The sequence below is a fragment of the Dipodomys spectabilis genome, unplaced genomic scaffold (genome assembly GCF_019054845.1).
Source record: "Dipodomys spectabilis isolate Male_0828 unplaced genomic scaffold, ASM1905484v1 ptg000002l, whole genome shotgun sequence".
Lineage (NCBI taxonomy): Eukaryota > Metazoa > Chordata > Mammalia > Rodentia > Heteromyidae > Dipodomys > Dipodomys spectabilis.
The window spans coordinates 9,381,375-9,525,553 of NW_024870679.1; the positions used below are offsets into that span (position 1 = coordinate 9,381,375).

The 144,179-nt window shown below is 36.7% G+C and overlaps 1 protein-coding gene and 1 long non-coding RNA gene across 2 annotated transcripts; one reads left to right on the forward strand and one right to left on the reverse strand.

The window, feature by feature from the left end:
* Window positions 1-22,033: 22,033 nt before the first annotated feature.
* Window positions 22,034-46,389, reverse strand: LOC122111917. The gene is made up of 3 exons (XR_006148061.1): window positions 46,379-46,389; window positions 37,477-37,481; window positions 22,034-22,137 (listed from the first exon to the last, which is right to left on the reverse strand). It is a non-coding gene; the product is annotated as an uncharacterized LOC122111917 (long non-coding RNA).
* Window positions 46,390-50,518: 4,129 nt separating this feature from the next.
* Olfm3 (olfactomedin 3) lies at window positions 50,519-97,588 on the forward strand. The gene is made up of 6 exons (XM_042683291.1): window positions 50,519-50,647; window positions 62,212-62,358; window positions 70,105-70,260; window positions 75,654-75,873; window positions 95,471-95,577; window positions 96,911-97,588. The coding sequence occupies exons 1-6, from the start codon at window positions 50,519-50,521 to the stop codon at window positions 97,586-97,588; spliced, it is 1,437 nt and encodes a 478-aa protein (XP_042539225.1).
* Window positions 97,589-144,179: the final 46,591 nt, after the last annotated feature.

A 144,179-nucleotide genomic window follows, 5' to 3' on the forward strand; every position in this document is an offset into this window, starting at 1 on the left:
GGGGTAGAGCACTAGCCTGGGGCACAAAGAAGCTCAATGACAGTGCCCAGGCCCATAGTTCAAGCCTCACAACCAACAAAAAGAAGTGATAGGATGATAAAATAGAGACCCTGAGTGGAGTCTTTCCTTTCCTCTCTCTCTTTTCCCTTCTTTTGTCCTATCTCTTGTTTGTCTGTAGGGAAAGTAGCTATGGTATTGTGAGCTATCCTAGGGGAACTCCTACATAGCAAGAGATCAAGGGCAGCTTCAGACTACTCTTAATGAACAAGTGATTGGTACATCCAACCAGACTGCAATAAGGCTCTGAAACCTTTGAACAACGACATTAATGAGCTTAGCGCCTTTGGAGGCGGTCATAGTCCCACCTTTGATTGTAGTCGTATGTCCTCCATTTTAAATCAAAAGTTCAAAATCATTAAGTGTCATGAAGGCTGAAATAAGCCGAGACGTAGGCCTCTTGCACCAATTAGCCAAGTTATAAATACAAAAAAAGATTTTGAAGGAAATTGAAAATGATACATTTAGACAACTGTGGCTCACACCTCTAATCTTTACTGCTCAGGAGACTGAGGTCTGTGAACTGTGGTTTGAAGCCAACTGGGCTGGAAGTTCCATGATAATTTTAACTTCAGTTAACCAGCTTTAAACTAACGTTAAGCTGTGGCCCACATGGTAGAGTGCCAGCCTTCAGTGGAAGAACTTTGCAACAGCACCCAAGTTCTGACTTCAAGCCCCAATATTGGAAAAAAAAAAGTTTGTAAGGCCATAGCTGTCATGGATAATAATTCCTCCAATGGATTTGAGCAATTAATTGAAAACCTTCTGGGGAGAATTTGTCGTTCCAGATGACATTAAAAATATGCATGATTCATGGAAGTAAAAATAGTAACATTAAAAGAAATATTAAGAAAATGTTGACTCCAACTATAATGAATAACTTTGATATAGTAGAAAGAAGATCAGCAGTATGAGTGAATTGCTGAAGTATCATAAACACTCTAAGGGATGAAGAGCTCATTCTTATGGAACAACAACAACAACCAAAAAGATTTCTTGAGATGGTAACCACTCCTGGTGAAGATTCTTTGAACAATGTTGAAGTGACAATATAGGATTTTCAATACCACATGCCTTCATCTATTAAAGCAGCAGGAAGGACTGAGAAAGAGTCACTCTGTTTGAAAGCTCAACAATGAGAAACGTTCTGTCAGACAGTATCATGAGCTAGAGAGAAATCTTCTATAAAAGTATATAAAAGTATCAATCTATGCGACGACGTTTGTCAAATTTTAAGAAAGTTCCAGAAATATTCTCACCTTCAACAACAACCATCTCCCTGACAAGTGAGCAGTCATTAAACATCAAGCCACAATTCTCTACTAGCAAAATGACTTACTACTAGCTCAGAAGATCGTTGACATTTTGAGCAATATAATCTTTAATAATTATGTACAATAGTTTCTTCACACGTAATGTAGTAGCACATTTAATATACTACAGTGTGATGTAAATATTGAATTTACATCTCCTAGGAAAACAAAAACGAATCATGTGAGTCTCCTTATTACCCTGTTTGTTTTAGTTCAGTGGTCTGGTTTTCACAGTTGTGAGTATATATTGTCACACCACCAATAATTATCTGACACTGTTCTTTCCCTTTTGTATATTTTATGTAGAAAGGTTTGTTGAATTATTAATTAAGTATATATCCAGGATTTGCCACTGGTATCATTCAACGCTGTCTTTTATGAGAGATGTCTATTTGCTGGTATAAATAAAATTCTTCAAATTATTTAGGATAATCATTTAAATGTGTAAAATTAGAGTTTGAACACCATTTGCAATTGTACTCTTTTTTTCTACAAAACCCTAGAAACTTGATTGAGTTTTCCAATTTATCCTGCACTTTGAAGTGTATTTGACACAGGTCATATTAACTCCATTTGGAAGGTGGAAAAAAAGAAGATCATGAGCTATGAATTTATAAGTAGGTTAAAAGATTAGAAATTCAGTTGTCATCAAAGATTTTTAAAAGCCATTCATTGTTAAGTCTTGTTTGGATTTTAGGCTTTGAAGTTTTAAGAAAGGAAAACTAATCTGTTTCTATGTAACATGTAGAAATGCCAAAGCACACATAAATATCATTAATTTTCTCCAAATTTCCTTAAATGGGTAATTTGAAATTTGTAATGCAGTAAGAAAAAGTTAAGCACCTATTTATTTTAAATGTTTTTTATGATTTCTTCCCCTGTGTTATCATATTTAGTTAAGAAAAATTATTGTTTTGGTAAAAGGTACTTAACTTCTAAAGTGTAAATTTCAGAGTAAAAATCCTACTTATGTAGTAAAGATTTTTTCCAAGTAAAATCACACCATAAAGTAATAAAATATGACTCAACATTAAAATATCTGGCAACAAAGGAAATAAGACAGATTCATATGAAAACATTTTCTACAGTTACCCCAAACTATTAAATATGTAAAAATCTTTCTTTTTAAACTAAATGAATGAGATAACTTTCCTTAAACCAGTTTTTTTAAGTTATTGTAAAGGTGATGAACAGGGAAATTACAGTTACATAAGTAAGGTAATGAGTACATTTCTTTTTAAACATTGTTACCCCCTCCCTCATTTTCTCTTGCTTCCTCCTCTGGACTCCTCTCCCCCCCAAGTTTGTACAGTTCATTTCCAAGTGACTAGTGATAATCATTGTTGCATTAGTTCACCCTTTGTCCTACTGTTTCTGTGATTCCCTTTCTCTTCTACAGATCCAATATGCTTATATACAAAACAAAGGGTACAGAAAACTAAAAGAGAAAGAAAACAAACGAGAAATAAACTAATCTGAAGACATTACCTATACAGGCAAATATAAATAGGAAGTTACTAATTTCTCTCAAAAATTTCTGTCACAAAAAGTAACAAGTAAATAAATGTCTAGAAAATCTGAAACTTTGTTTTTCAGATAATTAGTTTATCCAATAGAAAATTATCACTCAATTGGAATATATTAATTTTAATATGACTTATAAGAAATCTTAGAAAACTATATTAGGAAAATAAAATATAGTTCTAACCATTATCTTACTTACTGTCTTATGTTAACTCAAGAAATATTTGATTTTCCTACTTTCATCAGACTGGTTACTTGGATTATGTTAATCTATTCCCTTGCTGTATATTCCAAAACTGATAAACCATAGATGAATTTAAGGCTTTAGTATGGAATATGTTAACTATTCCTAATACTTGATACATAGTTTCCTGAGCTGACTTGTTTTATTTTTCATGTTCATTTGGGGTTTTATTCTAGAAAACTGTTAAAATGTTTAATAGAAATTACAATAAATTAGATATTCATAAGCTAAAAATAGGGAGTAGAATTTACTTAGCATTATAATTCAAATGCTCATTAATACTTAACTATTTAGTGTAGCTAATTGAGTCTATTGGTAAATATAAATTATTGGAATTTTAATAGCTTTTAGAAAGACTGGTTATGATTACATCATATTTTCTGCTTTTGATTAATAATGGTATCTATTTTTCATGTTTTATGGTCCATATATTTTATGAATACACACACATATGTATATATACATATATATATATATATATGACCACACACAAGCACATTCCAAGAATTTTGCATTCTTTACACTTAAACGAATTACGAAAGTACATTTCAGTTATCAAAAGCTGTTCATGGCCTATGATATTAATTTAATACCCTAACCATAGCAAACTCACACAATTTGTGAACTACTGCTCTGGGAACTTGTCAAAATAGTTGGCAGCCTTTGTGAATTGTGTTGGCCTGGGTTCTAATAGAAGTAAGTCTGTGAGCCGGGCACTGATTCTAACCTGGAAGAAAAAGTCTGAGACAGAACCCCAATCCTGAGCTTAAGCCCCAGGAGTAGCACAAAAAGAAAGAAAGAAAAGAAAGAAAATGAAAATCAATTAACAAAAAACAAATGTAGTTAAAAGCCTAATTGATGAGATTAATGGAGTCTCATAACATAAAATTTAGGTTTATTTTATTAGAAGTGAAACAAAATCTAACTTGAAGTTCATAGAGTAGAATAGCACACTCATCTAATGACATGAATATGATAAGGAATATGAATATAAGATGAATATCATAAGGAATAATTTAGAGAGACTATGTTGGTATATATATTTTACCTCCAGCAAATATACTGACATTCAAAATATTAGTCTAATACAGCAGAAACAAGACAATACATAAATTTTTGAGGCTAAATTCTTAAGGATTTATTTCAGAGCTATAATTAAATTGAAAACATAGTACATTCCATTAATTGGGGTCAGATATAAATGTCATATAGCATGTGTATGGGATTAATGACTCTCAGAAGGATTTAAGATAATCATGCTACTAGAGCGAGCCCATTCATCACATATAGTCACAAGGCCCTCAGCTGACCCTGCAGTAAACATTGTATTTGTATCTGTTAGTATCCTTATTTATTCCCTCTGTCAATGGAAATACTGTGCTCCTATGCTCTGTGCCCTGAGTGCTTAACTAAACAAATCTCTCAGGTGCTTCTACACCATGTATAGTGTGTTCAGTTCCATTTAGGAAAAAAAAAATCCAAACTGCGCTTGTGACAAGCATAAGGGAAGAAATTGTCTTCCCAATGCACATGATTAGTGGTAAAGATGGTCCCATGTTACATTGCTTCAGAGCAAGTAGTTCAAGTTGTTGAAACATTTTTCACAGTTCGTATCATTGTTACATTATAGGGCCATGAAACGTATTTGCAATGACTATTAAGAAGAAAAGTTGTCTATGACATTGAGGCAAATGCACAATAAACGTCCATTATGCTATAAACACTTTTTTCTTTTTAAATTTGAAAATCTTAAATGACACAGTCTGGGGAAGTATGATTTCTCTTTGCATTTAGATAGCATAAAATGAACAAAAGCAATTGTATCTGAAATATTATTCTGAGGGTTGAAATGATCTGAACTAGATTTAAACTAATAACCTATATGCCTCCAATTCTATGGCTCTCTGTATGTATTTTAAATATCTTAAAAGAGATTATTTCTTCCAATATGTAAGGATAATTGGAATAATTGTCTCTTTTCTACTTTGCTTGTATTCTGATTCTCTGTGGTATATCTCTCTCCATTCCCATGCTGTTCAAAACAAAATGACAAACTATTTGAATCCAAATTGAAGAGAATTTCATTGGCTATCTCATGCTTGTACATCTGACAGGTTTCTTCAAAACCAAAAATGACCAGTGCCAGTAGCTCACACCTGTAATCCTACTCAGGAGGCTGATAATGGAGGATAGTGGTTTAAAGCCAGGCCAGACAGGAAAGTCTATGGTACTCTTATCTCCAACTGCCACGCACACACATGTACACACACATGCATACACACACACACATGCACACGTGCATGCACAGAAGTGGAGAGTTGGCTCAAGTGGTAGAATGTCATTCAGCCTTGAGTGAAAAAGCTAAGAAACAGCATCCATGATCTGAGTTCAACCTCCAATGCTAGAAAAAAAAGAGAGGTGGGAAGGGATTCACCTAGTCTTTTAAGGATACCGTTGCCTGTGGCAAAGGTCAGAGATTTAAGGATTGAGATTTCATGATTCCATAGTTGAATGAATGAAAATAAATGTAAACTCTACCGTGTAATCATTGGTTTTGGAAAGACTCAAATCTTGTGTCTATTACCTTTAACTGAAATTACTGGGCAAAATTATGACAAGTGATGAATATAATTACTTTTAGCTTATTAAATAATTGGATGCTGAATTAGGGAGCAAGTATTTGCTTACAAATATTTCCTTTTGTGGAGTCCTTTTATCTGTGCAATTCTTTGCTTGAGTCTATGGACTTCTCAGAGCAGCTCATTGTTATTAGAATAGAAGACTCAAAAGTAAGTAGTGGCTACACATTGCTTCCTAAATAAATTTTCTATCATTTTTAAAGGCTGAACAGTCAAAAATACTGAATTTCTTTCAATAGCCTTAGACATTAAATGGAGAAAAAATATGAAAGAAAAGGAAGGATCTTTCTAATTCTAAAAAGTCACCAAATTTTACTTAGGATTGTTTGGGAACAAGAAATTAAGAAAGGAGGATTGCTAGACAGATAGATAGCTTTCACATTAAGGTCAGCTTTTTTCAGTAGTTGATGTGTGTAAGAGTTGATTTCAAATCTTTTTTTTAATACAATCATAAGTTTGACTTGTTTTATCTGCTATGGTATTTTATGCTAGTTTTCTTGTAAGAAGGATTTGTGGTGAATATAATCCCTGATCATCTTCCCAGGCCATGAATACAATCTGGAGCAGAACTGAGACTAGATGCACTGTTTCTAGGCAGTGGTTTCAATAGGGAAAATAAATCCCAACGTCATTTATCAACCATAGAAACCATAAATGACACTGAAAGGCTTGACATGGTTAAAGCTGGTTGCTCATTTAAAGGCTAAAGTCATGACTTTCTGTACTTGATAACACCTGTGAAAGCAAATTTTAGATTCCCAGAGACGTTTCATGTTAAACCATATAAAACTGACCACATTAAACATTTATAGCTTAAAAAGTCAGCAGTTTCACATGGCTCTGGTACATAGTAAAATATAAGTACATTTCATGATTTTCATAGATATTGTCTATGCCAAACCTCATATTTTAAGCACTGGTAAGAAATATCAAGGGTAGACACTGCTGAATATACTTGTCGAAATGTAGCTACTGCCATCTGTTTTCTATAATAGCTAAACACCAGACTCTGCCTTGTAAAAATGAAAGTTGTATTTTTGTAGATGATATAATGTATGTAAATGTTTGCCTCTATTATGTATCACATTATGAAATAGGGTGTAACATTGAGTAGGGTTCTGAACCTAAGTGGAAAAAGATAAATTCATTTAAAATGGGAATCCTGTACATGAAGCCATCAAATAGTAACAAAAACCAAACAACAAAAATTCTGCTTATGCTAAGTAGTAATTATCAGTACCTTATGAATAATTTTGTTCTTTAGCTGGATGCCTATGTTCTATTGTCTGTATTTTTAACATTCATATAGTAATAACCATAATGCAATTCATATTATCTTTCTTCCTTATATGGAACACTTGATAAACGATGTTATTATTTTAACCAAAAGTAATGACCTTTTAAAAAAATGTCCTCCTTGAAAGTCTATAAAAGATTTAAATTGCTGTCTACCCCAACCAATACACTGTAAATTTTATAGGCTAAATTAATGATTCATGGAATGGATTAAGTAATATAAATCTAAAATCTCTAGATAAATCTTTCTAAACCCTAAGAATTAAGCAGAAATAATGTTCTCTCCTATCAAGAACTATCTACAGGGAGTTGTCATTAGTTCAATCAAAGTAATTATGGAAATGAATTTGTTGAATTACTCTGAAAATGAATACACTAACCATTTCTTGGAAGAGAAGCTATTTTATTCAATCAAATTCCCAGATTATCCAAATATTTGGTTAGACTAAAATTATGCTGCATTATGTAAGGCTTGATAGACCCACAGCAATGACTAAAAAGTGAAAATATTTGCTGAAGATTAATTTGTTTCAACAATATTAAGCTCTTGTTGCCCTGAATTTGTTTAACAACTATCTCTCTTTAGTAGAAGAGTTCAGTCTTCCTAAATTATTTCTTTTTTTGGTTTTTCTTTTTTTATTGTGAAAATACTGTACAGAGGGGTTGCAATTACCTGGGCAATTCCCATCCCTTCCCATCCTCCCCCTCACTCCCCTTTACCCAATCCTTCCCCCTCCACTAAAGTTGTAAAGTTCGTTTTTTCGACATAATGACTTGTACATCTCATTGTTGCAATGGGTCCACCTGTATCCCTATTTAAACGATTTGTTTTTTCCCTTCACCTCCACAAATTATACCAACATCAAATTACAGTGAAAGCAGGGGTTATACCGTGGAGGAGGGACATACAAAGCAACATAGAAATAATCTTATAAATGTGTTAGAAATAATTGCATGAAAGAAAAAAACATTTGAATACATATCTTGGGGTTCATTTCCCCAACATCACCTTATCTGACCTTTTCTGCTTGATTCAGACATATACTAGCTATTACAAATAAGGGAAACCATGAGACCTATGTTTCTTTGGGCCTGGCTTACTTCACTTAATATAATTTTTACCAAGCCTTTCCATTTCCTAACAAATGGGGCAATGTCATTCTTTCTGATGGAGGCATAGAATTCCATTGTGTATATATACCACATTTTCTTGATCCATACTGAGGGGCATCTGGATTGGTTCCATATCTTAGCTATGGTAAATAATGTTGCAATAGACATAGTTGTGCTGGGACCTTTAGTGTGGTCTTGTTTGTGATCATTTGGGTAAATGCCCAAAAGTGGGATTGCTGGGTCACAGGGGAGCTCTATGTGGAGTCTTTCGAGGAACCTCCATACTGCTTTCCAAAGTGGTTGAACAAGTTTACTCTCCCACCAACAGTAAGGTTCCCTTCTGTCCACATCCCCTCCAGCATCTGCTGTTTTTAGAGTTCTTGATTATAGCCATTCTAACTGGGGTGAGGTGATATCTCAATGTTGTTTTGATTTCCATTTCTTTATGGCAAGAGAGGTTGAGCATTTCTTCATGTTTCTTTTGGCCATCTTTCTTTCCTCTTCAGAGAAGTTTCTCTTTAAGTCTTTAGCCCACTTGTTTATTGGGCAGTTGTTTCTTTGAAGATTTGTTGTTGGGGGATTTAATTTTTTGAGTTCCAGGTATATTTTAGATATGAGACCCTTGTCCATTGTATGGCTAGTGAAGATCTTCTCCCAATCCGTGGGCATTCTATTGATCTTGCTAACTGTGTCCTTTGCCATGCAGAAGCTCTGCAATTTCATGCAATCCCATTTGTCCAACCTTTCTTTGATTTGTTGTGTTTCTGGGTCTCTATTAAGAAAATTTCGGCCTGTGCCAAGGAGACCTACGGTTTCTCCTATTCTATCCTGTAATGTTTTTAGTGTCTGCTTTGACCCTGAGGTCTCTGATCCATTTGGAGTTGATTCTGGTGCAGGGTGATAGATAAGGGTCTAGCTTTAGTTTTCTACAAGTAGTTAACCAACTTTGCCAGCACCATTTACTGAAGAGGCTGTCTTTCTTCAAGTCTATTTTTTTAGCTCCCTTATTGAAGATTAGATGGCTATAGGTCTGTAGGTTCATTTCTGAGTTTTCAATTCTATTCCATTGGTCCTGAGGTCTGTTCTTGTGCCAGTACCAAGCTGTTTTGATTACTATGGCTTTGTAGTAGAGTTGGAAAATTTGGTATTGATATTCCTCCAGCAGTGCTCTTTCTGTTGAGGATCGTTTTTGCTATTCAGAGTCTTTTATTATCCCATATGAATTTTTGGATTTCCTCTTCTATTTCCTTGAAGAATGAGGTTGGAATATTGATAGGTATCGCGTTGAATTTGTAGATAGCCTTGGGATGTATTGCTATTTTCACGATGTTGATCTTTCCAATCCAGGAGCATGGGAGTTTTTGTCACTTTCTAAGTTCTGTTTTGGTTTTCTTTTTCAGGTTTTTAAAGTTTTCATCATAGAGGTCCTTCACTTCTTTGGTTAAGTTAATTCCTACATATTTTATTTTTTGTGGGGCTATTACGAATGGAGTTGCTTTCCTGATTTCAGCCACACTTTTCTCATTGTTGGCATACAGAAAAGCCACTGATTTTTGAGGGTTAATTTTATACCCCGCTACTTTGCCAAAGTTTTGAATCAGCTTGAGTGATTTGGGAGTGGAGTCTGTCTAAATTGTTTCTTGAATTGCATTTTATAATGATTGAAGGAATGGATCAGTAGTTCTTTCTTCACTGAGTTTTAGAAATTATAATTTTCGGTATTGTTTTGGTCCAATTGTATACAAATTTCATGAAAAATTTGAGGTTATTTAGTTTCATTTGCTGCATAACAGATTGATTGGATAAACACATAAAATAATGAAGGCTTTTATATAGCTAGCAGAGACAAAATTTCGCTTGGATTGGAAAAGTAACCAACTAACACTCATTTAAACAATTTTTGAAAACCTCAATCCGTCTGATATTTCACATTGGCTGTGATATTTTCTTTTTAAAATAACTTTATTAGTGCATCATAATTGTACAAAATGAGAAGTTCCATTCTGATATTTCCATACATACAATGTGTTTTTACCATAATCACCCTCCCCTCCTCCATCAGCCTCCTTCTTGTAATTTTGAGATTTCTGACAGCAAAAGATCTGAAGGTCCATTGATTCAGCTGCTGTTTTATAATGCCATATCTTAGGAGGTGGAGTAAAGGATATTTAGTGAACTTAAAAGAAATCTGCGTGCTATGATTTTCTTACAAGAATACAATTTAGGAAAAATGTGATTTTAGGGATTCCTGGCCTTCATACAAATGCATGGAGAAGCTTCTGCTGACTGACTCAGAGGGAGGGGAGAGAAAATTTAAGAAATTCAGAAAATACACCAAGTAATCTTATCTCACTGTTTTGTAAATTAAAACCTTCTGAATGCATTCTTTTTTCTATTTTTCTATTCTATTCTAGAATATTTTCTATACTCTTCTATGGCTACTTGTTATTCAAAAACTTCTTACATAAATGACATTTAATCTATCAATAATTAAATCTAGGGTTTTAAACAATTCTACTTTTAGTATACGATGTAGAAAAATTACTTCTCTGATAAAATTTAGAAGTAGAGAGTGTGGAGTTAGACACTGGCCTCACAAACCAGAAAAGCTCATTAAACCCAAGTAGGATATGTAAAATAGGTAACAAAACCAAACAAAATGTTTCCTACAATGAAAACAAAGTGACACACAGCACAGGTTCAAATAATTTAAGATGTAGCCAAGTATCTAAAATATTGAGCTGAAAATCATTATTTTAAAGAATACTTTCTCATGTATATAATCTGGAGATACAGTCATGAATAAGAGCTATGAATCAACTTGAAAATTTACCACTCTTACTCTGTTGGACAGCCAGTTATCACACAAAATGGCCCAGAAAAATTGATATTCGAAGTAACATATAGTTATTAATGGCTTAACCTTAAGCTACATGTTCTGTGCCTCATGTACAAAGGTGTCTTCATTAGTTTTGACAAATGAAGGGTACCACAATTCACACAGATCGCCCTGAATTTGATAGGCTAATTCACTTCATTCTAAATCATCCCAAATCCACATTTCTTCCCCTTGGTGAAATTCTTCAGAAATTTCAGAAGTATTGGTGTTCAATTCTTTGAACAAATACAGTTCAGTCATCTATTTTGCAGCTTATAGGAGTTCTCTGGGGAACAAAATTATTGATAATTAAAGTTCATAATATGGTCTTCCTATAAGTTGTCTCCTTCAGTTCTCTCTGTTAATTAAACTTCAGGAAGAGAACTTGCACAAAGACTAATCATGTTTTCAGGGTCTGTGTTGGCCTTTTATGTTTGTTTGTTTGTTTGTTTTATCTATGGCAAGACTTGTTTTTAGTATTTTTCGTGCATTGCTACTAGGGATGCTGTCAGCTCACAGGTCATGAATGATGGTTGGCAATAGTCCAGGTTGATTCTCTACTCTTTCTTTTACTGCTTTACCCCTGCTTCCATCCATAATCATGAGTCTCAAGGCAAGGTTAGAGACTCAGTGTTACAGATCACCATAACTCATAACTGGAGTAGATGCAGGGTTCAGATGCACCTGCTTTGAGGAGTGAACTTCCCTTTGCACAGTAGTTTAATGTGTTGCCTCAACACATGGGCCTGCTTTTGTGCTCTGTGGGGAGGGGGGGCTCAATATAAGATGTATGTTCATACTACTTTGGCACTGATATGTTCCATCCAGAATACTCTGTAGAAGTGAGCTCAGGAACACTGCCATCCTATATCCCCCAAATAACACACAAATTAATTTAACAACATGAAATAAAATATCCTCCATGAACCAGGCTCCAGCGTCTTACACTTGTATCTCTAGTTATTCAGAAGTCAGAGATCTGAGGACTTAGTTCAAAGTGAGCCCAAGCAGACAAGACTAAGAGAGTCTTATCTCTAATTAACCAGCAAATAACCAGATGTAGAGATGTGGCTCAAGTGATAGTGCTTCAGCCTTGAGCTGAAAAACCCAAGCAAGAACATAAGGTCCTGAGCTCAAGCCCCAATACTGATACTAATATATCTATATATCTACATATCTATATATCTATACACATATAGATATATATGCACACACACACACATATATATATATATATACCTATTCTCTCTCACCATTTTTAATCATAATTTTAGCAAGATATCTGTGTTGCATATTTTTTTCTAGCATATATAGCCTCCTGACTTTCAAAGTCTCAGGGTCTTGTACGGAAAGCAAAGCTTTACTAGCCCGTTTTAGCTTCTCTAGGCACAGACCTTAAATACAAGGAAGAGGCTTTAATCCCACTGAGCTTCAAGAGCCTGTGCATAATGCCCTCTGCCTTCCTGAGTTGATTCTAAAGCAAGGTGACATGTCATGTATACCGTGAACTCATTGATAATTATCAAATAAAAATCTTATCAAAAAACGGAAAAATAAAACAATGTAAATCTGAGCAACACTCTATTAAGACTTAATTATAATGATATGAAACTTATGACTAAACTTTAATTTAATATAATGTATTGTAGAAATTAAACCTGAAAAAGATGGAAATATCCTATCTCTGGATGCTGGTAGCTCATACCAGCTCATACCTGTAATCCTAGTTACTCAGGATGCTAAGTTCTGAGGATCATAGTTCAAAGGAAAAATACTTAAGACTCTTACCTCCAATTAGTCACAAAAACTGGAAATGGTGCTGTGGCTCAAGTGACAGAACACTAGCCTTAAGCAAAAGAAGCTCATGGACAGCACCATGACCCTGAGTTCAAGTCCCAGGGCTGGCACAGAAAGAAAATGTCGTATCAACAATGAATTTACTTTAAAGTCCTTACATTAGTTTAGTAGGAATATACATGTGAAATATTTTATTCTTTTAGTAAGACCATACATATAAAAATGTATTCCTGTATTTATTTTTTTAATGTAGATATTGAAAGTGGTACTGGACATTAAAAGCTTAGAATAGGTTCATCATCTGTTTGTCATTTCCTTCTGTTCTTGTAGTTCAAAATGATTATGCAAAATTTGCTCACAAACAGAACATACAAAAGTAACTTATGTTCAGGTTTTTTTATTTTATGTAATAATATTGTTTGAGAAATACAGTTCTTTGAAAATTTCGTTTTCAACGTATAATGCTGATACAAATAAAAATCTGACTGTTAGTAATTAGAACAAAGTGTGTGTTTTTTGTTATTTTGATGCCCTGATCTCATTTATAAAATAGTTGTCAAGAGATTATAATTAGGGCTAGAAGCCCTTTAGAAATTTGGAGAAAATGGATGGTAGAAGAGTCTATTTCTCCTCTCTTAGAGGTTTACAGGTTAAAATGCTCAAGGTTCTGTCTCACCTCTACAGTGTTTCAAATTATCAACCAATTAGAAATAATAATAGCTTTTATCTTTGATTACTAGTTAAAGATTTCAACCGCTTGTAAGTGGTGTTGCATGCTACTTTATTATTCACAAACTATTTCTTACATTGGCTTACTTGTTGTTTCTCAAAATAGTTTATTGAAAGATCCATTCATCAACAAGCATACTTCAGATATTGTATAAAAATTCTACACAAGTTGTGAATTATATTCTCTTTCTCAAGTTGACAAACTAAAAATTTAAAGCAAGTAACACACTAAGGGAAAACAGAGCCACCAATGGTAATTGTACTGAGTCTGTCCCAGTTGAGGACAATCTCACTCAGAAGGTAATATAAACACTAATATGTGACTCTGTAATGCGAAACAGCCTTGGGACAAACCAGATGTTTTGCTAACCATTTTAAAAAAGAGAATTAAAGTAGAATGAAGACTGTGAAAAATGTGAACAGATGAAATATTTTAAAAAGCTTAATCTACTAGGTGAATGACAGTAGCTAACTTGGAACTTAAGGCTGAAATGATCTTGTATTAAGACAGACTTAAACTCATTTCCTTCCCCACATAAGTACAAACCAAACAACAAAGCTATAATTGTTCAATTGGTTTCTCCAAACTTTTGAGTACAACATTTTTCTGTTAGTTTTTTTTCTTTTTTATCTTATCCACTCTTCATCCAGAGATAATAGAAATGTCTTGTAAAACATATTTGGATGAGTGGACCATTACATAGACACTGGGAAGCCAGTATTTCTTTCAGAGCTTTCATTGTGCAGGTGTTTGGGGATTTGTTATATGTTTGAGAAGCCACAGAGGCTTGGTACCACTGCCTCTCCAAGTCTGCATATTTGCTCTCCTCTCCCTACCCCAGGGTAGCTCAGAGCAGGTGCCTTCCTGCTGCAAATAGATAGAGTTGTGGAAAGATACACATGAAATGAATATTTATGAACAATCCCAATCTCCATTTGAAGTATCAGGGAAAAATTAATTCTAAAGAGAGAACCCTAGGAAATGCTGATCTAGAGCAGCATCTTTTAAATATTTACAACCTTGTGTTTTTTCTGATATCCTTCAATGTGAAGTAAGTACGGTACGTAAATGAAGAGAACAAAGCCAGATCTGTTGGAACATTCTGATAGGTCCTCTTTTCAATTGAGTAAGCCCATCATTTGTGTAAATAGTATGCTCATTTGCATAAATATTGTCTTCGTTTGTGCCCAGATTGTTTTTCAAGCAAAGCTAGTATTTTTTGGTGTGTGTTACGTAGGTTTATGGCAGTAATTTAAATGCTAGTGTTAAAATTATTCCTTGTAGTTGTATAAAAATTGACAAGGACATTCTAGTTGGATTACTGGTTGTTAGTTACAAGGCTTAATGATACTTTCCAATCTTTTTTTTTTTTTAGTGTACTGGGGCCTTTGAGCTCCAGGCCTCATGCTTCTTTGACAGTCATTCAACAATTTGACCCATATCCCTAATTCTTTTGCTTTTGTTATTTTCAAATAAGGTCTCCCATTTTTGCCTGGGCTGCCTTGGACTGCATTCCTCCAATTTAGACTTCAGAAGTACCTTGGATGACAGGATCATGCCACCATGCCCAGCCTATGATTTTCCTTAAGTTTATAATAAAGTAGGATTCCCCCCAATCTCCACCTCCTAAGTAGCCAGAATTAAAATATGAGCTACTTCAGCTAGCACCAACTTGTTTGTATGCAAAATAGTTTTAGGCGTGTTACAAGTTCAAAGCAAGGAAAAATGGTCTTATGACAAAAATATATTTTTCAAATAACACTATTTTAAACAATTCAATATCGGGACTATGATTATAACTCCTTATGCATACTTTATATTAGTTCATTTGACTCATCACATGTGTGGAATACAAATCGTTTGAATTAACAGAATTTATTTTGGAGCTGAGCAGTTTTAGGTTTACAGAGAAGTTGAATATAAAATACATTGCTTAGATGATCATTTGCCACCTCACATATATAAATTCTCCTCTTATTCATACTTTACATTGATCTAATCTAGTAAAATGGTTATTATGATTCCTGCCTGCCTGTAATCCTAGTTACTCAGGAGGCTGAGCTCTGTGGATCAAGGTTCAAAGCCAACCAGGCTTTATCTTATCTCCAATTAATCACAGAAAAAACACAAGTGGCACTGTGGCTTCAGTGGTAGAGCGCTAGCCTTGAGCACAAGGAGCTCAGGGAGAGCACCGAGGTAGAGAATTGAAGCACCAGGACAAGCCGAAAAAAAAGTTATGACAGAGGAGTCAATATTGATACGTTGATATAACTAAAGTTCATAGTTTACACTGAAGTTCAGTTAGTGTTGTACATTATATGCATAATTATGAAAGAATAATAGAAGGTATCTTCCATGACAGTATCAGAGAATAATTTCACTGTCCTGATAGAATATGCATGTTTATTGCTTCTCTTGGTTACTCATTATCTTCTTAGCACCATTCTTTCCAGGCTGGAAGAGATTATTTTAAAAACCTGGTAGATACAGAGTCAATCTATTTTTTTTCATTTATAATGGATTTAATTACTTTGTTCCATAAACTAATTTCTTTAAATGGATTTTAACCAAGACTATGAGGACAGAAATACTGCTATTTACTAAAATTGTTACTCATGAGAAGCCTTGTAGTTAGTGTACTTCAGGAAGCCTGATTCACATATTTAAAAAGTTGGGATTTAGAGCTCTTGCCATGACTGTCAGTATAATTTTGATCCTTTCCTTGAATTAGCAAGGATAAATTCAACCTGAACATTTGGAAATTACTTATGCATCTGAGGAAGATTGTACAAAATCCGGATCCCCTTTTCTTTAAAGTTAGACTGGCAGAAATCTTTTTTACTTTCCACTCAGTGTCTCCTAAAATAAAAGCTACAACAGATGCAAAATATCACCTATTTTATTTTGTGGCTCTGAAAGTAACAAAATGACACTCACTTCGCTTAAACTCTTCAACCATCAGGCCATGTAACATATACCACAGATATTAATGTGGTCCCTGACATGAGATAATACTCAATGACTATTTAGCACTGTTGCATTATTATATTATCAAAATATTTACTATAGATACAAGAAACAAGCTGGGCACAGTAATAGCCACCTATAGCATAGATGCCATTAACCCAGGGCCAACATAATTTAGTAAAATGATGGTACAGACAACATTCAATACAACAACTATCTATAGAAATGTCTCCTGATTACCTCCTGCATTATCTTGACATGAGCTATTTATTTATAGAGAAGTGGTAATAATTCAAAATATCATTCCTCTTTGGAAACCAAGTGGTTAATAGGCAAGAAAAAAGGCATTTTCAAAATCCAACACTGACAATAGAAAAATAGACAATAGAAATATATTCCAATTTATTTTTTAATTTGTGGAATTGGAAGAATACAATGGTATGGCAAATATATTGGCAGTTAGTACAGTCTACATGTAAAAATCATATAAATGAAAACAAATAAATAAAATTACAGGAGAAACTGTCAAATTTTCTCTACTGCATCTTAAAGTTGGAGACAACTTACTTGAATAAGTAAAATATAAGTTATTTGGCATTATCTTGCCCATCTAATTCTTTGTATAGTATTTTCACAATAAAAAATAAATAAAAATTAAATATATATATATATATATAGAAGTTATTTGGGAATAATAATAACAGTTGATGTTTACTGGTGGGATACCTACTTAATTTGGAAACATTTAAGTGTTGAACAAATGCTTTTATCCAGAATAGTGCTCTGAATATCATTATTTTCCCATTCTAAACTACAGAAGACAAGAAAAAGATACACTAAAAAAATCAACTAAGCTAGTAAATGGTGGGAAGAATAGTTAAACCGAGGCTATTTACAAGATCTTGTACACTAAATGTCACACTAGGGGAAAAAAATACACACTAGAAATAAATAGAATTGAATTTCAAACTCAAATGTCTAACATATAAAGTATAACTAGAGAATAATGGCAACCTCCCTTGACAACGTAAACTTTTCTTTAAACTGTGGTTATGGAGCCCTCATAGGGCTAACTTAAGGATCAAATGGAAGGAATATGAAGCCTCCAACAGGAAATGTAAGGCTTTAAAAGTAATTTAATCAAGAGACCCCATGTGATACTGGAGAACTCATATCCTTTGAGCTAGTCTGACATTTGTCTATCTCTTAAAGTATGAGTCTGGAACGTAATTGTGAGGTGCATCATGTATAGAGCTTGTGTGTTCTGAGTGTGTATGTATGCATAGATGATGTGTGTATAGTTGTGTGTGCATGTGTGTGGAAGACATGTATAGATAAAGGGGGTGCATACATATGTGTATGTGCACGTAGAAGGTGTGTGTGGGTATATGTACAGAGGACATATATACATAGAAGTGTGTGAGGGAAGGTATATATAATTACCACTAGGAATTTTGAACATATAGATTTTTTTAAGCCTGGAAAGCTCGGCTTCATTTGATGTTCATCATTAAAATGTTTTCCAATGGGTGTAGAATAAAAGTTCCACAAATGTCTTGCAGATTATAATATTTTTATTTCTAATATAAAAGCTTTCATTTTAAATTTTTTTTATTATTTTTAAGAAGTTGTCCAAAAGAGTTGCCTTTCACCAAATCAGTTTATGAATACTTAAATGAAACAACAATGGCAGAGAATCTTGCAAGAGAAGCGAAAGTACAGAAGACACTCTTGCTCCAATTTTGTTTTTACACTTATGTGTTGGTTGGTTCATTACTTTTTTCAGTACTGAGGCTTGAAATCAGGACCAGGCCCCATCTCTTAGTGTTTTTTTTTTAATCAAGGCTGGAGCTATACTACTTGAGCCACTCATCCACTTCCAGCTTTTTGCTGCTTTATTGGATATAAGAGTCTCAGACTTTTCTGCCTGGGCTGACTTCAAATTGTGATCCTCTGGTCTTGGACTTCTCAGTAGCTAGGATTACAAGTGTGAGCCACCAGCATCCAGCAACTTGATCCAGTTTTAGGGTAATTATATACACCTTCCCTCACACACTTCTACGCCCCATTCCAGTCACAAAGCAAGCTTATACGTAGTAACATGATTATTGTATTGTGATATTTGGATAGGCTTAATCTGATTTTCACAATTTTCTTAGTTCATGACATTCTGAGTTTTATTTTCTAAAACTGTTAAGTATTCATTGAAACATAGCTTTGTAGATGGGAGGTTTCATGTGTATTGCCAACATGTGCATCCAAGTGTCAGACCTATGACTTTATGATAATTAAAAATGTCTTATTGTTTTGAGAAAAAGGATTTGAAAATCAATTCTCATTTCTTTCTAGACCTTCTTTATTGTATTATTCAGATAACCAATCAGTGACAACCTTTGACAGAGTTGCTCCAAAAGCAAAAATGATAGAACAAAGCTTGCGAATCCCAGAAAGTATCAACTGTCCATCTTAATATCGAAAATATAGCAATCAGATATAACACTTATTTTAGTGCTGCCTAGATTGTTAAAGCCAAGTTGAGGTTTCATTGTCATTTAACTTGGGAAGTCTAACTTCTGATGATACGCACTTGAACTACAATGACTAAGAATGTTTCAGAAAAGAGTGACATTTTATAGATACTATTTTTAGGTGAAAAGTAATCTGCAATTTTCATTTTTACAAACGAATTCCTGTAAGGAAAGTATAACACTTAACTTCAGAAAAAATGCATACTTACTAAAGCTGACTGAAGTACATGAAAATGAATTAAACTTGGGAAAAAAACCCTCGAATTTCAGAACTGCTGACATCCATATTTAGAAAAAAATAACCTATACACAATTTTTCAGGATCTGCTTGGTCCCAGGAACTCCTTCACCAACAGGACTTGCTTAGCTTCTTCTTTACCTTTTTATCATTTTTTTGTTTTGGTAGGTTGTGGGGCTTGAATTCAGGGCCTGGACGCTGTCCTTGAGCCTCTTTGTGCTCAAGGTTAGCTCTCTACCACTTGAGTCACAGCACCACTTTCCAGTTTTTGAGTGGTTAATTGAAGATAAGACTTGAGGACTTTTCTATCCTGACAGGCTTCAAACTGCAATCTTCAGATCTCAACCTCCTGAGTAGCTAAGATTATAGGCATGAGCCACCAGCAGACAACACTTCTTTCCTTTTTGAAGCACTCAGCAATGATCTCCCCAATCCTCACACCATCAACTAGTGGTCCTTCAGCTTCTTCAAAGGACATCCTTTCCAACCTTCCTCAGTAATTTCTATTCATACTTGCTCATTGCATTTCCTCTGCTGTGTCTCCATGTTCTGTCTCTAATCCTCTTCTCTGTTTCCATGTTGTAGCTTACTCTGTGGTGTGCAGCTAGTCCCAAGTGACAGAGATCACATATAAATCTCCCAACTACAATTATCTTCCCAAATCTCCAGCAAACATTCCTGCTCTGTATCAGTTCCACACTCTCTTTGGGGCGGGGCGAGGATCCTCTTCATATACTTGCATTCACTCCTTACTTTTCTTCAGCCTGGTCATTCGTAGGTATCTTTCTGGTTTTTCATTTTAGAGTTCTTCCAGACTTAAAAAACATTATTCTTCCTGAATTCTTTTCATGACTGTCTGATTCTTCTGCCTATCTACTCTCCCCTCATTTACTTGAGTTACCTGACCACCAGAATCTAGTCACGTCGCTATCTTGATATAAACCTTTGCAACCTCCTTGTAGCTGATCGTGTTAATTCAGATAGTCTCTGAGTTTTTCCATCCCTTTTCTCAGCTTCTTCCAACTCATCTCCAGGTCTCATCTCTCAGTGCTGTACTTCCAGAACATTGACATTCTCAGCTTCCTCCTCAGGCTTCTCCTTCTGAGATTCTGCTTCCATCCCTGCTACCAATTGCTTGTCAGCTTTATTGTCATCGCTCACATTTCCTAACCACTCAGCTTCTCTTGAGCGTCACTGTTCCCACTGTTAATGATTCATGCTTCCATGACATAATGTGTTAAGAGCTGTGTGCACTCCTAACTTCACTTTGCTGATCTGTATGCTACTCAAGTTCCAGCAAAAAAAAATCCGATAAATATGTACTAGGGATTGCACTCAGGTTCTTGCATATGCAAAGCTAGTCATACTCTGCTGCTGAGCTACATTTCCAGACTTTAAAATAATCTCAATGTAAGTTCAATATCCAATATATACTCGATATATATGTATATATAAATGTGAATTCACATACATTATATGTACCTATAATATGTGTATATTCACATATATTATCTTTTAGGAGTTGTACAAAGGAATTTTCATTCAACCAAGCGGTTTTTGAATACAACCCATCTTGATCAGTGTGACCTTTTATCATTTTCTCCCACCCGTCCCAACCCATCCCTCCCTACAATTTTCTTAATTTTGTAGGATATGAATTCAATTTTATGACTATATTCTCTTCATTCATTCTTCATTTGTCTACTCCTTAGGTTAATCTCCCCACTCACCTTTCAACTATTTGTTTCTGGTGTTTAATTTAGATTGTGTGTTAGCCTTTCAAAGGAATTATACTAGCTGGGTGCCCATGGCTTATGCCCTGTGATCCTAGCTATTCAGGAGGCTGAGATCTGAGAATTGCAGTTCAAAGCCAGCCGGACAGGAAAGTCTGTGAGAGTCTTATCTCCAAATAACCACCAAAAACTGGAAGTGGCGCTGTGGCTCAAATGGTAGAGCACTCACCTTAAGCTGAAGAGCTGAGAGACAACACCCAGGCCCAGAGTTCAAGCTCCACCATCAAAAACAAAAACAAAGGAAGTATACTATTTCAATTCTCCTCTGTGTGTGTGTGTGTGTGTGTGTGTGTGTGTGTGTGTGTGTGTGTGTGTGTGTGCCTATACTGCAGCTTGAATTTAGGATCTAGTGCTTTCCATTAGCTTTAAATTTTTCTCTCAAGGTTGATACTCAACGTCAGGAGCCACGTCTCCACTTCCAGCTTCTTTTTCTCATTAAAAAAATTTTGTAAAGACAAATTTTATTAACCTTAAATAATTGTACAAAGGAGGTGGCATTCCACAAGCAGTTTATGAGCACAGTGCATCTTGATCAAGTCACACCTTAAAGCATTCTCACCCACCATGCCTAAAATACCCCTCCTCCTCACTTTTCTTGATTTTGTAGGCTATGTATTGAATTATTTTGCCATTTAACAAAGCAGTGTATGTACACAGTGCATCTTGATCTGTGTCATCCCTACAACATCTTCACCCCCTTTCCACCCATCCCTTTCCTTATTTTTCCGATTCTGTGGAATATAAAATGAATTACTCACTGCATTCCCCCTAACCATCCCCCCTTATTTGCCTACCACTTTGCCAATGCCTTCCCCTTGCCACTGCCTCCTGGGAGGTGAAGTGAAAAGATTGTTAGGTGAACTGAAGCTCCTGCAGGTGCTAGGCTTCCTGCTAATGGTAAGTAAACAGTTCACCCTGTTCTGGCTCCGGCCTTGACTATTGATGAGGCTAGAAGTAGAAGAAAAGATGGGGGTAGAAGTCAAAAGCTTATATTGTTTATTCGAGGGAAGGGCCCATTTCCTGGTAGTTATTTCAGTGGGCTTTGACTTACTCTTTCTAAAGAATTATACTCTTTGAGTTCTCCATAGAGGTTACTATTCTTATACTAATTAATTTGTTACTGTTTGCATACCACCCACTGTGCTTATAGAATTATAAGCTTTTTGGTGGTTAATTGGGCATAAAGTCTTATGGAAGACTCAGCTACACCATTTTTAAATGTTATATATTTATATATTTTAATATTTTGTAAAGACAATTTATTCCTTTGATATAACTTATTTGTCTAAGTTATAAATATGCATTTGTCTTGTTTTATTTCTGTTGCATCTTAGTGACATATCCATAGAGATTTTCTTGTTAAATTAAAATACATCAAACTTCTTGGCTATTTTAGGACTGTCTATTTTCAGGTCTGTGTCTATTGATAGCTATCACTTTGTACTGTCCATGGTGTATCTTTATTTAGAAGATATAAACCCAAACTTTCTTTGACACTTAATTAATTATGAGAATACAGGGGGATACCTTGTCATAATTATGCGTAAAGTAAAAAAGTCTATGAAGACTTAGAGTCTGCTATAAACCAATATTTGTGATCTTCAGTGCTTATACCATGTCTCTTTCATTTGAAAAAATTAACATATACTTTGATATTCTATCTGAGATTTCTAGTTGAATGATATAATGAATATGGTCTTAAAACATAGTCATCCATGTATCAATACAAAATGGTATGTTGATTTTTATCAACTCTTTAGCATTTTATTTTCTTGGGATTCAAATGGAGAAAAGCTCCTATCCTCTATCTAGATTTTTGGTAGAGATGCTAAATGCAGAAATAAACAATTATAAAATAATGTGGCTGCACAGTGAGGGGGTGAGTATGAAAATGTAAAGTCAAGAATCAATGTTTCTCTATATGGTGATAAGAAGAATGAATTTTAGGTGATTTACTAAAGGAAGTTGAGAAATTCTTGTCTACTATACATTTTAAAACTCATTTGCCCAATGTTTAGGGGGAGAAAAAGTGCTGATCACATGTGAAATTTCATAATAGTCTCTTTAGATAATTCTGATCTTTTCTACCTGTACCTACGGAGGGAGCTCCTATAAGAAAGAAAAGATCCTCACTCTTTCCACAACTTGGAGTTGTAGAAATCATCAGAGAAGATATATGTAAATTTGGGGTTGAATTTCCAGGGATTTGTAGTCTTAGTAGGATTCTGGAAGAAGAAACTAGTATCTAATTGCGTAGAGTATTAAGAACACAAAGGGCAAGGTGACATTAGGAAGTGTGAGAAAACGGAACAAAGGCTGCCAGAAAGCTTGGCTGAGATTACTCATGCTGGGTCACAGATTACACGTGCCTCACAAAAAATTGTGACTTGTATTTTTTATGAGGAGGCTACTGTGGTGGCTGAAGCTGGTTCCAGGTGGATATTTTCACACTTGCTATTCTTGGTGGTATGAGTCAAACAGGATACTGCCCTGAAATGTAGCTAAAACCCTGGGTCTGGGGCACTGTGGGGAACAAAGATGAATAGGCGGTAGCTGAGGAATTATAGAAAGCTTTTAAAGCAATGAACATCATCCTCCTTGGAGCCACTGGTGTCTCAGAGATCTTAAATTTCCAAATATAAAATAATAATGCCCATATTGTCTGGGAAAGGGGAGGCAATTGTTTTGTAATTACCAAGTACATTTTCACAAGTGTCCATTGACTCTGTCCTGTTTCTTAGGAATATTTATTTATGCCCACAGATGTGATGTGAATGTCAACATTGATGGTATTAATGCTTTTCAATTTTAATCACATTTTGACACTAGTATTTTATCTGGTCAGTTATTGCATAATACCCCTTATGGTAACTGTGAGGCACACATGGTTATTAGAAAACATAAGCTAATTAAGATAGATATAGATTGCATAGCATTTTTAGTCCTTATGTTGTTGGGGTAGTAGAGCCAGAATTGTTCACCAGATCTGATTGACCCTGCAGTAAAACTCTTTGTTTTAGAATTACAATGATATCAGTAGTAATTACGAACCTTACGTGCTTCAGTGAACACAGCATGGTATAATATGAAAACAGACAGGTTGAGGGGTAATATTCTAATATATGTTTACTTTAAGCACAATACAGAGGAGAACAAAGACAGCATGAGTCCAGAGACTCCTGCTTCAATAGAGAGGCACCAATACCTCTCTATTGAGAGCTATTTAAACAATAAGGACATGACACCATTTTAATGCAGAAGGTGGAGTCAATTTTAAGTTAAGGGTGAGATTTTAAGAGCTAAAATACTTTAATCCTAGAAGAGCACAAGGTTTAAGGTTAAAGACATTCTCTATATTTGATAAGTCTAGAAGTTCATTGTTTTCTGCTTCATTGCTATGTGGTAGTGCTCACGGTTTTAACTTATTTTGGCCTTTTCACAGTCATTACAATAGAGATTACAATACAACTGACCACAATAACTACTTAGTACAGGCTTTAGTATACATAATATTGGTCCCAAGGACCTGTAAAATAAAGCATAATTAAAATGTATTGTCCTAATTCTATACCCATCGCCTTCATGGATTGGCAGGGCAGAAACTCAACATTTTTCAGTCAGTAATGAGCTGAATACTTTAAGAAATTGGATAATATTCTTTATATATATATGTATATATACACACATTTTTATTGTAAAAGGACTGTACAGAGGGGTTACAATTACATGAGGAAGGTAATGAGTACATGTCCATTGAACATTGTTACCTCCTCCTTTGTTTTTCTTCTACTATCCCTTCTCTCCCCACCTCCCCGCCTCCTCCCCCACCAAGTTGTAAAGTTTGTATTCAACATAGTGTCTTGTACATCTCATTGTTTCAATGGGTCCACCTGTATCCTTATTTCAGCATTTTGTCATTTCCCTTCCCCTCCCCAGATTAGAAAAATGTATATACAAGATTCAAGGCACCGACATCAAATACAGTGAAAACAGGGGTTATGGGATAATGTTCTTTTAGCTCCATTAAAATGTAATATTTGTGCATGTTTTCTCTTGATCACAACCTGTAGTAAAATCAAATAAATATCTTAAATCACAAACATACTGAACTTGAAATTAATAAAAAACTATATTGCATTACTGAGATGTGATTATTTAAATGACTTCCAATATTTGAATAAATAATTGATCACCACATATTACATTTCAGTTATTAGCTAAGTGGAAACATTTTATGCAGAATCCCTACATAAAAAGGGAATATGAATAAACTGATGCTTATTTGCATAATTTACTTAATTCATATTAAGTACTATTAAATGTTCCATGATTTCTTTTTTATAGTTATTTTTAAAATTAATAGTAACCAGATTTTAAACTGCAGATTACATTCCTAATATACTGTGACCTTTAATTTTATGAAGGCAAGCATTTAAAATTTAAAGTACTAATCATATAAGCTAAAAATGTGACACTACACAATTTATTATCTATTGACTCAAATGTAAATTATATATTTACACAATTATATTGAAAACATTTTATTTTGCTAAAAATAGACCAGATATATTTAAAGCAGTTTTATTCAATTCAATAGTAGCATAAAAATACATTTAATTCCAAAATTATTCAGTGACTAAGATAAAAAGTAGTGATCTTGCAAGAGCAGAATAACATTTTTAAAGTAGAAATAATTATATTATATGTATATTTACTAAACATAATGTTTTCTTAAATACTTTTGGCTAAGAAATAATTTTATGGATAATTAAAGACATTTTATTTCCTTTGGCTCTATTTTAAATATACAAATGAATTGTCATTAGTTTTCATAGACTGACAGAAATGAAAAAGATGACCATTTTCTCCTTTATGTGGTTTTGAAAAATCATGCCATTTTGTTGCCTATGATGGCAAATCATTGAGCTAATTCTCTTTGAGAAAGATTCTGTCCATGCAAAACAATATTCAGCCCAATAAAAACATTACAGGAATTCTTAAAGATGTTAATAAACCTCTTTTCTTTTCTTTTTTCTTTTATTGTGAAAATACCATATAGAGGGATTACAATTACACGGGCAAGCTAATGAGTATATTTCTTTTCAAGCATTGTTGCCTCCTCCTTTGTTTCCCCTTCCCATCCCTCCCAATCCCCACTCCCTTCCCACCAAAGTTGTGAAGTTCAATTTTTGACATAAAGACTTGTACATTTCATTGTTGCAATGGGTCCACCTGTATCCCTAGTTAAACGATTTGTTTTTTCCCTTACCCTCCACAAATTATAGCAACATGCAATACAGTGAAAGCAGGGGTTATACCATGGGGAAGGGACATACAAAGCAACAAAGAAATAATCTTATAAATATGTTAGAAACAATCGCATGAAAGAAAAAAAAAACATTTGAATACTTATCTTGGGGTTTAGTTCACTTAACATCAACTTATCTGTCCTTTTCTGCTTGTCTCAGACGTATACTAGTTATTGCAAATTAAAATCAAATCTAGTCAAGTTAAATGCCATAAAAAGTCAGGTCAAACAATCCCCAGATCTTAATCCTTGAACTGTCCGATCTGAGTCAATGCAGGCATTTATCAGCCCTGGACATTAATGGAATCAGAGCCAGTATCAAGATTCATCCAGATTATGTCATTATGAGGCTGTTGGATATGCTAAGCTAAAGAGTAATGATTTTGTGCTAAAAAAGTTATTGCAATGACACAAAGAACGTCCATAAGAGCTGAAGACCTTTAGTGTGCCTTCACCTTCTAAACTAACATGCAATCTGTGCTGCATACTATCTAATACTTCATACATCACACGTTTGGAGAATCTGCCAGAGGGTGAAATAAAATTTAAAAACCTTATTAAAGAAGAAACAAAGGCTTGAGGGACCTTCAGTTGTAGATTGAATCTGCTCTGGGATTGTGTTCATAGATTATAGATTGAAAATGCATATGAGTAGATACAATGACTTTGGAAAGTAATCCTGAAGGATCAGACACTTCCACGATGTTCTCCTACAGTCAGTTTCCTAAATCAATTTTGTTTTAGTGATTGGCTAAAGGTATTCCAACTAGAAAGACTGCAAGAAAATTTTCTGGAATAATGTGTCCATAGTGTGAGAAACCACATAGAATGTTCATGGTCCAAGTCTTTGAGGAGAGCCAAGGTGAATTCCATACAAAGGACATTAATACTGATCAACTTATTCAAACAACTGGAGCCAAGGAGTTAAATAAAGACAAAGCAAAACTCTACTGGGTAACACTGAGTAGAATGTGCTAGAAGTCACTGACCTGGGGAAAAACACAAACGAGGAAACTGAAAAATTATTTCTGTGGTTAGCCTTCCAACATGTGTTGATGTGGATGGCTTAGCTGTTTTGGACTGAGAAACAAAGCTATCCTAAGTTTTAAAATTAAATGAGATATACTAGTGTAGATATTGAGGTTGGTTGCAGCCTCAGGTATCACAGGTATCACAGAATCCCAACCTCACAAAACCCTCTCAGTCATGCTATCTCTAAACGCTTCCAGTTGCCACCAATTTATCAAATACAATGCATTGGTATATTTTCTGAAACAAGCATTAAATCCATTTTTCAAAAAAGGTGGATTAAACATGGGACAGGCTAGGGGAAAGATAAAGATAGATCAGTCAAACCTGTGTCATTTGGTAATTTGGTTCGAAAACTAGCAAAAACGATAACTACACGATGACATAATTTTTCACAAATCTCAGATTACTCATAAATAAGGAGATTACTTCAGCATACACTAACCTCATCTCATTTCTGAATGTATGATTTTTGTTTTTTCACCAAGTGCTGGCAAAATATAATAATAAACGTAAAAATAATAAAAAATTTAAAAAAATGGGCTGGGAAGGTGGCTCAGTGGTAGATGGCTTGCCTTGCATGCCTGAGGCCCTGGGTTCGATTCCTCAGCACCACATAAGCAAAAAGAAAAAAGCCGGAAGTGGTGCTATGGCTCAAGTGGTAGAGCACTAGCCTTGAGCTGAAGAGCTGAGGGACAGCACCCAGGCCCAGAGTACAGGCCCCACGACTGGACCCCCCCAAAAAAAATTTTTTTTAAAAATAATCATATAGAATGCCCACTTGTGTTACAGTGCTGTGATACCACAAGCTCTCAGTCAGTACCACATCACATGCCTGTGACTTGTGGAGTGTTTCCTTATCCTTGATTTTGTGAAAATATGACTCTCCAAAAGTAAACTGTGCTCTAAAAAGAATGGAAAAGTAAATTACCTAGTGTAATTCGTAACATGAAAATGTGAGAGTCAGTGAAAGACAACATGTCTTTAACAGACATTGAATTGCATTTGGGGAAGAATGAATGAGGCATCTATCTTGATTCTTGAATTATTCAAAATCAAGAATCTACCTGATTCAGGTACTGAAGTCTATGCATCCTGCTCAGGGATGTTGTTGTTTGTTTGTTTTCACGACATCATTCCCCCTGGAGCCATACACCCAAGAATACCAATGCACTACTGTATATCAAAATATATCAAAGAACATTTGCTGGAAGGGGTGGAATGAGTCAGCTGAGGTATGCAGGCAAGAATTAAAGCACAAACAGAGAACCTATTTATATAAGCAAAATAGACACGTGACTACCTATAACTTCAGATTAACTGGTGGTATTTGTTGGATGAGGATAGAAATATTTACTCTGTGCCAGTCAGAATTATAATTCCCCATGGAAAGGCTAAAAGATTTAAATAGTAATAATTTTCATTGATTATAAAAAGGAAAATGTATTGCCATTTTTATGATTATCTTTACCTCTCTAATATAAGCTCATCACACCAATCTGAATTAATTGTAATTATTCCATTCTGTGTATATATTACAATATCCAACAAAACTATCCAAGGAATTGGAAGTTCTCTAAGCACCTCATAAGAGAAATGATGAAATTGGCACATTCTTTCCCCAGATAGACAAGTTTAGAAATCTGTTGAGTTTATGTTTGTGTGTGTGTATGTGTATGTGTGTGTGTGTCTGTTTCTGTGTCTGTGTGTGTCAGTTCTGGGACTTGAACTCAGGGCCTAGGCTAATGCTCTACCTACAGCTTCACTAATATTCTACCCACAGCTCCACTAATGGTGTTATTGCTGTTTTAATTGGAGACACAAGTCTTATAGACTTTCCTACCCAGGCTGGCTTCAAATGGCAATCCTCAGATCTCAGCCTCTGAGTAGCTATGATTAAGGTGTGAGCCACAGGAGAGAAGCTAAGTTTAAGAATCTTGACATCTGAAGTATGACAAAAGTAACAGAAGGAAGTAGAGCGCTGTCCTGGCCTGACATAGCAAAGACTTGCTTATGAATAGAGATATTGAATATGGAGTCATTTATGTACAAAACATTTAATCTGGGGCAAATAAATGATCAAGTATACTGCAAAGGTATTCCAATACTGTGTGAAATCTGACTAGTTAAGACACATTCTTTATTGGTCTAAACTCTCTGAAAGTACTAGCTCATACCTATACACCTATAATCCCAGCACTTGGAAGACAAAGGCAAGAAGACTGTGAGTTCTATCCGTATTTGAGAAAAAGGTTTATATGCACACATTCTGATGTTTTTCCTTGCTTATTTATTTATAGGAGTGCCTATGAAACTTGGTGTCATAAGTGTATTTTCCATTCAAGTCTATTCATTGATATTAGGTCAGGAAATCTCAATTAACAAAGGCTATATGGAATTGTGCAACCCTCTAACCGCTTATTTGAGGGTTCAAATGTTCACTCTCTATTGGCCAGCTGGGTGTTTTTTTGATTTTTTATTGTGAGTAAATGATTACATAAATTTCACAGTATTGTAAGATAGTGAACTTAGTTAAAGTCACAAACACATTCTAACCTTCATGGGACAAATTGTCTTTATTGTGGTCTATAAAGTTTATGAATTCTCTGAGCTTTGACAGTACAGCTAGGGTTTTGATTGACCACTTGAACTCGACAGCAGCTAAGCAATAAGAGCAGTAATATTAACACTGTTTGCTAATACAGGTACTTGGCCTAGCACTTCATTTGCATTGTCTTGCTTTATTTGTCCATGCCTACAAGGTTAGACTTGAGCACTGCTTTTATTACTTTACCAGAGGATGTGGCACTGAAACACTTTGTTCTCCAAAATCACACACTATTAGATACAGCTTTTTTAAATCAGATCAGTAATAGTGGAATCGCCCACTGGTGCCTGGAGGATTTGAGTCATTTTGACATCAAGAAGCAACCTCAATTTTCAAGCCAGGTGCAAAGCTTCAGATAAGAGGCTTATTAATTTTTTTTTTCCGGACACAAAATTCAACATTTTTCCTTAACTTTATAGTTTCCGAGGAAACAGAATCAAGCACCCACTTCTCAACTTGGATCTGATGTACAACTCTTTCAATCAGGGCTTTGCTCGTTGGGGGACTATCAAGGTTCTGTTTTATTTAAATATTGTCTTTAGCTTTCCCCTGGTTTGGATTTTATCCTTGTGCCTTCCTTTGCCTGGTGAGACATTCTATAGTTCTTCTGCTAAGCAGTATCTCTGATGCAACAAATTAATACATCAATACGCCTAAATGTGATGAACTATGGATGGGTATTTTGGTTCCAATGCCAAATGAGCCTTATTAGTACTTAATGTCATGTCATCTTTAATTTAGAGATTAGTAAAATCAGGTAGAGAAAACGCTGAACTTCACCAGGATTTCACAGTAAGCGACGAACCTGAGATTGCACCCCAAGTCTGTGTGATGTCAAAGTCTACATTCAGACTTCAGACCCCTAAGCAGTCAGAGAAAACTAGAATATTCCATGCTGATAATTTTATTATTTTTTTATTTGGTGAGCTATGCCCTGAATGCCATGTCAAGTATTGTTAACCTTAAATGCAGAATCACGGCTAGAATTCAGAAATCCTGACTTCCTAACATGTTGTCCCATGGAAGAATCTGTCTCTTCAACTGTCCATCAATAGCTTTTCAGGCCCTGCCTTCTGTCTGTCACTTTCGGGTATTTGATGGGGATCTTTAGGTTCCTGGAACCTTCACTGAGACTTCAGAGGAAACCTCTAGGCCATCCCTCCAATCCAGATACTTCCTGATCATCCTTCTCTGATGGATGGGAGCCTGGCAAATTTCCATAGCTTCTGAAAACAATGCTGAATTAACCTTTGTACAAATGATTGATAGAAACCTCTGAAATGAATGAATGATGTGAAAGCAATTATCTTTCTGTTTCATTTTCCACCCATATCTCAAAATCAGTCAAGAAGGTGACAGTGTTCTGTTTAAACCTCTGACTAACCAAGACACTGGTGCTCACTCCTGTAAACCTGAGCTTACAGCTGAGCCCTGAGGATTGAGGGACAATGACAGCTCAGATTAAAAAGTCCTTGAGATTCATATAACCAATTAACCAGGAGAAATCTGGAAGTGGAAATGTGACTCAAGTGGTCAAGCACCAACCTTGAGTAGAAAATGCCAAGTGAGAGAGTGAGGACCTGAATTTAAGCAAGAATACTTGCAATAAAAATAATTAACTAGCCAGCCACTGGTGGCTCATCCGAGAATTGAGGTTCGCAGTCCTGGCAGGAAAGTTTGTGAAATTCTTATCTCTAATTAAGCACCACAAAAGAGAAGTGGAGCTGTCACTCTAGTGGTAGAGCACTAGCCTTCAGGGAAAAAGCAAAACAAAACAAAACAATAGGCTCAGGAACAGCACCCAGGCCCTGAGTTCAAGTCCCAAGACCGACACAAAAAAAGAAGAAAAAAAAGGCTTACCAACTGAATGAATAAATAAACAAACAAACCTCTACACACCTGAGTTTTAGTTATGCATGGTGGTGTCACTCAATTCCTGCCATTATGAAAAAGTTCAAGTCAGGAAAAGCAGTCATGACTCTACTTTTAAGGATACTTGTTTAGTAAATCCTCTCCAAATCCTGCTAACCTAACCTTTACTTTCTAACAGAGAAGTCTTCCTTCTGCCACTCATTTTTGGATACTGCAACTAGCTAATTTTATTCATTTAAATATAACAGAAGTAAATCTTGCTCATGTGAAGGACATATAACTTCATGAAGTTGACGTAAACATTGAGAGAGAAATGGCCAGAATTTCTAAATAGTAGCTGGCAATTTCTTTCCTTTAGCAATTGAAGAGAGAGGATTATGGGACTTGTTCTTCAAAGATGGTCATTTGAATATCAAAGGAATAAAAGAAGCCCTGAAAAAAATAAGGAAATCCTTGAAGAATTTTGCAAAACAGATCTCTTCCCTGATTTTACTATGAAACCAAATGATGAGATTTTAAAAATCACATAGACACATGCCAGAATTAACACTTCCCCTAGCCATCTTTATTCATATTGTGATAATACACAGTTACAAATGTAACCTCACAATTATATAATAAGGTCACTTATTTTTTTGTGTGTATCTCTCTGTAAGGTAATATTTCTACTCCAACTCATTTAAACTGGATTCATTTAAAATGTCTGTTTTTAGTAAAAGTCATCACTGGAAATTATTTTTGCTTGCGTAGTACTGTGATTTAAACTTACAGTACTGTTCTGTAAAATTCCCAAATGTTTTTTCTCTTATATTTGTAAAATTTAGAGGATATTCTTAATCTCTCTCTGGATCTCTCTCTTATTCATATTTAATCATTCACTATGTAAATATGACAGGTATTTCAATATTAATTTGTAACTAGAAAAGGTTTTCTTTGGCTCACAATTTTGGAGGTTTCACTCCATGATCATCGTAAATGATGATAAATGATCATGTTTTTGCCTGTGAGGAGGCAGTGGATCATGGTGGTAATGTTTGTGACTGAGCACTTTTTCTTCATGTCCAGGAAAGAAAAGAGAGAGGAAGGAAAATACCTCATTCCCACAATCCTCTTCCAGGTCACACCCACAGTAACCTATAGACCTCTCACTAGGCTCCACCCTTTAAAATTTCCATCACCTCCCAATAATGCTAATCTGTGTATCAAGGCTTTCACATATGTTCCTTTAGGAGATACTTAACACACAGCAGTTCCTTGACCATGTCATATACTTTGTCTTTCTCTGTCTTAATTCATACACAGGCACCAATGCAGATAACTCTTCTCCCAGGTATCATTCTTACTTTTTGCAGTATTCATAGCATTGCTTCTAAATGATCTTTTTCTAATAAATTAATCTGCTATCATCCCCTGTATTAGTCACCTGTGTGTTACAATAATACCTAAGACAGTTAACTTATAAACAGACAATACTGTCTTACTCACAGTTCTAGAGGTTCAAGCCCAAGATTCAGTGGTCCCATAGCTCCAGACCTCTGGAGATAGTATCAGATGAGAATGGATGAATCACATGATGGAGCAAATTACTCATACAATGAGCCAGGAAGCATGGAATGGGCCAGAAACATTTCATCTTTAAGGGGTATGCTCCCAATGATGTACAAACCTCTTATTAGGCCCAATTTTTCTTTTTAAAATCAATTTGTTATTGTAAAGGTGATGTATAGAAGGGTTACAATTACATAAATCAAGTAATGAATATATTTCCCTTTGAAAAGTGTCACTCCTTCCCTCCTTTTCTCCCACTTTTTCCCCTCCCGACTGCCTTCCCTTCCAAGTTGTAAAGGTCATTTCCAACAGTGTCTAGTGAGTATCACTGTTGGATTGGTTTACCCTTTGTCCCACCATTTCTGTGCTTCCTCCTCCCCTCCCCAAATCATTATATACAAGACAAAGAGTACAGAAAACAAAACAACTACAAAAGGGGGGAAAGAAAAAGACTATAAACAGTGCAATAAAATCCCCTTGTTTCCATTTCTTAATGTTCATTTCAATAAGCATAAGGTTATAGGATCATATGCACATAACTATTGAGCCTTTGTGATCCTCTCCTAAGAATATCCCAAGAAACATAGGCTGGATGGTTTCGCTTATTTGTAATAATTAGAATGTGCCTATAAATCTACAAGTAAACTCAATGGACAGTAAAAGACAAGAAATTACATTTGGACATGATTAATTAAACATGTCTCTAAACATTCATAAAGTGAAACCATAGGCCCAATTTTTGAAGGGCTTCCTGAGAGATATTTAGATGTTCTTAGATCATTAGGAGTGCAATGTAGTAGTGAGTATCTCTCAAAATTAACACCTGAGGACCATACCTTTTACATCTGGACTTTTAGGGATCACTATCCATATTCAAACCACATCTGCTCCTCAGAGAGACACAGTTCTCACTGATTCTGGCTGTTTCCCCAGACCTTCCTCTTTTCTTCCTCCCTGAGTCCCAATGGATCAAACACACTGAAGTTGTAAGTTGTCATATGTTGTGCCAGCATTGAGTCCCTGGACTTGGGAAACTTTTCTGAGAACTGTAAACTCACTGTCTCGCTAAAATTCCTCTGGCCAACCCAAAACAAATTAATTGTTACCATGCATATGAGCATTGCAGGTCATAGACACGATGTGTCACATTATACTGAAATCACTTTTTAGGTCTGTTTCTCCCCCTATTCCTTTCAAGATAAACCCTCAGGAAGAATGGGAAATCTTGTGAACTTTATAAATCTTTAATGTCTAGCATTTACTGACTGGCACATAGAGGATGATCAATAAGTCTTTCTTGAAAGCATAACTGATTTAACATGAAGCAAATCGTGTTCCTCAAATAACTCTAAATATAATTTTGTGGGACAATATTGAATAACAAATATGTTGTTATGGTTGTTGAGTATGGTTGGTACTGGGGATGAAAACTAGGGCTTCATGTCCTAGGTAATTCTGAAGAACACTACTACTGAGATACACCCTTAGTCCATATATATATATTCTGATAAATAAAAAATATATGGGCTGGGAAAGTGGATCAGTGGTAGAGTGCTTGCCTAGCATTCATGAAACACTGGGTTCAATTCCTCAGCACCACCTAAGCAGAAAAAGCTGGAAGCTGCACTGTGGCTTAAGTGGTAGAGTGCTAACCTTGAGCTGAAGAGCTGAGGGACAGCACCCAGGCCCTGAGTTCAGGCCCATGACCTATCAAAAAATATATATATATTATTGAGTGGACTATAAAGGAGAGCAAGCATTTATTGCTGACATTTACTAATTACTTTTGGTCAACATGTGAATGTTGAGTAAACATTAGTAGTTAAAAGTAAGTCTCCGTATTAAAGTCAATAACTTTATGAAAAATCTCACCAATTTCAGTAAGAGGAGAACTATAACCTTAAAATGCATGTTCCAATGTCAGGAAAAGGCCGCTTCTGTTTGTTTTTGTTTAGTTTGAAGGGTTCAATGGGGGAAAATAAAATGTCCACATACGAAGTGAAAAATACAAGACTGGTTTGTTCGTAAAAGTAGGGAGCATAGTAGCTCAGTGGGGGAGCACTTTCCTACCGTGATGAGGAAACTGCAATGAATCCCCACCCCTTGCCATGGAAATTAAACCAAATAATCACACAATAAAGGGCAGACCAGAATCCTCAGCAAATTCAACTCAAATCCTCCTTGAGTCCAGGTCACCTAGAAAAGGGAAAAAAAGGAAAAGAGGGAGAAAATTAGGAAGAAGGAAATGAAGAGGAAAAGAGAAGGGAGCAAGAGAGGAAGGGGAAGACATGCCTGAGAAAGGAGTTTTTAATCAATTTTCAATAAAGACACACATCTCAACATTTCTTTTGGTTTGGGGGGGGGGGCAGGGACAGCTAGGAAGACTTTGTTAGAATTAGAATCCCAGCCTTCTGTTTCGTGACTTGTTATGCGCAAATATTAGAATTCTTTGTTCACATCTGTGTGTGAAACTATTTTGAAACTATTTTCTTGATAAGGTGAGGCCTTTTCAAGGGCTATCGTTCTTCTTGTCTGTCTTACTTCTCTTCTATGAAAACACTGTTTTCATAGGTCCCATGATTTCCCTTATTTGCAATATCTAGTATATGTATGAGTCAAGCAGAAAAGGTCAGATAATGTGATGTTAGGAAAATGAACCCTTAGATATGTAATTAAATGTTTTTTTTCTTTCATGCATTTGTTTCTAATGCAGTTATAAGATTATTTCTTTGTTGCTTTGTATGTCCCTCCCCCACAGTATAACCCCTGCTTTCACTGTATTTGATGTCGGTATAATTTGTGGAGGAGAAAGGGAAAAACAAGTCCTTTAAGGATACCGGTGGACCCTTTGCAACAATGAGAAGTACAAGTCATTATGTCGAAAAACGAACTTTACAACTTTGTGGGGGGAGGACTGGGTGGGGGGTCAGGGGGAGGCTGGGAAGGAATGTGAAGGGTAAACAAAGGAGGAGGCTGCAACGCTTGATAAGAAATATACTCATTATCATGCCCATGTAATTGTAACCCCTCTGTACAGTATGTTCACAATAAAAAAAAAGAAAACACTGTTTTCATAGCAACAATCATTTGCTTTCATTGTCCTTTTAGTCTCAGTAGCCCAGCATGATGGTCTATGGAAATATGATTATGATTTATTAAGAGCAAGAGAAGTTCAAAAGTAAAGTCAGGCAAGAGAGAGGTATAGATTTTGAGCAAAGAAAGTTTCTGTACCTGAATCTGTACAATTTACAGCATATACAAATTTCTTTAAGACTAAACTTATTCTTTTTTTAAATTTACAGCATATAGTAAAATTTATTGTCAGTTTTCCTGGGTGAATTGCAAATGAGGGGCTGGATTTGTAAAGCAAGCTCAAGTATTACCTATTCCATAGAATTTCATCCTGGTCATTTTACCACATGGTAGAAATCTGCTCTCATCCCTTGATTCCCTCCATTGAATTTTGTTCTCATAGGAATAATTGTTTACATTCCATACTTTATACAAAAGAGCAGTCAGTATTCATGTTAGTCCTGGGTTTGAACTCAGCAGGGTCTGGGTGCACTGCCTTAGCGTTTTTTGCTTAAGACAGGTGTTTTTTCATTTGAACCAGAGCTTCAATAATGGCTCTTTGGTGGTTATTTGGAGATAAAGAATCTCCCAAACTTTCCAGCCTAAGCTAGCTTCAAGCCATGATCCTCAGATCTCAGCCTCCTGAGTGGGTAAAGTTACAGGTGAGAGCCACCACCAATAGGTTTAATATTGTACTGTTTTTACAAATACTATAGGCACTAGATCAAATGCTTTCTAAGAAAATACCTTTAAAATAAAAAAGAATAGTAACACTTCTGATTGCCTTTCTAGCAACAGGAAATACTGCATACTGTGAGGATAATAAAAGATATTAAGAATTAGGAAAAACAACTATTTAATTTCCATACTAAGAAACAAGCTTTTCCAACAACTTTTCCTTTTCTCATCTATCCTTATGTACTGGAGCTGTTTATAATGGGATCGTGTAAATGGACGTACTTTTAAGTTCAGTCACATATATATTCCTAAACCTCACTTTTTAAAAATAAGGTTAGGAGCAGATGGTTTTCAAATTGATATTGATAAGGACTATTTTATGGTAAGCTTGTATAGATGTAGCTATGTGGTTGTTTTGTCTTTTTAAATGTGTGTGTGTGTGTGTGTGTGTGTGTGTGTGTGTGTTCAGGTGCTAAGGCTTAAACTCAGTGCCTGGGCAGTGTCCTTCAGCTTTTCCCATCAGCGCTGACATTCCACCAATTAAGGCACAGCTCCACTTGCTGCTCTTGGGTAGTTAGTTGGAGATAAGGGTCTCATGGACTTTTCTGCCCAGCCTGGCTTGGAACTGTAATCATCAAATCTCAGCCTCCTGAGTAACTAAGATTCCAGGTGTGAGCCATCACCATCCAGATAATGACCTGGTCTTAACTACTTTTGTGAACTTCTTTTCTAAAACTTGCAACTCCCATGACACTTTGAATGACAAGGTGCAATATATTCTAAGTCCAGATCTTTGCACATTTATATTTAACTATGTTTGTCTGCAAGTTTTCAAATCACAAAACAACCTTGACTACACATATTGATGAAGGGCAGTGGTGACAAGCAGTATAGCTAATGCTATTACATAAAAATCACCTCCAAAGTGCTCCTGCTATTTATGTGAATTTGTTTTTAAAAAGATGGCTACAAATGTAATCTTCTTGCACACTTTGATGTTTGGGGTTGTTTGCTACCAGCAGATTTTTCGTTGCAGCTAAACATACATTTCAAATTCCATGAGAGAGATAAGCTTTATGAAACAACTTATAACAACTTCTCAGAAAATTGCACATTTGAAGATCCAATTTTGTTTTTTCATGCTACCCCTGAAACAGCCTTCTTTGCTGGTCACCAGGCAATTTCCCAAACTCTTTGAGAATTCTCTTCCTAAACAATTTTTTTTTCTAGAAAAGCTTTTGGCAATAATTTAACACTTCTGTCTGCCCTGGCGAGTTGGATGAATTAGAAAGATGTGAAAATATGTTCCAAGGAAAATGGAGCAGGGCCTGAGTTCTTACCTGGGATCCGGTGCCTCCCTGGTGAGCACGGTTCTCTGTCAGGTTACAAGAGAATGAAACAAATGAAGACTTGTTACTTTTAATTTTTATCCTTAGCTTTAAGCATTCTACTGAGCTCATGCAAATTATTAAATTGTAATGCTTCAGTAAAATGATTTCTATTACTACTACTACTGCTACTATTACTACTACTACTACTAATAATAATAATAATAATAAACCTAAGCAGGGCACTGGTGACTCACACCTGTAATCCTAGCTATTTCGGAGGCTGAGATTTGAGGATCTAGGTTCAAAACAAGCTCAGACAGGAAAGTCCATGAGACTCTTGTCTCCAGTAAACTACACACACACACACACACACACACACACACACACACACACACCCCAGAAGTGGAGCTGTGGCTTAAGTGGTAGAGTGCTATCCTGAAGCAAAAAAAAAAAAAAAGAAAGGAAAAGCTCGAGAATAGTGCCCAGGGACCAGGTTCAAGTCCCAGGACTGACAAAACAAACAAACAAAAACCATGAAAAAGTATGGGTGGTAATACTGATATTGTTGGAATATTAGATACATGCTGTCTCCTTGATGAACTATAATATTTATACATTAGATAAACAAAATGTTTGTTAGGTATATATATTTCTTTATCTATAAACTATTTGTAACAACCATCTCTCCCATAGCATTAAATGAATTCACACAAGTAAAGTTCATGGAACAGAGCTCCACCTACTCTATGTGATGAGTCTGTTTTATATACTTCCTACACTACTGATAGCAGTCAACTAATTTGAGCAAATGTTATTAAAAACAGGCATAATATTCATTAGGAAAACTTCACCTTAAAATATGTCTTTAAAAGTTAAGTCTTAGCTGAGTTTGTTGATACATACCTATAAACCAGCTACCAGAGAGGAAGGTTAGTATGATTTAAGGTCCACGGCTAGCAGAACAAGAACATTACCGAAACTAGCTAAAAGCAAAGTAAACCAACCAAACAACCAAACAAAAACAACCACCATCATGATGAGACAAACTGGTAGTACTATCCACATGGCAGGTGGAGGTATCTAAAAAATAAACTAAAGCAATAAGGGCTAGGGCATGGCTCTAGTCAGAGAGCAGTTGAGCACAAGGGCTTCAGTTCAAGCCCTAGCTGCTTTTGCTGTGCTGGTTTTGGGGCTTGTGTTCAGAGTCTCACATTCTTAGCTCTTCACTGAAGCGCTATACTACTTTACTACTTGAGCAATCACTATACTACTTGAGCAATGTCTGTAGTTGTGGCCTTTTCTTTGCTGGTTACTTGGAGACAGTAATCTTCTGGACTTATCTTCCTCGGATGACTTCAACCTTCGGTCCTCAGATCTCAGGCTCTGGAGTAGATAGGATTACAGATGGGAGCCACTGATACCCAGCTTTAGATAGATAGATAGATAGATAGATAGATAGATAGATAGATAGATAGATAGATAGATAGATAGATAGATAGATAGATAGATAGATATAGGTACATATACACACATACACACATACACATATATAAAGTGGATACATAAGTACATTTATATTAGCAATTGACTCCAAATTTGATGGCCTTTATTCTTTTATCACTAATGATCTCTATCCCTAATCTTTCTTCCATGAACACGGAGGGTCTGAGAGGTCTAGTAGCACCAGATCTGGGTGACATGACATACATGTGACTGCAGGGATAGAGTCTGAACTTTTTTTCCTTTTTTTTCTATTGTCAAGAATGTACAGAGTGATTACAGTTACATATGTAAGGTAATAAGCACATTTCTTGTCCAACTTGTTACTGCTTCCCTCATTTTTCTCCTACTTTCCCTCCCCCAATCCCTCCCAAGTTGTACAGATCATTTCCAACATATTGTCTTGTGTATGTTGCTATTGCGTTGGTCCCCCCTTGTCCTTTGTCTCATCATTCTGTTGTTTCTCTTCCCTTCCCTAATTCAAATAAATGTATGTAAAATACTAGGGTACCAAAATCAAATACAGTGACAGCAAAGGATATACCATAGAGGGAAGAGCATACAAAAAATCACATAGTACATTAAAAAATAACAACAGGAAAGAAAAACCTCTTGTGTCCATCTCTTGGAGTTCATTTCACTTAGCATCATCTTATATGGTCATAGGTACATAGCTATTGAGTTATTCTACTCATCTGCTAAGCTTATCCTAGGTGTATAGTAATTATTGAAAATAAGGGAAGCCATGGGACCTATGTTTCTTTGTGTGTGAATTACTTCACTTAATATAATTTAAAAAGAGAATTCTCTGAAGAGAAACTAAGAACGGCCAATAGACACATAAAGAAATGCTCTACTTCTCTGGCCATAAAAAATACAAATCAAAACAAGACTGAGATTCCACCTCACCCCAGTTAGAATGGCTATAATCAAGAACTCTAATAACAACAGATGCTGGAGCGGATGTGGACAGAAGGGAACCCTACAGCATTGTTGGTGGGAGTGTAAACTTGTTCAACCACTTTGGAAAGCAGTATGGAGGTTCCTCAAAAGACTCCCCATAGAGCTCCCCTATGACCCCGCAATCCCACTTCTGGGTATTTACTCAAACAATCACAAACAAGGCCATACTGAAGCTACCAGCACAACTATGTGTATTGCAGCATTATTTACTATAGCTAAGATATGGAAGCAGCCCAGATGCCCCTCAGTAGATGAATGGATCAAGAAAATGTGGTATAAATGTACAATGGAATTCTATGTTTCCATCAGAAAGAATGACACCACCCCATTTGTAAAGAAATGGGAAGACTTGGAGACTGAACTTTGGAGTGTATGTTGGGGACTATATAGCAAATTCAGTTGAATCCCTGTTTAAAGAACCTAAAACCAGACAGTCGGAGACACTAGCTAAGCTGAGGGTCTCTTCATCACATCACCTGAAGTCCCCCTTTCCTCTAGCTTAATCTTATGTTTATATTTTTTCACCTATTCAATTTTGTGAACAAAGTCAGAGAAAAAAATAAAGTCTGCCCTGAATCCATTCCTCCCTCATGCATCCGATTTTTCTCCTTTGAAGCAGTAGCGGCTGCCAAGGCAGGTTCCCTCGGGCCTATCGAGCATCAGTCAGCTTCGCAGATGAAGGCCAAGATGGGAAGACAGAAATCCCTCCTCTAGAGAACATTGCTAATGTTTTTCACTCTAAATTCAGTCTTTCATTATTGAGCACTTTTAACACAACGCTGAAACCTGAAAGGAAATAATGCAAAGTCCTGGATTTCAGGAAACAATGGATGTTTTCCTATTGACTGCCTAGGGCCAAACTGAAGTTGGAGAACTGAACACTCAGAGTTCTGATTCATTTTCAATCTGTTTTTTTTCTTGCCTTGTTGTTGTTTTTAAATTTTGTGCTTAAATTTTAGCATATATATTTGAGAGGTACAACAGGACATCTTCATATGCATATACATAGGAAAATAGCTTTCCTTTAACTCATCTTTCCCCATTTTTCACTACTGTATTAGAGACAAACTTGATTAGCCAAAGACAAGAAGAGAAATCTGCCTTCACATTTATTTAAGACTTCAGTGGCCCTAGAGCCTTATCAAGAGAAAACAGAAGAGTAAGAGGCAATGCTTTTTAGCTTAGATAAGAATTCCATATTCTAATCTGAGTATTGAAAGGAGAAAAACTAGAGAAAGAAAAAACACTGGTAGCTATCAACATAATGTTTTAATATGTTACAATATTATTAGTCATAAATACTTCTGTAATAGTTATCTTTATTGTCATCCAACTAGGTTAAGAAAAATCTATATTAGTAAGACAAAACTCGAAGGGGGAGCAGTGTTTCCAGAGAGAATATTAGATTTTGTAAGCTCTGACTTATTGGGTCAGGGCTGGGAAGTTGGCTTAGTGGTAGAGTGCTTGCCTCATATGCATGTGGCCCTGGGTTCGATTCCTCAGCACCACATAAGCAGAAAAAAGCCAGAAGTGGCGCTGTGGCTCAAGTGGTAGGATGCTAGCCTTGAGCTGCTGCTGAAGAACAGCATCAGGCCCAGAGTTCAGCCCCCACAACTGACCAAAAAAAAAAAAAGAAAGAAAAGATGTACACCACTGACTTATTAAGTCAGAGTCTAATGGTTTAATTGTTTAATCCACTGATGAATTTGAAATTTCAAATACATGAGTAGGAGACAGTAGAACTTCTTGTATTGCATAGTTAAAGGAAAACAGTCACTGGGACATATCCTCATCAGAACTATACCTGGCAGGTCCCTTTCTGTTGCTTGTCTTCTTCCTGGCTACCATGATGTAAACTACTCTGCTCTGACAGTATGAGTCAAAATAAATCCTTTCTTCTTTAAATTGTTTGTAGCATGTATTTTATCACAGTCACAAAAAAAGCAAATAAAAATGCATCCATCGTACCTTGAACAATATGTAAAATGCAATACATGAAGATTTTACATTGGCTTACTTTTACAATAGGCTCTACTATAAATTTGTCCTAAAATTGGCCTCCTTTTTTTATGGAGAACAGGTTAGTAAGCCAACAATAATATATCATTTACTTAATTCTTAATACCTATTTATTGACAACCCTCACTACGTTAAGCACTGCCTAGGCATTGAAAATTTCTCAGGGAACAGAAAATACATCATTCCTGGATCTTGATTGACAGTGCAGAAAACAAACAAGACAAATAGATAAAATGCAGTAGACTTGTTCCTGTAGATAGATGGTTCCAAGGATATTACCACTGAGCAAAAACCAGGAATGCTCAGGATACACAGGTTTTAGTAATATTCAGTAGGAGTTTCTTTCATTTTTCCCATAAATAATGCCCAAATTTCACTAAAGAGATATTTTTCAAATATATTAAAGAAAATAAATGTTTGTTTTATCACTTAAATTAAGCCCATTCACTTTTACTTTGCTTCAGGGGTACCATATTTGATTTGGAATGTGAATATTTTCACAAAATTAAAGAACAAAGCAAAACAGAAAAAGACAATATTGTAAGTTGCCATCTGGAAGGATGGCAACTTCTTTTATTATCATCTTTAAGTAGTTGTATAAAGAAGTTACCATCCAACAAAGCAACTTATGAATAAAATATATCTTAATCTTTTTTATAGTGTGATTAAGAGGACCTGATGAGAAGCTGATCTTTGAATAGAAACAGGACAGAAAGAAGAATATATTTGGCAAAATAGAAATTCACCAGCAAAGAGCAAGTGCACAGACAATGAAACAAAATCTAGTCTCACATCAATAAGAAATGATCAGAGGCAAACAAAAGGAAAGATACAAGAAATTAGAACAGAGGGGAAAAAAGGGGCCAGATTCTATGTAATTATATAATGACAGCAAAATAGATTTACTTTCCATGTAAGTAGGATGGGAATCTCTTAAAGAGTTTAAGTAAAGAAATCACATAATCTGATTTGCATTAACACCATCTGACTTATATTTTAAAAGGATCATACCGATTAGATTACAAAAGACTGAAGTAGTTTAAGGTCAATTGCTTTTATAATAATCCAAATGGGAAACTACATTGACCTAGATGATTGCAGTAGAAAAGGGTACTGTGTAAAAATCAATGAATTTTAATGATATCTAGAAAGTAGGAATTAGACTTGCTGATATACATGTGTGTGTTTGTGTGTGTGTGTGTGTGTGTGTGTGTGTGTGTGTGTGTGTGTGTGTGTGTGTGTGTAGGGGAAATTTTGAAAACTAAATGTTTGACCTGTGTAATTAATCCATGTTGTTACCAACTATCTACTTAAGGAATGTCATGTTTGTGGGGGTCTTTGTTTACTTGTCTGGGTTTTAATTTATTTATTTTGATCTATTTATTTTTGTCTTTCCTGGGAGTGGCAGGGCCTGATCAGGAACTCATTTATGAATATGTTCAATTTAAGATGCCTATTAAACATCGAAGTTGAGATGTCAAGTAGATAATTGGATATGCAAGTCTAAATTGATAGAAGAGGTTTGCAAGGAAGCAAGGAATTTGGGAGTCATTAGCATATAGATGAGGAAGAATCACCAAAGGAGACATAAAGAGAGGTCAGAAAGTTAGAGAAAAACTAGGTGACTGTCATATTCTGAAAACTAAGTGCAGAAATTAGTAAAGGAGAAAATAAAATTGATGGATGCTGTTTATAGGTCAAAGGTATTAAGAACTAAAAATGGCTAGATTTCTCATTGGAAGAATTCATACAAGTAGTATAGACATCATATAGAGGCATAGACTGAAGTCTGATTAAGAAGAGAGAAATTAAATATAGTAAGTCTTGACAACTCTAGGTTGCTATAAAAGGTATGCTATAAAAGAATGGTAAGAAATAAGGGATGGATTGTAAAAATAAATTGGACTAAAATTTGATTTACAGGGTTAAGTATATGTTACTCATTATGGGAGGGAAAAGAGAGAAGAAATAGTCTTTATGACTCTGAATATTAAAGGGGAAAATACTGATGCTATAAAATGAAGAAAGATCTCAGTGTGGTAATGCATGCTTGACATCTTGTCACTTGGGAGGCTGAGGCAGGAGCAAGTTTCAAGCCAACCTAGCTGAAGAAACAAGGAAGGAAGGACAAAGAGAAGGAAAGAAGGGAGGGCGGGAGGGAGGAAGCAAAGAATGAAGGATTGATTTACTGATTTAAGATTTAAGAGAGTTGTTAATATGAAAAGTACTATACCCAAAGATTGGCCCAAGAATAAAACAAGCTGGGAGATGGTTAGAAATGCAAGTTATTTTGTATTTTGCTAGTGCGGTCACAATTTCTTGATGGAATCCTAAGAATCTGGATCTTCTCAAGTTTCTAGGTAATTCTTACGCACGATGATCTTAAAGACATTGACCTAATGCTAAAGGGTGAAGTCTACCTGGCCTAGGAACACAGACAGCTTATGTTTGGCAACAGGAGAAGGGATGCATATATGGGCATAGGTGAAAATGGGAAGACAACTGTGATGGTAAAACCTTATGGATATTGTCTTGCCATTGCTTTAGCCTCTCAATTGGGGAAGCAAGATCAATTGTCCCTTTCATTTATCCATTTTCTAGCACTACAGCCCCAGAATATCTTGGTATTCTGCAGCTATCTTATATTATGATCTTCCCCCAGGACCACTGAGTTGCAGGACAAGGACTTACTCCCAGCTCAATTCAACATCCCCTTGTTAAGCCCCGCCCCTATCATCATTGTTCTTCCAGCTCTGCTACTCCTTTTGACCTTGCTGAATGATATTCTTATCAAAGATAGATAGAGTTGACATGAGTTAGGCATCCAGCAAAGATATATGTGAGCACTTTCAAATACATGCTCTTATCAGGTTTTTCCAATGACCCTTCTACACAAATACTTTCAATCTCATTTTATAGATGAGAAAAGTTGAGATCCAGAGTTCATCAATGTCAGTTTGCTAGCCAATGAAAGAATCTGTAATACTATACCCTAAACGGCCTTTAAGGTCTTGTAGCAAAGGGAAAGAGATTTATTTGTCTAGTAATTGTCCTAGCACACCTGCACCAAGGTACACAGCATCCCCAAAATGATTCTGTCTCCCACCCTTTTCCATCGTTTGTGACTTTTCCTGCTTTTCCTATTTAAATTGTTAACCACTGTCTACTGCTTTTTCTAGAGTTCATTAAAAAAAAAAAAAAAAACCCTTTTGTTTACTGTAAAGATGATGTACAGAGGAGTTAGGGTTACATAAGTCAGGTATTAAGTACATCCCTTTCTGAATGGTATCTTCTGCTCTCTCGGTTTCTACCAGTTGTTTCCATCCTGACTACCCCCAATTGTGTAGTTTATACCAACATTAAGCTGTTCTTACAATCTGTCAATCAGTGAAATCCATCAGTGTTCTACCCAATTACTAGCTTCTTCCTTTTCTCTTTTTTATCACTCCTCCCCTTCTTTCTGCTCTTCTTCCTTTTTCACCTCCTTCATCAATAATCTATTAATCTCTGTAATTATTTTTTTCTTTTCTTTTTTCCTTATCCTGGTACTGGGTTTCAACTCAGCTCTTGCTTAGCTTTTTCACTCAACGTGGTGCTCTACCACTTGAGCCACATCTCTACTTCCAGCTTTTTACTGGTTAATTAGAGGTAAGTGTCTCTCATATTTCTCTGCCTAGGCTAGCACCCAACAATTCATAGATCTCAGCCTCTTGATTAAACAGGATTGTAAGTGTGAGCCACCAGTACCAGGCTTATTGTTGTTTCTTTACAGCTGTATCTAATTTACAATTTCTCCTTTTCCCTTAAAAATATTATAAATTACAAAATGTAAGTTCACATTGATTTTTTTCCCTTTTTGGTGCTTAGTGAATATTCTTAAATTCTTTAATTTATTTTGACCAAAATCAAATTTGGAGTACACAATTATCTCTTTATCTAGTTATTTTCTACCATATTTTGTGTGACAATCAGCACTTTTGCATTTATTTACCTTGCCATATCTGCCTGTGCTGTGTTCCCCAGGAATCCCCAGCCATCTATTACTCAAATGGATCCAAAACTTAGAAACAAACATGGAAAATTAAAAACTATGTGCTACGAATCAAAAGAAAAAATTTTCTGTTACAGAACATACCTAAATTATATGTCTTGCTTACTTAATATTTATTTGCTTAGTAATTATATATTACCTAAGACTAACATGAAATACTCAAGATAATAAAAAAGACATCCTGGCATTTAAAAATATCTAATGAATAAATATGGTAATCAATATATTTTAGAATTTCATGAGCAATTATGCATAGTTGTAGATTTTATAGCTATTGATCCACCTTGAGATTCTATAAAGAAAATAGATTTATAATCAGGACATATTTTCAGTGTGATTACTAGATTGAGGCAAGTATTTGTTACTTACTGGAGATAGAAGTTGTTTCTGTTTCTAACTTATTGAAAAAGTATGTAGATAATCTAAAGATTATCATGAGTTAAAATTAAAGAAAATCTCTGGTTGTTTGAAGATTGGGATCTGTATAGGCTACACTGGTTTGTTTTTGTTTTTGTTTGTTTTTTGTTTTTAACTAGACCATAAAGGTTATGAGGCTTAGGTAAAGTAACCTTTTTCTGAAATTCAGATTACCAGTCTTTGATGTTCTGTGCCGCAAGCAAGTCACTCTGGGTATGGATAACAAGGAAGTCTACTTCTTTGCCCCATCATGATTCTTCGGATGTTTTTCTATCCCGATAAATGACACTCATCATCCAAACGCAAAGCTGGAGGCTGACCAATTACTTCTTCCTAACTTTTCACACATACTCAACCACAATGAACTGCCAACTCCCTTACAAGCCTGCATGGAATCCATCCACTCATATTCCACTGACAGATTCCTTATGCTTGGACGCCACCCATCTTTTACCTAAACTATATCTGTAAGTGACCTCCTGCTTCTGCTAAGGGTTGTTCACCCTGTAGCCCTTACCTGTCTCTTTTCATCATAAAAATGTCGAAGTAATAATTCACATGTAAGACGAATGATTTCACTGCTTTGCATTAAACACTTGCATGACATGCACAATTAAGTCCAGATACCTCCGGGTGCTCTGAAGCCTTGGGACTGGTCCAGCCACTATTTCCAACCTTCATTCTTAACATTTCCATCACAGGGCAGCCGTTACTTCTCCATAGCAAAAGTCTTTTCTATCTGAAAACTAGATTTAAACTTTTGAAATGGAAATCACAGCAGGGCATAATGTTGTACAACTGTGATCCCAGCTCCTGGGAAACTGAAGATTGTGAGTTTGAGGATAACCTATGCAATATGGATGTCCAGACTTTGCCTCAACTAACCTAAATAAATTCAATGGAAATCACTCTGAGAGTTCTGCAAACTATTTAGTTCTTTGCAAATTGTAGTTATTTTTATTTCCTCCAAGGAATAATCATTACACTTTAAGGTTTTTCTATTTCTATTTGTGTATTTAAAGCTCTTCTCATAACCAGAAATTTTAGCTTTCATGTTGTTTGTAAACATCAATGAATCATATACCTCATCATTTTTTTTCCAGTTCTTCAGTGTACTTACTTGCGTCTCTAGGAAATTGAAATAAGCACTGTATTTCTTCCTTTCTTTTTAATTTGCAAATAAGAGATTTGTTTTCCCCTGACATTCAATCTTATACTCTTCTAAAGATGCTATTATTTTGTTGACTGATCGTTCATTAATAAGTAAAATTACCATCTGCTGCATGACTTCCTAAATTATCCAGTAATTGAATGTATATTAATTTTCCATTTTGGAAATTAAACTATCAAAATGACACCACTGTTCTTTGTTGGAGCTAGATAGAGTTCCAGGTATGTTTAGATTTGCATTCTGACATTACCACATTTATATACTAATGTCCACTTTCCCAGTACTTTCTATGAATAATCTGCTAACTTAATACATAAACTAGGGTCCTTTTATCCTTCTTGGTTTTTAATGTGGTATAACTTTTGAATCACCAAAAAAGAATAATACTTATATATATAGCCTCAATTCCAAGTTAATAGATGCAAAGAAGATTTAGAGTTTCTTAATGGTCTGGAAGTCTAAAGTACATAGACACAGTATAAATATGCATGCCTTTCAAATTTATTATAGACATTTTTCTTTATTTGTCCTGTCAAAACTGTTAAGAAAAACATGTATCTTTGGTTGAAAATTGCAGATGCAAACAGTTTCAGAATTCTCCTAAGGAATCAACAGAATATTTTTCCTTTATATGATCCATTCTATTTCATTTAATTTTCATGCAGCTACATTTCCTTTTGTGTCTTTTCTGTTCTTTGTTTTAAAATTCATTATTGTATATAACGATGACTGCCAATTTATTCCTTTTGGGGCCTGAAGTTTGGATGGATGCAGTTTGTAGACTTTGTTAAAAATAAAAATACTACAACAAAATTACTCACAAGCTTTGAACACGATATTCTGCATTTGCCAATGGAGTTCTAATAAACAGATTATTGAATTTTAGAGCTGAAAAGGGCCTCAGAGAGCATGGAATCCATCCCTCATATATTATAGAAAACAATAAAGCCAAGGAAGATTAAGTCACTGACCACTCACACAGCTAACTAGGGAACAAGAACCAGACCCTCAAACTTGCCAAATCCAAGTCCTGTGGCCCATTTAATAAATCACACATCGTCTGAAGACAGATTTTCAGTATTATCAGACTGTCATTCCTCATAAAGTGAAAATACAATTAGCTGAGTTTGCCATGTGACTCTCTACCTACAAAGCAAAGCAAACATTCTCAAAGACAAACCTGGGAACATGGAATTTCTATGACATAACGTTTCTACAAGGCCACCCTTTCTGACTGTTCAGATATAATATGCCTTAAGGAAATGATCACACAGGCAACGGCTATTCATTTTTAACATGGTAATTTCCTATTAGGATTAGTATCTGATTATCTTGGAAATTATCTACAGACTTCTATTTTCTGTGCCCTCCCTTGTCCAGAGAAATCTGTAAATATTAAATTTGGCGTTTGAAATGCATGCTTTGGCAGATCTCCATTTAAAAGGAGGTTTGTGGTGTTTTGTTTTTCCTATGAAAGATAAAGCACAGCTGATTATACTTGTACAAACCCCAAAGGAAATGGGCTTTGTTGATGGTAACTGACTGCAATGAAGCTGGAAAAGCTCTCATTTCTTCTTGCCCTCCAACCTCTGCTGTGATCATGACAAGCCAGCCCTACCAGGAACACAGTGATGATCCAGCAAAGCGTCTTTACTTGGGAGGAAAAAGAAGGCAGGGCACTCCTCAGGAGGGTGGGCAATGAGGGTTCTGTATGCGTTCCCGAGTGATTAGAGTTTCATACTGTAGAGGTGGCTCGCTGTAGTGACGCCTCCCACTGCCAGCCAGGCTCCGGGATCCTAATCAGTCACTATGAAAACTCATTAGCTCCACAGCAATGAGTCCTCCACTGCTGAAGCTTGGTGCTCTGCTCAGTACCATGGCAATGATCTCAAACTGGATGTCCCAAATTCTACCGTCTTTGATAGGACTGAACGCCACGAGCCTGTCGACGCCAGATATTTTAGTAAGTCATTCCCATGGGTTTGACCATCTTGGGATGAGAATGTATTATATCAGTGTAAATTGCAAAAGCTGAGATTTTTATGTATAGTCTGACTTCAAAGAGATCTTATCTATACGATAACTTTAATCATAGATATTAAAGAACACTTTAAAGTTATGCCAAAGTGGGGTGGGGGGGTGGATTGAAGATTCTTTGAGAAACTAGCTGTAAAAAGAGGCACTAGACTCCTTAAATTCTTACTAATGAAAAGCTTTAAGTGGACTATATTAATTTGCAAATTGCAAGGAATTTTAAAAATGCATGGTTTACTTTTGGATTATCATTATTTTGCTTCCTGTGATGTCTGTAAATTTTCCATAACATCTCCCACAGAATGAGATGTCCAGTATATTCTGCCTAGTTTTTTTACTACAGTAGGTTTTTCTTTGAAATGCAATTAATGCAGTGAGTAAATAAAAATAAAGAAATAAGCTCATGTATTTAAAGCCTGCCCAAAAGACCTGCAAGAGAGCTAAATAACACAAATGATAGAAAACACTATATCATTGTATTATTTATTATTTTATAGACTTTTCTTGTTACTGGTTTAACTTGCATAGTTTTCTGTCCCCTGAAACTAATGGAATTTAGTCCTTCCCACTTTATTTTAATAAAGCCTTTTCTGGTACCTTGAAGCAAAGTTTGATTAATCACACTCTGAAATACTTTAAAGACAAATAAAAACTCTGTTAAAAAAATAAAACTTTAAAAATTCAATTAAAAGGAATAGGCTAAGCAAAAAGACAATTTCCTTAATACAATATTTTTTAAAAATCTACAGAAACAAATAGGCTTTGAGGATTTTTAACCTTTATATGGATTATTTGAGAAACTAAAACCTGAAAAGTAGCCTTCTATTTTTAAGAGTTGTCTGCAGTTACTAATAATAATTAATCTATCAATCAATGTGTAATTAACTGAGTAAAGCTAGACTGAATTAGTTACATAATATGTTAGCTTCTCCTAGGGCTTAGGGACCAAGGGAATAATGTGAGGAAAACTTCTCCTGCCTTCACATTTTACCACCCGTAAGTCATTCATAATGTATTACTGAGTAAAGTCTCTTCCTTACTTGCAGGTGATGGCTTGGCAGAAAGGATTTAAAGAGATTCATGGTTAAAAAGCAAATGTGATATGTCATTACCATTACAATTATGAAGAATTCTATACTATTTATATTTAGTGAATCAAGGTTTTCCAAAGCCTAGGTACCTAATTCTTTCCATGACATAGTGTTGAATTAACCCTTTCAGAAAAACAATACCCAAGGAAGACCAAGACATAGTTGTTGAGTTAACCCTTTCAGAAAAATGATACCCAAGGAGGAAAGTGATTGATGAGTTAAATTAAAAATTTGACACCATTATCCTGAGGTGTGTGGGGGTTTTTTGTATTTAGACATTGGCTTGGTTATTTTCTATTGTTAATAAATGAAGGGATGTAAATTTCCAAAGCCGTAAATGATTCCTTAAGGACTTCTAGTTACCTTGCAAGTTTAATCTTAGTTATTGCTACTTTCTGACTGATAATGTGTTCATTAAAACATACAAAGCATTGCTGTAAGTATACATACTTTTGGTACACTAATGCTTTGGATATTTCCCCTTGGCGAACAAAAATCTCAGAATATCAAGCAAGTGTTCACAATGGCTAGTGTTCATAAGTTAATAAATGGTATTCTCTAGAAAAACAAAGAAACCAAACTTTATTTCTGCCTTTGTCTGCTTTACAGAAGAGTAATATCAGTTCAATAATTATTATAGATGACTACTCATAACTTTAATTAAAATACTGAATGAATTGGTATTTCTTAGATACAGACCATAAAAATATTGATGCAGAAATTTGGATAGAATGTTAAAAAAAATCACAAGCATCTGGATGGATTATTTTAACTTTATCTTTAGTAACAAAAACTTTTTTGGCAAAGTACATCTCAGATAATATATGCAGGATAGATATTGTTTCAGTAAAGCTGTAAAATAGATAATTGATCAAATAACTTCTGGGATGATCACTTATTAGGATTCTATCATTTTCTTCCTACCCATTCAAACTCTAAGCCCAGTGAATATACTCCACTGAAGCCTTAGTGATGTTATAGTGGGATTTAATCATGTGATATAGAAAAGTCACATTTTGAGAGGTCGAATTGGTAGTCTGTGTTAGAAAACTGATGACTGTAAGGCAGAAACATGTCTCCCCAAAACTTGCAGCCTCGAATATTTAATTCTGTTAGGAAACGGAGCCATGAGGGTGGGAGAGTAAAGAGCGAGCAGAAAAACAATCTCAACAAACCAGATTAACTCTAATGGGGGGTTGAAGTGGGTCCCCATGGTGACTTGAATCAGGAGACACCAGGCATGGTGCAAAAAATGGCAGCTGAGGTGGTCAGAGCTTAAATAGTGTCATGATCAGAGGGTAGGGTCACAGGAAGCTCAAGAGTTCAAAGAGTCTCTCCAGTTCTTGGTACAAGCCTGTCAGGTGCAGTAATCCTGACTCTAGGAATTCAGACACCTGGGGTTGGAGGTGGGGCTTCACCTCTAAGAGTTTTCAGAAAATCCCCATCCACCAAGGTGCCAAGATGGCATCAGTTAGACCCAGTATCCAAGTTTCAGAGGTCTCAAGATTATCAATGGAAATACACCTCCTATAACCCATCCTTGTCATATTGAAAATGAAAACAAAAGATCTCAAAATGGACAAGTGATCAATGAGATTGCCTCCAGCTGGTTAAGGGCAGAACCAAATATGGATCCAAGTCAGTGGTCTGCAATTCTGCCCAAAGAAGTCATTTCTCACATCACTTCCATTGCTAGGTTTCACCCTGCCTGGTCTCTGCAACCACACTAGATTCTCCCTGACTCTTACGAGACTGTTTCCAATGTCCCTGGACTATTCTCTCTCCTTCTATTCCATAACAAAATCCTATTACTTAAAATATGTCTTTTCATCTCTTTAATCATACAGAGCTAGAAAAAAGCTATAAACTCAGCTAGGTTATAAGCCTTCCAAAAGGTTTTGCATGCATAAAGAAGACAAGATTTGGGAGAGTAAGGGAGGTAACATAAAAGGTAGGACAAGGGTGAACAAATACAACAGTGATGCTCACTAGACACTATGTGGAAAATGAAGTGGATATCTTGTGGTTGGGGATGGGAGAGAAAAACCGGATGAGAGCGATGGAAGGAGAGACATGGTTAAAAAGAATTGTACTCATTACTCATTACCTGATTCATGTATATCAACTCTACAGTAACAAAAAAAAAAGAATCTCCTCTGTGGCATCTTAGTCATTGGGACAGAGCAGTGAAGGAGATGTTTCTGATCAGAGTATGTGCTTCTAGAAGCCTCTCACAAAATTCAATAAAGAGCCTTGTGATTATTTCTATGGAGAGGGTTGCTGGGACTCTTAGCTGGAAGCGTGAGCAGATCCTTAACCAATAGGTATATCTGCATGGCAATAAGCAAAACCAGCTTTTTTCTTCCATTCCCCCCTCACTTTCTATCATGAATGTGATCAGCCTTCAACCAGCACATGCCACACATGGAAAAGGAGGTCTCCAAATTTGTTTTCATGTTCGTTCCTGGAACGTGCAAATAACAAAAAAAATGCAGCTGTGAGTATGAATGTGGTCTTTCTTAAAAATAATAGCTTCAAATGACCTGAATGTATATAATATGTATTATATACGTGTGTGTATGTGTGGGTAGATGTACATATGGATATATTTTTTTTCTTTTTAAAGGATAGTTTGAGTCATTAAATCATTAAATGGCAATGAAATTTGCTTATGGCAGGTGCTTCTGAAATAGGCAGGATTTGATTGTCTCAAAAGCTGAAAGACTTTTGAAATTCCCAGAACATTTAAGAAAATAATAAATCATTAAATACAATTCATGAGGTGATAAACACTCTTTAGGTACGACTTTTTAAATGACTTTCATTTATTCGTCTCCTGTGGCCCTCATTTCCATTTTTGTTTGTTGCTTGGTTTTTCTATTTGCCTTTTTTGTGCCTTACTCCCCTGTTGTTATTATTATCGACATTGTTGTTTTTACTTCTACACTGTAGCATGGGGCTTGGCCTTTGGAGAGATTGGGTGTCTGAGAGGAGAATTCAGCTCTCTGAAGACTTAGGCTCCCTCTGGCTCTTCTCTCTGATGCACAGTCATTTCCCCAGGAGGCTGAGCTTCTGAGAAGTCCCTCATGCTGTGGACTCCACACCAGGAACAACACAGGAAAGAGCAATTAAATAAAGCTAGAGGACATAGAACAGACACAAGCTGTTCTCAAATAGTCATCCTTACCTGCTGTTGGTGGTAGGACAAGGCCTGCAGGGGATTTGTGGGCATAAACCATTTGTTTTATTACATTTTAAAGTATCCATCTGAATTCTCCTTATAACTACTTTGATGAATTACTCAACTTGAAAGTTCTGAAATACCTCCAAACAGTCAATATACCCTCTAAGTTTCTTATCCTTGACTAACCAACCTGTTCTTAATTCTAAAGGCAACTGTCTGACTTTAGTAGTTTCGGCTTGCTTTATTTATGTTTTGGAGGAGGAATGTTATTTTGATTTGTAGTGCTGGAGGTAGAAATACAGGGCTTTGTGCATACTAGGTAAACACACTACCACCGAGTTACATCTCCAGGCTCTACTTGACTGACTTAACCTTTTCATTTAGTTTGTTGTTGTTGTTGTTGTTGGTTGTTTGTTTTGAGACAAGACATCACTATATAGCTCAGGCTGTTCTCAAATTCAGCCTCCAGGTGCTCAAATTCAAGTGTAACTAAATTCAGGCATCTTATTGTGATTCATATGATCATTTTTCCCTGAAAAACCATTATGAAATGTATATTTCATGGTGAGCAACTAAACAAATTAAGGAGAAGAACTAGGTGAAAGAATAGAATGACAAACAAATCATTTTTTAAATTTACCTTTAAAAATTGTACAAAGGGGCTTAAAGTCACCATGTCAAGTACTCTATGTACTTAGATATATTTATTATATGTATTTGTGTGTCTTACATTGATCAATATTTTGATCAATATCATCTCTTCTGTCAGTCTCCCTCACCTTCCATTCTATCCCAACCTCACCCATTGTCTCAAGTTTCCTAGTTCCGTTTTTACATTGTACTTTGAGTCCTGTGACTCTATTTGTCCACAGAATGGCAAATATCGGTAACGGTACAGAATAGGATAATTGTCTTTTAGTACAGGAATTACCCAATTCACAAGAGTAGGTTTATTGTTAAGTGCCTGAAACAGAAATAGGGCCCATAGAGAAGATGACAGAGAGAGAAATTCACACTGCACCCCTCAGCTTTCCATCAGGGGAAGAGGCTGCGGTGGAAGTACTGAATTCTCTATGGTACAGTGGTCCCACAATTCTACTGAGAATGGAAACACAAGAATTTAGGGCAGAAGTTTCATTGAGTAGAAAGATATAGGACTAAATAAGAGTTCTAAGGTCCTTCCTAACTCTTAGTCATTATGATTTGTAAAAGAGCTGAGCAGAACTAACTACCCTGAAGGTAATGATACTTTTTTTGTTTCTTATTTATTTTGATAGTTTTTGTTTGTTTGTTTGTGTTTTTTGCCCTCTTAAAGCCTGGAGATTTCACTGAAGAAGGAATATTTATTTATCTCAGTTCTAAGTATTCTTATAAATAACAGCCAGAAAACTGCTCAGGAGTGACATCTTTATTAACACCTCCTCCAGAACACAGCTTCTTTTAGTGTGATCTGTCAACCTCTCTCTAATTCCTTCCCTCACATCTCTCTTCTCACCACAACTGAAGTCATTAGCATGCCAAACCACATTTCCTTCTCTGGGACCAAACATATCCTTAGATAGAAAATTTATGAAGGGTTTTCATCACTCAGGTATCTCTACTCTAAATCAAATAGGTTTTCATAAATGAAATTTTTTCTGCTTTATGGCTCTACCTTGTACACTATTTTCAGTAGCTTTATCACTTTTGCCTAAGTGTACTTTATGTGAAAGACCCGGGAACTCAGCAGAAAGCATAAAATACAACAATGTTCAAGTCACTAATTTTCTTCTGTCTAAAGGATTAAAATTCTCCCCCTTTGTCTGCTGCCCTGATCCTTTGATTTCTCTTCCCTACAAAATCTAGACCCTTGCAAATGATCATAATACCTTCCATGGGAATCCTCTGCTCCATCTTGCTGTTCCTAATCACTGCTATGCTGAGTGATAGCCTGTGCTTATCTGGATGTCATGAGCTGCAGAGGTGTCTGTCTATTCTACCAGTCTTGCTATGGCTAACAGCCCGTGAACATAGATATGCTATCTACATTGAGTTACAGAATGATCATTTAGAGTTCTGGCCTGAAAGTTACAGTAAACTTATATGAGTCTCATATATGACATTTACTAAATTGGATCACTTGGGGGAAAAAAAATCCTAAAAATCTTTGAGTTTCACTTCCTTCATGAGTCAAATAAGATATTGACTATTTCTAAGTGCAAATTGTTCAAAAGGAATAAGATAAATGCAATTGCTAGTGATTTGGTAAGGGAAAAATTATCAAAATCCAGGTATTTTGATTTATTTTTCATTCCTCAGGGTATTTTCTTACTGATATGAAAGATTTACCAGGTGATAGCTTTATATTTACAAAGCATAAATTTATGATGAAATTTTAAGCAAGGAACCTAGAGTTGAAATAGTTGTTAAAAGTATCATTTTAATTCCTCTATTTAGGGTATTCTTAAATATTTCATGAGTTTTATCATATTCAGAATAGCTAACCAGTTCATTTAGTTCTTCTAATTAACACAAAAGTTTCAAAGAGAATGGCATCAGTAATCAGATTCAGGATGCTTTGAGTAGCAATAACCTATATGGGCATCCCAGTTCAAAGTCTTGGGGTTCCCAGTAGCCAGAAAATGCTCTGGGATACCATTACATATTATGGGAGGGTAGAAATGATTGGGGGTAGAGTGTAGTGGTTAAACTTCATATTCTGAAATTAGGCTATACAAGAACAAATCCCAGTCCTGCTGACTTTCCTGCATGACTTTAAGCAAAGTCTCAGATTCCTCATCAGTAAAATATGCAAAATGACATCAGCTGCTCCATGGAGTTATTATTCAAAGGTAATGAAACACAAAAAAATTAAGTAGTAGGGTTGTACACATGCTCTTTCTAGAGAAACAAAGGTTGCACATTTTGCATCATTTGTGGTAGCTAGAATGTACCTATAACTCTGTATATAAACCCATTGGGCGGTATGCAAGTGGTTACTAATGAGATAACTGAGCACATTAGACTCTATGGAGAGCTCCAACAGTATATTCTTTTAGAAAGACTAAATCAAATCTCAATAAAATCAACACCAGGAAAGGGATACATGTAAGAGACAAGTATGGAGCCAAGCAGAGACGGGTACTTGAGTGAAGGGAGGGAAGGGGGGAAAATGTAGTCAAGACTTTCATTGTATGTACCACAAAATTAAGAAAAGAAAGGGAAGAGGTGAGCTGAAGAGGGGTGAACATTTTAAAAGCGGTGTCAATGATCATGATTGTAATCCTAGCTATTCAGGAGGCTGAGATCTGAAGATTGCAGTTCAAAGCCCTCCCAGGCAGAAAATCCATGAGGCTCTTATCTCCAATAAACTACTCAGAAAAAGCTAGAAGTGTTCCTGTAGCCCAAATGATAGTGCTAGGCTTAAGCACAAAGAGACTCAGGAACAGGGCTCAAGCCCTGAGTTTAAGCCCCAGGACTGGCCAAAAAGAAAAAAACCCAGATGCATTGTATTCATAAACTGCTTTGTTATCTTTGTTATATGGTGCTTCCTTTGTACAACTACTTAAAGATAATTTTTTTAAATCACAGAAAAAGAATAAATGTTCTTCTATTACATGAGTTTACTGATACCTGGTCATTGCTCTTGAAAGTAGTATGAATATCTAGGAAACATCCAAATATGTCCTTCTTCCTAGCTGTATTTTGGTATTTTTTCAAAACCAGCCTGGATGCTCCCAAAGCTTCCTCTATTTATCACTGACCCTAAGAGAGAGGTCAATAGTAAAATCCACAGGATGATTAGCACTGATCTTTTATATAAGGTTTTTCCTCTTTCAGGTTACCTTTTCCTTGCTAAAACAGGTGACTTTTTACAGTCTGAACCATTGAAAGTAGCTGCGGTACAGAAAGTCATGCCTCTTTTCTGTAGATCTTCCAAGGAAACAATTGGAAGTACACACAGGGCTTGTGTCTTTAACAAGAAATGTACTCATTGCCTTACTCAAATAACTGTAACCCCTCTGTACAGTATCTTTACAATAAAATAAAATGTAATAAGAATGAGGAAGATATATGGCTCATGTTGAATGGGATACTTTGTATATATGTATGGAAATGTCATAACTAAGGCCTCCCTGTATAACTAACATGTGCTAATAAAAAGAAATATAGAAAAAAAAAGAAGCTAACAGCTGACTGTTCACCTTTTCCCTGCCTCACCACCTAGCCCTACAATGATGAGCTTCACTCTCAACTAGCAAACACTTGGCAAGTGAGCACCAGTATTAATGGTGCTGGATTTAGTAATCAGTGTTTACATCCCTGTTAAAATATTTCAATATTATAATTGGGTGGTCCTGTCTCCTTCTTCCGAAAGCTAGATTTATTCCATCTGCAAGCCTTAATTTTCTGACATATTTGAAACTTACATCCAATGTTGGGAGACAACTCCAGAGCCTATATTTAGACAAACTAATCCCATCCTGTTACTTGATTTAACCTTGTAATAATATCAGCTAAACTGTTGCTATCTTTGTTCTGGAGATAATCTCTTTACTTTCCCTATAACTCCAAAGAATATGCTAAGATCTTTAAGATATTACCAGATTCCAACAACGTACAATTCTAAAAACATCTTTCTATGCTAACTAAATATTCAGGCACAAATGCCACAAAGAAAGGGTAAGTGGAATAACAACAACAGAAAAAGAAGTATAATAATGAGTCTGATCCCCCTCAAGAATATAAAGCAGGAAGTAGACAGATAAACACTGAAACAGCAAGTCTGGCTCAATTTGCTTTTAATAATAGAACAAAGACAAGGATAATGTCTTTATGATTTTCTCAATTTTATAGTTTATGGGCATCCAAATATTAGTTTATATTGGAATACCTGTCAGTATCCCAGATTGGTTATCATTTGAGCCTTTGAAGTCAAAATGACCTGTGCATTGATTTATAGTAAGTACTTGATAAGCTGGAACTTGGGACAGAAAAAAAATGTAGATAAGATTGCTTTCCCTCATCTGTAGATTCAAGAAATTATTTCTATCTATCATATCTCAGAACAGTACAGAATTAAAAATAGAACCAGGATAAATAGAATTCAGATCTTAGCTATTCAAATGGACTCAGGATAAGTAAGAAAGACCCTTGATTTGGCTCAGATTTCCTCAGGAAAAAAACAAATTCACACAAAAGGAGATGATTTACCTGTACAACATTTGGTAGGCATTTTATTTTCAATATTTATCTCAGTAATCTCTTAAAAATACATTTATACTTACCACCATGTTATTATGGGGATATAGCATACAAATTAAAAATCACATACCTAAAAATCTACTTCTCTCCCCCCCCAAAAACAAGCTCTTCATGTCTGTGAGACATAATCAGCACAAATGGAAATGTGCTGTAAATGAAAATACACACATAGTTCCAAAGAGAGGACACTTCTTTTCTATGAAATTTTACTAATATTTCATTAACAATTTTTATAGTAAATATTGAACTGAAGGTATTTTGGATAAGTTCAAGTAAATACTGAAATTACTGTCACTACTTTCTTTCCTACTGAAATTACTGTCACTACTTTCTTTCCTTGTCAAATGCAGTTACTAGAAAATTTGACCTCACACATGAAACACTTGCACACTTCTATTATAATGTATAGCTTGGAGCAGAGCATGTGGCATCAGACTGGAGACACTATTTACATTTTGCACATTCTAGGCAGGTTGGGCATCATCACAATCATAGTAGTAATACTCAATACCTGGAATCGGGCTGCTGTTGTTGTTGTACCATTGCATCAAGTCAATTAAAATAAGTTTCTCCTGAAATGGAGCCCAGACAATCCTCTAAGCAGACTCAGTGCAAACATGAGCCACCCAGTGCTCCCAGTACTCATAGGAATGGGAGCCACACTAGTATAGCAGCTCATCTGTTATAGCTTATATTGTACAATGGAGGAGCTATTCATAAAAAATTAGGAGAGGCAAGCCTTTCCCATGTGTTAATGCAGATACTTCTATTTCACTTATTTTCAAGTCTGGTTATAGTAAAATTCTTCTACAGCTGAAGAATGAAAGTAAGTGTTATCTGCTTACATTATTTGAGAACCTATTAAACTTCTTCTTGAAAGAAAATGAGACAAACACTGAGGTTAATTATCTATGCACTTGCTATGTATAGACAGGATGTGTTCATATATCCAATAGCCAGGCATATGTAATTGTTGAACTAAGGTATCTGATCTACAGACAACAGTACTCTACACATTTAATACCTAATGAATAACACAATTCTTCCAGTACAAATAGAAGGAATGGATAAACTCATAGGTATGAAGTAGACAAACGAGGTAACAGAAGGGAAATGAGCAATGATGAGGGTCAACATGACATGCTTGCATGTTGGCTGGAATGAGGGTTTCTATTGGCCAGGAGGCAAAATTATGAGTATAAATGTGAGGTGGAATTGGACATTCCAAGGTTCAGAGAGAGAGAGAAAGAGAGAGAGAGAGAGAGAGAGAGGGAGAGAGAGAGAGAGAGAGAGAGAGAGCCTATGATATGGTTAGGGCATAGATATTATTGAAGGAACAGGTTGATACTTTTTCAAAAAAAAAAAAAAACTTTTACTCCCTCTAAAATTCTGTCTTTCACAAAACAGCACTGATTTATTACCCTGTATTACCATGTAATTTCTTTCCCATCTTATTAATAATTACTCCTTCAATACATAGGAAGCTCCTTGTTTTATTTCAGAACATCAGACAGGAGTAATGATCAGGAAAAAATATACTATTAGTTGACATTTACTGTTAAAAATGACAAGCTAGCAGATCTGAGGCAGAAAGAAGCCTATAGGTTATGTATGATTAAGTGGTTATCAGAAAGTTCTAAAATGGCATTAAAATATCAGACAACTACCAAAACCAAACCAAAACAAAACAAAGCCAAAAAAAGGAAGCAGTCAATGTGAGATCATCAAAGAGTTGTTCATTGAGAGTCTAAAGAAAGACAAAGGATTTCCATCAGGACATTCGTTTTAGAAAGGTAGTTAAATGAAGTCACACTGCCTATGTAAATCATTTAATCTTTCTCTTCTCACTTTAAAGGATGAAGACATCAACTTTATACAAGCAAAGATGCTTTGCTAACGATGTTACAAACTCACATTCTCCTGATCCTATAACAAGAGCCTGTGTTTTGTGTGTTTGCCATTGGTTTTTCTCAGACTCAGATTAGCCCTAAGGAAGGGTGGCAAGTATACAGCTCTGCACAGGATCCTGATGGGCGATGTATCTGCACTGTGGTGGCCCCAGAACAAAACCTGTGTTCCCGGGATGCCAAAAGCAGGCAACTTCGCCAACTGCTGGAAAAGGTAGGTGTCTTGGGTCCTCTCTGCATATGTTTATTGAGATCTACCATTCTTCGGGGAAGAAGTATGACAGATCAGGTAGCTGAGTAGATCCCTCTGATTTTTGTCATCTTTTTCAAATAAGTTTTTTTTTTTTTTCTCACTTCTTAGGAGAAGTATCTCAAGCTTTCTACCATATTTTTGAACTTCGAGAACTTTTCTTTTCCTAACCTCCTCTTCTTAAGACAAGGCTTTCTAATTCTTAATATATAGTCAGTCTTTCCTAAAGGCAAAAAAAGAAAAATCAACAAGCCTTCTTGTGATACCAGAAATTTATCTCCAACTCAGGATCAGATCACACTTAGCTCTTTGAGCTCATGGTTCCGGATACCATTAGTAATCTTGCAAGGAAGTTTAAATAATGGCATGCAATATGCAAGCTCTCTGGGCAGATAATGAATAATTCCAAGTATTTATCATCATTCTCCAAGTCATTCCTTAGAACATTAAGCTCTTCAATTTCATTCAGGACCATTCCCTCTATAATTTACTTAAGCTGAATCCATAACAATCAAATGCAGAATGCCCTTGATGTATTCTCTTCTACAGATAAAAGTCAGCTCATGAGAGGTTATTTATGTTTATTTAGGAGGGGGAAAATCCAGTGACTGGTTCTCTCAATTATCCCATTCAGGCTTGCCCTGTGCTCCAGGCAAGGATGACAACATGTTGGAAGTTTAAATATCAGGAATAAGAAGATAAATTCAATAGAATGGGCTTTAGTGGGTAAAGTGTTCATGAATTCACTCCATGCCATATTATTTCCATGAAGATCCAAACAGTTATGGCATTACATAGGAGCTATTCAACATAAAATCAAGACAGCAAATAACATGAAATCTAGCTTGTTCATGTAGACAAGGACATTTTTCACTATTTCAAGCCCAATTCTCATGACTTTCTTTCACCTTCCATAGAGACAGCATACATTTCTTTTGGGTACATAGTTTGGAAGTCTGCTGATGATAGAACTTATTGAGAAGTTTGCTTTCATGTTTTTACACAAAGCTTAGTTTGTTTCTCCCTCCCCTTTCTTGGAACTCTTAGTGCCTATTGGCTGAGTCCTCTCAGCTCTTGCATGGTGAGATCGCAGTCTCCCTGCTCCTTCAATATCCATCAGCAGACAAGAAGATACTATATATCACTTCAGATCAAATTAATGACTCTAGCTATTATGTGTCCTAACTGTTAAATGTCATTGATTAATAACTATAATAATCTTAGGGGTATTGTTTTCCAATCAATTATCTTCTTTTTTAAAACTTTAAATATATAGTAGTTAGAAAAAGATTTAATATTTTAAATTCATTTTTGTTTTTCCATTAAATTGTATAGCTACTCAAATGACTGACAATCTGTATCAATCTTGTGTGTGTGTGTGTGTGTGTGTGTGTGTGTGTGTGTGTGCCAGTCCTAGAACTTAAACTCAGAGCCTGGGTGCTGTCTCTGATTTTCTTTTTGCTCAAGGCTAGCGCTCTACCACTTGAGCCATAGCTGCTCTACTTCTGCCTTTTTTTTTTTGTAGTTTAGTGGAAATAAAAGTCTCACAGGCTTTTCTGCCTAGTCTGTCTTCAAAGTATAATCTTCAGATCTCACCCTACTGAATAGCTAGGATTACAGGCATTACTCACTGATACCCAACTAGTACTGAACTTTTCATCATATAACTATCTTTTTCTATGTCAAATATGCAGAGAAACATTTTAGCAGCATAACTTTATCTCGTGTCATTTTTTTCAGTATAGCATTAGATATAAATAAACATTTCTTCAATAATCAGTTGAAAACATTCAAATAAAGTGTAAATGTCACAGAGTAAATAATCCTCTCTACAGGTCCAAAGTGAAACATAGTTCAGAGATATGGTAGAATTAGAAATTAGGAGTGGATGAATAGGGGAAAGAAGGATAAATAGGAGTTTGTTTGAAAATAATCATGGAAATTAATATTCTATTTAATAGTTCATTTGGGTACATACTTTTTTTTTTTTTTTGGTTGGTTGTGGGGCTTGAACTCTGGGCCTGGGCGCTGTCCCTCAGCTCTTCAGCTCAAGGCTAGCGCTCTACCACTTCAGCTACAGCGCCACTTCCGGTTTTCTGGTGGTTTATTGGAAATAGGAGTCTCACGGTCTCTCCTGCCTGGGCTGGCTTTGAACTGCGATCCTCAGCTCTCAGCCTCCTGAGTAGCTAGGATTACAGGCGTGCGCCTCCAGCACCTGGCTTTGGGTACATACTTTAAAGAGATTCCACAAAATCATGCCTTTAAAAATTCATCAACACCCAAATGAGAGAAAATGTATAAAATTATTAACAAAGTCTAAATCTGAGCACGCAAGGTTTATCAAATTTGCTTTAAAGTAATTTTATGATAGAAGAGGAGTAATAAATTGTGTGCATACTTTTATAGTGGCCTGAAGGACATAAGCTGTAATGATCAAAAAAATATTTCAAATAAGCATTATTTTTCAGACTGAGTAGTCATTGGTGTCCATAGTTTTATTTATATCCAAGATTTTATAAACAAATAGAAATGAAGCAGCACACTCACCCTTAACCATAAAGCTGAATAAAAGGGAATATTATCAAAAGGAATAATAATGAGCTGGCACAGTGTCTCAGGCCTGTAATCCTGAATTCTCAGAGTACTCAAACTGGAATCTGAGAATTGAGGTTCAAAGCCATCCCAGACAGAAAAGTCCATGAGATTCTTCTTTTTTTAGTTGGTTGTGGGGCTTGAACTCTGGGTTTGGGCGCTGTCCCTGTGCTCTTCAGCTCAAGGCAAGCAGTCTACAGCTTGAGCCACAGCGCCACTTCCTCCATGAGATTCTTATCTCCAATTAACCAGTAGAGAAACAAAAGTGGAGGAATAACTCAACGGGTAAAGTGCCAGCCTTGAATGAAAAGCCAATGAGAGCATGGGACTGTGTTCAAACTCCAGTATGTGGTACATGTATGCACACACACAGAATAATAATAGTAGTCCTCATTATTTTTTTATATTTTATATTTTATATATTTTTATATTTTCTTATATATTTTTTTTATATTTATTATATTATTTTATACCATTCAATCTTTACAGAAAAGATTAGCTGTTTTGTAAGTTTGCATAAAAGGAAATTGGAGCTTTATTAGTCTAGGAACTTTCCAATATCACTAGACTTAGATCAATTTTTTTTTCTGGGGCTTTCGTTTTTTTTTAAAAACCACCCTGAATGTCATTGGTAGCAACCACGCCAACTTAAGTAATGTTTTGTTAAGCATTTTTACAAGTATGTATACTACAGAACATTAGGAAATTAATTCCAAGGTATTTCAGATCATATGCTATACTATAACTGTTCATCTAAAAAATATTTGGTAGCTAGTTGCTCCTACTTTATTTAGACCAGTATTTCCTGACTTTTGGACTACTGTACAAGCAACAGTCTCTTTATAAATACAAATGAGAAAACCTATATATAACCCTTTCTCACTGAAGATTTCCAAGACACAGTTTAAAATTTTGTAAAATTCATGGTGAATAAACCTTATTTTTGTTGTTGTCTTTAAAAAAAAATGTACCATTAGTGGGGCTTGAACTCAGGGCATGGGTACTACCCCTTAGCTTTTATTGCTGATGGCTGGTCTTGTACCATACCTTTAAGCCTCTGGTCCACTTCTGGCTTTGTAAGTGGTTAATTGGAGTTAATTGTCTCATGGGTGTTGCCAGAGCTGCCTGTGAACCCCAATTCTCAGACTTCAACCTCCTGAGTAATGAGAAACCCATTTTTTAAATAAACTCAAGCCTACCCAAATATATTGATCCATAATGCTTTTTCAAAAATAAACTGGCCTTCATACTAATCAATGCGAGTGACAAAATGTAAGTTAATTTTTGTTCAGAGAGATATTTAGCTTATAGGCAGAGGCACAAAATGATCAGTGAATGCAGACAAGAAGTGGGCAAAATTTTCTAGTGTGTCTCTCTTAGTCAGATTTTTGTCATTGTGACGGAAACCAGATAAAAACTAAGAGAAGAAGGATGTATTTTAGTCTCCCAGTTTCAGAGGTTTCTGTCCATAGGCATGTGGCTCCATTGTTCCTGGGTCTTGGTGAGCAGAGCATTGTAATGGGAGTGTATGGTAGAACAAAGTCCTCTCGCCTGGAGGCAGACAAGAGGCAGAGTGCAAAGAAATGGCAAAGAGGGACACAGAGGCAGCGAAGTTACAGCTTCTAATCTCACACACACACACACACACACACACACACACACACATCTATGATCTACTTTCTCCCTTTAATACCCACTACCTAAAATTTCTAGAACCCTCCAGAATATCATCTCTTGTTGGGGATCAAGCTCTAAATATAGGAGCTTGTAGGATACATTTCACATTCAAATTCTAACAGAATCCCCCCAGCAGGGGGACATGCATGGAAAACTGAATTTCAGCACAACTGCACACTAAAAGAGGAAACACAAAAGATAGATCACCTTCCTACAAGTCAAACAATTGAGGTCCAGTGCCCTGTGTCATTAGAAAAATGATACTCCCCCTTCAGTAGGAAGCAAATATCAGCTTCAACCAGCAAGAGAGCTGGCTAAGAGCAACACAGAGCCAGATTCCATTCACTTAGGAAGCTCTACCTCTAGCCTTCACCCCAGCTGTAGTCTTAATAATCACTCATAATTATCATATATGAACTACCATAATGAATATCAGCAAAAAATTTACTTAATGTATTTTTCCACCAACACAAATTAATTTCAAAATTAGCTTGATAGTTTGAGTCAAATGCAAGATAAAACAGAAGCCACTTTAACTTTTCAGAATATCATTTCTGCTGGGTACCAGTGGCTCACGCCTATAATCCTACCTACTCAGGAGGCTGAGATCTGAGGAATGTGGTTCAAAGCCAGCCTGGGCAGGAAAGTCCATGAGACTCTGCTCTCCAATTAACCACCAGAAAACTGGAAGTGGCACTGTGGCTCAAGTGGTAGAGTGCTCACTTTGAACTGAAGAGCTCAAAAGAAAGCTCCCAAGCCCAGAGTTCAATCCCCACAACCGACAAAAAAGAAAATCATTGCTCACACATCATTTTCTTTATCTAATGTATTTTGCTTTAATTATATTTTATAGCATGATAATAGAAACACAAAAATACTTTTTTGAAATTTGTCACCAATCATTATTACTATTGGAAAAGTCCATTTGTTAGACAATGTACGGACACATTTGGTAATAAGCATTGTGTATTCTTCTAAGTGATGGATATTTGCAATTATTTTCTCCTAGCTAGCATTTTTATTATTTGTTTAAATAGGCTTCAATTCAACCTATCAATTTCTGAATACAATGCAACTTGATCAATGTCATCCCTTCCATCATTACCGCCCCTCCCCCATCTTTTCCAAGCCCACACATCCCCTTAAATTACCTGGCTCCATTTTCACATCTGTACCTTAAATATTGTGACTAGCCTTTCTGTTTCCTTCCTTGTTCCCTCCTTCCCTTAACACACCCACCCCGCCATGATAACACATGTTGCAGTTTCCTGGTATTGATATTGTTAAACTGTAAGTTTGTTGTTCAAAGGAGTTACATCATTTTCTAAATGGACTCTGTCTGAGAACAGGGCTTAGGAGGATATCAGCCATGTTTTATAGTGGATATCTTTACAGACATATGCCATATTTAAATGGGTCATCAATTTCTATTAAACAAATGGCTTTGCTTTGTTCATGCTTAGCCATCAATGAAGTTAGAAAATTATTCTGAAAGCACTGTGTTTATTCACAATGGAGTTGCCCAGCTTTCAATGTTGGCTCAGTCATATTGTACTGCACTAAAAACTTTTTTTTCACCAAAAGCTTTCTGGATGTAAAATTGATAGTAAAATAAGAAATCTTTGTGGTCATATACTGCTATGCTTTACAAGCAGAAGGGAAGGGCTTTCAGATCCTCCTAAAATATGGAGATCTTAATTACCTATTGTTATTCTTGGAAACCCAAGTCCTTTACAGTGACAGAGCACTTGCTCTGTATCTGGTTCTGTGTAATGGCTTGAAAATAAAAGACATGAATAAAACACATCCCCTAACCACACAGAGATCAGCACATTGAGAGCCACATTCCTGGCACATCCCCAAGAACACATTATACATCCAGTTTTAAGATATGCCCTAAAAAAGACAGGATTCATACAGGGCAGGGACCAGGGATCAAGACAGCCAAGGGAAAAGAAAAGGGAAAATTGACTTGTCTGAGAAGAATGAAGGAACTAAGGCAAGTCAAGGTAAAAGTGCTCATTGTCTTTCCTGAATTTGACAATTCTAAGGTTGTATCAACCAAAGGTTAAACTTGTGACTACCTGGTGGCAAAAATTGTCCCCGAGTAAATCATTCCTTTGTAATCCACATTTTCTCCAATGAAATGAACAGTTTTGGTCCTTTTACTAATTACACATAAGGAGCACATGCTCATGAAAAACAAATGGAACAACTTGTGTAAGTGTGAAAAATAAAGCAAAACTCATTGCAATCTCACAACCATTTTTGTACCCACACTTTAAGATATTCATTTGTGGAAGTAAAAATATTCAGTGGAAATAGATTTATACATACGCTATATCAATTTACATATGCCTTGCTCTTTAGTATTTATTTTCTGTAGCACTTCAGCAATCTAATCAGTCACAACCACCACCATATATACATACATATGTATATTTCTAAGCCTTCCATATGTTTCCTCATAATGTTTCCTTATATATTCTCTTTCTTGTTATACGTGTGCATTTATTTGATTTAAAATGAAAGGATCAAATTATGTAAAGATCTTTACATTTGCTTTCCTGTGGAGATCCTGCGTGATAAAGCAGTGCTTTTCAAACTTTAATAGTCTTATGAATCTTCGGGGAATCTTGGCAAAATGAAAATTCCAATTCAGCAGCATAGGGTGAGTCTCACAATTCTGTACTTAGGACAAGCTGCTGGCACGTGCTGAAATTGAAAACAACACTGAGTACAGATGTCTATCTAATCTCTGGAAAGCTTTGTTTGTATTCTATCATTCTTCATTGAACTCTATTGGAGCCTTTCTCTTTGTTTTCACATTTTTGCTGCCACCAAAATTAGAGGTACTTTTCTTTCTTCCTCTCGTTCCCGGATGCTTTCTAGGCCTCCTGCTTCTCGCTTGCAGTAGCCCAGGGCTGACTAAACCTGAGCCGATGCCATCATTTTAACATGTGTTAGTTGCCTATCTACCAATGTGGTTGCCAGCACTGTAAATCCATCATGAAATAACTGTACTGAAAGTATTGCCTTCTAGACTATCAGACTCTGTGCTGCCACCCATCATTGCCTAGAGTCCCTGAGCTTTAGGAGGGCAGAAATACAATTTATGGAAGCAACGTATTTTGACCATTTTTCCCCATTTCAGGTATTGCAAATTTGTGAAGTGTGGAGATGATAACTCTATTTTTAAACTTGTGTATTAAACTAAATTTATTAACTTCCCATTTACATTTGGCCATTTCTAATGATGCAGTGTCCTTCTTTTAAAGATGTCATGCTGAGGTATAACTTGGTTTTGGTAGATTTGTTATGTGTTTATTGCCCGGAATGTAATCCTGGATCACTACATTAATCCCATTTTTGGTACTAAAGAAGTGATTTCATATGCCCATAAACAGGCAATAACTTACAGCTAATGATTTTATCTAACAGGTTCAGAACATGTCCCAGTCTATTGAAGTCTTAAACTTGAGGACGCAGAGAGATTTCCAATACGTGTTAAAAATGGAAACCCAAATGAAAGGGCTGAAGGCCAAATTTCGGCAGATTGAAGATGATCGGAAGACACTAATGACCAAACATTTTCAAGTAAGCATGACTTCTACAATCTTGCCACTCCAGATGAGACACTGTGTACAATGTACATGGTATAGCACTCAGCTTGCTATAACCCTAACTTGGTCCACACTGGGGACTCAATCATCTCTCCACTGTAACTACTCATTAGCTGTTCAGAATGGGGTGGGGGGATGGGAAGGGATGGGAAGGGGAAACAAAGGAGGAGGCAACAATGCTTGACAAGAATTGTACTCATTATCTTGCCCATGTGATTGTAACCCCTCTGTATGGTATTTTCACAATAATAAAAAAAGAATAGCTTTCTAAAAAAATAAAGAACACACAGCACACTGCTATAAAAGGAGCCTCCTTCTCTTAGAACAGATAGAGTTTCTGAATAGATTTTCAGGTACTTCAATAGGTAAGACAATAGGAAATTAATAATTAAATTAACAAAGCTTTCCTACTAATATGGGACAAGTGTAGAGGTTATAAATGATTAAAAGAGACAATTCAATTACAAACAGTGTATTAAAGAAACATTGTCACATAATTTTACAAAAATAAATTCTTCTTTTTAATTTTAAGTGGTTTATTGGCAATTATTTGGAAACTCTGAAAATGGAAAGAATGTTTGAGGTATGCTGTGTGACCTTCTATAACTATATAGGACAGAGTCATTAATTTAAAAAGAATCTGGGTCTGATAATGCCACTTCGGCCTATATTAAAAGTAAATAATGTGCTTAAATGATGGCAGAAACTGTTGTAATTTGAAATTTCCTTCTGTGGTCTCAGGAACCCGGATTTGGGGTGTAAGGTGACAGATATTCACATGGAGCCAGTTTCAAAGTTCTATCAGCAAGTCACAGCAGAAGGGAAAGAGGACATTGACAGGTCAGAAGGCTGAAATGGTCCACAGTATGGTTTAAATTGAAGACAGAAGCAAATAAATCCAGACAGACAAAAAATTAGAACAGATTGGAGATAGATGGGAAAGATACAGTAAATTAAAGTATTATAGGATGTGAGACTATGAATGGAATGAATGGAGAATTCATGAGAAATGGTAAACAGTGAAGATTATAAGGCTAGGGGAAGAACGTTGATTTTAATCAGGATTGATGGGGACATACACACTGAGCAAAGTAATGCCAAACCTTGTACTCGGTGTCTAATGATTACACTCTCTTTTCTATGGAAGTTCGTAAGAGGCAAGGGGAATGGATGGCCTATAGAGGCCTAAGCATCATGTACGAGCACAAGGGAAAGGCGCTTAATCTTACTTGAAGAAAGCATGGGATTTAGCAAGATTCAAGAAAGCTGGTTTTGCCGGGCGCCGGTGGGTCATGCCTGTAATCCTAGCTACTGAGATCTGAGGATCACGGTTCAAAGCCAGCCTGGGCAGGAAAGTCCATGAGACTCTTTTCTCCAATAAACCACTCAGAAAAGCAGAAGTGGCGCAGTGGCTCAAGTGGTAGAGCACTTGCCTTGAGCTGTAGAGCTGAGAGACACCATTCAGGCCCAGAGTTCAAGCCCCATGACCAACAACAACAACGAAAAAGAATAATAAAGAAAACTGGTTTTGGTGTGACCTTCACACCCATACCAAAAATATTAAATTACAGAGTGGATCAAGAAAACCAAGACAAGTACCTATGGCTCATGCCTGTAATCCTAAACTATTCAGAGGTGGCTGAGATCTGAGGACTGTGGTTTGAAGCCAGCCAAGGAAAGGAAAGTATGGGTGACTCTATCCCCAAAATAATCAGCATAAGTCAGGCAGGAGGCATGGCTCAAATGGTAGAGTGACAGCTGTGTACAAATCAGCCAAGCAAAACAAGCAAACAAACAAAAAATATTCTAACTTAATTTAGTACTTTTATTTAAGAGATAGGCGGCGGCAGCAGAACATCATGGGATGCCAAAGTTGACGTCATCAACAAAGGAGGAAATATAAGCTGGAAGTTCCCCAAAAGGAACATGCTCATGAGACAGGAACTCAGGTTGCTGGTGCAAAGGGACAATGCTGTGAATATTCTACAGGGCACAATAACTACTTGAGGTTGCCCCACTAGATAGGGTGACAATTGAGTGAGGGAGCCCAGGTATGATTGGGAATTCCTGGGAGAAGTCCAAAAATGAAACAATCAATTACAGACAAAACCAAAAGAAACACAGAGAAATAACATTCTTAGTTGACAAGTTTCATTGCAGGAGCCACAGTACCAATGAGAAACATTCATTTTTAGACATCACCATGTGACGTAGTGATGTTTCTTAGTCAATGTAATATATTGGAGCCATATATCAATATAGTCCCAATAGCATTAATTACAATAACAGTAGCTATTTTTCGTGAACAATATTGGATCAGTAAAGCCTATTTTTGAACAGTTTAAGTATGTTAAGCAATTAAATACTCACAACAATCCTACAAGGTAAGCATTAGTTTTTAATCTCCATCAGATAAAGGAACTGATGTGCAAAGATGATGTGTATTTTTCCAGAGTCATATCATCTAGCATGAATATTACATTACCTATGCAAACAGGCCTTTTCTCACAAAAATCAAAATCACAATAATGATTAGATGTTCAACATATGTTTGTTGAATTTCTTTTCTTTTTTGCAGTGTGTGTGTGTGTGTGTGTGTGTGTGTGTGTGTGTGTGCGCGCGCGCGCGCATGTGTGTGATGTGTTTGTATACTGAGGCTTGAACTCAGGGCCTCAGGATTTTGCTTGGCAATTTCCACATATGGCTGGCACTGGACCATTTGAGCCACACCTCCTCTTCTGATTTTTTTGCTGCTTAACTGGAGATAGGAGGTAAGAGTCTTCATGGGGTTTTCTTCCCAGGATGGCTGTGAGCTGCTAACTGCAGATTTCAGCCTTGTGAGTAACTAGGATTACAGGTGTAAGTTTCTAGAACTTAACATTGTGTTTTTGTTTTTGTTTTGTTTTGTGGTCATTTGTGGGGCATGAACTCTGGGCCTGGGCACTGTCCCTCAGCTCTTCAGCTCAAGGCTAGAGCTCTACCACTTGAGCCACAGTGCCATTTCCTGCTTTTTCTGCTTATGTGGTGCTGAGGAATAGAGCTCAGGGCCTCATGCATGCAAGGCAAGCACTCTACCACTGAGCTACCTTCCCAGCCCATTAATTTTTTTTATTCATTAAGTTCACTATGAATCCATGAATCCACTTTATTTTTGTTGTTGTTATTTAGTCTATTTCTGGTCCTGAGATTTGAACTGAAAACTTAAGTCTCTGAACATTTCTGTTTAAGGCTATCACTCTACCACTTGAGCCACAGCTCTACTTTTTTGGCTTTTTGGTTAATTGGAAATAAGAGTCTCATGAACTTTCCTGCCTGGCCTGGCTGCAAACCTTGATCCTTGTAGTTCAGCTTCCTGAGTGGCAAAGATGATATATGTGAGCCACCAGCATCTGGCTGAATTAGTTTTTACTACAGGTACAGAAATGACATGCTTTAGAAAGAGAAATGCAAGATTCCAAAAGCAAGCTTTGTTACCTTTACAAAATCCTCTTCTGCTGCACATTTTTCATCTTACACAAATACTAAGGTTTCTTCCCCCTTACAATTCTTCAGATAAAACGTTTAAGCTAGCCATCATACTTGAGACTATCATTTCTGTAAGAAAAGATGGTTTGTGAAGATTCCAGCTACCATCAGGGTAGCACAGCAGAAAGTGAGACTCGGGAAGGGATTCAAAAACATGGATCTGTGCTATTATACTTTAATCTTTTATGTATTTGATTCACATCTTGGTTGGGCTACTATTACTTCCTAACAGTTTCTGGAATATCAAAGTTGATTGTCGAAAAATGTAGTTATGAATTTATGAGAAGTAAAAAGATTTTAATGTAGCAAGGATGAATGCTATCAAACTTTTGACATAAACGTATCATTTAAAAGAGGCCCAGAGGTAGGATGTAAAAACCTTCATTGTAACAGTGGTTATAATATGCAGCAAATATTACCAACAGATCTCTTATATTAAAATCCTAATGAAACAATTGTGCCTCCCATTAGGGGTACTACAAGATGTTCAAACTAATAAGTTCATTTCGAAATGAACAACCCTCTGCAATTTTGCCTTTAGAGTGTGAGAGTTATGAATCTTTCTCATTACCAAGATTCTTTATCCTCCCACGCAATATGCACTTGTAGATAAATTCGAAGACTTCTGAATTTATACCACAAATGGAAATTTCCCCATAAGAAATACAAGCTAATAAATCAGGGTAGCCATGGGATCTCCTGCTATTTTAATGCATTTATGGTAATAACATCTTCTCAATGTAATTTTCAAATGCAATTTTAGCTCCTTTAAATTAGTGTCGAGTACGGTTTCTGACAGTATCTATGGATTACGCTCACATGATCATAAGTATGGTTAACTCCATAAATAGTATCACCGGCAATGAATTCACAATGAATCAAATTCCTGAAATATTGTTACTGATCACAGCTACTAAGTTCAAGAGAAATACATTCCAGGTAAAATTGAAGGTTGACCTTAATCCTTTAACCGCATGGGATAAAGAACACTGCTTTGTCCACATATATTTTTCTTGTTCACTGGACAAAAAAAAAACAATATTTACGCTTCAAGCAACTGAGCATGGCTTGTTTGTTACATAAACCACAGCATCTCTGTCTCGTAAAGAGTTAATTCACTACATGGTTAAACCATTCTGCCTTACATAATGACCTCTAAATTATCTATGCCAAGACAAATGGAGTCAGAGTAGAGGCAATAATTCAAAATGGTAAATAGCAACATACATTTATTTGAGCTTTGGGAAGCTTTGCGTGATTTATTATGCTTGCTGAACTTACTTCCCAAATGAAGTTGTGCCAAGTTGGATATTAAAAAGAGCTCGAGATACTTGAACACAGGAAGGACAAAGGCATGAGTGGCCAGGCTAGAAGGCCAAGCGTGAGGACAGAGTTTACTCAGAATCCCAAATTTCCCATATGTAGTTCAAGAACACAAAGATTTGATATATGGATAATTAATCTAAATTAAATAGTCATAGATTTTACTTACCTTTACTAGCTTTATTCAATACCCAATTAGAGAATGGGATCCAGTTTCTCTTTTCTAACTAGATGATGCATTGTTCATTTTATGCAATGCTGACAGAAAGTGAGATATGTAAAAGCCCATAATTGCAGCGACAGCGAGGTATTCTAATTATGATAAAGATCAATTGGTTTCATAGAAAACCATGTAACCATTGAAAGAGAAGCTGTTTTATGGAAAGGGTAGGCTACGTGGAGCGATTACTAATTTCAATAAAAAAAAATCAATGAGGAATTTCGGGACTTGGGAGTAATACACATCATCACACAAATGAGCTGGTGTGTTTTAAAATGACTCTCGCCTGCTTTACACAGGAATTGAAAGAGAAGATGGACGAACTCCTGCCCTTGATCCCTGTGCTAGAACAGTACAAAACAGATGCCAAGCTGATCACCCAGTTCAAGGACGAAATCCGGAATCTGTCTGCGGTCCTCACTGGGATCCAGGAAGAGATTGGGGCTTATGACTACGAGGAACTGCACCAAAGGGTGCTCAGCTTGGAAACCAGACTGCGGGACTGCATGAAGAAGCTAAGTGAGTACAACACTCTCTAAGCCATGGTTTGAAGTAGGTTCAATGAAAGCTGCGTCATTACTGGTCAGAAAGTAGCTCGTTAGAGGAACGCCAGTAGTGCCTACTTTAAGTGTGTTGTGTGCCTTAGTGATTGAACTTCCTGGTTACTCAGGAATACTTGATGAAGACATTTTAGATCGCCACGTCACCATTTGGTGGTTTGAAATAAGTAGCCTCAAAAATACACCCGATTTTATTGGCTGAATGAGTAGAAATAAGTTGCAGGGAATTTTATAATATGTGATGACAATCAATATCTGACTAGGGGAAGAGAGGAAGATGTGGATAGATGAAAGCTAACCTGGAGTGAAGTGGAAAACAGCACTGATTAAAACAAACCAATTACTCTGCAGAATTGCCTTCTAGTGCTTTAATCTACTAAAAAAGCAAAAACGAAAATCCAATGAGGAAATACCTATTTAAATATAGTTATTTCTCTGTGAGGACAAAGAAATAGATTCTAGCTGTGACCTGCTAAGCCACCTGCTTCCATCTGGCTAGTGTTTCTAAGTCTTCTCTGACATCCATGAACTAACTACTCAATTCAAATCAACATGGGACTAGTCTACAACTTGAACATCATTATTAGATGATGGTAGGTGACCATGAATTGAAGAAGGAGGGAATGTAACACAGGGTCAGTTGTTGACATGGTTAACAGGGTAAGAAGGTAAACTCAATAATCCATATTCTTTCAAGGTACAAACATACTTCTGTGGAATCAGAAATGAACAGGCAAATGTCCATGGCTAATTATATTTCTATATAATTATATTTCTAATTTTGTTTCTAATAAAATCTGAACATTTGCAAGAACGTGTTAAAGTATACTTACCTATGTGTTCTGAATGATGAATGAAAAACCAAATGACAAAGCCCTGCATTCAGTCATCAGAATCTCAAAAAGTGTGGGGATTGAAATATTGTGTATGAGTGTGTGAAATACCGTAGTGTACCCCTTTGCACAAATTGCATACCCTGAAAGATTACATGTCATGTCGATAAAATAGGTCCTGGGAATGGGTACCAGTGGGAGGAATGGGAGTAAATGAAAAGGGTGAAGGAGGGTAAATATACTTAAAATACATGATATTCATACATGAAAATGGGACAATGAAGCTTGTTGAGATTGATTTGGGGATTTGGAGGGCAGGTGATGGAGGAGATAAATATGATCAAGGAATTGTGTGTGTATACCTGGACATGTCAAAAGGGAACTTCTTTGTCTACCTAGTTGATGATAATAAAAAATTCAGTGTGGGAGGTAGAAGAGTTTTTTAAAAATGGGTATCATTATATGAGAGACTCGGCTATAGTTATCATAGATTTTCTAACAGAATCCAACAAAAATTAATGAGAAAAATAGTAGCTAAACTCAAAGGCTAATTTCTCATTAGCCAAGATCTACACATGTTCTTCTGTAATTGGTCAACCATCAACTATCTAGTCTCTGCTCCTCTCCAGCCCTTCCAGCATGGGCCTTGCTACTTCTCTAGTTTTCCCAGGCCCTTGTGCCTTCTGCTTGCTTCTCACTGGGTCATTGTGAGCCATCATGGGTTCCTGTTCCTGAAGTACCTTCACCCAAAGACCCGTTCACTCTCAGCATACTTTCACCTACCACACATAGTACATGCTGCTTTCTTCAGGCCTTAGTTTCAATGTTGTGTTTTGCCAGATTCCTTTATTGGCTTCTACATCCCTGCAAAATGCTCCCCCCCCCCCAAAACACTGATCGCTCACGAAAAATGAGGTATTTGTCATCAGAATTTCATGCACAGTTGAATATCTTTGCCCTGCTAGTGGTCCATGAAGACCAGAATAATTCTGTTTACTGTAAGTTGTTCTGAATCCAAATGCCTAAAACACTTACTGGCAAAGAAGTTATTCAAACATATTTGCTGAAGTAATTAATTATTTAGGGAGCCATAGGAATGATTGCTAAACCTATTCACTGAATATTAGCTCTTTCCAACCCCAAAGGATGATCTGTTTTGCTTGTTAAGATAAAGGGAGACTAACCAGTTATGATGTCTCATGCTGCAATGCCAGTTACTTAGGAGGTGAAAATAATGAAGACTGTAGTTCTAGGACACTCTTCCCCTAACCCTCCCTAGCAAAACATTATTGAAGCACCTCATCTCAACAAACAAGACTATTGTGATAATACTCACCTGTAATCCAAGTTATGAGAGATGTAAATAGGAGGATGATAGTATGAGGCCAGTCTGAGGCAAAAAATGGGAGACTCTCGTTGAAAATAACTAACATAGAAAAGGTCTGGGGTTGTGGCTCAAGTGGTACACAAGTCGTACATGACCTGCACAGCAAGTACAGAAACAAACAAAACAAACTTAGGTATACTAGGGCCATCTTGGAATACCAGCTTTGAAGCAGAGACAGGATGATAGCGATTCAAAAACTCCAAAGACCCTTCCTCTTAGCCACTTAATATTTATGCTAAAATAGCATAGGTTGATTAAGATTAAGCAGAAAAAAATGTTATCTAGCCTAAATAGCCTATATACCTATGGAGTTTCAGCCATATTGTATTTGCTTCCATTTTTAAAAAAAAATTACTGTAAAGGTGATGCACAGAAGAATTATAGTTACATAAGTAAGGTAATGAGCACATTTCTTTTTGAACAGTGTTGCCCTCTCCCTCATTTTCTCCCATCCCCCACTTTCTTCACCCCCCTCAATTTGTAAAGTTCATTTCTATCATAGTGTCTAGTGAGTACCATTGTTGCATTGGTTCACCCTTTGTCCCACTGTTTCCATATTTCCCCTTCCATTTCCCAAATCATATAAACTTATATATAAGACAAAAGGCATAGAGATTTAAAAAATGACCTATTTTTTAAAACTGAGAAGTAAGTCCCAGGTAGTACTCATTATCAGATTATGTCTTCATTAAAAAGATAAGAAAAGCAGCGAGCACAGTTGGTTCACGCCTGTAATCCTAATTATTCAGGAGGGTGACAACTGAGAATCATGGTTGAAAGACAGCCCTGTGAGGCTCTAATTGCCAATTAATCACTCAAAATCCAGAAGTGGTGCTGTGGTTCAAGTGGTAGAGCACTAGCCTTAAGTACAAAGAAGTTCAAGGACATTGCTTGAGTTCAGGGCCCACAACTCACACACTCACACACACACACACACACTCACACACACACACACACACACACACACACACACGATAAAAAAAATCTTGAACTGCAATTATATAGCATTCAAATTACTTCAGGAATTACAAAGAAGTATCCAACTGCTTGCTTTTGGAGGGGAAGTTGTATGATTTGAATCCAGAGCTTCATACATGCTAGACAGATGCTTTATTACCTGAGCAGCCAAGTTTCCAGTCCTTATGGCTTTTATTACATTTTAGGTGGATCTTGCTATTTTTACCCAAGCCAGCCTGAGTTGCTAGCTCGCTTACTGCTGGGAAGCTGGGATGAGAGGTGTATACCATTACACCTGGCTTATTTGTTCAGGTGGGGGGATCCCACCAACTTTTACTCAGGGTGATCTTAAACTGTGATTATCCCCATGTCTACTTCTTGAGTGGCTAGAATTCCAGATGTGAGCCACTGTGCAAGGCTTAAAATGTGTATATTATTATCTCATAAAATATCTGTTGCCTGTCCTATAGGAGATTTGTGTAGAGCTTGTGTGGAGCTTTGACTTTCTTTGTGGAAGAAAGTTAAAGATGTTAAAGATGAACCATTCCATATCTTCAGAGTCAATTTGGTCTTTCATAAACACAGACACAAAACATCAGCTAAGGATTGATGAGTCTGCTGGAACAAGGACAGTTAGTATTAGTGCTAGCTAATTACCCCTAGCATATTGAACAATCTTAATAGGGAAAACATGCTAATGAAACTTACTTCCATGTAGTCTCAGTCTACTGAGCTAGAAGCATCTCTGTTGCGATTGGATAAATCTGCATACCTCTCTGCTCCCTCACATGCAGCTTCCTTTCAAAATCCACATTCCCCTCCCTATACTCACCTGAAGATTATATTTGAAACAAAGAAGGAGAATAGGTGGACGACAAAAATCCTGCCTTTTGGTTCTTACTGATATTACTGCAATGGCATCTGTAAGACTTGATCCTGAATGTATTTATCATCCTAGGCCATTTTTATCCTTTCTTCATGAATCAGAAGTTGTTTTTGTTTTTATTTTGTTTTGGTTTGATTTTGTGCTAGTACTGGGGTTTGAACTGAAGGCTTTTCACTCCCCTTAGCTTTGTGCTGGCACTCTAGTACTAGAGCCATAGTTCCAATTAGGGTTTTTTTTCTGGTTAATTAGAAATAACAATCTCATGGAATTTTCTTCACAAACTGTCTACAAACCTCAATCCTCAGATCTCAGTCTCCTGAGAAGCTAGGATTACAGGCATCACTGGTACCTGACTAGACCCCAGGTTTTGAAAGAATATGACAAACTTCATTGATTAATATTTATTTTCTTTTATTATTTTATGTTAATGTATTTATTTATTTATCTTATAGTACTGGGAATTGAAACCCCTCCCAGGGCTTCATATATGCTGATTTTAATTACTCTAAATCATATGCTCTACCAGTGAATGTAATGTAAATATCAGTTAAGAACAAATTGGAATTCATCTTTCCTATTTAATGAGATGGCTATTCGTTGAGTTAGTTGGGATGTCCCCATAAAATATTGAAACTATCATTAATTTCTCAGTGTTTATGAGGAACTGTCTCCAGGAGCCTCACAGATGTTCAGATCTGCAGGTGTTCACACCTCTGTACAACTTGAATAGTGTCTGCACATAACCTACACACACCTTCCCATACATGTAATAACCTCTAGATCACTTACAAGACCTAACATACCACAAAGGTTACATACCAAGTTAATACACTATGTTGTTTGGTTCTAGATAAATAGTCTGTGCCTGTTCAGTATGGAGGAAAATTCTTTCAGATGTTTGGGATTCCTGGTAGGTTTAATCTGAAGATAAGGAAATAGTGAATATGTGGAGGTTAGGGAGGAGGGAAGCTAACTACAGTTCTTACACTTCTTAAACTTTTTCAAGTTATCAACAAAACTGCCCTCCTTAATCAGTACAGAGACCAATGCCACAAGCAATGAGTCTATAACTCTCTTGGGTTTTGTCTCAAGAACTATAGTTTGGTTCTTATTTATATCAACAAATTGCTTACTGAGCATCTCAAAGCAGAGAGGATATTTATCAATTGACCGGATTATACCTACTAATTACAATGTAAAAATATTTTGTGGAGAAATAAATCTCTATATTTTTCCATTAAAAAGAATTACTAATTAAAAGAAGGTATCTAATTATAGATAGAGAGATAACAGAGGATGGTAATAGATGATAGACATATATGCACAATAAATATACACATATGATACATATATAAATATATACATATAAATATGCAACAGACATAGATTAATACATCTATATGAGAAAAAGAAGTTGAAGAAATCAAATATAATTTTGAAAGTGGCCCTAGGTTATAGTTTGATTAAAATATATCTGATGTTGGGAGAGAAAATATCCATTTATCCAACTTTAAGACTATGAACACAAGGAGTAGCAACAGACTGACAGACAGATAGATAGATAGATGATATATAGATAGAGATAGACACAAAGACAGAGACAGAAATAGAGAGAGGGCCATTATGGCTTGGCTCTTATAGCAACAAGAGCCAGCAGCACATAGTACATCACATCTTCGCTCTTCACAAAGGCACACCCAATTAACAGAAAGCAGAAATGGACTGGAGAGAGAGAATAAACCGCAACAATGATGAATGCATTTCCCTTTGTCCTCCCCTTACTCCCCCCAGTGGGTTTGCTTTTAAGTAAAATGTCACAGGGTATATCACCTGCATTTTAACATGCTACAAAACAAACCAGCTTCACTGCTTTCAAGGTCTCTACCAAACAGTAAATAAGGACCTGAGGGAACTACAAGTCATGAAAAGCACCAGGGCTTCTTTTAGTTTGTTTCTCACAGCGAATTAAAGTTTTGGAGAAAAGAGAACTCAGAAAAAATGTTTCCACAGCATCGCACCCTAGTGGTCTGAACAGGATAGTGTTATATTCTTCCCTAAATGCTTAATTTTCTCCTGTGAGAGGCTGAATAGACTAGTCCCCTGTGCTTAATTAAATCATATCACATTCCTAGACATGGAGAAAATAATTATATGCATGTGAAAATTTGCCTGAAAAAAAAACATGGTTAAACCCCTTACACATCCCCTGAGATCACCAATGGACATTTTATGCAGATTATAACCAGCTTTCCAGTCCTCTCCTCCCACCTACCCCTCTCCACCCAGTCCCTCTCCTCAGTTCTATTTAGGGCAATGGTTTGGTGCCATCTAGTGAATGAATTGGAACCATCTTTCTATTAACACAATGGCTAGAGACTTGGTGTTTAAAAGAGCCATCTGAAAGCATGAGAAACTGAGGGTCACAGTGATGAGACTTAGGTTCCTGTTCTTACTTTGCCAAATTAGTTCTTCAAAATCAACACCTAAGGAAGCTGATCATCTTTCTACACATTGAGCAAACACTCCCAACGCACTAGTGTGCACTTGCAGTTTGTGAGATATTTGCTGATGCAAAGATAAATAGGAAACTATGTCTCTTTTGTGAAGAAGCTCCTAGTTTTACATTACAGTGCACACATGAGTAGATATCCACAGCAACACTCAGGCATACTGCTTGACAGGTCCATAGCAGCTATTTTGCATTCATTTAAAAAAAAACTCTATGCAAGTACTGTGCATCACAATTGGCAATTTAAGGAGACATTCTCCAAGAATTCAATTAACTGCCAAAGACATACTTTGGAGGCAATAATTTTGAACTTACGTTTTTTTCTGAATTCCCAGAGAACTCTTTTATTTTGTTATGGGATTTGAACTCCAGGCCTGGGTGCTGTCCCTCAGATCCTCAGTTCAAGAGGCTAGCGTTCTACTCACTTGAGCCACAGCACTACGTCCAGTTTTCTGGTGGTTTATTGGAGATAAGAGTCTCCCAGACTTACCTACCTATGCTAGCTTTTAACCACAATCCTCAGATCTCAGCCTCCTGAGTAGCTAGGATACCAGGCATGAGCCACTGGTGCCCAGCTTCAGAGATCTTTTTTAACATGTAAAACAAAGAAAGATGAATAAGTTCTAATGTAGGGAATAGCACCACCATCCATTCAATAGTTTGGGGGAGGGGAGGAAGCAAGCCACAGTCTGTTATGTGTGATTAACCCCTGAACTTCTGCTCTCCATGAATTCACCACTTCTTTTCTGTGTGTTCTCATCCATTTCTCATGACCATCTTCTTTTTCATTCTTCTGTAAGGCATCGTTCATTGTCTTTCAAGAGCATGACTTCTGTGGTCTCCTAATCTATGTGTGTTTGCTGAAGGAAATTCTCTCTCTGTCATTCTAAGTAATTAGTGCACTATTTCTTCAAAATGTCACACTTGTATTTAAGTGGTTTATCTAAACTGATTCCAGACATGTCTACATGTCTCCTCTTAATGAAGTGGGTTCTCCAGCTCTCTTCTTCCAAGTTCTCTTTGCACCCTAAACATTAGCCATTCCATCTGCCAGTTCCTCTATCTATCAAGCCTGCCTTCACCTTTCTGGACATTAAAATAGTTCTTTCCTTTCATGGAACTCTTTGCCTCCACACCCTACCTTTCTAAATGCTAGCACTTCTACATTATTCACACTGGCACTAATTCTTCCAACGAGCTTTTCCAAGTTGTCTTCAGGATAGTTCAAGTCCTTGTGTAGTCATGAGTCTGTTTTATACAAAGCACCCATTTGGGACTTTAAAATGGTTACATCCTTACAGATATGTTGTAACTTCCCTGAAAGGCATTTTTTTCTGTCTATTTTTGGGTTGAAGAACAAACCTCATTTTTTTTCAAATAAAGAATGTTAAGAAGTCAATGTGAATTGAATATAAAACATGTATCTGTATTCTTACAAATCCAGGAAGCTTTGGGAGGAAAAAAATGGTGACAAAAGCATGCCATCCTTTTCATCTTTGTTTTCATTTTCCTGTGTTCTTTCTTCAATGGCAATTTCAGAATTTCTTTCCAAAACACCTGATAATTTGTCAAACTTTAAAGCAAGAAACACTGCAAGTCTCAGCAAAGGTGAGAACTAACAGAAAAGTCAAACTGTGCATGCCTGAGGTGAAGGAGTGAGAGTTAACTCAGAATCATAATAGGAAAAATTTATGACAACTTTCTCAGATTAAATAGAGAGAATTTCAAATACCTCATTGGGCGCCATTTTATAAAGACAGTCCTGCATAGTCCCATATCATAAGCTATGTCATCACAGGGCAATTTCCCAGTGTCCTTGGACTTGATTAATTCTTTGAGAATACTTAAATCCCACTTGGACTACATTTTTTCACTAGTTGGTAAATTTTGATACACATTGTTTTTAATTATAAATCTTCCTCCTTATGTCTTATATACACTTAGATAACAACTAGATTATCAACTGTTTAAACACATGATACCTATATTTCCAGAGGCAAGGATGAATCTCCAAAGTATTTGAGATTCCATAACACATTTTCCACTTAGTATTGTACTAAATACACTTCTCTTTAAAGGCATATTCATAATGTAAGTTTTAGTTCAGAAAACATAAAAAGAATAACAGATGCCTTTTTAAATAAGTAAGATGATAAAATGGTATTAATTTTGGATCATATGAACTATGGAGATACATTTGTATTATTCTTGATTTTTATTTACCAAATTCCCATTCAAACAGAGTCTCATGCTCTGTTGATTTTTCTCCTCACTACTTTCTGTCAGCCATGTCATTGGTGAGACTAGAAATGCAGACCAAAGTTAATATCAACAGGGCTTTCTGTATATTAAATGTATGATGGATACTTACCTAATTGCAAGTAAGGAGGCTGAGATCTAAGGATCATGGTTCAATGCTACCCTGGGATGGAAAGTTCTTGAGACTCTTCTCTGCAATAAACCACCAGAAAACCAAAAGTGGCAATGTGGCTCAAGTGGTAGAGTGCTAGCTTTAATCTGAAGAGCTGAGGGACAGTGCCCAGGTCCAGAGTTCAAGTCCCACAGGTGACAAATAAATAAATGAATAAATAAAAATGAAGTCATTTCTATTTCTTACAAAGTTTTCCAATGGCCTTAAGTAGATAGAAATATAATTCTATCCATAAACATAGTCACTATTCCATCTAAATTACTTATATATGAGTATGACCTTTATATGAGTATGACCTTCTGGTCTAAATCTAGATGTTAGACTAGGAGATTACAATATACATTCATATATTGAAAGAATAAACACAAGACAGGGAAGATGGATTTTAGGTTTCATTGGCCAAACAGCAAATCTTCCTGCTGATTTTTTTTTCCTCAGCTAATGATTAATAATTATGGCTGTAGCTGCTCATAAAAAATAACATATGAGAGTCATCAGAGAAATAAACCAGTTTCTTCCCTCTACAACTTATATGATTTGAATATATTCAGATTCACCATATGATCTGAATACATAAAATGCATATATGCAATGTATTATAAACGCTTTTATTTCCTTATGTCTCACTACTGGCAGAGTTAGAGCAAGCAGGAAAAGATCAGAGAAGCAAGACTCTAGATTTCTTTCTTTGCCTTCCACTTTTAAAGGCACATTTGTTTCCTAGGCATTCAAAAAAATTAGCTTTCCTGTTGGGTTCCCTTTGTCTTCCTAAGAAAGTAAGAGTGAAGTGAGAAAGATAAAATGACTCATTTGAACAAAAGCTAGTTCAAGGGAGATGGGAAACAGAAATGACTGTTCTTGTTTATTTTGTTTTCATAATTTCTGTGCTCCATTAGAATCTGCCGCTACCTGTGTTTTCCTGACATGAGGGCCCACAAAACTATAATTGAAAAAGCATCCAGGAATGTTATGAATTCCTGTAATTTTACTCATTTCATTTGATGAGAAAAAACAATTACTAACCATTTAAAAAGACATTTCTATGGGAAAAACATCAACCTTGAGATCTCTTTCTCTGATGTTTCTGCCTGTCTTTAAAAACACAGGGCAATAACGAACACGACCATGATCAAGCAGATGATAATTCTTTTGTTTGATGACAACCACAGATTTCACTTACATTCTCCTTATCGGCATATAAAAGTTTGTCGATGGACTCTCTTTAGTGAAAATGACAAGATATTAGACTCCAGAACTTCCATTTCATAGATGATGAAATCCCATTCCATCATATGCTTAACATATGGTGATTAATAGTATGACCTAGATTTTCCTCCCTCCTTGCCTCAGGGTTTTAACTGCACAAAAAGAGTGTCCCTGGAAAGTGAAGGGGAAAAGAGCACGTGCACACGTACAGTCTCAAAGAACAGCTAGAGACCTGTCTGCTCCTGGCTAGTAAATTGATGAGCTGTCATCTGCTCTAGGGCCTCATTTACTTAATCATTGTCTTTCATATCATCAGCTGATGATGTCCCCTCTCCACTACATAATTCCTAGAGACAAACAAAGCTGCATTGAACAAGGACAATAACATGAGCACAATAATAACAAAAATTTCCCATGACCCCTTGTTTCTCTCCCCATCTCCCCCTCCTTCCCCACCTTTTCAGTGAATCTGCTGAATCTGCTACCTTGGTTTATCATTTCTCCAAGCTTATTCTTATCCCAATTCTGACTCATCACTGTGCATTTGAGTCACACAATCACCGATGAGACCTTGCCACCATAGGCTACAGATGTTTCTTTGATTGTATTTTGCTAGCCATCCCAGTGGGATTCTCCACAGGTCAGTAACACATTCTTCTCAAAATACTTTATTCTCTTGGACATCTAAATAGCACACTATTATCTTTTTTTCCTATTTATGGCTTCTTTTGGGGCTTTTCTGCTAGGCCCCATACCACGGTGAATCACAGAGCTCTGCTCTAGATACAGAAACTATACATAGCCCTGGTTTTCAGTACCATCATTCTGGTCAGGAGTGTCAACATCATTATCTTAAAAAGCTATCTACTCCCTAGATATATACTATTTCCACTGACATGTACACTAATCAAGAAAAAGTTAAAGTAGCTTGCATCTGATTCTTGATTTTTTTTGGCTCTTCAAACCATTCTTTCTGAAGTCATTTCATCTGAGTAACTGACACTAAAGCATGCCAAACTGAGGAACACAAAAGCCTGAAGGCTATTCTGTAGTTTTGTTTAAATTTTCTTTATGGTTATGATAGAGGTGATGTACAAAGGAATTACAATTATATGAGTCAGGTAATGAGTACATTTCCACTCATACAGTATCTTCTGTTCCTTCATTCTCTGCCAGTCCCTCCCTCTTGTCTTCACCCGCTAGTTGTATAGTTCGCTTTCATCAGCGCCCATTGAGCTATACTGCTGCATTTTTCATCCTTTCTCCCTCAAGTTCTGGGTCCTCCCCTGCCCTCCTGAAGAGACACATGCCAATATACCATATGTAAAGAAAAGAAGACCGAATCATCAGAAAATTAAAATTAAAGAGATCACTTGTTTCTATGTCTTGGTGTTTGTTTCGATATACATATGTATGTATACATATGTATGTAATTTTATATAAATATAAAGAGGCATGTAGGGATTGTGCCTTTGTGTTCCTCTCCTAACCCTCACTCTGTGTGTGTGTGTGTGTGTGTGTGTGTGTGTGTGTGTGTGTGTGTGTGTGTCTAGAATCCTGTATCACTTATCTATATTAGATTTTTACTTGAGCTTTTTGTCACCCATCCTCGTGTTCAATCTACAGGCTGGTCACACAAACTTATCTTTAAACACATAGTCCAGTTAAACTGTGTCTTCCATCTCCATCTCTGACTTCATATTCTATCTGCACCAATGGGAAAAGCTCTACATGGGACTTTCTGCCCTTACTTTGTCCTTCACAATTAATTATTCACATAAGAGCTGGGGGGGTGGGTCATCCTACAAAAATGCAGTTCACATTCTATTGCTCTCCTACTGTTCTCTTTTAAAATCCTACATATTCTTTCAATCATGCTTAGAATAAAATCCAAATATTCACTTAGATTTCATAGACTTCATGTATGAACTATTCATCTCCCCAACCTTCAACTGTGTTGCAAGAATATTGACTTGGCGAATATATTTTAAGTATCTATGTACCAAACAGTATTCTACACAGTTAGCAGGTGTTTCTTCTTTAATCTTGCAATTACATTGTGAGATAGATTTGATTAATAGTTTTACACATGAGACATTGAGAAGTCATGAAACTATTCAAGGTCTTCTGAGAATAAAGGAGAGAATCATTATTCAGAGGGTGAAACATACCCCCCACACAAATACTTTTACATTTCTATATTCCCCTATCAGATCTACACAATGGCTGAATCCACTAAATGGATTTTCTAAATAAACTAAATGCCTGTTATCTTACCCTTTAAATATTTTATTCCACAATTCACTTCTTGTCAATTAAATCTGTTTCCAAGAGGTTTTCCTTAACCTTCTAATATAAAGTATCTCCTCCAGCATTCAAACCTGTAATCCCAGCTACATGGGAGGAGTCAATAGAAGGATTTCAGTCTGAGGCCAACTTTGAGCAAATAAATAAATAAAAATCACAAGATACTGTCCAAACTGGAAAAGAATGAGAGCAGGGGTGACATTGTCCAAAAAGAAGTAGAAGTGTACTAATTCACTGACTTATGTAGCTTTAACCACTCTGTACATCACCTTTCCAATAACAATAGAAAAGAAAGAAAAAGATACTGTCCCCAAAATAGCTAAATAGAGAAAAGTCTGGGCCATGACTCAAATAGTAGAGTACCTTTTCTACCTCAAGTGCAGACCCTGAGTTCTAACTGGTATCAAATAAAGTAGCTCCCATTTACTCTTTATCAGATGGACCTATTTAAACAATTTACATTTAATGTGGTTTTTGCTTGGCATAGTTAGCTAGCTGGCTAGTATATTTTATCCAAAACATAAATTTCTTTGCACCAGGGGAAACACACTCCCCTTGTCACTGAAAGTAGAACAATGCTTAGGGGTCAAAAATCTCAACTGGACTTATGAATTAAAACAGTGAATAAATATGACACTCTTATTTTAAACACCTAAAAATTCTCTTTAAAAGGTAGAACTGACTGGAGTAGGAATCAATTACTCTCAACAAAATAGCTCCCTATTAGAAAAAAATCAGTTCACCAAAAGAGCACTCCACCAAGTTATTCAAGAGGGAGACACTTATGAAAATTATTTTGTCCACAAGTCAGTGGAAAACTAAAGTACATTTGCATAATACAGGAGGGAGCCAATGAGGAAAGCCTGGCATTGCCTAATGTGTCTTTGGGAAGATGGGAGACTTCCAGAAGATGATAAATAGGCAAAGAAGGACATGATAAAGAGGATGGTATGTGGAAGAACCAGTGAAGGCAAAACACAAATTCCTGAATGCTCATAGATCCTCCCTAGCCAGAGACTGGATATAAAACGAGAACTCATAAACTTTCACATGCACGTTTTGAAAACCCTTTACCTATCACTTAAAAATCTGGTTCACAAAATGTCCACAAAGTTTGCAAAACTAAATTGATTTATGTAGTCTTATGTCCTTCATGTAGATAATAGAGTTTTTACTAGGACATATGTATAGGAAAAAATCAGTGAAATTTAATGAAACATAAAACTCAAGTCAAAACTCAATGCAACTATTCCTTCTGGAGTTGGAAGCGTGGCTCAGTTGGTAAATGAGCAAGTGTCAGGTACTGAGTTCAAGTCCCAGTCTCAGACCCGAAAAGAAAATACACAAACAAAAGCTAGTCATTTGTAAACCTTCAGATTGATTGTTTGGAAACACCTTTATGTAGTTAACTGAGAAAGGTCATAATTCATAGAATTCTTATATTTTTCAGGATGAAAGCTTAAAAAAAACAGATTGCTTTGTCAACTTCAACAGCTGGAAGTTTAAAAAACACAATTTCAGTCAACTAAATGCAAGAAGTAAGATTAACTATAAATGTAGGATAATCGCAACTCCTTATTCTGCAGACGTTTTACATCTTACATTTCTACCTACTGCACAGCTCTGCACAGAACTGTGGCACATAAAGCCTGGAAAATATTTTTCAACAGTCAATATATGAGTGATTTTTATTTTACTTTTTAGATTTAACAGCTATGAAGTTTGTGCAGCTATTTTAATCTTTTAAATTATAACTTAAATAGTGTATTCACATGGATAGAAAATTGTAGGCTTCAACTAAAATAAAAAGCTTGGAATGGAAATTAAGAGTCATCTTCTTCTGATTTGCTTCCCAAAGCTAACCACATTTAATCCTTTAATTTTAGATATATATTTCCAATCATGTTTACTTTTCTACAGTTTTTACCAATTTTATATATCTTATTTATTAACTTCCTGCCCTACAAGAGAAAGATTTAGCTACCTTATGCAGCCTTACTTTCTTTCCTGTCTTTTCTCAACATGATTTTTATGACAATTCATAGTCTGACCAATATCAATTTTGTGAATATAGGTCCTATTATTTCTCCATTATTTTGTCATCAAGTACAGGAAAAATCTTTTACCATATTTTAACAAAATATGTCGACAGCCTTTTACATTTCCATCTCTTGTCACAATTTTATTTTCTTAACAATGCAATTTTTATCTGTCTTCTATCATTGGAAACATTTTGTCTTTTCTATGTTCACAGAGCAGAAGAAAGATCTGTGAGATGCTCTACAGTCAGCTCATAAGCTGATGGTGCAAGTTAAACACACATGCTTACAGTGCTACAACGATGCTTTTCTTGTACCTTTGAAGCTGAATGATGAACTCAGACAGTGTCCCTTCCTCTCTAAATTCAGTATTATAATATTAGTCTGAATCAAAGGATATATATATATATATATATAAGGAGAGTTAGGCTAAACAAAGTCTGTTATATACATCAATAATTGCCTTCAGCATGCCAGCTTTTCCTAGAGGGTCTTAGTATCTCTGCAGAACAATTCCACTCTCTCTTTTTTAAGCTTGTTTCCTTGCTTTTCCAGCTTAATGTCATAGTCTTTATTTGTCCCAGTCCTGGGGGCTTGGTTTCATGGCCTGAATGCTGTTCCTAAGCTTTTGTGCTCAAGGCTAGTGCTATACCACCTGAGCTATAGCTCTACTTCCATCTTTAAAAAAAATTGATTGTTATTAACCAGGCGCTGGTGACCCATGTCTATAATTCTAGCTACTCAGGAGGCTGAGATTTGAGGATCACGGTTGCAAGCCAGCTCAGACAGAAAAGTCTATTTATCTCCAATAAAAAAAAAGTCTATTTATCTCCAATAAATCACCAGAAAACCAGAAGTGGGGCTGTGGCTCAAGTGGTAGAGAGCTAGCCTTGAGCTGAAGAGTTCAGGGACATCACCAAGCTTAGAGTCCAAGCCTCACAACTGACAATATCTGTCTGTCTATCTATCTATCTATCTATCTATCTATCTATCTATCTATCTATCTATCTATCTATCTATCTCTATCAATCTATATTTTACATATATGTATATATATATATATATGGAGAGAGAGAGAGAGAGAGAGAGATGGAGAGAGAGAGAGCATGTGTGTAAGGTGAGGTATGGGAAGTTACAGTTACATAGATCAGGTATTAAGTATATTTGTTTTTGACCAGTGTCATTCCTTCCCTCACTTTCTCCCAGTTTTTCCTCCCACCCCACCCTTCACAAGTTGTATAGTTCATTTGCAGCATAGTATCTAGTGAATATCATTGCTGCATTTGTTCACCCTTTGACCTGCCATTTCTGTGCCCCTCCTTGCCCTCCCAAAGAGGTACAAAAATAAGCCCTCTAAGAAACAGCAACACAATTAATAAATGGACTAACAACTTCAAGAGAGACTTCTCAGAAGAAAAAGTAAGAATAGTCAGCAGACACATAAATGTTCAACTCTTCTGGTCATAAAAGAAACACAAATCAAAACAACATTGAGATCCAATCACCTCAGACCAATTAGAATGGCCATTATCAAGAAAACAACAATAACCAATGCTGGCTGGGATGTGGCCAAAAGGGAACTGTTGGTGGGAACCACTCTGGAAAGCAGTATGGAGATTCTTCAAAGACTAAATAAACATAGAGCTCCCCTATGACCTAGCAATTCCATTCCTAGGCATTTATCTAATAGTCCACTCTTTTTTTAATTTTTATTGTGAAAATACTGTACAGAGGGGTTACAATTACATGGGCAAGATAATGAGTACATTTCTTATCAAGCATTGTAGCCTTCTTCTTTGTTTCCCCTTCCCATCCCTTCCCATCCTCCCCCCCACCCCCCCCACCCAATCTTCCCTGCCCCCCCCCACCAAAGTTGTAAAGTTCGTTTTCGACATAAGGACTTGTACTTCTCATTGTTGCAAGAGGTCCACCTGTATCCTTATTTAAACGATTTGTTTTTCCCCTTCCCCTCAAAAAATTATACCGACATCAAATACAGTGAAAGCAGGGGTTATACTGTGGGGGAGGGACATACAAAGCAACAAAGAAATAATCTTATAAATGCATTAGAAACAATTGCATGAAAGAAAAAAAAAACATTTGAATTACATATCTTAGGGTTCATTTCCCTAACATCACCTTATCTGACCTTTTCTGTTTGACTCAAACATATACTAGATATTGCAAATAAGACTTCAATAGTCCACTCTCTTTTAATAATTGATTTTATTTCTAGGCACTGGTGGCTCACACCAGAACCTTAGTTACTCAGGAAGCTGAGATCTGAGAATCATGATTCAAACTCAGACCAGGCAGGAGTCTCTAAGACTCCTAAATCTAATCAGTTATCACAAAGCTGGAAATGGAGGTTTGGCTCAAGTGGTAGATTACTAGCCTTGAGCAAAAAGGACTGCAGACTCTGTCTGAGTTCAAACCTCAGGACTGGTAAAGAAAATAAAAAAAATTCTATTGGCTTGCATGCATGTGAAAACATTGTGCATAGTGTTACATGATAATTCTATGCAGGTATACATTATGCAATGTTTAAATCAGATTAAACATGTGTATCTTTTCAAACATTTATTATTTCTTCATGAGGAAATTTTCAAAATTTTTGCTTTTAGTCAATTAAATTGTAAATTCTGGTAATCTATAGTCACTGCCCTGGTTAATAGCATACAAGAGCATCTTGTGCCTGCTAACTCTAAGTTACTACTAGCTGTCCCATCTCTCAATATTCCTTTCTCTCTTTTCCCCAACTTCTCATAACCACTATTTTACCCTGAACCTCTCTACAATCAACTAGTTTAGATTCGATCTAAGTGAAATAACTTGGCACCTATCTTTCTGTGTCTGGCTTATTTCACTCAACATAATGATCTCCTGTTCTATCCAGGTCCTCCTAAATGTCATGATTCAATATTTTTAGCTATATAGCTTTCCATTATATTGCTGTATTTTCTTCATTTACTTTTTGTTGATCAAAGCTTGGACTGTTTCTATTTCTTGTGTATCAAGAACAGCACTGCAGTGAATAGAGGAGTTTAGAGGTCTCTTCAGCATTTGGAACTCATCTCCCGTGGATCTATCACCAGTAATGGGATGGATGGATAAAATGGCAGCCCTACTCTGAATTTTATGAGGCACTTCCACATTGGTTTTTATAAAGGCTGCATTCATTTACATCTCCATGAGATTGTGTTAAGACATCCTTTTTGGAGTCATCTGTCTGTTCTGGAGCACATGTTCTCAAGGTCCACAGCATAATGGTCATTCTGGGACACAAAAGGTCTCATTTACTTTTTACACATAAATAGAAGAAGATGTGTCTACTATGTGTGCTTCCTAAATAGCTGGGCTGACAAGTGTGTACCACTCTGTCCTGTCCAGCTATTAGTTTAGACTAATGATGGTCCCCAATCATTAACCTCCTCATGCCGGGCGCTGGTGGCTCACGCCTGTAATCCTAGCTACTCAGGAGGCTGAGATCTGAGGATCGAGGTTCAAAGCCAGCCCGAGCAGGAGAGACCGTGAGACTCCTATCTCCAATAAAACCACCAGAAAACCGGAAGTGGCGCTGTAGCTCAAGTGGTAGAGCGCTCGCCTTAAGCTGAAGAGCTGAGGGACAGCGCCCAGGCCTAGAGTTCAAGCCCCACGACCGACAAAAAAAAAAAAAAAATTAACCTCCTCATCTCTGTCTCCACTTCCCAAATAGGAGGGAACAGGGATGAGCCCTTGTCCTGGCTAGTTCTTAAGCAATTTCTTCAGAAAGCACACAACACCTTACTAACCATCTGGTTTAGTGTCCTGTTGACTATGAATATTGCTCTGAGAAACACTTACAAATAGTAATCAAAATAATCTCAAAGCTAATCTTACTTTGTCTTTCCTTTTTTTCTTTAGTGTTCTTTGTCTTCCAAATACAAGAGAATTCCAAATATAATAAGAATTAAACAGACATTTGCCAGTCTAAGAAAAGGCAGAGGAGGACAGAAAAAGCATGGAACAAATAGGACCCTAAAAAAGGAAAAGCAAAGCAAAGAAAAAATAAAATGAAAAAATAGACGAACTAAACAGGAATGAGTATTCTTTTCTTTAGACCAAAGATCATCATTTATAAACAATCAGATTATCATTCACAACGTGTATAGCTAAATCACTTTTAAACTTTGCTATCTGAAAATCTCATACAAAATAGGTTTATCTTGGGCTTTTTGCTATTTATGATTTCCTTTCTATTCTTTGTGCATTATTCACAATAAAGGTGATAAAAATATAATTAAAACATCCATTTTTATTATGTGTTGCAGTTCAAGTATTTTACATCATATGACTTTGTAGTCATAAATGTAAATATGATCATGTAATATGTTGTAAAAATGAAAATGTGTTGAGATTTTGAAAGTTTTGTCTTTATATATTAACTACTGCATTGTCAGGTCTTGTTATATACCTTTTTCAGGTAAACTGTTATTTTATTGTATTATACACATTCATACATGCTATATTTATTTATATATATATATAAAAGATATTTTTCACAGGAACTTCTCATTCTATATTTTGTATTCTGATACAATTTGAAAATTTGAAAGCTTTTAGAGTTCTGGCATATGTAAATTATCTACAGTCACAAGGTGAAGGGAAAAAAAATAGGAAGCTCCTGGACAATTATCTAACATTTTGATTTCTTTACTTTGGATGAAGCAGCTGTTAAATTGGTATAATGATGATGACTTTCCTCATTCATTTCTTTACAGATTATACCAGTCATTTCCCCATTAAAAATCACCCACACTTTAGAACTACAGATTGAAAAAGCAAGTGATGGTTCCAAGGACGCTGAAATGTGTGAATATAAAAGCTCAGCCATACAGAATATTCGACATAAATCCAGAGATTTAATCTGTCTTTCCATGCCATACTTTACTCTTGACATGAGTGTATGTGTTGGAATCATTGCTCTGTTCATACAACATATTTATCTTCCTCTTGTTTCAGCATGTGGCAAATTGATGAAAATCACAGGCCCCATTACAGTCAAGACCTCTGGAACTCGATTTGGTGCTTGGATGACGGATCCTTTAGCATCTGAAAAAAATAACAGAGTATGTTGATTCTACAAATACTTAGACTTAAAATTATGTTTTATTTACACTTTTTTTCTCCTGACTATTCATTCTCTTCCGATATATTAGTTCTAACTTGAAAGTGTCACATAATTTGCATGTATCTCCTATTTGATAATACTACCATTTCGAAAAGTATATAGCAACCAACAGTTAGTAAAATGTTTCATTGTATATTCTATTTTTCATTGAGGTGAACCTGTTATTTGTTTGAAAAGTGCCAGCAAAAAGCACATAAAATTTACTATATATTTTTAATGAATCATGGTCTTTAGTATGGAAAAATAACACAAAATAATGAAAATGTCAGGAACTAACTAATTGACTAAATAAATTAATATATCCTGGGGATCTAGAAATTACTTTTAAAAGAAATAACACTGAAACTTTGAGAAGATGTTTTCAAATGTTGGTAATGCCTCCAGAGTTTAATAGAATACATTAGAAATTCAACATATCTCTATTTAGCACACAACTTAGTATCAGTTAATGATTTCAACCAATGAGATTAGTTACTAAATTAGTAAAATACTTTCATTAAAAGGTTGTATCTGTAGCTGCTTCATAGAATGTTGCTTAAAGGCTTTGTGATATGCATAAAGTAGAACAGGTAAAATTCAACCAGGCATTTTTCAAAGTAAAAGAGAGAATAAAACAATTTTCAAGCCAGTGCCAGTGGCTCATTCCAATACTCCTAGTGACTCAGGAGGCTGCGATCTAAGGATCACAGTTCAAAGCCAGCCAAAGCAGGAAGTCTAAGATTTTATCTCCAATTATACACCAAAAAAACTGGAAGTGGAGCTATGATTGAAGTGGTAGAGCACTTACCTTGAGCACAAAAACTTGAAGAAAGTGCTCAGGCCCTGAGTTCAAGCCCCAGAACCGGCACTTAAAAAAAATAAATGAATTACAATTTTCAGATATCACTGATATCTTATTCCATCATAAATCAGATGATATGTTTTACTTTGGAATATATATATATACATATATAGACATATGTATACACACACACTAATAAAAAATAATTACCAAAAACTCTCAAAAAAAACCCAAAAAGAAACAGAAGGTAGAATTCAAGGCAATAAATTCAGTTGTTTCTTTTCCACATAGACCATGCTCATATTATTTTTTTTACAAAATCCCACAATAACTTCACATTACTGGGCAGCAGTTAAACAGCAGGGTAATTTGGCTTTGAAAGCTGTTTGTGATATTAGCGTGCCTGACTCTCACTACCTTTACTTTTTGAATTCTCGACGAAGTAGACGATGTCTTCAAGTCCCTTTGCTTTCCTTCTCCTTCTCCTCAGGTCTGGTACATGGACAGCTACACTAACAATAAAATCGTCCGTGAGTACAAGTCAATGGCAGACTTCGTCAGTGGAGCGGAATCCAGGACTTACAATCTCCCTTTCAAGTGGGCAGGAACTAACCACGTTGTGTACAACGGCTCGCTCTATTTTAACAAATACCAGAGTAACATCGTCATCAAATACAACTTTGACTTGGGGAGGGTGCTGGCCCAACGGAGCTTGGAGTATGCTGGTTTCCACAACGTTTACCCCTACACGTGGGGTGGGTTCTCAGACATTGACCTAATGGCTGATGAAATTGGGCTCTGGGCCGTCTACGCAACTAACCAGAACGCAGGCAATATTGTCATCAGCCAACTTAACCAAGATACCCTAGAGGTGATGAAGAGCTGGAGCACCGGCTATCCCAAGAGGAGCGCGGGGGAATCGTTCATGATCTGCGGCACACTCTATGTCACCAACTCCCACTTGACCGGAGCCAAGGTGTATTACTCCTACTCCACCAAAACCTCCACGTATGAGTACACAGACATCCCTTTCCACAACCAGTACTTTCACATATCCATGCTTGACTACAATGCCAGAGATCGAGCTCTTTACGCCTGGAACAATGGTCACCAAGTCCTCTTCAATGTCACTCTTTTCCACATCATTAAGACTGAGGATGACACATAAGCACACGTGATTGGGTTGCAACTCTCCAAACGGCATCATTTGTGACCAACTCTTATAAGACCCTCTCTGTTTACTTTTTATCATCATTTCTCCAACAGGATGCATTTATTTTTCTGTTGTAAAATCGGTGTTGAAAAAAAAAAAAAAAAACAGCCTAGTCTGTCTAAGTTAATGTATGGCAAACACATCTCAATGGCTAAATTTACAAGGCCTATCATGTCCTTGTCATGAAAAGCACTAAAATAAAAGAGTTTAAGAGGCTAAAGTCGTAATTGTGCAAATGATTAATGTTCTGCCTTATATTGCAGTCAGAGACTAATGGTTGCTTAAATGCATGAATGTCTTCTTTTTTTTTAATCTGTCATTTTTAATGTCTTTTTTGCTCCACATCAGGAAATGTTTTAGTAGGAATTAGGGTTAGGAAAAAGCACTTCCCCATTTATTTCTAGGAAAAGACTTACATGGAAAATAATAGTAGATCATTTTGCTGTTAACATAGTTCTCTGATGTGGTGCTGTAATAGTCATTTTTAAATCTCGTGCTAACATTTTATTGACAATAGGTATTTCTACCATGGTAAGCATCATTGTACAAAGGTGTATTTCCTTCACTTCTGTGAAAGTTTTTTTTTTATAAATAACACTGAAATTTATCCTCAGTTATTCTTTGAATCAATTTTTAAGTGTGGTTGGGAAGACTGTTTTTGGCTTACCCCTTTGCATAAGCATTATACATAAAAAAAAGATAACCAAACCACCCATTCTTAACAGAGTTTTTATTTTATCCCAGGTTTGTTGGACTTTGCTTTGAAGGCAAAAAATGATCCCGGGTAACCAAGTTAGTCTGTTCCCAGAAAGAATTCCTCACCCCAAACCCCACCCCCAGAGATGTCTACAAAAGATGCCACCGCTTGAACTATAACAGTTGGATTTGAGTTGACACTCATCTTTATTTTATACCAGACGATTTTGTTCTTCACAATTAAACATATGGATGCTTTAATTTCTTTTTTTTCCTATTTTAGATATGGCTTGAAATAATGTAACTCCTGTAGGAAAACTAGAAAAGCCCATGGAAACTCTTAAAGTTGAAAATTCCATAATATCCTCTAGATTTATATTACGCTAGAGAATTATTGACTAATGTGCAATAGAGGGAAAAATGGAAATGACTTGGACGTTGTCTGGTTTTGAATGTGTCAGTAACCAATTGGAAACTGAGGTGGGAAGGTGATTCCTTGTTACCTGCTTTATTGTATTCATAGAAACAATGTACCTTAAAAGGAAAGCTTTAATACTTTATGTTAATGATTTCACAAAACATATATCAATATATAGTAACATGTCATTGACTTTCAGATGTACTTACTTTCCATGTATAAAAAGATTTCTTCTAAGGCAGCTTTATGAAAACTAAGAGGGTTTGATCTTACAATTTGATAAGTATATTCAATGGTGAATAATATGTAACATATTATTGTCAATATTTAGTTGCACATATACATAGTGTCACAGTTTTCTTTGAAATGTAAGGATCAAATAATGCAGATTAAACACTGTATAAAGCAGCACTTATATGTAGGGTAAGTCATTTCAATGTCGTAAGTGAGGAGCCATTCTCAACTAATAGCACTAGCTAACCTATAGTGTAATAACCCAGTCTCGAAACCAATACAATTTAATAAAGATTTCTCTTTTTGCCTACAAAAAATTAGCATGATCTGATAAGCCCTGTGGATCCTTTTGTACCATTGTCTTCTCTTTCTTGAAGTTTATGTATGTTTTTCTGTGTTATCAACCGATGGCAAACTTAAGATTTCGTGTATCCCAATATTTGACTACCATACATCCAGCCAGAACTTTGTATATAGCATGTGTATCAGGAAAGAAAAAAAAAATCTCATCAGTTTGAGCAATGAATCAACTTTTTTTGGGGTGGGGGTCCGGTTGTGGGAGCTGAACTCTGGGCCTGGGCGCTGTCCCTCAATTCTTCAGCTCAAGGCTAGTGCTCTACCACTTGAGCCACAATACCACTTCCAGCTTTTTCTGCGTATGTGGTGCTAAGGAATCGAACCCAGAGCCTCATGCATGCAAGGCAAGCACTCTACCACTGAGCCACCTTCCCAACCCCTGAAACAACTTTTAAGTGGATGGCCTCTGATAAAAAAAAAAATCTATTTCATTCCTCATTTACTTATAAAAGATGTCATGCAATATGTACATTCAAAATGTGGATACCCATGGCTTATGTGTGAGATGTGTAGCTTGTAAAGAGTCTCAGTGGTTTCCATGTAAGGTTCTGTTACCCCTTCCCATTGGCAGTGTATGCATTGCCAAAGCACGCAAAGATCTTAGTGGCACTAGAGATGTGTCTTGCATTACATGTTGACCATTTAAAAATGTTTTCCTTAGTAACTTATTTTTAGTTTTGTGCTTGAGTTAAAAAAAAAAACTCAGCCACTGGTTTTTTTTTTTTGGTTTTGTTTTGTTTTCTCCTAAATCTCTAAAAACTAAAGTAAATTTGGTGAACTAACACAATGAGTATTTTCAGTCAGTTGCATAATCCAAGCAATGAACGAGTCAGAACTCTGAAAGTCTTAACAAAGTAAACTGTATAATTGGTATTTTCTGAATAACCAGACTAGCAACAAGTGTCCACGTTATCCAAGTGACAGTATATTTGTGATCTCATTGTGTTCTGTGGTACTGATATTTGTGGTCCTTTGCTCTTATGTGTATGACTGGTCCCTACATTTATATTCATGATGTCAGAAATAAAAGGTCAATTAATGAGATTGATTGCATACACAGGGAATCCCAAGTGACTTCTCTTGATCTACCAGAGTCTCCAAAGATCAGATTCCTTCCTCCAAACTTAGTCTTTTTATCTTCATGACTACTGACAGGATTCCTTTCACCCAAATGTCTTATCTTCAGAAAATGTTAACTTTTGTTGAGGCTGACTTAACATCATCATTATTATTGCCTTTAAGTAGGTGAGTTTTCCATTCAACATGTCAGCTTATGAGTACACTACATTTTGATTCATGTTACCCCTTTCTCATCATTCACCTGATTCTTAACAAGACGCAGGTCTTCATATTTGGGAACTACTGGCAAACTTTCAATTACAAATTTTTCAACAAGAATTGTTGTTAAAATATAACTGAATAAAATTGTGCTCATGTTCACTTTGAAGTAAAAATCAGTTATTTCCCTACTACAGTTTTTTTTTTTTTTGGTCGTGGGGCTTGAACTCTGGTGTTTGGTGCTGTCCCTCAGCTCTTCAGCTCAAGACTAGTGCTCTACCACTTGAGCCACAGTGCCACTTGCAGCTTTTTCTGCTTATGTGGTGCTGAGGAATCGAACCCAGGGCCTCATGCATTCAAGGCAAACACTCTACCACTGAGCCACCTTCCCAGCCCCCTACTAATATATTTATATAGAATGATGCTTGAACATTACTGCCCTTAAGGAATAAACTTTGTAAAAATTTTATGTAGTCTTTTAGCATTCAGGATTACCAGATCCTGTCTGTAAATGTTAAATATGAACGCATCTGACAACAAAATAAAAAGTATCTCTTTAAGTTGAAGCAGTTATGAGACATAAAATCATTGCAGTGTTTTAAATTCATGCGTTTTAGCAAAGGGACACTTTTAAAAGAAAAATAAAATGACATCTTTCTGGCTGGAAGAGGTGAGTACAATTCCATCCTTTATCACACATGCAAAATAAGTTCCAGAGACATTTACAATGAAGGGAAACTTCACTATCTCCATACTCATGATAGGTGAAATGGAAGGACTACAATTAATTATTCTGTTTGGATGCTATAAGAAAATAAAGCCTTAACCTCTGACTTCTGGTACCTGGAAACTTACTTTATTTACTTTGTGTTGATTATGAGGCTTACGCTCAGAGCCTTACACTCTCAGCTTTTATTGGCTCTCTATCACCTGAGCCACAGCTTCAGTACCAGCATTTTCTAGTTATGTGAAGATCAGAGTGTGATTATAGGTACGAGGCAACATGTCATGAAATGGTTTTGAGTTCTAAAATTTAACTAAAGCCAGAATAAAACTATTAGTTAATTGTGTATCAAGAAAAGGCAAGATTTGCAAAAGTCTTTTTTTTTAATTGTGAAAATACCATACAGAGGGGTTACAATTACATGGGCAAGGTAATGAGTGCATTTCTTATCAAGCATTGTTGCCTCCTCCTTTGTTTCCCCATCCCATCCCTCCCTTTCATCCTCCCCTTCTCCCCCTCCCCCCCACAGCAAAGTTGTAAAGTCCATTTTTCGACATAATGACTTGTACATCTCATTGTTGCAATAGGTCCACCTATATCCCTATTTAAACAATTTCTTTTTTCCCTTTCCCTCCACAAATTATACCAACATCAAATACAGTGAAAACAGGTTATACCGTGGGGGAGGGACATACAAAGCCACAAAAAAAAAAAAAATACATATATTAGACACAATAGCAAGCAAGAAAAAAACATTTAAGTCCTTAACTTGAGGTTCATTTTCCTAACATCAACTTACCTGACCGTTCTGCTTGACTCAGACATATACTAGTTATTGCAAATAAGGGAAACCATGGGACCTTTGTTACTTTGGGCCTGGCTTACTTCACTTAATATAATTTTTTCCAAGTCTTTCCATTTCCTAACAAATGGGGCAATGTCATTCTTTCTGATGGAGGCATAGAATTCCATTGTGTGTATATATATATACCACATTTTCTTGATCCATTCATCTACTGAGGGGCATCTGGGCTGGTTCCATATTTTAGCTATGGTAAATAATGTTGCAATAAACATAGTTGTGCTGGTAGCTTTAGTATAGTCTTGTTTGTGATCATTTGGGTAAATGCCCAAAAGTGGGATTGCTGGGTCACAGGGGAGCTCTATGTGGAGTCTTTTGAGGAACCTCCATACTGCTTTCCAAAGTGATTGAATAAGTTTACACTCCCACCAAAAATGCAGTAAGGTTCCCTTCTGTCCACATCCACTCCAGCATCTGTTGTTATTAGAGTTCTTGATTATAGCCATTCTAACTGGGTTGAGGTGGTATCTCAATGTTGTTTTGATTTGCATTTCTTTTATGGATAGAGAGGTTGAGCATTTTATGTATCTATTGGCCATCCTTCTTTCCTCTTCAGAGAAGATTCTCTTTAAGTCTTTAGCCCACTTATTTATTGGGCAGTTGTTTCTTTGAGGATTTGTTGTTGGGGGATTTAATTTTTTGAGTTCCAGGTATATTTTAGATATGAGATCTTGTCCATTGTATGGCTAGTGAAGATCTTCTCCCAAGCGTGGGCTTTCTATTGATCTTGCTAGCTATGTCCTTTGCCATGCAGAAGCTCTGCAATTTCAGGCAGTCCCATTTGTCCCACCTTTCTTTGATTTGTTGTGTCCCTGGGTCTTTTTAAAGAAAATTTTGGCCTGTGTCAAGGAGACCTAAGGTTTCTCCTATTCTATCCTATAATGTTTTCAGGGTGTCTGCTTTGACTCCGAGGTCTTTGATCCATTTGGAGTTGATTCTGGTGCAGGGTGATATATAAGGATCTAGCTTTAATTTTCTACAAGTGATTTACCAATTTTGCCAGCACCATTTACTGAAGAGGGTTTCTTCGATTCTATTTTTTAGCTCCCTTATCAAAGATTAGATTGCTATAGGTCTATGGGTTCATTTCTGGGTTTTCAATTCTATTCCATTGGTCCTGAGGTCTGTTCTTGTGCCAGTACCAAGCTGTTGTGATTACTATGGCTTTGTAGTAGAGTTTGAAATTTGGTATTGATATTCCTCTAGCACGGTTCTTTCTGTTAAGGATTGTATTTGCTATTTGGGGGTCTTTTATGGTTCCATATGAATTTTGGATTGCCTTTTCTATTTCTTTGAAGAATGAAGTTGGAATATTGATAGGTATCGCGTTAAATTTGTAAATAGCCTTGGGAAGTATTGCCATTTTCATGATGTTGATCATTCTAATCCAGGAGCATGGGAGGTTTTTCCACTTTCTAAGTTCTGTAGAAAGTCTTTTCTTTTGAGTTGTTGCAATTTCAAAATGTATAATGAAGACATTGGCATATGAAAGAAAAAATATTAATTGTTTTATTATTTAATCTAAGAATTTACGAATCTGACTAGCTACCCCAAAAGCAAAGTTTGGAAGGATTGTGGTTTAAGACTATCTATCCTGGGAATAAATCTTAGCAAGACCTCACCTCAGCAAGTAAGCAAGTTGGGGTAGGGAAATCACAGTCTAGGCTGGCTCTGCACAACAGAAATGGGGGGAGGAGAAGAGGTGGAGGAAGAGGAGGAGGAAGAGAGGAGAACAATGAGAGAGAGAAAGAGAAAGATAGAGACAGAGAGAGAGCAAAATATTACCTCAAAAATAAAGCAAAATTGGTTGGGGGACGATTGGTAGCATGCCTGCCTAGCAAGCAAAAGGCATTGAGTTAATATAGCAATATGATAACTTGAGGGGATGAATAGGGTTGAGATAAATGGGTGAAGAATGATGGAAGAGGGGCATTGATCAAGATGCATTACACTCATGAATTGACTACTTGAACTGAAACTCCTCTGCCTAACTACTTAGAGATTTTTTTTTGAACACACAGTATTGGCAAAAAAAAAATTAAAGAAAGAAAATAGAGAGAGGGGAAGGAGGGAACGGATTAGTGAGGAAAAGAATGGAAGAAAAATAAGGAAAGAAAAATGAATCTGTTAAAATTTCTTAGATGAATAAAAGAAAGCTTCTGTTATACAGTAAGACTTGTTTAGTTGATCTGAAATAGTGCCTAGCCATTATATGAAAACAATCCAAAAAAGAGAACAGAAAACTACTGAGAGTGATTTTGAACATCTGAAATTCTAGCATTCAGAAAGCTGGGACAGGAACACCAGAAGTGTGAGGCCAATGTGGGTTCTATAGTAAGATTCTGCAAGAAAAGGAGAAAAAGGAAGGAAGGAAGGAAGGAAGGAAGGAAGGAAGGAAGGAAGGAAGGAAGGAAGGGAGGAAGGGAAGAAAGGAGGGAGGGAGGGAGGGAGAGAATGAAACAGAGAAAGTGTGTGTGTGTATGTGTGTGTGTGTGAGAGAGAGAGAGAGAGAGATTAGAAGGCTATAAGCCAATCAGAAAATCCTCTTGAAATCTGTCCTCATAGAGCTGCTTTATCTGAAAATCTGTTATGCCATTTATCTCTCAGTATCTGCTCCATCCATCCCGTGAATGGAATTTTTTAATCCTTTTTGTTCCAAAATGTCAAACTGATTGCAGAAATCTTACCACCTTTCAAACTCACTCTCCAAGGGCCAAATAAGTCTCACATATACAAATTTTATTACTAACCATGTGTTGAAACTAGTATAAAAGTTTTGTCTTGTCAAGTAATAATATGATAGCTTTGATAAATATGACTTAGGTAGACATATAAGGATATACCGTGAATGAGGAGGGGTTCTCTATAAAGCTCAGTACTACAAGAATGAACATGCCTAGTTAACCAGGCATATGCCAACAGCTGTACACCTTAAATCCTGACCAAAGCCAAAGCTTTGTTGTTGCAAGAAAAAGCTTAGAGAGGGATGTATATATAAATGTGTCTGCATCTCTGTGTTCTGGGATTTCAAGCCTGTATCATCATGCCTGGCTTCCTTTTATTATTATTATTAATATCATCATCATCATCATCATCATCATCCTTAATACTATTGGGGTTTTGAATTGAGGAAAGCACTGTACTGCTTGAAGAAATCTCCATCCCTTTTTGCAATGGGTTAATTTTTAAATAGGATCCTGCACTATATTTACTTTTGCTTTTTTATTTTTGACCTGATCCTACTACATAGGTAGCACGACTCTTGTATTGTTTTTGTTGTTGTTGAAATGGGGTCTCCTCATACCCATCATCCAGCAGCTCCCAAGTCTCTTCTACACACACATCACACCCTCAGTGCTACCCACATCTGGACCACAGACCTTCTGTTGCTGGCTTACAATAGAGCTATAAGACTAGTGACTCCTTATTAAAATAAGAGAATTTCTTTAAGTTTTGTTTTAAGTTTTACTTTTGTTTCCCTGTTTTTATTTGCTGGTTCTGGGGTTTGAACTCTTGGCCTGGACAATGGTACTCAATATTCCTCAAGAGTAGTACTCCAAAATTAATTTTCTTTCTTTTTTTCTTCCTTCCTTCTCTCCTCTTCTCTTTCTCTTTTTCTTTCTCCCTTCCTCCCTCCCTCCCCTTTCTTTCTTTCTCCCTCCCTCCCTTCCCTTCCCTTTCTTTCTTTCTTTCTTTCTTTCTTTTTCTTTCTTCCTTCCTTCCTTCTTTTCCTTTCCTTCCTTCCTTCCTTCTTCCTTCCTTCCTTCCTTCCTTCCTTCCTTCCTTCCTTCCTTCCTTCCTTCCTTCCTTCCTTCCTTCCTTCCTTTCTTTCTTTCTTTCTTTCTTTCTTTCTTTCTTTCTTTCTTTCTTCCTTTCTTCCTTTCTTTCCTTTTCTTTCTTTCTGCCAGTGCTTCAAAGTCATGACAAATCCACCTCAGTCTCACAAGTGCTAGGATTTTAGGTTCATAATACTTGATAGCTTTCTTTCTTTATATTTCTTGTTTTAAAAAAAATTAGACTATAAGCTAATTTTAGACTGTTAGAAAAATTCTACACATTTTCCCAGGCAATGTCATAGTAAAATGAGTTGAGTGTGGTTAATTAAAAAGCTCAGAATTAAATCTACAGGCCTAACTAGCAGCCCAGCAGCTGAAGAGATGGAAGGAGTGTGCTTGTTATTGTTCGCATGTCACCTGCCAAGACAAGTCTTATATTTAATGCCTTAAAATGTAGTTAAAATTCTAAAGATGTTTTAATATGCATGCAGTTTTCTAATAAAGATTAATATTGTGTGTTCACAACAACCTAGTAAACAAAAATATTATGGTTCTTATAAACTATTGATGATTGCTCTAGCTGCATTAGCTTTGCTCAAATTAATATTGACTGCATAGATTTAAATAATTTTAATTTCACAAGCTTGCTTTCCTCATATGTAAGAGGGAGTATTTCAGAATATGTGTACTTTAAAAAGGGAGAAAGAGAGAGAAGGAAAGGAAAGGAAAGGAAAGGAAAGGAAAGGAAAGGAAAGGAAAGGAATCCTAACATTTTGTCCAGGAAGTTCTCAAACTGTAGTTCTTCTGATCTCTGCCCCTTAATTACACAAGCAAAAGCTACTGGGCCCACCCTGACCTCCATTTGTTAAGTGGCTGAAATATTTTCCACAATATATATATTTTTACTATAATTCAGACTTACCAGTATTGCACATTGGCAAATCTTTCTAAAAATATATTTGATAAAAGACTGCAAATGGAACAAGAAGTGAGCTTAATGAAATGCTTACCATTTTAAGTTGAAACTTACTGTAGAAGCCTAAGGCCAACATAGCCAGCTGTTTAAACATTTCTTAACTTGATATGAATTTTTTATAATTCCATGGGATGATTTAGGGCTTTAAAACCTCGTATAGCAGATTTTTATTAGTAAATATTCAATAGGACATTGTGACATCAGAATCTGGTAAAAACAGGGTTCAGGAACAACAAAAATGAATGAACACTAAGTTGTGATTTCATTAACTGCTGGAAAGAAAAAAAATAAATCGAATATGTAAAGAGTGATTGGATGTTTTCCATGGCCAGGTGGGAAGAGATGATATTTAATTGTAATAGTTAAGAGAGACATCTGTGCAAAGCTCCCTCCTATGGTAAGTTTATTCAAAGAATGGGACATCATCATTGAGAAGAGTGAACATTTTTACGTCTTCCTTCTTGTTTCAAGAAATCCATCAAGCAAATTTCTTTGATATTTTTTCTCCATAGCAAAATTTCAGAGCTTTTGATATATTTTGCTTTTCAAATTTTGGTTCAAGAAAGCACTACACGGATCTTGATTCACCAAAAAACACAGGCCAAATTTAACAAGTCTTTGTGGTTGGAGCTTTCTAAGAAAGTAGAAAGATTTCAATGTTCATCAGATTCTCCATGACTGGCATAAGTTATCTCAACTGTATCTTTCCAACAAGCACTGAATATTTGTGAAATTTCATCTTGCTTCCCAAGAGAAATCAGAATGTTAGCATTATATCACATATGTTTTTCTATCAGAAGAATTTAAATATAAGTTGTTTTCTATAAAACTGAAGAGATTTTTGTCTAATCCAGATGTTCATCATATGATGATCTAACATGATTAGATTTTATCTTTTTTTAAAAAAAAAGGCAAAACATGAAGGAGCTAGAGTTAGTGGTATGTGTCTATAATCCTAGCTACTCAGATCTCAGGAAGCTGAGATCCAAAGATTGTGATTGGAAGCGAGCAAGGGAAGGCAAACCAGTCTTTTTAGGCACACTACTGCCAAATTTGTTGATCCAGTAGTTTCTATAACCAGGCCTGTCCTCTCCTTATCTGTGTCAGAAAGCAACATCGCATAATTCCAATGCAACCTTGTGGAAGGTCATTGGACTCTGACTAAAACTGAGCAGATACCATGCATTCTATCAAATTTAACAGTGAACTGCTTTTCTGAAATTAGCCACCGAAGAGCAAAGAAAAAGGCTTTCACACTTGCATTGGATTAGAAGCTTTTTTTAGTTGTTATGCATTTGGTGTACAGCATGCCTCAGAAATATTTTTAATGCATTAAAAAAATTCTCCAGCTACTGTTATGTAGTTAAAGTCACACTAAAGAGAGAAATGAGGATTTTCTGCCAACAATGCTCACTTTATTTGACTTCCAAATGACATGAGAAAATGCCTGATAGCTGTATACCCTTCCGAAATAAACCAAAAATAATTTTTAAAAAGTAAATATTTGCTTCTTCTTGTGTGTTTTTATTAAATGTTTTTATGCTTTGATAGTGTCTAGCTATATAGCTCAGGCTGGGCCTAATATTTCTTTTGCTTCAAAAAGTTTGGCTAATTTCCCAAGAGATAGGGAAAACTATTTTCACTCTTGAATGTCTTTATATTAAATTCCACTAGAAATGGCTTTTGGTAGTAGGCACTTTAAAATATTGTAAACCATTTCTTCCATTAATACTTTTGTATGTGTGTGTGCTATGTGTGCCATTCCTGGAACTTGAACTCAGAGCCTAGGTGCTGAGGCTTTTTGCTTAAGTAGTTCACCACCACTGGAGCCAAAGCTCCACTTCCTTACATTAATATTTTATGTATTTATTCATTCATTTATCCATTTGTTTATTTATTTACTTATCTATTTACTTTTGTGCCAGTCCTGGGACTTGAACTTAGCACCTGAGTGCTGTCCATGAGCTTTATTTTTTTTCCCTCAAGGCTGAGGCAGATGCTCTCCCACTTCAGCCACAGCTCCACTCCTGGCTTTTTTTTTTGTTTTTGGTGCTTAATTGGACTGTGTGGACTTAGAACTGCAAACCTCAGATCTCAGCCTCCTCTGTAGCTAGGATTACAAGTGTGAGCCACCAGCACCTGGATCATTAACATACTTTTTTTTGAAAAGATTAAAGCTCATCATGTAAATCAATGACTGTTCTAGGTACTTGTTACCAAACATTAGCTTCTAATTTGTGTGGTTCAACCCTCAGATTTCCATCTTTTGGAGGTAATTTACTCATTGATCACTGATTCCTTTCCCATATAGTTCTGCTAAAAGGAGAATGAATATTCTATCTACTACTATCTTCTTCTAATAGTTCTGCTATTTCCATTAGTCAGAGACTACTTTTATTAACTATGGCTGTATGGAAATGTTTACTGATCACATATCAGGTTTTCTAAGGCAGATAGGTCAAAGGTGAAGCATACACCTACCCTCACATAACTCATGCTCAAAATTGACCTTTCACTCTGGGATTCAACTCCTACTCATCCTTCAAAATTCATTTTTAATGTTGCCTTATTTCTGAAGGACATACAAAGGTTATTTTTGTGTTCCCACTGTTGGTTTTATATTGCCAAAATTATCACCTCACCTTGCAGTGATTTGTTTCCTTTACATTTGTCAGTATGCCCTGTCAGGGGGAACAATACATTCTTCTCCTGACATTTCATTTCCAGAAACAGGAGTCACATAGAATGATGCCACTGTAAACGGCCATTATGTAAGAGCTGTGAGACTATATGGTCAAGACTTAAACACCGAAATATTTAGAGCATTCTGAAGACAACATGAAAAAATAATACCTGCAAATGTGTTGTGTTGGAAATGGATTTCTATTTCTTATGTAGTTAACATTCTAAATATAGGAAGTACCAAGAAGGCAAGCAGAATTTAATTTACTTTTCTGAATGTGGTTGTCCCTCCCTGATGTGACAGATTTTTACCACAGGACACGTGTCAAAGAGGACCTCTAATTATCTGCCATAATAATACTCATTTTTCAAAGAAAAAAATAAAACCATTGTAGCTTTTCACCTATTCAACTTTTAAGTTCCTATGTAGGATTTTTCCCTCTATATGTCAATATTTCTCTTCTAATATGCTTTATTTTACAATGAAATCTCCCTCTGTACAACTAATATGTAAGTTAATAATAATTGAGAAGACATATGCTTTGTTTTTCGCAAAACAAACATGATTTTAACCAAGGGCTATGTGCTACCAGGCCTGGTCAAGGGGAAGGAGCCATTCTACCCTCATATTTCCCACCCTTCCCTATTTGCGATGCTTCCTCATGCTTTTGCCTAGCTTCTTTTGCTGGCACTCTACTACTTAAGCCAAACCACTTCTGGCTTTTTGCTAGTTAACTGTAGATAGATAAGAGACTCTTGGATTTGTCTGCCCAGGATGGTTTCATAACCTTAATCCTCAGATCTCAGCCTCCTGAGATGCTAGAAAGATAGTTCTATGCCCCTAGAGGCCAGTTTTAGTAATGCCTTTTAAGAAACATGGAAGATCAGCTCTTCCTACATACTGCAAGCAACTCTTTATAAGATGAAACATTGTTTTAAACATAGATTGATCTAATGACATGTAGTTGAACAAATTTCTGTATAATGTAAATAAAAGTGTGGAGTTTGCCAGTCATATTAAAAAACTGCCCCTTAGAGCCAGGGTATCTGTGAGATTCTCTGAGAATCTACCATGAAGGAATAGATGAACATTTAGGTAGGGTATCAATCACAAACTCCCCCCCCCCCCCCCCCCCGCCCCCCCCCCCGCCCTCCACACACACAAAAGGAAAGTAACTTCTTTACTTTTTAAAGTGTTCCCAAGTTAAGCTTTTATTTTTGTGAAACTCTTTGGTGTCTTAAAAAGAAGAGTATGAAAAGCACTTAACTAGATGGAATCCAAGGCTTCATTTCGCTCTAAACTTCTACTGATCTGTGTTTCTATAAGATCAATAAAAGCTGTGCATGAACTGACACTTGGATACTTGTATAGTTTGGGCCAATGGGGGAAATACCACAGGGAAGGGAGAGATGAAAGTGAAAGTTTACTGACTTAATTTCCAACATCTTTTCAAGCAGTTTCTAGAGAGTTCCTTACATTAAAACTAAAACAAACATTTCCTACTATACCCTTATTATTCAACTCAAACTTCCTAGCTTTAAACATTGTTCAAGTCCAACTTATTTTTCACTCTGCATTGCTTTTATGATTTAACCATGGTTACAGGATGACTTACAATTCCATATTGGATCTCCAGCCTTAGCAGTGTTAACTACCTAAACGGTACTCATATGGAAATACTCTAGCAACCTATAGCTGCATATCCACTAGAGAAGCAACTTCCATGATGCTTACACCCCTAGGTGGAGGGTCTCATATCCCAGGCGAAGTTCACACAGCCCTCTGCCACCCTCTACAAGTGAAAACTTGGGCCTCATTCTCCCCATGTTATTCCTCTTGCCTGTAACATGTCTTACATGTTTAAAAATTTTATTGTATTGTAAAGACTCTGTACAATTACATGAATAAGGCAATGAGGACATTACTTGTTGATCATTGTTACCCCTTCTCTTTTTTTGTTCCACTATGCCTTCCCTCTCCCAGCCCCTCCAAAGTTGTAAAGTTCATTTCCAATATACTGTCTTGTACTTCTCATGGTTACAATGGGTCATCCTGTATCCTTATTTCAGCATTTTGTTATTTCCCTTCCCCTCCCCAAATCAGAAAAATGGATATACAAGATGCAGGACACTGGAATCAAATACAGTGACAACAGGGGTTGTACCATGGGGGAAGAACATACAAACAAACAACAACAAAAATCACATAGTACGTTATAAGTTCATTAAAAAGAACAGCAACAAAGCTAAAACCTATCCTGGGGTTCATTTCACTTAGGATCAGGTTATATGGACATACGTACATAGCTTTTGAGCTTTTCAGCTCATCTGATAAGATTATCCTATATATATACTAATTATTGCAAATAAGGGAAACCGTGGGACCTAAATTTCTTTGGGACTGGCTTACTTCACTTAATATTATTTTTTCCAAGTCTTTCCATTTCCTAACAAATGGGGCAGTGTCATTCTTTCTGATGGAGGCATAAAATTCATATATATATGATAGATATATATGATAGATATATGTGATATATACATATATATAACACATTTCCTTGATGCACTCATATAGTGAGGGGCATCTGGGTTGGTTCCATATCGTAGCTATGGTGAATAATGCTGCGATGAGCATAAGTGTGCTAGTAGCTTTAGTATGGCTGTGTTTATTTTCATTTGAGTATATGCCCAGAGGTGGGATTGCTGGGTCATAGGGGAGCTCTATGTGCAGTCTTTTGAGAAACCTCCATACTGCTTTCTGAAGTGGCTGAACAAGTTTACACTCCCACAAACAATGCAATAGGGTTCCCTTTTGACCATATCCCCTCCATCATCTCTTGTTATTAGATTTCTTGATTATAGCCATTCTAACTGGGTTGAGGTGGAATCTCAATGTTGTATTGATTTGCATTTCTTTTGTGTGTGTGTGTGTGTGGGGAGGGGGTTTAAAACCCCATGATTCTTTGGGAAGTAATACAAGATTGATAGCCAGGAGTCAGGTGGTAATTCCCACAATCTTTGTAACAACCATAAATCCAAAAATCTCCAGCTTGGCCCACCCCCATTCATCTTTGGCACCTACATATGAAATGTTCACTTCCAAAAAATGGGTAAAAACGTGCTAAAGTGATTTGCATTCCTTTTATGGCCAGAGAAGTTGAGCATTTCATGTGTCTATTGGCCATTCTTGCTTCCTCTTCAGAGAAATCTCTCTTTAAGTCTTTTTTATGTGGTTACTTCCATCCTATCTTTCAAAGAGTAGCTATGGCTTTACTTCTTCTAAACAGCTTTCCTAACATCCCTTAGCTCGCTCTTTTCCCTTTTGTGTGTACTGCCATATATAGTTTGTAGGAGCTTTTAGCTTGTAGTTACTGCTACCAAAGCACTTCCACTACAAATAAGCAGGCTTGTCTCCTTCCACCCTAGAATATGGATCTCCTAGAGTCAAGAAAGATATCTATATTAATGTAGTATTTCCTGTTAATATGTAAATGCTGTCATTGCTGGCTTAACCAGCCAAATGATTGTATTTCATCAACACTATCACTATACTCTTGGATGTATTTAACTTTGCCATTACCTTCTTTCCTTGTGTCAAAACTCTTACAAAACAACAGCAACAACAACAACAACAAAAAGCCTTAAGCTTAAACCAGGGATCTGTGGCTCACACCTGCAATCTTAGCTACTGTGGAAGCTGAGATTTAAGGATCAGAGTTTGTAGCCACCCCAAGAGGCAAGAAAAGTCTAGGAGCCTTACCTCCAATTAACTACCAAAAGGCCAAAAATGGAGCTATGACCCCTTGAACAAAAACCCTAAGGGGCAGCCTCTAGGTCCTGAGTTCAAGCCCCAGTACTGGCACAAAAAAATCTTATTGGACGTATTTTTCTCTTCCATCTTATGGGTTCACCCTGATTCTATAAATTGGGGCTGATATATCTGTCCCCAATCTCTCTATGCAAAATCTAACCTCATCCTTAACATGAGGTTCTTCTCAATGAAGCATGACATATTCCTCTGCACAGTAACAAGTTGTAACAAGTCGTTTAGCCATTTAGCACCAAATGGTAGCTGCTTTGACTGAAACCACCTGACATTGGTGTGGTTAGTTTTCATTGTTCCAAAGATCTCTCTCTAGTTCTGTCCTACAGCCAGTGCTCTTTCATACACATAAGCTCACCATTACACTTCTGTCCTCTAAATTCACCAGGTGGTCACAATCAGAATGTCCTATTTCTTTCCTAGTCTTCCTCCCCAAATAAAGCCTGACTCATCCAAATGACTGTATGTATAACATGGACATCAATGTCTGTAATTATAGCATGTCAGGGGACTAAGATCAGAAGGAATATGGTGTGAAGCCAACATGGGCAAAAGAGCCTGTGAGATTCCATCTTCCAGTTAACTAGCAAAACACCGAGCTAGAATCATGGCTTAAGCAGTAGAACACCAAGGTAGCAAGCAAGTCAAGTGACCACCAGGCTCTGGGTGCAAATCCCAGTACTACCCAGAAAATTTAGGAAGAGTCAACAAAAGTCAGATTAACTTACATAAAATGGATGGTTTTGTCCTTTGCCAGAGTAGAAATGATTTTTGAGGAAAGGACTAGTTCACCTGTTTATAAAACAGACACAAACAACCTTGTGCTTAACTGTTTAAAGTTCAAATAATGATGTTCTAAATAAGTGTGAGTTGTTTTGTTAGTCTTTCACAGAAGCTGATTATCAATGCTCAAACAACGCTGTGGCCACATCAATTCACAGACTAGGTTGTAGCTGCAGTGGAACACTTCTGCAAGTACCAGTTCTAATCGAAAAAAAAAAAAACCTTCTCCAGCGAATCTCCAAAAGAAATTGGAGTATTTATTATTGTATAAATGAAGTTGACCTAAGATGACAGGCCCTCCTGGGGACCCTTATTTTTCTAGAGTTTTCTTCTTTGGATTTTGAAACTTAACCTCCAGTGAAACTTCTTGAAACCTTAACATCTCAGCTTCACCCAAACAAGAAAGATCCCCAAACTAGTTTACATCAGAATGTGTAATGAATAAAAATTAAGAAGGTGGGGAAGAAAGCTGATAAGATAAAGCTTTTAAATAAGAATTCCAAGAAGCCATTTAGGTTATGTACAAGTCGGGTGTGATATGAAACAATCTGTTTCTTCATTCAGCAATGTTTCATTGTGTGGTCAGGAAATAAATACCACACAGAAAGTAATTGCAGGCTGATTTCGGGACTCCTGTGGTACACGTTTCAGTCCGTGGTAAGTGAGCCTGGGTATGGAATTCTGTGGGAGCAGATGTAGCCACTGATTACCAGGAGAACCTTCCTGCTTCCCACTGTAAGCAACAAAGCCTTCTTTTCTCTACCGGTCACTTTGCTAAATGATTCTTAATCAGATCCACCTGCAAGACTCAATTTCCCATCATCAAATCTGATTATTTTCTCTAATTTTTATACACTGCTACCCAGTGCATAAATTCCATCATGACAGAAGCCTCAGCTGTCTTACTAATGTTTTATTTTTAGAACCTAGATTAGTACCTAGGATAAAGCAATTTCCCTACTAAATACCTCTTGAGTCAATTAATTTACAAACAAAGGAATGAAGCAATCCATTGTTTAAAAAAACCTAATCACCTTCAAGTCAGAACTCCAAGCTATATACATATATCAATGACCTATGCTCAGTTCCTTATTTCCTTGTTAACGCTAAACTTTTTGTGGATGTTTTAAATTCATATTCATAATTAGGGTTAAGTATCTGCTATTAACACAAAGTGATTTAGAAGGCAGTTGGGAGAGTCCTCGAGAAACTAAGCATTGAATGACTCTATGATCCAGCAATACCACTCTTGGGCATTTTGTTCAAAAGATTACAAATCAGGATGTGGTAAAAACATCTACACACCTATGGCTATTGCTGTACCACAGCCAAGTTATGGAAACACGCTGAAATGCCTTACAATAGACCTATAATGAATGAATGGATTAAGAAAATGTAATACACACAGACACAAACATAGAATGACACAAGGGATTTTACATATCCATCAGGAAGAATAATACTATGTCCCTTGCAGGGAAATAGATAGACCTGAAAAATTATTTCAAGAGAAGCAAATATGGCTCAGAGACACAAAGGGTGCATGTTTTCTCCTATACAGAAAGATTATATATAAATTATAAACATTTGTGGAAACACTTATAAGGCCATATACATAGATACAACAAATAAATGGATAAAGTATGGTATACTCAAGGGAGGAGTCTAATGACATAAACTCCTTAGAACAACTAACTTACAAAAATGAATATCAGGAAGTTGGAACATGTTTTGTCAGAGGGAGATGAGGCAGGCAACGAACAAAGGGTGGCTGAATAGAGTCATAATATTCAATGCATGTTGCATCGGTGAAAATGGAACCAAGTAACTAGAGGGAATGGGTTGGGTGGAAACAGATAGGAGACACTGAAGGGATGATGTTGGTCAAGATGAACTGTACCCATGATAAGCTAACAAACTGACAGGTAGCTCTGAAACTCCCTTGTACAACTACTTTAAAAAGATATGGACCCAGGCACCTGTGGCTTGCACCTGTAACTCTAGTTACTCAGGAGGCTGAGACCTGAGGACCATAGTAGGAAGCCAGCAAGAAAGTCCATGAGACAAAGGAAGAGGCAACAATGTTGCATAAGAACTGTACTGGTTACCTTGCTCATGTAACTGTAACCCCTTTGTTCAGTATTTTCACAATAAAAAACTTAATTAAAAAAAAGAAAGTCCATGAGATTCTTATGTTCAATTAACTACAAAAATCTGGAGGTGGAGCTGTTGCTCAAGTGGTAGAGTGCTAGCCTTGAGCACAAAAGCAGCTAGGCCCTGAGATTAAGCTGCAGAACCAGGGCCACCCTCCCCCCAACAAAAAGATATGGAACCCATCAAAAATAAATAAATTAATAAATAAGAAAATGAATAAATAAATTCCATGATTAAGTAGCAAGAAATTTCAAGTCTTGCCTCTGCAATGATACAATCCAATTGTTATTTTATGGGTACTATTTGTCATGATACTTGTTATCAACATGACTCTAACACTACTCATAGTAATACCAAATAATAGCAGTAGGGAAGATGAACAGTGTCTGTTCCAATTCTGTGGTCAGCTTAATTATTGTCTTTAATCAATTAACACAAATTAGTATTTTGGCCCATTAAGCTAAACATTTTCCTCTTCATTGTATCGGTGGAGCCATAACAAAGAGTGAACCAAAGAGAGAAATTTGCTTCCTCTCTAATAAGAACAGAGATAAGGTTTTGTTATTTCTTTTTTTTTCTTTCTCGGAATTTTAATGTTTCTTCTTTTATAGCTAGGCTGTTCAGCCCTTCTGTCCTGAAAGCTAGCAGGCAATCAGAAATTCCTTATTTTTCCCTAAGAGAGGCAAAGACTCACCATATAAATTCTGCATTTCCCTAAAAGTGATCAACATCTGTTCAGTAATAAGTAACTTGCCTTTAGAATCTCCCCAGAGTACCCTGCCAAGGAGTGCCTACATCCCCTACTTTGCCAGAAAAAAATAACTAAATAAAACAAATGCCCTGTAGGAGTGATGTAATGATCAACAGAGTGGAGAAGGCGTAAGGTTTGCAGGGCTATTATGATATAGGTATCAAGTCTGATTTTAAATTGGATACATTGGGTCATTTGCCCATAGTTCAAACTTACCGGTTTTCTTTTCCTCCCAAATGTCATGAAAGTGCCATAGTTTTAAAAAATAACACAGTAGAGAAAAACTTAGTTCCTATAGGTTTCCTTTTACACTCAAAGACGACATTTATTGTCTTCTTAAATTCTTAAATCAAGGCATACCGAACCTTCCGTTCATGTTGACAATGTCTGTTTTTCTCTGATATAACTTGACTCTCAGAAAGTCTCTTTGCTCTGACAGCTTAGACAATAGAGTGGCCAGACTTCAGAATTTAATCCTCATGAGGAACAACTGCTGACTTGTCATCCCCAGCAGGGCCATCTGCATCTCCCTTTCTTGTCATTAACAAGCTCACTGGGCTACGATGATTTCCCTTTTACTGAATGTCATTTATAAAACTGGCTGGCATGGATGGAGTCCCTCGTTTGTCAAAACTGAAGTTGATCACCGATATGAGATACAGGTTTTATATGCAGGAGAAACAACCATGAAACAAGATTTTACCATTCTTTTTTCAGGTATATTGATCAGAACTATTTAAAAAATTAGTAGTACATACTGAGGCTGATCATTTGAGTGTCCTTTAAAAAATGAATAATAACTGAATGGCAAGGTTTATGCCCATAATGCTAGCTACTCAGGAGGCTGAGCTCTGAGGATCAAAGTTGGAAGCCAACCTGAGCAGAAAAATCCATGAGACTCATATCTCCAATTAACACTGAAAAACTGGGAGTGGAACTGTGGCTCAAACGGTAGAGCACTAGCTTTAAGACCAACAGAAATGATACAAGAAACTGGCATGTTAAAGATATAGGGGGACTCAAGGGGAGGGAAATAAAGAAATGAAGAGAGGAAGGGGGAAGAATGCCTAGCCTATGAAACTAGAAATTAGAGGGGCTGGGAAGGATGGAAGGAGTGGCATGAATCAAGATGCATAGTACTTAAAAACTGATATACTGAGTGGTAACTAATTTCTAATTAAAGATAATAGAAAATAAGCTAGGTGCTGGTGGCTCACACCTGTAATCCTAGCTACTCAGGAAACTGAGATCTGAGGATCCTACTTTGAAACTAGTCTGGGCAGAAAAGTCATTAGCCAGCAAAAAGCTGGAGATGGAGTTTTGGTTCAAGTGGTAGAGCACCAGCCTTGAGCAAAAGAGCTCAAGGATGGCACCTACTTCCTGAGTTCCAGCCACATCACTGACCCCATATACACACACACACACACACACACACACACACAAACACACACACACACACACAAAAGGAAAAAAGAACAAAAAGAAAGAGTAATAAAGAGGGGGAAGTAATCTCAATTTTGCCATATTCTCATTGCAAAGACCAGGATCAAAGGCAGCTTTGAGGAACTTGCCTGCTAAAGTAAACCTTTCCATCCCCTTTCCTGTTTGGGTCTCTTGGTAAGGAGTGAAATGAAGGAAAGAGCTTTGTGTGTTCTTCCAAGAACACCCCGAAGCCCCATGAACTGGACCTCCACTTCTGGACTTCTGACTTTTCTGGAATGTAAAGTTGGTCACCGACAACAATCCCATTTGTGTGTGTGTGTGTGTGTGTGTGTGTGTGTGTGTGTGTGTGTGTGCAGGCCCTGAGGTTTGAACTAGGAGCCTGGGCACTGTCTCTGAGCTCTGCCACTTGTGCCAAGCCACAGCTCCACTTCCGGCTATTTTGGTGATTCACTGGAGAGCAGAGTCTCACAGACTTTCCTGCTACAGCTGGCTTTGAACCACGATCCTAAGATCTCAGCCTCCTGAGTGGCTAGGATTAAAGGAATGAGCCACCCAGAACCTTTCTTCCCTACTTTTATGGCCTCTGCTCCTGGGGTGCCTTCCCTTAACCTCAGAAACTCAAACCTGCCTACAGTAGCATCTCTTAAACCTAACTCAACTTCCTATGTGTTTGCTAGATGTTGTTTTTATTTGTTTGTTTGTTTGGGGGGGGGGTGCTTGTCTTTTTGGTACCCTCTATTTTTGTTTCCAGTGTTGAATTAATAGAAAATAGCAAAAACGACAGAAATAACTCATGTGTCCTCTGTGCTGGTGACTTTCAGCTACTGGAGCAAGTAACTAACATACTCACCTCATGGCTGGGAACAATAGAGAGTGTCCTGTCCCCTTCAGAGACATCTCCAACTCACCAACCCCTCATGATCTGTAGCCTCTCTCCAGCCTAGTTAAAGTTCTACCACCTCCCAATAGTGCCAGTCTGTTTGTGGAACAGCCTTACATGCACTATATACTCTCTATAGCACCCCTATAGAATGGTCTGTGTTTGCAATCCATGAACCTAACCTAACCCATTATTACTCAAAGTCTGAAGTGCCCATTAGGTTTCACTCAGTGATGTTCAGCCTATCGACCTGGACAATGGTATGACAAGTGTCCATCATTATACAATCAGATAGGGCAATGCCACTGCCCTATAAATCCTCTTACCACTGGTACCATGGGTCTTCTCATTGTCTTCATGGTATTGTCTTTTCCATAACATCACATAGCTTGTGTCACACGGTATAGAATTTTTATAGAATGCTTCTTTCTCTTCATAGCATCTCAGTTTCTGGTGTTGCTTAAGTATTGAATAATATCCCATTGTTTAAAGTTAGCTGGATCACAGGTTATTTAACCATTCATCTACAGAAGGATGCTGCTTCTAAGGTTTGACAATGATGAATGAAGCTGCTGTCACAACTGCTGTGCAGATTTTTGTGTAGAGATGGTTTTGAATTCCTTTGCGGAAATATCAAGACTTGCATTGCTATATTGTGTTGCTTTGGGCTGCTGCGTATTCAACGGCATTGTATTGTACTGTACAGTGTTGCATTGAACTCTATTGTGCTGTGTTTTATTATGTCATGTTGTATTGTTTTGTTGTATTGTGTTCTATTATATTGCATTGTGAGAAACTTCCAAACTCTTTCAAAGTAGCCATATGGTTATTTATTAAGAATGCGTTCCTGTTTTTTGCATATTCATTAGCATGTATTACTGTCAGTAATGACACCATGTTTTTCCAGCAGTAAGACTTGAACTGAAGGCTTCAACCTTGCTCAGCTTATTTACTGAGAGCTGGTGCTATACTTTTTGAGCCATGACTCCAGTCCAGCATTGTGCTGGACATAGAGTTTAGCAGACTTTTCATCCTTTGCAAGCTTCAAGCCACTATCCTCCTTAGTTTCCTGAGGGACTAGGATTAGAGAAATGAGCTACCAGAGCCTGGCTGAAATATTAGTTTATATGTTTTCTTACCGAATGTATGCCATGTTTGGTAAGGAATATGTTAAGGTCTTTCTTACATTTTTCAGAATTGTTCTCCTTGATAACTTTTAATCATTCTTCAGATATTTTGGCTAACAATCCTTTTGCAAATATTATTCTCTTGGCTATGGAGGAGCTTCTTCAATATTTTGTCTTTTTATTATTTTGATAGTATCCTACACAAAGCGGAATTTTTTACTTTTAATGAAGGCTGGTTTATCAAGTATTTCCTTACAGATTGTACCAGACACAGAGTCATGTGGATTTTTTTCTCCTACATTATCCTCTAGCAGCCTCAGACCATTTCACCTTTTTTTTTGTCGGTCATGAGGCTTGAACTCTGGGCCTGGGTGCTGTACCTTAGCTCTTCAGCTCAAAGTGAGCCCACTACCACCTGAGCTACAGCGCCACTTCCAGTTTTCTGGTGGTTAATTGGAGATAAAAGTCTCACAGACTTTCCTGCCCAGGCCGGCTTTGAATCACGATCCTCACATCTCAGCCTCCTGAATAGCTAGGATTTTAGCCATGAGCGCTTGGCCAGTTTCACATTTTATACTTGCATTTGCAGACAATTTTGTGTTGAAATTTGTAAAGTGTGTAAAGTGTGGAGTCGATTTGTTCCAGCTATATTTGCTAAAAATAAATGATCTCTGCTTTCTTGTTAAAGACCAGCTAATTACAAAAATTTGCTTTATTCCAAGACTTCCCATTTCCTAACAAATGGGATAATGTCATTCTTTCTGATGGAGGCATAGAATTCCATTGTGTATATATACCACATTTTCTTGATCCATTCATCTACTGAGGGCCATCTGGGTTGGTTCCATATCTTAGCTCAGTAAATAATGCTGCAATAAACATAGTTGTGCTGGTAGCTTCAGTATGGTCTTGTTTGTGATCATTTGGGTAAATGCCCAAAAGTAGGATTGCTTTGTCATAGGGGAGCTCTATGTGGAGTCTTTTGAGGAACCTCCATACTACTTTCCAAAGTGGTTGAACAAGTTTACACTCCCACCAACAATGCAGTAAGGTTCCCTTCTGTCCACATCCCCTCCAGAATCTGTTGTTATTAGAGTTCTTGATTATAGCCATTCTAACTGGGTTGAGGTGGTATCTCAATGTTATTTTGATTTGCCTTTCTTTTATGGCTAGAGAGGTTGGGCATTTCTTCATGTGTTTATTGGTCATCTTTAAGTGAAGTAAGCCAGGCCCAAAGAAACATAGATCCCATGGTTTCCCTTATTTGCAATAACTATGTCTGAGACAAGCAGAAACGGTCAGATAAGTTGATGTTAGGTGAAATGAACCCCAAGATAAGTATTCAAATGTATGCGATTGTTTCTAACATATTTATAAGATGATTTCTTTGTTGCTTTGTATGTCTCTCCCCCACAGTATAACCCCTGCTTTCACTGTGCTTGATGTTGGTATAGTTTGTGGAGGGGAAGGGCAAAACAAACCATTTAAATAGGGATACAGGTGGACCCATTGCAACAATGAGATGTACAAGTCATTATGTCAAAAAAGGAACTTTACAACTTTGGTGGGGTTGGGGAGCGGGGGTAGATGGGAAGGGATGGAAAGGGGAAACAAAGGAGGAGGCAACAATGCTTGATAAGAAATATACTCATTATCCTGCCTATGTAATTGTAAGCCCACTGTACAGTATTTTCACAATAAAAAAGAAGAAAATAAAAGAAAATCTTATTGATTTTGATGAACAAAACATTGCTTTTATATTGTTTTAGTTTTGTTTTACTTTTCTGGTGTTGCTGTTCTTTGGATTTTTTTGTTTTATTTTCTTCTGTTTACTGCTTTTACTTTTATTTTATTTTTACTCTTCATTCCCTTCTCTGGAATCCATCATTATATATTCTAATTTAAATGTAATAAATTAGCCGGGCAGGGGTGGCTTACACCTGTAATCCTAGCTACTCAGGAAGCTAAGATCTGAGGATCATCGTTCAAAGCCAGCCGGGGCAGGAAAGTCTGTGAGACTCTTATCTCCAATAAACCACTAGAAAACAGGATGTGGCGCTGTGGCTCAAGAGGTAGAGCGCTCGCCTCGAGCTGAAGAGCGTAGTAGGGACAGTGCCCAGGCCCAGAGTTCAAGCCCCACGACCGATCCTCCCCCCCCAAAAAAAGTAATAAATTTAAATTGGTGAGTGATCTGTGCTGAGACCCTTTGTGGATGTAATACAAACCTCACTTTCCCAAAAGGTTGCCAGCTCCTCTTTCAAAAGATAACTATTGATAGATACTGTACCTTCCTGATGCCAAAAATGCCATCCCCAAACTCTTGGCAAAGTAGCAGGATACAAAATCAACCCACAAAAATCAGTCACCTTTCTGTACACTGACAATGTACAAGCGGAGAAGGAAATAAAGAAAGCAACCCCATTCACGATAACCACCCCCCCAAAAAATTTAGGAATTAACCTAACCAAAGATGTAAAAGAACTATTTAATGAAAACTATAAAAACTTAAAGAAAGAAATTACAGAAGACACCAGGAAATAGAAAGACCTTTCATGCTCTTGGATAGGTAGACTTAATACAGTGAAAATGGTAATACTGCCAAAAATTAATATACAAATTCAATGCAATTCCTATTAAAATCCCAATGATGTATATTTCTGAAATACAGAAAACAGTCCAAAAATTCATATGGAACAACAAAAGACCTAGAATAGCCAAAACAATTCTAGGCAAAAAAGACAACATGGGAGGGATCTTGATGCCAGACTTCAAACTCTATTATAGAGCCATAATAACAAAGACAGCATGGTACTGACACAAAAACAGACCTGAAGACCAATGGAATAGAATAGAAGATCCAGAAATAAATCCACATGTCTACAGTCAGCTGATATTTGACAAAACAGCCAAAGATGTACAGTGGAAGAAACACAGCCTCTTCAACCACTGGTGCTGGGAAAACTGGGCGGCCACATGCAGAAAACTAAAAGTGGACACCCAGCCTCTCACCATGCACCAACATCAACTCAAATGGATTAAAGACCTTAACATCAAACCTGAATCTCTGAAACCACTGCAGGACAGAGTAGAAGCGACACTTGAACTTATTGGTACAGGCAGGAACTTCTTGAACAGAGTCCTAGTATCACAACAAATTGGAAGGAGACTCGACAAATGGGACTACATTAAAATAAAAAGTTTCTGCACAGCTAAAGCTATAGCAACCAAGCTAGAAAGACAACCAACTAACTGGGAAAATGTTTACCAGCAATATATCAGACTGGGTTAATATCCAGTATACACAGGGAACTCAAAAAATTAATCCCTCCCAAACCTAACAAACCATTTACTAAATAGGTAAAGGAACTAAAGAGAGACTTCTTAGAAGAAGAGATAAAAATGGCAAAGAAACACATGAGGAAATGTTCACCATCCCTGGTTGGGAAGGAAATGCAAATAAAGACAAACCAGAGATATCACCTTACCCCAGAAAGAATGGCCCACATCCTCAAGTCAGCCAATGACAAATGCTGGAGGGGATGCAGAGAAAGAGGAACCCTATTACACTGCTGGTGGGAATGTACACTTATACAACCACTTTGGAAAGCAGTCTGGAGGGTTCTCAGAAAGCTAAATATTGATCTCCCTTATGACCCAGTCATACCACTTCTAGGCATCTATTCTGAACAACAGGAACCAGTATTCAAGGACACAAGCACCTCCATGTTTATTGCAGCACTGTTCACAATAGCCAGGATATGGAAACAACCCAGATGTCCCACCACAGATGAATGGATCCAAAAATTGTGGTATCGAATATTATGCAGCCATTAGAAAGGACAAAATAATGGCATTTTCAGGGAAGTGGATGGAGCTAGAAGAAATCATGTTGAGCAAAGAGACAAACAGCACATGGTCTCCCTGATAATGTAAACTAGTACAACAAAATCAACAAGACTTAAGAAACAAAGGACTTCCACTCATCTGGTCGTATCACTACTAAATAACCCCATGCTGCTGATCACATATATGGTATATATGTGCATACTGGAGGGAAACCAGGAAGATAACACAGAACTAGAGGGAATCAGGGAAAAACATACAACAGCGGGACCCATCAGCTGCACTGGACATTGATCAAAATGAACTAAGCAACTCAATGGCAGCAATGGGAGGGAGGGAACGAGTGGGAAAGAGGGAACAGCGGATGCTGCGCAAAACAAAAGAAATGTACATATCACCCAATGTGGAAGAAATAACTGTATCGCAAATCTCATAGAACTCATAAATGTTATAGACCATGATAGACAATTTGTCCCATGAAAGTTAGAATGTGTTTGTGACTTTAACTAAGCATCACTATCCCACAATACTGTGAAATTTGGGAAATTATGTAATCACTTAATCACAATAAAGAATTTGAAAAAAAATAATTTCCTCTCCACGTGGTCCTAGAACTCAGGCATCTGGATCTGAGTCTTAGCCTCTCGGCTGATCCTTTCTACATTGTCTACCATCTTTATAGAACCATTGTTGAGTTCATCTTGGGTCCTCAGGTTTCAACATCCATTTGACTTTCTTGATGAGTCACTGGGATATAAAATTCTTATTGTTCTATAGCAATTTATCCTAGTACATCAACACTATAGATGATACTCCAACCTGGGGGCTTCTTGATTCCTTGTTGACCAGAAGCCATATCGTAGGCCATATGATCAGATGCTCATATCTCAGACAAGAGTGTTTCTACACAAATGTTTTTTTCAGTAGAAACTTTCTCTTTTCAGAGACTGGGAATTCTACTTATAGCTCTGTTCTCTTTTGTTGTTGTTCATTTGACTGTTTTTAACCAAAAAGCAGAAAAAATCAACAGGAACAGAACTAGGGATTGAATCAACTCCATATCTCAGTTCCAGACTATAACCTTTAGCCAAATATTAAATTTGTTATTAAATAAATAGATTATGATCCTGTTTAGTATGAAGAGGTTCCACCTGTTTTCCTCTGTATCATATTCCAAGAGAAAGAGTTTCTTCAGGCAAATTAGTCACATTTCCAATTAAAATAAATGTGTTTCAATCCTCATGTTCCATACAAGAAAAGGAAAAATGCCTTCAGTAATGATACTTTGCATTTCTACAGCAACTTTCATTTAAGAAGCTCAAAGCACTAATTTAATTAAACCTCCAAATGTTCTCCGGGAAGTGAGTATTATTATTTCCATTTGACAAAGACATGAGAGAAGTCACGGGAAGATTAACTCACTTGCCTGTGGTTACTGAGTGAGTTAGCAGAGGAGGGCAGGATCAACACAGATCACAGATAAATGTCCTCTACAGTCTGAACAAACAGTCTCTTAATATCTCCACTCTGACTTCAAGTCTCTGCAGCTTAACTCCTGCCTGTGGTTACAGCACTGGGAATTTTAATTCTTCATGAGTTGGGAGAATCTACAGCAGAGATCATTCCAACATGTTTCAGATTTTCATTCACTTGTCATTTCTTGTGTTGATATGCATTCCAAAAATTCTGGGGAGTGAATTCTCATGGTGTTTTCTTCCCCTTTTACTTCAGTCCTTTTTATCAACATATTCTCTCTGTCTTTTTTTTCCCTTATAATTAGGTACCTAATCCCAGAAAGCAATCTTGTTTGCTTTTAATTAAGGGATGAATTGTGCATCAAAGTTTCATGGGAAATTCTCAGAATCTCCACCTAATCTTTCCTTAATGAAAACGGAGCTGATGGTTGTTCTGTTTGCATTAGTCACAGCACACTCTGTACATGAATTTGAGGAGTGCCATGAGCAAACAAAGTTAATATAGACCAGGAAGTATTCATTATCTGCGGGATGAATATTCAGACATTTCCAAGGGCAAAAAGTCCATTACTACAGTAAATTACTATGTAGACTTCTCCTGACTTTGCTACAAGGCACTAATTTTAGCCTTTCCACCAACGGCCCTCACAGCCCTTTTAAAACATGATATTTTTAGAAAAGCTTAACCAGTCTCAGTTAATCATGTGATATTTGATAGACATCAAGACCATTCAGGTCAAATGGGTGATCAAGCCATACTCCTTATTGGACAGCCATATGGGCTGTCCAAACAAAATGCCACATACTGCAGAGTTTAATGAACAGAAATGTATTTTCTCTTCATTTGAGAGGTTGGGATTCTACAGTCAGAGTGCTAGCAGGGCTTTGTTTTGGAAGCACCTCTCTTCTTAGCTTGGAGATGGATGCTTTTCTCCTATGTTGTGAAGAAATGACACCTCTTTTCCTAATAATCCAGTTAGATTAAGGTCCTGGTATTGGCTAAACCCTCTATCACTGAAGTCACACCCTCAGTGCTTTTGTATTTTGTCATGTTTTTACATAAGATCTTTCAATTTTTGCCCGGGCTGGTTTGTCCTTTAATTATGCACATTTCTGTGAAAACCCTTTTCTCCAGTCACAGCCACATTGTGGATTAGCCATTCAGAGTATGAACTTGAGGAATATACAATTCAATCTGTAGCAGGCCTTTTTTCTCTTCACCAGTGAAGAATGGGATGAAAAAAAAGAGCACCTAGACCCAGAGGGGTGGCTCTGCTCCAGAAAGATATAATTTCATATTGTAAAAGTAGATATTTCAAAAACAATTAAGAAACAGTTTATAAAATGGAGACCACATCCATGGTTCAATGCTGCCTTCATTGCAGCAAATTTCAAATTGAATTATATTTAGTTAATTATTAATAATCTTCCTCATATAGTACAATCTGTGCTAGAGTCAGGCCTGCTGACACACATTTGTAATCTCAATACCAAGAAAATTGAGGCAGGAAAATTGAGAGTACAAGGCTAGGTTAAACTACACAGCAACACTGCCCCCCGCCCCCGCCTCCCCCATCCCAAAACAATTAGGATAGCTGGAAGCAGTGACTCATACCTGTAATCCTAGCTACTCAGGAGGCTGAGATATGAGGACCATGTTTCTAAGCTAGGCTAGGCAGGAATGTCAGTGATATTCTTATTTCCAATGAATCACCAGAAAGCAAAGAACTAGAAGTGAAGTTGTGGCTCAAGGGATAAATAAATCACTAGCCTTGAGCACAAAAGCTTAAGGACAGACAGCACCGAATCCCTGAGTTCAAGCCTCAGGACGCTAAAAAATTCTTCACTGAAATATATCTTTAATGAAATGTCTTTTTTCACCTGTTGGTGAAATACCCAAAAGATGGCTCAAAATGTTTGTGAAATATGGAGAATTCCTCAATAAACAAATACATTTCTCTAGATGTCTGAAATGTCTCTTATTGTTTATAGATCTACATAAAAAATGAAGAGAGTGTAGTGTTCAAATTATCATTATTTTTTAAGACTATTTGTCCTTTAGAAACCTAATATAATTCATATTAGCCTGTAAGTTAAAAGTCTCTACTGGCCAGTTGTAAAGTAGATTTATAAATTAGTATGTAAGTATAAAACATGAGACTATACTTAATTTCTGATAGTCTAGAATTCTGAGAAGTTGTGAGGTAAATAATCAATTATCTGTGGAATTGTTGTTTATTGAATTTGTCTTTTATAAGAGTATTTTCTATATTATGTCAAGAAAATACCAGTAGGTAAGAGGAATACTCAGCCAGTGAATGGCTAGTCTAAAGGGTATGACAATTATCTCTCTATCTGTCTGTCCCTCTCTCTCTCTCCCTTACACACATCATTATAATCATCATCATCATTATAATCCAACTTCTCAATAATGCAAAATGTCCACAAGGACACTACAATGCACACTGACATTTCTCACATGTTGCATATTCTAATTAAGGTTTACAACAAGGTAGGATACTGGAGAGGAATAACATTAGATTGTAGCTGAGAGGATTTCTTAAGTACATAAACGCACAAAACATACAACCTCGAACACACAGCTTCCCCACAAAAGCACTTTGATGGTAGACAGTCTTTCATGACTCTCTACTGCTACAAAATTGGCCTCATTCAGATCCCATAAGTAGCTGAAACCCATGGTTTAAGATCACAGGGGAACTTATTATAAAGGCAAGTTTTTAGTGTTCTCAATCCCAGGCCTGCAATATCTGAAACTGTTGAGGGAAACCCAATAATCGGGGCTTTAAAAATCTTCTAGATTCAATAGAGACAGAAACCTTGGAGTTACTGGTATAAAGAAACAGTTAGCTGGTAGTAAAGCCTGATTTTGTTGCTTTGAATCCCATTTTTGCTTCAAATCTTTTGATTTTCCTCTTGAGACAATTTATGAATATTTCTTGATGACATCGTTGTAGCTTTGTGCTATCTGGGATTCATATAAGAAAATATTACTGGGCACGGGAGGTTCACAACAATAATCCTAGTTACTCAGGAGGCTGAGGATCAAGGTTCAAAGGTAGCCCTACAAGAAACATCCATGAGACTTTTATCTCCAATTCACCAGTGAAAAGCCAGAAGTAGATCTGTGGCTCAAGTGGTAGAGAACCAGCCTTGAAAGAAAAAGCCGAGTAAAAGCATGAGGTCCTGAGTTCAAGCCCTAGTATGACACACAGGCCAAAAAGGTTTTTTGAACTGAAATCAAGAACTCTTATCTCTTTCCTACTAAAGTCCTCCTATAAGTCAGTCATCTGCTCATTTTCAGTGGCCTCTAACTTTCCAGCATCTTCCATTCTGTAGCTTGATTTTATCTTCCTCTCTGCTCTTTCTATAAACCATGATCATTGCTTACACCTACGCTAGCCCTGCTCCTTATTGAATGAATTTTAATGCCAAGTTGTTTAGATAGAATTTGAAATTACAAAGGAGATTTATAGTTCAGGGAACATCATCTGGAGCAGACCCTAATTTATTTTCACAGTTATGTAAAATTCAGTTCTCTTGTGTCTGTAAAACCACTCAGAAGCAACAGCGATTGTATTTCACAAGCCAGCCTGCACACATGATTTAAACCAGACTCCAGACATTAGGCACTCTCTGCCTTGCTTTTTCTCCTCAGTAAATATGTGAATGCTTTGTTCAAAAGGAAAGGAAATCAGACTCTCATGAATATAAACAATCTGAATATTCTTCCACATCCAGAAGCTCTGTGTGTGGACAGGAAAACTGGGTCAGGCAGTGCTTTCTAACTCCCAATAACATTGATGCTTTTGTGCCTTATTCTTTAAGTGTAAGAGTCCCACAGTGACCAAGGCAGCCAATTTGTATTCCTTCTAAGAGGGCCAGAGAATATCTACAGAGTTGAAAAGTAGCATCCTGATCTCTCCTTGCCCCAAGAGAATCAGCTGGGCTGCAGCTCTATTTACACATCATGCCCACTTACCCAACTTCAAATGTGTTGACCTTGGCACTTCTAAACTGGAAAACACAAACAAACACACACACACACACACACACTCACACTTTTGAAAATGTGAGGATAAATTCAGAATCCATGCTCAGTACCTAAATGGGAATAATTTGGACCCTCTAGCATTTAATAATGTCTAGAGACATTTCAGGTTATCATAGCTGAAGGTAGGTAGGGTAGGTCATTGTAAATCTAGATTACAGAGTCCAGGGAGAATGCTAATAAGCCACCATCGTGTACACCAGACAGTCTTTCATAATAAAAATTCCTTCATCCCAGAATAGTCCACTATCAATAGTAGCTATAAAATTGCTCCATAAATTGAAAACACAACTATTGGTCAGATATTTCATGTATATCAGACAGTGCTAAGAACCAAATGATAGACTCATTTTTAAAGCTACATACGTAGAAGTGAGACATTAAAGTACAATAAGCTTTGAACAGCACCTAAGGAGGACTAACCTTTGTATCAGTCCAGAATCTTCCAAGTATCAGTGACTACTATACATGATTCACTAGATTACCCAACTTGCTCTGTCAAAAAAAAAAGTGCACAGTAGTCTTGAAAATTGCCAGTTTTTGTTCTTTTATTTTTTATTTTTTTATTTTTATTTTTTGGTTGGTCGTGGGACTTGAACTGTCCCGGGCACTGTCCCTGAGCTCTTCAGCTCAAGGCTAGCACTCTACCATTTGAGCCACAGCCACGTCTGGCCTTTTCTGTTTATGTGGTACTGAGGAATCGAATCCAGGGCCTCATACATGCAAGGCAAGTGCTTTACCACTGAGACACTTTCCAGGCCCCTGTCCTTTTATTTTTTTGTCTGATACCAGGACTTAAACTGGGTATCTAATGCTCTTGTTCATTGGCTGGCACTTTACCACCTGAGCCAGGCCTCCAGCACCCGATTTTTATTCTGATAGTCAAAAATCTCCCTGTTACTCAAAAGCTGACAAAACCTTTCTGTCTTCGGCAATACTTATAATGCTTATCTGAAAATAGTGTCTGTAGTCAAAAAACATTCCAGCCCTAAATATGTGACAATATCATTCATTTTACTGAATCAGTAAAACAAACAAACAAAAATCCCCGGGGTGGAGGGGGACAGAATCAACTGAAGTATCAAATTTGCATCACAACTGGTGGAGAGAAAATAAGTGGCAACTAGTTCAGTACCTAAAATATTCCAGGTATGTTTCACTAACATGAGGTTAATTAATCCACACACCCACCGTTGAGCTAATGACCCTTAACTTTTATGTAAGGAAAATGAGGCATGAGAAATTCAGTAAATTTCTCCAGATCAGACATTTAGTGAAAGACCAAGCTGGGATCTGAACCGTAAGTGCTATAGTTTGGATCTGGAATGGACCATGTGTTAAAGATGCTGGGAGGTGGGTCCTGGTAGGCTTCAGGGGTTGAGATGTGCCTCCAGGGTGCCTGTGGAGTGTGATTATCTCACACAGCCATGAGGTGAGCATCTTTACATTATACCCACTCCTCACCAGGATGAGAATTTAGCACACGAACTGAAGGCAATGGGCCCAACGGTCAAATCTCTGAAGCCATGAGCCAAATGAAACCTCTCCTCTTTTTAAGCAGGTTATCTCAAGCATTTTGTCACAGTAACAGAACGCTGAGTAAAACGTCAAGACAGATCGGCTCTAGAAACGTTCACGCTACAAATCCTTCAAGCCAAGAAGCAGCTATATCCATTTCATCTAGCAAACCCACAGCTTTGACAGGCATTTATCTCACAGGTAGACTTAATAGATGGGCTTCATTCAGAACACTATCACAATGAAACAGTGCCCACACAGATGAAGAAATGTCCAACTGAAAGAAACGTGTGCTGACATGGTCAAATCATAACGCCCCCAGTGAAGTTATAGCACTTCAAACTCTGGGGGCCTTTGGCTTGGATCGAACTGTTTAAATGGCCGAGTACACAGCCTTCTTGAGTCTAAATGCATGATCTCTGCAGGTGACATTTCAGCAACTTTCTGAAAGAGAAATTGCTGCTTTCACTTTACTTCAATAAATTGTGCAAAATGGCCCATTTACCTCTGGTCTCAGCCACAGTCAACATCAAAGGCAAACAGAGAGAAGGAGAACCACTCATCTGCATGGTAAGCTTCTGGTACCTGCAAATCTAAGCCCTCTCCCCACACAGAATTAGGGAAGAGTGACACACTTCATAGCTTCAGTAGCACTCAGCAATGGCTTTATCTGCTATTCCTCATTTTCTTCTTTCTTCGGCCAAATGTCACTGGATGTGATTCAAAACCAGGAAGAGTTTTTTCTCAGAATCACATCTACAGCTTCCTCCTTTGGAGTCCCCCATTTACAGTAATTTAGCTTGGTATCTAGGACTAAAGCAAAGCAGAGTGTCCTCCAAAGGATTCATGGCAGTCCGGTAGATCAGACAATTTGCCTGTTAAAGTGATTTAACATCAGTTATTTCATTCATTCTGGTTACACCATCCATTTAAAACTCAAGACTTTTAAAACAGAAAATCTGCTGAGAGTACGGAATAAAAAGCTCAGATTCATTCATGCAAATGATAATCCCATTTTGACAATGTTATGACATGCTTCATTGACCAATCCTTGAAAACAAGGCTATAAACAACAATAACAAAAAAGAATTTGCTACACATCCCTTAATTAGCCCATAAAACAGATGTTCATTTCTTCTCACAATTGTGAACATTTTTGAAAATATCACTTTATTTCGTTTAATTCTAACATAGTCAAAATGGATGTGCATTTCAGAACACTGAGAAAACATTGCACCCAAAATGTGAGGGGAAATAAAAGAAAACAAAACTTGAAAGTATGTATTGGAGTGACCTCTGGAAATGTTTTAAGCTTTGAAAGATTCTCCTTGAATGCAAACAGCTATGCTTATCAAAGTCACTGGGAGGATAAATTAAAATTTCTCCAGCCCTCAAGTCATAATCAAAGGTAAGAAATTAATACCATGTACTATACTGACAATATTTTTGGACACTTTTATATAAACCAGACTAGTTTGTTCTCTCTAGAGCCTGAATATAGAAAGAAATAACAATTTATTTTCTAGGTGAAAATTAAGAGGCCACAGATGCCAAGAACTGAAATGATTCCCTTATCTATTAGGATGTAATATATACACTAATAGTGGGTCTGAAATTTAAAATCTGGTCTCCTGACTCTCAATTGGTTACTAGCCAGGCATTCCTCACTAAACTGTGTTCAGATTTTCACTTGCTTTAGTAAGAAATGTAAACTGTAAGTGCAATGGTTTTTAAAAGTTAAATGATTTCTATATTTGTTGGATTTTCTTTTATTGATATATGTTTAAAAGCAAATGTTTCTGTTTAAATGAAATAATAGTGGTTAAGAAAAGATAGTAACTTTCATATTTCTATATTGAAATACAAATGGCAAAAGATGGCAACTTTATGTTTCAGAAAGTCATCTTAGTCTATCATTCTATACTCCTAAGGCAGCAAATGTTTGAAACCTAATTTAAAATTGCTTAAGCTAAAAAGAGAATCTCTCCTGACTCGTTAATGCAGGTATAGTTGTGACTGTATCATGAATTTAATTGATGTTTTTCAACCTTCAATGTTTCTTCATCTCTTGGCTCTGCTTTGTTTTCTCAAAAGTCTTGTCCTCTGTTTTGCCATGATAGCCCAGATTCCAGCTTCTATCATTCCTCTTTCTAATCTTACTGTTGGAAAGAAAAAGTTGCTCTTCCTAGCAGTTGTGTCGCATCATACAACTAATCCTGAACTAATTCCTGTGGCCCGAGCATTGGAAGGTCTAATTGTCCATCCAATCCCAGACAGAAAAGCCCTCTCATGAACCACATAGAAGACAGATGAGCACTAACAGCAACAAAGGATTATTATTAGAATGTGCCTCTAACTCTATAATGCTAGGTGTTATGCAAATGGTTACAAATCCATTTACTGAAGTATATTAGGCTCTATGGAGAGCTCACATAGTATACTTCTTTAGAAAAGCTACCAAAGCCCAACAAAATAAGCACCAGGAAATGGGTGCATCTAAGGAAGGGTGCTGGGAGCAAGAGGAAAGGGATGGATGAATGAAGGTAGGAAAGGGGGGAAAATGCAGCCAAGAATTTATTGCATATGCCACAAAATTAAGAAAAATAAGGGAAGAGGTGGGTAGAAAGGAGGTGAGAATTGAAGGAGGTGACACAGATCAAGATATACCATATTTGTAAACTGTTAAATGACAAAAAAAAAGTTCAACGCATGTCATACAAAATTAAGAAAAGTGGGGCTGGAGGGATGGGTGAGAATGTTGAAAGGGGCGACATGGATTAAGAGGCACTGTATTCATCAACTGCTTCGCTGAGTGGCAAATCCTCTGCACAACTAAAGATAATAAAAATATTTATTTTAAGCCAGTAAAGGGCTGGGAAGGTGGCTCAGTGGTTCACATGCATGAGGCCCTGGGTTCGATTCCTCAGCAGCACATAAACAGAAAAAACCAAAGTGGTTCTGTAGCTCAAGTGGTAGAGCACCTGCCTTGAGCTGAAGAGCTGAGAGACAGTACTCAGGCCTAGAGTTCAAGCCCCCCGACTGACAAAAGAAAAGCTAGTGAATATTTACGAATAAAGTAAAACCTCTCCACCAGGCTTATTAAAATAATTGACAATGAAATAGAGACTTTTGTTACCTGAATTCCCAAAGCTTTACAAAATGTTTGCAATTGAACATGTCCACATATGTGTCTATCGCTGCTAGATGAATCACCCCCTCCATCATCTCCCCTACTCCATGGACATCTCCTCCAAACTCATGTCCCCTTTCCCACTTCCTTTAACACATACCCACATTGAGTATTCTGACTATATTTGTCTCCTGCTCCTTTTTTTTTTTTCATTCTTCTACTCCTCTCCCATTACTACCTCTAGTCAAATTTATTTCATCTTTCTGATAATCATTTGGTTAAATGATCTGGGAATTGGATTTTTGTTGTTGTTGTTTTTATTATTATTATTATTAATTATTAGTTTGGGTTATTTTTGGTTGTGAGTCTTGAACTCAGTTGTGAACTGCCTGGGCACTTTCCCTAAGCTTGCGTTCAAAGTCAGACCTCTACCACTTTGAGCCACAGCTCCACTTCTGATTTTCTGGGAGTTAATTGGAGACAAGACTCTCATGGCCTTTCCTGGCTGGTCTCTTGAGTAGCTAGGATTACCGTAAAGGTGTGAGTCACCAGCACCCAGCTCTGTTAATTGTTTGAAAGGCTTCCTGCATGAGATTTCAATCCATCATATAACTGTCTAACTGTTATAATGCCTTCAAATTCTGAACCTAAAAATGACTGCATTTGGAAGTTATGTAATAATGAGTACATGTTTAGGGTACCTGCAGAAGCATCTTAGAAGTCTAAGGCAGCTTAAAGTGCCACCAACCAAATGACTGCTTTAGCTGAACTATGTTAATGTCGCAAAGTCCAGCTATTCTTTACTAACAAACACATATATTTATCAAAATCCCTACCCAAAGAACTGTATAGGATATTGAAGTAATGTAATACTATAGCATGTTACTTTAGTCTTGTCACAGTTGAGAGAATAGAGAACAGTAACATACTAAGACATTTCAATTCCTACCAGCTCTGCCTCCTCAGCCTGTGCCTACACAGATCTGAGGCTCCACTTAGAAAGCTAGTTCTACTCAAACCCCTAACTTCTCTCTGCTTGGTAGATAAAAAATATTAGAAGCATTATGTGATTTCTGAATTATGTAAGAATAGCGTCTTATAAAAAGAACACTTGTAGAATCTCCAAACTGCTTTCTGCAGTGGTTGTACCAGTTCACATAAAAGACAAAAATGGCATTAGGGTTCCTTTTATTGCACATCTGTACTAGCATCTGTTATTGTTTGTCTTCTTCATGATGGCTATGCTAACGAGGGTGAGATGAACTCTGTGTTGTTTTGATTTGCATGTCTCTTATGGGCAGAGATGATGAATATTTCTTCATGTATCTATGGGCCATTTTTACTTCTTCTGAGAAGTGTCTATTTAGCCTTATTTGCCCATTTGTTAATTGAGAACTGAAGATTTGAATGAGAGGATCGATCAAAATGCTCGGTAATTGTAAACGACTTGATTAAATAGCCATCAGGATTTAACTTAAGACTTATTCCTCTTCATTCCTTCTGGTTACATTTAGAGGTCTAGAGCTAGCTGAAAGTTTTTTTCTCCAGCTAGACATCTCCTCACAAGCAAAAATGGAATTCTATATTTTTATATTTCCAACACCTAAGCAGTGTCTGGCTGGCCCAGAGGAGATAATAAAAAGCTTTAAAAAATAGCAAGTACCACTAAATGTCTAGGGCATATGGCATATGAAAGAGAATAATGGAAGTACTAAAAATGTATGTGGGGCAATACTGATCTAAAATTGAAGGATTTGGAATTGATTCTCCTATATGATGGGAACCAATTGAGGGGTCCTAGATATAATATAGATTATTTAATATATATGAAAGCACTTAAGGCCTATGTCTCACAGATAATATGTCCTCTGTAATTATTTTTTTTCATTATTAGAAAGTCTTTTATTTATTATCTTCAGGAGCTGCACAAAGCAGTTGCCATTCAACAAAGTAGTGTAGGAATACAATGCATCTTGATCAACTTGACCCCTTTCTACACTCTTACTCACCCCTCCCCTACACGCCCTGTCCCCCACTCTTCTGACTTTTGTAGAATAAATTGAAATCTCCACTGCATTATCCCCTCTTTCTTCATTCATCAACCCATTTCCCTTTGACTTCACCTCACCTCTTTCAAGTGCCGGCTTCCTGTAATCCTTATCATTTTTACTATCACTGTCATCTTTATCAAAGTAAGTTTATGGTTCCTTTCATAATAAGACCTGAACCTTAATATTGTACAAATTCATATTCTTTATATTCACATTTAAATGCACAATTCTTTGAGTTTGTCCTTTACTATTTTCAAAGTGCCCGATTGTCAAAACAAAACAAAACAAAACAAAAAAAAACATTGCAGGAAAATTGCTCCTACTTTTCATCTCCTACTCTGTAAGAGTCTAGTTCCAAAGTTAACCACCTGCTTTCATGTCCAAAGCTCATCTCAAGTTAAAAACCACTGGATTCCAGTCTACCACAAAAGATAAAAAGTTTCAGTTTGAAAGGACTCCAGTCTCCCCTTTGCACTGGGAGCCACAAGCCCAAGTGAGCGATTGCTAGCTGCGTGCTCAAATGAAAAGGATGAGTCTGAGCATGCAAGATGTGTGATCTTTGCCAAGAATGAAGGGACAACCACAGAGGTGACCTAGCTCGGGGAATAGCATAAATGAGCAGGCAGACTAAAAGAAATAAAAGAACATTGTCAGGTTTTGGAGCAGATTTATTATTCTACTTTGTAGTCTTCGGGGATAACTTCCCCTTAGTAGCAACTAAATGGTGGATCCCTAATGCCTGCCAAAGGTCCCATTTAAATTAGCATGTTTTTGCATATATTGATATGCACAAAGATGAAGCGATGCTAGCCCATCATCCAAAGGGTGTCCTTCCTCCATCTCAGGTAAGCATTACTGTTTCTGTGTTCACTGTTCCCAAAGCAGTGATCACACAGGAAGAGTAGCCTGAGAGACCAGAATCGTCTTTGTTTTTCTGTGATTCAATAACCTGTTCTACACTAGGAAAATACACTTAGGATCCAAGAACGATTCCAGGCCTTACTTTTCTCATAAAATGAATGGAAGAATACTTGAAATAAATCTCTAAAATTTCTATAGAATTCATTTTTCCCCAAATTGGGATTGGTGATCTAATTTTGGCCTTAGTAAATGACCATCCCAGAGGTCAAATCATCCTTCCACCTGTATTTGTTATATAAAGTTTTACTGCATTCATTCATTTAATATTCACTTAATATAGAAAGTTTCACATGCATTCATTCCCATCTTTGCCACAGCAAAGTCAAGGGCTTGTCACAGAGACCATCCGTGGCCCCAGATATTTACAATTTGTGTCTAATAAGAAAACACTTCGTTATTCCCAACCTGAGTGAAAAACAGAAGAGGTATTCATTTTCTCATCTATTTGTATGTTAATAGTGCTTTCTGTATAAGAGTAAATTGAAAGGCCTAGAGACAAGTCATGGTTGAGGCCATGTGCACGATTATTTGTTCTGCTCCTAAATAACATATATTTAAACAAATGACTGACATGTTTGTGGTAAACTGCTCTGATAAAATCAGAAAAATGTCACTGGAGATACTATTGTCACACCCCAAATAGGTTTCTGGACATGTGTGGGAATTGTCTAAATTGAAAACCCAAACTGTCATTATATTCTAAGTAATTTTCTTGACAATCAGTTCAAAATAGGTCCCCATTTGTTCTATGGGTCACTCTCCTGGGCTTTACAAAATGAAAAAAAAAAAAAAAAAACAGGTTTTAGCATCATCATCCCCCATTCTCATTTGAATGACTTCTTAATTAATAGTTGAAGGTAGTAATTGTATAAGTCCCATGGTGAATCTCATTCTAATTATACAAAAAGGATGGATGCTTAATCATGTCATGACTAGAAAAGGTCTCAAAGAACCTTAGCTAGGCAACACGTGCAAAACAATTGTGGACTGACTTGTGTCTGAGTTGACACTTGGATTTACGTGTATGTCCTTAAGAACATTCAGGCCAAAATGTTATTAAGATTTTTAATTTTTTGGGTCCGGTCGTGGGGCCTGAACTGTGGGCCTGGGCGCTGTCCCTCAGCTCTTCAGCTCAAGGCTAGCGCTCTACCACTTGAGCCACAGCGCCACTTCCAGCTTTTTTCTTTTTGCTTATGTGGTGCTGAGGAATCAAACCCAGGGCCTCAGGCATGCAAAGTAAGCGCTCTACCACTGAGCCACCTTCCTAGCCCTGTTATTAAGATTCTTTTAGACACTTTTAAAGTGAGACATGAATGAGAAAATGTAAAATGCTTCTGTTGAGTTGTGTGGTTAAATATTCTTAATCCACTTGAGCCTAAAAGTATTCTAAGCCTCAAACTTACCCTGCTCTGTTTCTCCTTTTGATCTTCCCTTTGATTCTTGTTTCCATTGTCCATCAAATAAAGCTACTGCTTGTCTTTTTTGTTGTTGTTTTTGTTTTTGTTTTTTGCTGGTTGTGGGAGTCTGGACACTATCCTTTAGCTCTTCAGCTCAAGGCTAGTGCTCTACCACTTGAGCCATAGCACCACTTCTGCTTTTCTGAGTATTTATTGGAGATAAGAGTCTCCTGGACTTTCCTGCCTTGGCTGGCTTTGAATCCTCAGATCTCAGCCTCCTGAGTAGCTAGGATTACAGGCGTGAGCCACCAGTGACTGGCTCCTGCTTGTTTTGTTAACATTTTATTAGCTGCTCATGGTCACTCAGGCCTATAATTCTAGCTAATTTGAAGGCAAAAAGAGGGGCAGCAAGACACAAGGCCAACCTCAGCATAAAATTTTGTGTGACTCCATCTCAATCAGTGGCTGCACAGATAGCCCCAAACTTTCTGGCTTTTGCCCATGTAGTTAGCATTCTTAATATCCTACAGCTCCAAAACCTTAGCTTCTTTAAGTACCAACTCAGAAGTCCAAAGTCCAGGGAACTCATTTGAATCAGATACTGATAAGGCTCAACACATAATTGATTCTGATGACATTTGCTCTTCCACTGTAAACCTATGGGATTTACAACTCATATGCTTCCAAAATACAGGATGGCATAGGCACATTATAGAAGGTCCCAGTCCATAAGGGACAAAAATGGAAGGGTAAGTGATCCCAATTAAGTAATTCAAAGGGGGGTTGCATTAAGTCCTGAGGCTCCAAATTACCCTTCCTGAAGTTCAAATTTCACTTTGTGAGAATACTGAAAGGAATGGGACTACAAGGCCTCAGGCAGGCCTACTTCTAAGAATTTTGTAAGCTCAGTTGACATAGAGAGATTCTAGCGTATCTTAGCACAATTTTATCAAGTTAATGTTATCGGGTGTCTCACTGTTCTACTTTACTATGTATTATCTTACTGTGGGATCACTAGAGTGGATCTGCTCCATGACTCGTCTAGCTCTCAGGCCTCAGGTTGTCTTGGAGATCTAGATGGAAGCTTCCATAGCCACATAATTCTTGTATTTTACACTCCCGCAGAATGGAGGGCTGGGAATGCAGTTCATTTGTAGAATATCTGCATAGCATGAGCAAGACCTTGGGTTGATCCCTAGCATTTATATACATACACACACACATATATACACAAACATATATACACACATGCATATATACGCATACATATATATACATGTACATATGTGCATACAGATACATGTATGCACATATATAAATACATATGTAATCACACATGCATATGCATACACATATATGTATGCATACATATACAGATTATGTGCATATATACACACACATATACTCCCTCCACGGACACCATTTTTATTTACCAATTGCAACTTCTGGAGCAGCATGTCAATATGCCCTTGGACCCCTTGAACTATGGCTGGGGTAGTTCTGCCAAAATACAGAAGGTAACTCCTGAAGCAGAGCAGGACAGTGAAGGCTGAGGTGGCACAGTTACCTCTCTAATCCCCAGAGTGCCCTTGCCTCACATCTGGCTTGTCTCGAAGTTCCGAAATGCCTTGTGCAAAGTTCTCTAATTGTGTTGATAAATGGAACCTGTGTTTCACAGCAGTATCTTTACTGAGTGCTTGTTTTGCCATAGCCTTAATGATCTTTAGGGAACATGCTTTATTATTCCTTAGATGGTCAGGCTGAGAATTTTCCAAACTTTTCAACTCTGCTTTCCTTGTGATTATATATTCTGCCTTTAAATCATTCTGCATTCTTCTATCATTTTATTATAAGCATCCAAGAGAAATCATGCAACCCTTTAAGGTATACTACTAGTTACATATTTCTTCTGAAACATATTTTTAGTTCATTATACTCAAGTTCTATCTTCCACAAAGTCCTAAGGCACAGACATGACTTCCAGAATATGCAAGATGGCCTTTGCCCCAGTTTCGATGCCGTAGGTCCTCATTTCTACCACAGACCTCACAGAATGGCTTTTATGTTTCTATAAGCATTGGGATCGCAATCATCTCACTAATTCTTAATAAGACATAAGTTCTGCCTATAGCTCTTATGTCCTTAGCCTAACCAGAATTTACCATAGTTCTCTATTTATAACAATCTAGGATTTAAAAAAAATAATCTGATCCTTCAAATTCTTCCAGCTTTCATTCATTACCCAATTCCAAAGCCATGTCTAGATTTTCAGATATTCCTTTTATCAAGTGCCCTACTTCTCCGTTCCAAGTTTCTATTTTCTTCCGTTCTGTGCTGCCACTGGATAATATCTGAGACTGAGTAATTCATAAAGACTAAAAAGGTATTTATTACAGTTCTGAAAGTTGGGAAGTTCAAGGTCAAGAGTTATGAGGAAGAAGGAGAGGGAGACACAGAGAGACAGAGACAGAGAGAGAGAATAGAAAGAAATAGAAACAGAGTCAGAGACAAGATGGAGAAGAGGAAAAGATAGGAGTCATACTTATGTCTGGAACCCACCCCTACAGAAACAAACCCAGACCTTCAATAGAGGCATTAATCTAGTTTTAAAGAGAGAGCTGTAATAACCTCATCATCTTTAAAGGTCCTATCTATCAGCACTGTTTCATTAGTAATTATGTGTTCCAGACACATGGACTTTGAGAATCATATTCAACCAGTAGCCTGGAGGTATCTGCATCTGTCTGATTTGAATAATCATAGTTGCTACTTCATGGGGTTGGTGTGAGATATCTATTGATTAAATGAATATCCTTGGTAGATAGCATATAACAAACATAACTAGTCAACTCACCTTCCAGAGAAGAGAATGAGGCGTTCCTCTCCATTCCTTATGTCTCTTCCTGATGGATATACTAATACTAGTGTAATTCAACTCACAGAGTCCCATCACCCCCGTCACCCAAATGCTGAGATGCTAGGTGTCAATCAAATCCTAACCTTTGTTGAAATTTGCTTTTAAGTTACATTTACATGAAAATAAGGTCATCCTTTTGCAAAGTGGAAATAGGGAGCCATTCTCAACAATACTGTCCTGGATGTATTACTAATGAGATCCTAAAGGTTTAAAACATCATGAGGCAAGCAGTCCATGAAAGCCTGGAGGATCTCTGTTACTTCATCATTCTTGACAGTAACCTAAGTGGTGGTTAATTATTTTCTACTTTCCTGAATACATCAAGTGTAAATCCACAGAATATATTAACCAAAGTCAATACGCAGAGAGGGATGAAACACTTAAAAGCATTACATCTAGGCAGGAAGGCCACTCTAACGATATGCATTTAATCATGTCTGTTATTTTAAAGGCCAGCATTGCAGTTCAATTAGTAGTTTTATTTGTGAGATGCATTTTCCTGACATAATTATTCACCTCAGTTTCTTAAAACATGATCAAGATACAATTTTATATATATAAATAATAAATTATATATATACATGAATAAATTATATTTATAAACACATGCATACACACATACATACATGCATACATGAAGTAATTCCCATGAAGGATCTTGGTCTGATTTCAAGCTTCTTGTTGAAATTGTCCCTTCATCTCTCAGTGATCTTTTTTTTTTTTCCTTTTTTTTTTTAATTGTGAAAATACTGTACAGAGAGGTTACCATTACATGGGCAAGATAATGAGTACATTTCTTATCCAGCATTGTAGCCTCCTCCTTTGTTTCCCCTTCCCATCCCTTCCCAGCCTCCCCCCTACCCCCACCCAATCCTCCCCCCGCTCACCAAAGTTGTAAAGTTCGTTTTCGACATGACATCTTGTACTTCTCATTGTTGCAATGGGTCCATCTGTATCCTTATTTAAACAACTTGCTTTTCCCTTCCCCTCCACAAATTATATCGACATCAAATACAGTGAAAGCAGGGGTTATACTGTAGGGGAGGGACATACAAAGCAACAAAGAAATAATCTTATAAATGCGTTAGAAACAAATGCGTGAAAGAAAAAAAAACATTTAAATATGTATCTTAGGGTTCATTTTCCTAACATCACCTTATCTGACCTTTTCTGCTTGACTCATACATATACTAGATATTGCAAATAAGGGAAACCATGGGACCTATGTCTCAGTGATCTTTAACTCTCAGCATAAACATATTCAATATGACAGAATCATCAAATGGACAAGTAGACAAGACCAGAAGGGATTCTACTTACAGAGGTAAGTAATCTCTTTCCTTTGTTCTGCCTCATAAATACTTCATTGAGTGTCAAGAATTTAATCACAAAAGAGTCTAAACTGCTACTGTAGATTTTATCTTAAAACCTAATTTCTAGAGAAAATATATTTTATATGTATGTCAGTACTGGAGGTTGAAGTCAGGGTCTGGGCGCTGTCCTTTTTTTTTTCCACAGCATTCTTTGTGTGTGTGTGTGTGTGTGTGTGTGTGTGTGTGTGTGTGTGTGTGTGTGTGAAAATACCATACAGAGGGGTTACAATTACATGGGCAAGGTAATGAGTACATTTCTTATCAAGCATTGTTGTCTCCTCCTTTGTTTCCCCTTCCCATCCCTTCCCATTCCCCCTCCCCAAAGTTGTAAAGTTCGTTTTTCAACATAATGTCTTGTACATCTCATTGTTGCAATGGGTCCACCTGTATCCCTATTTAAACAATTTGTTATTTCCCTTCCCCTCCACAAAGTATACCAACATCAAATACAGTGAAAACAGGGGTTATATCTTGGGGAAGGGACATACAAAGCAACCAAGAAATCATCTTATAAATGTGTTAGAAACAATTGCAAGAAAGAAAAAACATTTGAATCCTTATCTTGGGGTTCATTTCACTTAACATCAACTTATCTGACCATTTCTTCCTTGTCTCAGACATATACTAGTAATAGCAAATAAGGGAAACCATGGAACCTATGTTTCTTTGGGTCTGGCTTACTTCACTTACTATAATTTTTTCCAAGTCTTTCCATTTCCTAACAAATGGAGCAATGTCATTCTTTCTGATGGAGGCATAGAATTCCATTGTGTATATATAACATATATTCTTGTTCCATTCATCTACTGAGGGGCGTTTGGGTTGGTTCTATATCTTACCTATGGTAAATAATACTGCAATAAACATAGTTGTGCTAGTAGCTTT

Coding starts and splice junctions, on each gene's coding strand:
- Olfm3 (XM_042683291.1), top strand. CDS start 50,519: ATGAGTCCTCCACTGCTGAAGCTTGGTGCTCTGCTCAGTACCATGGCA. Junction 62,359..70,104: donor TTCGCCAACTGCTGGAAAAG/GTAGGTGTCTTG, acceptor TTTATCTAACAG/GTTCAGAACATGTCCCAGTC. Junction 75,874..95,470: donor GGACTGCATGAAGAAGCTAA/GTGAGTACAACA, acceptor CTCTTGTTTCAG/CATGTGGCAAATTGATGAAA.